The sequence below is a fragment of the Eleutherodactylus coqui genome, chromosome 9 (genome assembly GCF_035609145.1).
Source record: "Eleutherodactylus coqui strain aEleCoq1 chromosome 9, aEleCoq1.hap1, whole genome shotgun sequence".
Taxonomy (NCBI): Eukaryota; Metazoa; Chordata; class Amphibia; order Anura; family Eleutherodactylidae; genus Eleutherodactylus; species Eleutherodactylus coqui.
Genome location: NC_089845.1, coordinates 154,706,630 through 154,850,808, shown reverse-complemented (window position 1 = coordinate 154,850,808; position 144,179 = coordinate 154,706,630). Strand labels below are relative to the sequence as shown.

At 45.8% G+C, this 144,179-nt stretch overlaps 1 pseudogene; it reads right to left on the bottom strand.

Moving 5' to 3' along the window:
- Positions 1-64,848: 64,848 nt before the first annotated feature.
- On the bottom strand, positions 64,849-68,647 carry LOC136578724 (myosin-9-like; annotated as a pseudogene).
- Positions 68,648-144,179: the final 75,532 nt, after the last annotated feature.

Below are 144,179 nucleotides of genomic sequence, written 5' to 3'. Positions count from 1 at the left end.
GTAAAGACTCCGTGCGCTTTACCTCTGGCGCAGTTGTGGACACGAATCTGTGGGCCACACCTTCATAAACAAGGGCCGGTGTTTCTAGGTGATCCCGCGTTCCGAGCCGTCGCTGATGCCGTGATTAATCACATCCGCTGCCAATGTGCTCCTTAAACGTGTCCCTGAATTCCTGACAACTTCATCATTAGTTCATGTGAAACGCTCCACCTGCGTGATGCCGCCTCCCTCAGCCAGCGCCGCGCTCCTGCGCCCCACAGCAATTAGGATGCACCAACAATGGATTAGCAATTAATTTACTCGTTCCAATTCATTGACTTGAGCTTTTCTAATTGACCCTGGAGCTGACGCTCAACTGGAGAGCAATTAGGAGGCGACGCGTGGTGATACATGAGAGCGGAAGACAAAACACCTCCACAAACATGTGAACGAGGCGTTAAACATGAGCCTCCCAGAGGTGGACCACCTGATAACGTGTGTGTGAGGTCGTCTATCACCGGAGAAGAGGGGTTGTCTATCACTGGAGAGGTAGTGGGGGGCGTCTATCACCAGAGAGGGGGGGGGGCGCGTCTATCACCTGAGAGGGGGGCGTCTATCACCTGGGAGGGGGGCGTCTATCACCTGGGAGGGGGGCGTCTATCACCTGAGAGGGGGGCGTCTATCACCTGAGAGGGGGGCGTCTATCACCTGAGAGGGGGGCGTCTATCACCGCAGAGGGAGGAGGGGGGTCTATCACCGAAGAGGGGGGGGTTGTGTATCACCGCGGAGGGAGGGGGGCATCTATCACCGGAGAGGGGTCGTCTATCACCGCAGAGGGAGAAGAGGGGGGTCTATCACCGGAGAGGGGTGGGGGTAGTCTATCACCGTGGAGGCAGGGGGGGGGGGGGGCGTCTATCACCGTGGATGGGTGCATTTATTAAAAGACCAATGGTCTTATCCCAACTTCAGATGATGACTACACCCAAAATATCTGGTGCTGTCGTTTGACATTTAGGTTGGTCCACCATGGTGACTTCAGAGGTTGTCAGCCCCGCCCCATCTATGATATCACTATGATGATCTGAAAATCAAACTTACGTGGCCCATTTCAAAACTTCACCCATTACTTCTATGGTCTCAGGTGACAGTTTTCCTGGAGCGACCTTTTCCCCTCCCGATATAGTGACAACAAAAGTTGCCAAATCCCTGCTCCGTCACTGCCATCACTGAGTGTGATTATGTACTAACAGTGGGACATTGATTAACTAACTAATGAACTAATTACTCTCTTCAGGCTAGAGGTCACGTGCCAATGGGTCGCTCCATGCAACTATTTTTCTTGAACTTGCTTTTAAGGGAGCGTAACATTATTAGTGCTCACATAATACCCTGTACAATACCAAATACTACTGCTGTATAGTGCGCAAATAATACTGCCGTACTATAACAAATACTGCCATATAGTTCCAAAATAATACTTCCACATAGTGCGCAAATAATGCTTCCATATAATAATGCCAAATGAATACTGCCATACAAGACAAATTATACTGTCATAGACCAAATAATACTGCCATATGATGTCAAGAGAATACCTCCATATATTGCCAATATAATACTGCCATATGATGTCAAGAGAATACCTCCATACAATGTCCACACAATACAACAATCTGGTGCCTGAATAATATCGCTAAACAATGCCAAAATAATACCTCCACATTGTGCCAGTATAATGTCATCCAATACCATATAATGCTTCTGTATGGTGTGACTAAATAATACTGCCATATAATGCCATATTGTACTGCCTTGTAAAGTCAAAAGAAGACCTCCATACAGCGCCTACACAATACAACGATTCGTCACTCAGATACAGTAATATCACCAAACCATGCCAGAATAATACCGCTACGTAGTGGCCAAATAACAGCCGTATATTTACCATACAATACCAGTCAATGCCCAAATAGGACCGCCATGCAGCGGCAAAGCAATACAACCGTACAATGCCTAAACCTTGAATGGGTTAATGCTGACGTCCCAGTGCTAGCGGGCTGCATAGATTTACACAGTCCATGCTTTGTTTGCACCTGGGGCCCCTGGGTAATAGAGACACAGGGCCGTTTCCCTTCTTGTAGTGAGACACCTGGATAGGTCAGTGCTGTCTTCATAGAACCTCCTCCAACCGCCTCGCTGCATGTAATGAATCAGACAGGAGTGTTCACACTCACGCATTCACCGACAGCAAGCGGAGATCTTGAAAATGGATGGAAATGCAAAGTCTGTTAGAAAGTTGCAGAACTTTGCAGCACGCACTGAACACATCTACAAGTAACCCTGGACGCGCCCCATTGGTTTAGCGTAACCTTTTGGGGCGCCCCTCCGCAGGTATGACCTCCATCTTGGATGCGGAGTCGGGATTCTCTGGAATATTTCAGTGAATTTCGTGTTTTTCCTGTTTTTCTCTATTTTTGTTGTGCAGCTCCTTCTGCTTTGCTGGTGATGAAAGCGCCCGGCGCGGATCCATTGAAGATGAACGCCGGCGTCCTTGAGATGAGCTCTCCCATGTTGGCGCGGTGGCAGATATGACACACACTTTGATATGGATGTGCCTGTAATCTGCATTATGTGAGCGTGTTTGTATTGCGGAGGCGCAGGCACTATGAAAGCGAGGGGCCCGGCCCACCTCCGGCTCAGGGGGTCTGCGCGAATAATGAGGCTCCCGCTTATTGTTCCGGGGGATGTGGAATTCCTGCGTAATGAGGTCCCTGTTATAGAGACCCTCCTGACAGCCGCCGATAATTACCAGCGAGGCCTCCGAGCAGGCAGCCCTGTTTACCCATTCTTGCTTGTTGACTTGACATTAACCCCTTCATTGCCTCCCATCAACAACCTGACGGGGAAAAAAAAAAAAGGATGCATTTACTGACATGTCAATAAAAAGTTTCTGCACACACCGGGTCCCAACAGCCCGCCAAACGGCGCGGCTTATAATAGTGCTGGAGCGTTATAAGGTCGGTATCCGTTAGGCCGGCTGCACACGAACGGATTTGCACTGCGGAATTCGTAGTCGGCGTCCGCACGGCGGATCTGCAGCAAAGTCTATTCGTTACAGGATGCTGAAAATCACTTCTTACTGCGCGCTCGCGGAACCGATTTGTTATTTCTGCAAGCGGAGGGGGGAAAAAAATCGCAGCATTTTCTATTTTTGTGCGGTGTCTGCATGGATGGCTTCCATTGAAGTCAATAGAGGACTTCTGACCCGCTGCCACCATATTGCGCAGCTGGGGGCATCCCCATGCCGTGATTGAAAAGGCTGCGCAGCCTAATTAGTCCCAGGTGTTATTGATTTCACCGCGGAAATGCGCAGTTCATTGCGCAATTTCACGGGTTCGGGTGTGCATTTTTCACACTCCCATAGACTTTTATGGTGACTCAGGTGCGCAAATGCACACAAAAGTAGAGCGTGTTGCATTTTCTTAAAGCCGTCGAAAGTGTGAATGAATCCATTGAAAACAATGTGTTTTTTTTCTCTGCGCAATTTGTGTGCAAAAATGTGCGCAAACGCGCTGGTCTGAAGCTCTCCTATCAGATGATACTTACCTATCCTTCAATCCACCTCTTTGTGGAGTGAAATGTCTAATACTGGACAATAGATTGTATTAATAATTTCTACAGTCACCTCAATGGCTGATAACAGAGAGCAACAAACTGTATTTAGGTGTTCCACAGTCTCTCTTTTGCCAGTGTGACTGATAACAGGGAGTGATAGCTTTTAAGCACCTGCCCTTCAGTCACCTTCCCTCCATCTTAGAAAGAGTAGCTAACAGAGAAAAGTTGACGGTATTCACCTGCTCTACATTCAGTCTCCCTTTGGCATAAAATGGCTGATAACAGAGAGAAACGCGAGCATACAGGAGTGAAGCTGTTTGTGTCTTCTGATGAGATGTAACAGCTTCTGTATTTTGCACAGCCTTTCCATTTGTTAATTATAATAATATTTCCTCGTTCCGCGCTGACGGCTCTGCTACGTCACGACGGCTCTGCTACATCGCTGACGGCTCTGCTACATCGCTGACAGCTCTGCTACATCGCTGACAGCTCTGCTACATCGCTGACATGTTCCTGCATGTTCACACGCCGGGGTCCACAGTTATACTGGTTACATATCGCTGTTTACAGGAGGTGCGAGGCATCTGCCTCACTAAACACTCATCACCTGCTGTGACCATGTACTGTGTACATAAGGGGCTGCTATACTGCAGGGGTCTTGGGTCATATACTGCAGGGGTCTTGGGTCAGGGGGCTCCAGTAAGTAAGTAATAATAAAGAATTGCTGACTGAGGCCGTAGGTCAGATGTAACCCCCCCCCCTCCTCCTCCTTATGTAAATACAAATACTATATTAGGAGGTTATAAGAACAGAGGGAATCCCCTAGTCATAATCCTCATCTGTTAGCCAATCTGGAGACCGTTCATTTCACTCATCCGTACACTGTGTAATGCTTTATCTTCCCAGGCATGGCACAGCAAGAGAATCAAACACTTACTACCAGAAAATGATCTCAGTAGCAGGAAACCATGAAATAAAGTTATATCTGGGGAAACATGCTATCATCCTGTATTGTACTCCAGAGCTGCACTCACTATTCTGCTTGTGGAGTCACTGTGTATGTACATTACTTATCCTGTACTGATCCTGAGTTACATCCTGTATTATACCCCAGAGCTGCACTCACTATTCTGCAGGTGGAATCACTGTGTACGTACATTACTTATCCTGTACTGATCCTGAGTTACATCCTGTATTATACTCCAGAGCTGCACTCACTATTCTGCTGGTGGAGTCACTGTGTACATACATTACTTATCCTGTACTGATCCTGAGTTACATTCTGTGTTATACTCCAGAGCTGCGCTAACTATTCTGCTGGTGGAGTCACTGTGTACATATATAACTTATCCTGTACTGATCCTGAGTTGCATCCTGTATTATACTCCAGAGCTGCACTCACTATTCTGCTGGTGGAGTCACTGTGTACATACATTACTTATCCTGTTGTAGCGTCTTCCAGCTCTGGATAGGATCTGTGGGTGTAATAGCCATGCAGGTCACTGGAGAGTAGTCAGGAGTCGTTACCAGGAAGTCTCAGGTCACGATACAGATGGAGGTGGTGAGTAGCGTTGTCGGGAGGAAAGCCAGGAGTCATTATTCTCAAAATTCTCAAATCACTTGCAGCGGAGAAGGAGAGAAGCTAGATTACAGCTGAAGAGCACAATAATCATGCGCTGGTGTAGTGGCAGGGTCAGGCTTTTATAATGAGCCTAATTAGATGTAGGGCTGAGACTGGATTAACAGGAGCATGGAATAAGGCTAGATTCAGCAGAGAAGCTGCCCAGCAAGCTGGATAGCTCACTGGGGAGAGACACCATCCAGAGCGCAGGAGGTCCCAGGTTCAAGTCTTGACAGTTGTCCCCTCCTTCCAGGACAGCCTCCAGATGTCCTAGGGGCTGGTTTCCCTGGACACCTAGCATGGAATTATCTTGTTAGCCTAGGGGCATGGACATTAGAGGCTGGCTCCCAGGAATTCTCCTCTGGCCTGTATCCTTGCCACTGCAGCAGGTACTGAAGTCTTCCTCGGTGCCTTCGGGAGTCCAGGATTTTTTCCAAAAGGAGTTCATCTTGACTTAGTACTTTTACGGGAAGTCCATAGATATAGATCTTCATTGTCTGGATAGAAGAGGAAGGTTCTGTAGAAAACCCAGAGGGTGAGGTTATGGCGTCTTGTTCTGAGCACACGCTTTGCAAGAGGTGATAAACCTCTTCACATCCCTCCTGCAATCAGGCCACCAGAAGGGATGAAGCAAGAGTTCTAAAGTCTTTGTGACTCCAAGGTGCCTGGAAAGCTTGGAATTATGGAACAGTTTAAGGACTTCGAGTCGACCAGCCTCAGGGACATATAGTTGTCCTTTTCGCATCCCCAGATCATTCTTAAAAACAAGCTCCACATCTTTGAAGGGACAACTCAGGAAAGGGTCATTTTTGCATCCTTCTTTAAACTTAGCTAGTAGGTTTTCTGAGTTCACAATGCCCCCAACATTTATTGGGGAAAGAATAGTGCAGTCCGTGTTTGACATTCCTTCAAGCTCCGAAAAAAATCCTCGATAAGGCTTCCGCCTTGCTATTTTTGGAACCGGGTCGGTAGAAAACGACAAAGTTGAACCTGGAGAAAAACATGGCCCATCGTGCTTGTCTTGCCAATAATCACATGGCTGTATGGAGACATTCCAAGTTTTTATAATCAGCAAGGACTATTACTGGGTGATGGGCTTCTAGAGTAAGTGTTTCCATTCAGTGAAAGTGAGCCCGATGGCCAGAAGCTCCTTGTTTCTGAGGTCATAGTCACTCTGCGGGTGACAAGGTGTATGACAGAAATGTACAAGGATGTAGTTGCATCCTCTCTCGCTGTGACAGTATAGCCCCGACTGCGGAGTCAGGGGCATCTACCATAACAACAAAAACTATTTCTGGTCTTGGGTGGATCAGCACTGGTGCTGAAGTAAAAAGAGTCTTTAGTTTCTCTAAGGTGGTCTCTGCCTCCGGGGACCAAGAAAATGCTTGTGCTTGCTTTGTGAGGGACGTGATCGGAAAGATAACCTTCGAAAAGTCCTTAATAAATCTTCTGTAGAAGTTTCAAATCTGATAAGGCGCTGTACCTCCTTTATATTTCTTGGATTGGGTCAATGCAAAATGGCTTTAACCTTGCTGGGGACCAGTGTCTGTAATCCAGCAAACTTCTCTTGGTAGGAGGCACAAAATTCTTGGAGTTCTGTAATTTTGCTTCTGCAGGGCAGTCACTACAGGCTCCATGTTTGGGTGTGATTATTTTGTAGCGTCTTCTGGCACTGGATAGGAGCTGCGGGTGTAGTAGCCATGGAAAGCACTAGAGAGTAGTCAGGTTAGCCAGAAGTTGTTAGCGGGAAGTCTCAGGTCGCTAGTAGTGGAGAAGGAGGAGAGGAGCTAGATTATATCTGTAGAGCACAATTATCCCACGCTGGTGCAGTGCCAGAGTCAGGCTTTTATAATGAGCCTAAATAGAAGCAGGGCAGGGCCAGGACAGGGAGACAGGAACTGGATTAATAGGAGCATGGAAGAAGGCTAGGTTTAGCAGGGGAGCTGATCAGCAAGCTGGATGGCTCACTAGCGAGATACACCGGTCGGAGCACAGGAGTTCCCAGGTTCAAGTCCTGACACCTGTACAGATCCTGGGTTACATCCTGTATTATACTCCGGAGCTGCACTCACTATTCTTACTCCTGTAGTGTGAAGTGAAGGACAAACTACAACAATTCACAAACGGACAGTAAGGACTCCTTCATACAGGTGAGTTTGTGCGTGTTTTTGTGTGCTCAAAAATGTAGACAATAGAACTAATTGATTTCAATGGGTTTCCTCACATCCTGTGTTTTTGCGCACAGATTTTCATCGGGGGAACAAATATGCGACATGCTCTATTTTTGTACACCTGAAGCTCAATAGGAGTCTATGGGAATGCGCACCCTGTCCGCACAGGTTGAAAACTGGCGCAAGTGTCTCCTGTACCGATGTAAATAGGCCCAGTAGTGAAAAAAGTATAATAGGCTCTGCGGAAACGCTCGCAAGAACACGTGACAGCGCGCCATTCAGAGCGCAATCACATCATGCTCTCGTGAGCGTTAATACGTCAGGCTCGTGTGCAGGAGCCCCCAGCTCTTATTTGCGCTTTTCCCACAAGTAGATGCAGGGGGCGGACGACCTTCCTCCTGCTGTTATTCCTGTACATTTCCTCTTCTCCGTTTCTCCTATTTATCGACTTTATGTCTTTACTTCCTGTTTTCTTTTGTTTTTTCCCCTTTTCTGCATTTGTTTCTCAGATGCTGTAAATCTGCCAGTAAATAAGCCCATAATAAACTCTGATAGCTGTAGTGGCCCAGAACCCCATCCTGGTCCCCTCCATAAATGTCATACATGTCTGTCCTATGTAGATTGCACTGTGCAAAGCTGTCATGTCATATCCAGTGTGTGTTGCACAGCTGCAGCGTATGAAGGGTTAACTTTAATAAAATCATTGCATGCATGTAAATGTATCTGTTTGTCTTGTCATGTGGTACAAGTGAGGCTATAAATGAGAAAGATTGAGAGTGGGAAAAGTGTCCATCTTCAGGAGAGGAGTGTGCTAACACAGTGCTGCATGGAAGCACCTTCAGCTTCCATGTAGGTGAAGATGGAGGATGAAGAGTGACATCCTGTAGCGTTTGATGTCTGGAGGTGAGAGGAGTGAGTCCCATCAACAGAGAGAGAGCAACCCCAAGTAATTCTAAAACAGATACCCGTTCACACCATAGGCTCTATCTGTGTGCTGTCCGTCATTAGGATCACCGGACAGAGGTACTTTATAGAGACACCCACGCATCTGCTGTGCGGGATGTATATTGGCTAAGCCTTCCTTTAATAATTGTTTTGCCAGAGTGTCCAATCCAGGAGCGGTGACATATAGATAACGTGGACTATAGAGCCATATTTATCCTGTGTATCCTCCCTACCTCTGAGCTATAGCCTGTAACTACTGAAAGTGAATTGTACCTGGATTACCTGTTATACAAGTTTATTACCAAGTAAAAGTTGTACCGGGCCCTAACCATTCCTAGAGGCCCGGGTACTACACACAACATTCCGTGTTTATTACTCCACCACATAGAATAACGGTGTGTGGAACGGTGGCGTCACGAGTGATTTGTACTTCTACTCCCCCCATCCCCTTTATTGGCGCTCCCTGCCAAAGGAGTGTCAAAGCTGGCCTGCGATCCTGCTCTGGCCTTAGCTGCGTGATATCCCTCCGGGACCAGAGCCTTCTAATTGCCACCGTGACAATCTAACACTTATCCCTCCCAGCTCTTCACGTTAGCCAGGTGCCCACGGTCACCCCTCTGGGGTGTTGCAATAGCTACAATCATAACCAAGCGCTGCGTTCACCATTCTGCAGCTTCAGAGCTGAAATCTGTCAGCAGCTGTTCCTCGCACTGTAGGAGTTCAGCTAAACTATTAGGAGGTTCCACAACAAGTTTTGTTATTTGTGTCACTTGATAAGTTTTTATTCTTTTGCAAAGTTATAAGAGGTTGATGTTCCAAGACTGTTAATTCCCCATGACAACTCTTCCTGCTTTGTGCTCTGGCACGTCAGTGTTATCACTGAGTGAAGCTGTGAAAGTTCATGCTCTTTAATGGCCGAGTATTATGACATATCATTCGCGTGGGTGTCGATCGCAGAAAAAGTAACTCTCAGAAGATCCCGGATGCGGGGGCGTAACTATAGAGGGTGCAGGGGATGCAGTTGCACCCAGGCCCAGGAGCCTTAGGGGGCCCATAAGGCCTCTCTTCTCCATATAGGGAGCCCAGTACTATGAATAAAGCATTGTAGTTGGGGGCCCTGTTACAGGTTTTGCATTGAAGCTTCAAGTTATGTCTCTCTGCAGCATGGTTTAGGTATGGGTACGGGTACAGATACAGATAGAGGGGGGGCCCCAGCTCACGTTTTGCATCAGGGCCCCTGAGCCTTTAGTTACTCCCCTGCCCGGATGCAAGCGTTTTTCCGCACGGATGCAGGCTATACACAGCGCATCGTCCGCACGAAAGAAAGATCTCTCTCTCCCCTCCTACCGGCATTCAGTCTTTACCTTTGAAGCTGCGAAAGTTCATGCCCTACAATGGCCCGGCCTTAGGCTAATCAGCCATTTACATCAGGGTGGGGTGATGAGAACCTGCACAGCGCTCCCCTCTCCTGAGCAAGGAATGGAGAAGGTTAATATTGGGAACGTGGAGGTAACAAACCCCGGGCCCCTGCGTCCTGGCCTCTAACGGGGGCCCTTGATCTTTTCTATCAGCCCCCCTCTCTTCGACGCACACTACTACTTCTCTCTCCTTCGTACCAGAAAAGTAAATTACATTTAACAGAAGAGAGACATTTCTTTACTGCGGCATTCGTTAATCCAGAAAGTCCCATAATCCGGAAGATGTTTTGATAATCCAACATTTCTGATAACCTGGTGGATCGAAGGCTTTTACTGCATATTAATTTCCATGCGCAGTAAGCTGTCAGCGCGGCAGCAGCGAGGCGCCGCAGATACGGGCGGCTTGTACACGATACCCCTGTGAGTTCCTGGTAAGATCCTCCTGGCAGGTGTCTGTACAACTGATGCCTATAAACTCCTAGAACTGACAACTGCATGTCAGCAAGACGCCGATTTGATAAAGACTTCAGCAAGGTAACGAGGAATCCGTGTCCGCGGTACGGAATAAAGCGCCTGACAGCGAATGTACAGGGGAGGGGGGATAGTGAAAGGGAGAAACTGCTACTATTCCTATCATTGCCTTCATAGGAGGCATCAAGGGTGCACGTGGCTGCTTTGGCAGCAAATATGTTGACACAGGCACCAAGACTTTCTCTGTAAGGTTGTGAGGTGTGTAGTGGCGTCAGGCAGCTGCTGAAAGGGGCCTCATTTTTATCATTGCTGTAAAAATGCATAATGAAAAGTTCTACAACTTTTGGTTTTCAATTCCCAATCATTGCTCTTTAGACCTGTATAAAGGGTTGAGCATTGATTTGCAGGAATGCTGCCATCCAATAGGTGGCGCTGCAGAGTTATTGTTCCATCTTCCTTTTTTGCATATTTCCCAAAGGAGCATGGATGGCCTTATAAGTCTCTCACTCAGCTTCTTGGTGCTCTCCCTATGGAGAGATGTTACCCCTCCCGACCCACAACTTTCTGATATACAGGTGAGTCAGAAGTCTCCATACAGGTGTGGTTTGCGTTTTGTAGGTCCGCATAAGTGATACTGCTAAACAAGGGGGAAACGGATGGATGTGATATTCCTGCGGGTCAGGGTCAAGGCGCCACATTGCCCAAACCTTCATTGTAACACATACCACACAAGTTATGCATGACTGTGTTGCGAAACTGATTCAAAAGTTCCAAGAGCCGGGACGTGTGGATGATGGGGCACAGGATCGCCCTAAAACAGCTACAGACAAGGTAAACTCCTCCCTGCCGGCAGGCTTGGCTTACATGGGGCTGCAGGTTCTGAAATAAGCCGAAGGGGTGCTAGCTGGGGAGCACTTTGCTCCTCTGTCAGGGTAACGTGGCCGGTTCCCTTTAATATCTGCTGATCATCAGACCCGTCCCATACAATTCAGAAAGGATGTTAGAAAAAGTGTTCTGAAACTCTTTTAGCTCGTTTAGTAAATAAAGAAGAAAATCGAGAAACGTTTGGACAAAAATTGAGATTCTCATTACAAAACAAAATGCTCAGCCGTCATCTTATGACTAAACAGAAAAACATACAATAAGAGTAACACCGCCATTAGCCCCCTGCTACATAGGAACGACCACAATGGTTTTAGTAGCCCTTGCCAAGAGCACAGGCTGGACTCTGAGTGATGTCACCGCTGCTCTCTAGTGAATGGATAGGCTATATTTCTATTGATGTCACCGCTGCTCTCTAGTGGTTGGATAGGCAACAATCTCAGTGATGTCACCGCTGCTTTCTAGTGGTTGGATAGGCTACAATCTCAGTGATGTCACCGCTGCTTTCTAGTGGTTGGATAGGCTACAATCTCAGTGATGTCACCGCTGCTCTCTAGTGGTTGGATAGGCTACAATCTCAGTGATGTCACCGCTGCTCTCTAGTGATTGGATAGGCTACAATCTCAGTGATGTCACCGATATTCTCTAGTGAATGGATCAATCTTAGTGATGTCACCGCTGCTCTCTAGTGGTTGGATAGGCTACAATATCAGTTATGTCACCACTGGTCTCTAGTAAATGGATAGGCTGAATCCTTACTGATGACACTGCTGCTCTCTAGTGAATGAATAGGCTATATTCTTAATGATGTCACCGGTGCTCTCTAGTGAATGGATAGTCTATAGTCTCAGTAATGTCACTGCTGCTCTCTAGTGAACGGATAGGCTGCAATGTCAGTGATGTAACCGCTGCTTTCTAGTGATTGGATAGGCTGTATCCTCAGTGATGCCACCGCTGCTCTCTAATGACTGGATATACTGCAATGTCAGTGATGTAAATGCTGCTCTTTAGTGACTGGATAGGCTATATTTTTAGTGATGTCACCGCTGCTCTCTAGTAAATGAATAAGCTATATTCTCAGTGATGACACCACTGCTTTCTAGTGATTGGATAGGCTGCAGTCTCAGTGATCTTACCGCTGCTCCCTAGCGAATGGATAGGCTGTATTCTCAGGGATGTCACTAGTAAATGAGTAAGCTATATTCCCAGTGATATCACCGCTGCTCTCCAGTGAATGGATAGGCTGTATTCTCAGTAATGTCACCGCTGCTCTCTAGTAAATGGATAGGCTGTATTCTCAGGGATGTCACTAGTAAATGAGTAAGCTATATTCCCAGTGATATCACCGCTGCTCTCCAGTGAATGGATAGGCTTCTCAGTGATGTCACTGCTTCTCCAGGCTGCATTCTTAGTGATGTCACTGCCTCTACATTCTCTGAAGGTTCTTAGATAATAACTAGAATGCCAGAAGTACAGTGAAGACTGACATTTACACAGGCAAAGCAGTAGGAAAGAATTGTTAGATCAGTGCTTACATAAGACAGCAGAGTGATGCGACATTCTGAGTCATCGTGCTCCAAGATTTAAACTATTTATTCTGTACAAGGAGATGAAACATCCGCAGCTCCGCGCTCTCCGACTACACAGAAGGGGATTTTTGATGAGAAGGTTTGGGGTACCAGGAGTCACCCTCCACTCGCACAGCATCTCGCTACTATTGTTCCCAGGAGGCAACACTGCTGTCTCCCACCACGAAGCCATCGCTACATTGTATCTCTTCCTCGACCCAAGAAGACACTTAGGCTTTCTTCTGGTGCGGCATGAAGGGAGGCGCTGCTCTTCTCCTGCCTCCCCGGGCAGTATGCTGCCGCTTTCAAAGTACCAGAGAATCACATTTTCTGCCGCTGACGTCCCTTAATTCAAAGTGAGGTTTTCATAATTCTGATTGTCAGGCAGATCTCCGCCGTGCGCGCCGCTTTCATGTGCTTAAACTAGACAATCACATCTGCCCCCGGGCTCTGCTTTTGCCATGAAAAAGCCATCAATCTCACCGATTCCGCTCGCTGGAGGAGACGCTGCTGCCCCCGAGACCAGTTTTATCCCTCAATACTCTAAACTACTTGATACTTTAGAGCGGGAGACCCCCAGATGACATGTTCAGTACCAGAGCTGCAGGACGACGGCGGCACGGAGGACGCCATGCCAACCGTCCTGCAGGAATCAGCACTCCTTCATAGCTACAGCACAAGAGTCCAGATTTGGGTCAGTAAAGTCCATGTAGCGCAGTGCCAACACAGGGGGCTGGAAAAGCTCTCATGGTGCCCCCAGCAGGGGGTTCAGGATGTCACCATATCCTCAGTCTGAGAAGGACAGCAGGATGGCAAGCAAATGGACAGTCATTAAAGGGTATGTGCCAAGTTACAAAGTTATCCCTACTCCACAGGATTGGGGGTAACATTATAATTGGTGGGGTCTGATCGTTAGGACCCCCACCGATCTAGAGAATGAAGCAGAGGTTGTGCAGGTGTGCCACTGTTCCATTAAGTTCAATGACAGCACCATAGATTGCCGAAGCGCTTGACCTTGGTAATCTCCGACGCTGTCATTGAAGTGAATGGAGCAGCAGCATGCCTGCATGACCTCCACTCCATTCACTCAAGACCAACCGGATCCCCGTTCCCGGGATCAGTGGGGGTCCCAACGGTTCGACCCCCGCCAATTATAAAGTTATCCCCTATTTTGTAGAGAAGTGATAACTTTATAACTTGGCACATAATAAGGGCAAAGTTGTGATACTTAGTTAGATACAATGGCGCTGAAACTGGTCGTCTGCTGTTATAGCCCATCCGTGCTAAGGAACAGCGAGTTGTGCATTCGGACAAGTTGGTTGCATGACCAGCATTGTATTTGGCCCTTCTTGACTGTGCAGCACCTGTTTATCAGGGCTATTCCTGACATCCTCCTCTGACCCCTTTCAACGATGAGTTGTTTTCATCCACAGGATCCCTTTTTGTTGGATGTTTTTCCTCAATCATGCCATTCTCAGTATACACTCCACACCATTACACGAAAAAAAACCCCCACATGATTGGCAGTGAGATCCTGGCATCGGCTAGTCTAGCACCAATGACCGGCCTCGTTGGAATCAATAAGATCGTTGGATTTTCTCAACTAATGTGGATTCACACTGAAATGCTCCCCAGAAGACATGTCATGCAATTTTGGGCCGCAACCTGGGGTCACAGATCTAATTATCATACAAGGAAGCGCCAATTATGAAAGGGCGGGGAGCTCTAATAAAGGTCCAGTATCTGTAATAAAAGGGCCACTCAGTGTAAATCGCCAATAACCTCATTTTGCTTAAGTAGTAAAACAGTAAGTTATTATGGCCCTCTTGGGGTGATGATGTCTGAAATGATGGAACTCCAGCCCAGACCTAGGAACCATGTATGTTATATGCTGTATATAATGTAGGTGCAGGTGTTGGGGGTGCCCGGATAGTAGTAAGAGGTTCTTCACCTCCTATATCTATTCTCTGGGAGGTGAGGGTCTTTAGCAGCGGCTGTGAGCGCCTCCTTATGTCACATCCCCACCTCATAAACTCACATGTTGGGTTAATGACTGGCGCTCCCCGCTGTCTGCGCAGATAACATGACTACATGCACAGCAGTCATTCGCGGTGCCGCCCGTTCGCTCTGACTCTCACCCGCCACCTTACGCTTTACCTGCATGAAGGATCAGACGTTATATCCCTTGGGGAGTATTCTCCTGCGTTTTCTGGATAATCTCCGGCAAGACAGCGAGGAGGAACCGCACCTTCTACTGCTATCTGCTAATATGTATCTGTAGCCCGGGACGCAGGTGTATCCCTCCCATCATGCCTGCCCCAGCATCTTGCACACAATACATCCAATTATTCTTGACCCAGAAGCTCACAATCTAATCTGCAAATCACACGTGTAATGTATAAACAGTAAAACTAACATTTTTTTTAAGCATGAAAGAAAAGTCATGTGAATGTGTGAACACCCCCCCCCCCCCTTCAATTAATTCACATCCAGTCATAGGATTGGCAAGTGTTTCTCATTGTTTTCAATGGGAAACCTTGCATCGCACTCGTGTGCACCTTTACCAGCCTTATTGAAAACAGGGACAGACAGGAAGGTAGTACTATTAGTACCTACATCATTTACAGGGAGAGATGGGGAGACAGCACTATCTGTACCTACATCCTTTACTGGTAGAGACAGGGAGAAAGTACTATCTGTACCTGCATGGTTTACATGGAGACACTGGGAGGCAGTATTACTTATATCTACATCATATATAGGGAGAGACAGGGAGATAGTACTATATGTGTATCTACATCATTTACAGTGAGAAAAAAGGAGGCAATACCATCTGTACTTATAGCATTTATGTCACGCCTGTCTCCTGAGATCTGTGGTTCTACAGGTTCTCTGAAGTTCCCCTGCTCAGGTGTGGGGGATTGTGCTGGCTGGGTGTGTGTCTGGTCAGCCAATCACTGAAGGTCAGTACACATAAAAGTTGCCTTCCCAGGTGTGGGCGTGGTCAGCTGTCTCTGTTCTCATTCTCTCTCTCTGTTGTGTGAGCAGGTTCTATGTGTGGCGGCTGCAAGAAAGGTTGGTGTTTTGGGTTTTGTTTGGTTATGTCGCTGGACTCCTGGTTAGTGTAGGAACTAGCGGTATAGCCAGGAGAATGACATGGTCCGCTAGCTTCCATATTTTGGCCAAAATGTCAACAAATACCTGGCATTTATAGCATTAAAATATGCTACTAGTGTTTGCATATTGGCTGCTGTATGGTGATTTTGGCTCTGTTTGTCTTCTTATCCTGTCCAGTTGTCCCTGTCGGTGATGGCATGTGTATATGCCCTATCTAGGGTACGTGTGTTTCTAGGGGCAGCAAGGGCCCAGATCCGAAGACCGCTGGGCCGCCCCCTATAAGGGCGATGTCCCTGCTCAGGTAGGTCCTTGTTCATCTTCCTTTGTGGAAGATAGGGAGAGGTGTTAATCGGTGGTTATTTTACCTGGTGTTCCCTATCCTTGGTAAAGTTTGTGTGGGCCCAGTGCTCACTAGCCCACACGAATGTAACAATTTACAGGGAGAGACAGGGAGGTAATACTATCTGTACCTCCATCAATTACAGGGAGAGACAGGGAGGTAATACTATCTGTACCTCCATCAATTACAGGGAGAGACAGGGAGGTAATACTATCTGTACCTCCATCAATTACAGGGAGAGACAGGGAGGTAATACTATCTGTACCTCCATCAATTACAGGGAGAGACAGGGAGGTAATACTATCTGTACCTCCATCAATTACAGGGAGAGACAGGGAGGCAATACTATCTGTACCTCCATCAATTACAGGGAGAGACAGGGAGACAGTACTATCTGTACCTACATCATTTGCAGGAAAAAAAAAGAGATAGGGAGGCAGCACTATATATAGAGAGAGAGAGAGCACAGTACTACCTGTACCTACATCATTTACAGGGAAGGAAAGAGACAGGGAGGCAGCACTATATACATAGAGAGCACAGTACTACCTGTACCTACATCATTTACAGGGTGAGACAGGCAGTACTATCTATACTGACATATATTGCTCCTCCTAGCATGGTGTTATCCACGTTACACTAAATCCTAAGCAGAGATGCAACAATCGCCTTCCTGTCACAATGGCCCGTTCTATGCAAACTGACTATCTCTGATTTATATTGTTTTTGTCTTTGTTTCGGGCACCGCACAGCATTATATGACCGTGGAGATACCATGTTCCTGTCATCCGCAGCCCATGAAGGATTACATTGCATCTTCTGATCCAGGGAGGTAATGGTTAACACTGTAGCTGCAGCATCGATGTCTCTGGCGCCTCGTACCTGTGAATGGGAGCGGTGAGATCTCACTACTCGCTGCCTCATCTCTTGTTAACGCCTGGAGACACAATTAATGCAAACAGGAGCCTTCAACCAAGAAAATTCCACTTGTCTTCCCGTAGTGAGAGTGGCGGTGTCTGCAGATAGCTCTCACCTGGCGCTGCCAGCAGTGATACCCACATCATGCCCGGGGTCACTCATCTATTTCATGGTGATTCTTCTCCTGGGAGGAAGAAGGTAAAGATTTCCTTTAAGCATCCGTATCATCTTCCAAAATACCTGAAGCACCATGAATGACGGAAGGTTCAGCAGACTCCAATGTCAGTCACTGGGCCCACTGCCAATAGCAAAAGCCTATGGCAGCAGAATCGGGGACAAGAAGACGCTACCAAGTCAATGGGACCCAACGTTAGATGCAGGATGGGGTAATTGTGCAGCTCCAAGGAATATGACATTCGGAAAAAACATGGCTGCCTTCATCAAAAAACAGCGCCTCACCTGTCCATGGTTGTGTTCATTAAAGAGAATGGGCAATACCATACACAACCCCATGGATAGGTGCGGTAGACGCTGGTCTACTGACACCCAGCAGAATAGCTATAAGGGTTCCACATTAAAGGTCACCAAGTACTACAGAATAAATGGCTCCAGATGGTTGGGGGTGAAGGGGACTCTCCCGAATTTGCTTCGGGGCCCAGCACCCCAACCAGTACTTCTCTCTCAGCCATGGTGTGATGTGACAGGAGTCATAATTCCCATTTCTCTGTATAAAGTGATTGCCACAGAAGGTTACATTGACTTCAACCATTGTTGTGATCGGGGGTGTAGCTATAGGAGGTGCAGAGGTAGCGGTCACACCCAGGCCCTAGTGAACAAGGGGGCTCGAAGGCCCCTCGTCATATAAGAAGATTGAAATAGGATTCACTGCATGCTCATTTTATTACAGCCCCTGGCTCCTTATTAGAGTCCTGGTTAGGGTTGCCATCCAACTTGTAACGCATCGGCCCGGCTGGTAATCAAGTCCAAAGGCCGGTGCCGGTATTTATTTTTTACCGGCCTTATTAGTGTATTAATTAATTTATTAAAGTAAAAAATAGATGTCGGCTGAGAGCGCCTCCAGCCGGGCAGCAACCCGAACCATCCAGTATGTCCCTTACCGTCTAGCTTCTATATGGCCGCTATGACCCCTGACCCCTCCTCCCGGTGTCTACGTCCTGTATGCAGTGCAGATGCCGGGTGGATGGTGCAGGGCTGCCACCTGGCCATAGGTTCAGTGCGCGGTGGGGGCCCTATTACTGTTGGGGGCACTATTACTACTGGGGGCACTGTTACTATTAGGGCCACAGCTGGGGGCACTGCTCATATTGGGGCCACTTCTGGGGACAGTATTACTACTTTGCGCACTGTTAGAATTGGGTGCAATGAGGGGGACACAATTACTAGTTGCAGTAAAACCATACATTGTGATAAGCCACGTCCCCAAACACACACCCTTTTACCTTGACCTGTATCTTTTGTGATAAGGGTACAAACCCTATTCCCGGTCCCTTCACAATTGGCTCTTCCCTGTATGTAAATGATCCCTCTGCCCCCGGAGCGCAGCAAATAATCACGTAACAAGTTATCCGTGAATCAGTTTCCATGTGAATCCACATTAGATGGGAAAATCCAGCGACTTCCAGTGAGTCTTGGTCATCGGTGCTAGACGGGACCAGGATGTTATTGCCACCCACGTGGGGTTTTCTTATGTAATGGTATGGAGAGTATACCGAGAATGGCGCAATGATAAAAACATCCAGCGATAGCCAATCCTGCAGATGCAAACAACTCAGTAACGAAAGGGGTCAGAGGAGGATGTCAGTAATCACTCTCGTCAAGAGCAGCTGAATACAACGCTGGCGCTCCAACTAACGCATTCGAATGCACAACTCGCCCTTCCTTAGCACAGATGGGATATAGCGGCAGGCGGCTAGTCCCAGCACCATTGTGTCTAAGAGAAACAGAAAGTCGACTCCAGCGGGTAAAAGTGCGCAAAATTGTATCACCAAGCAGTGGAAAAACATCTCCTGGTCAGATGAATTCATATCTCTGTTGCCCCGTGCTGATGGGAAGTCAGAATTTGGCGCAAGCTGCATGAATCGCTGACCCCTTCCTGTCAGCTGGTCAGAACATGTCAGCACCTCCATCTAATCTGCAGCAACTACAAGAAGCTTCCTGTCCGCAGGGGCCTATATTCCTGCAGAACAATTTCATCACCAAGTGGAATCTACACCACGATCAACTGCTGAGGATCTGAAGACCAAAGGAGTCCAACGTGCTACTAGATGGGGGCCTGTGATACCCATTCAGGGTAAATGGTAGTTGGGGGCTCTGTTACCATTTTGCATTGGGGCCAGGGAGCTTGAGGTTACCCCCCTGATTGTCACTAATTGCCTTTTAATAGGACTCAGTATGATGGCACTGGACCAGCAAGTTGGTATTGGACTGACCTGCATACCCCACTAATATAAGCATCCAATCAGAGAGCAGAATGGCCGGGACTGGACCCATTAATGTTTAAGATATTTGCAAAAACACATCTCTCAATATAATATGCAATTCAGATTAGACCCAGCAGAGACCCTGAGCGGAGAGGATGGATTGTGGGAAAGATAGGGTTAACCGCCGACACGCTCTGTGCATCTTGTCCAGACAGGGGTCCAGCAAATCCATTTTAACAAATTAAGCTTCTCGAAATAAAGCGAGAAGCTTTGCAGAAAAGACCCCCATAGGCTTCACATCAGAGCGCTGCTCGGAACGGGAACTCTTCAAATGAGGCGCTCTGCAATTAAGACGACTGTTTACTGTGTTCACGGCGCGCTTGTTAGTACACAATGTGACATCCCTTTAAATCTGCAACGTTCAAATAGACCGTGTCACGTCAGGAGCCCGTGGGCTGCAAATTCAATATGACAACGCCTGATCTGTGAGACGCGAGGCCCGGGAACGCCTCTGTTTCCTATTGTTCCATGAAGAAAAGAAGAAATGGTCAGGGAAAAAAAAAAAAGAAAGAAAGTTTTCATCGCAGCCTTGGGCCACAACTCAAGAAATGTGCTGAAACTCCAAAAAAGATCAAGTAAGAAGAGACAAAAGAGAAATGAAAAGTGATGTTTGCAAAGAGAGATAAAAGGGGGAACAAGAGGCGAGGGAGAAGAGACGCCGAGACGGAAGAAACAGAGAGATAGATTTAATGTGAGAGAATGAGACGTTCTTCCCCTCTGATATAAAAAAAGTTTAGGGGAGTCTTAAGTAAAATTTCCAGGAGCCCTATATACTCAGTGCTGATCCAGAAGACCACAATGTCTTGGTGAAGAAATGGTCATCCTAGGGACTGCTTATAGACTACTATATGGTCAACAATATGCACCTCCTGACATCATATCCATGTGTGGTACCTTTCAGCACATCCAATATGGATCATGAGCCAAAACCCCAGAAACAAGAGGCTCTGTGAAGAACATTGCTCCCCTTTGGCTTCTGTAGGCTCTACATGTGCTATCCTACCAAAAGTGTTCCGACACCCCTGTCAGTAGAATGGATTGTGTCTTATTAGGATGTCCTATACCATGCTACCTAAGGTGCAGACCCTTGGAGGCGTCAGTATAGCTTGTGATGGGACATGAATGCTATTGGATATACGGGTTATGACGCTGCACGCAAGCTGTCCATCATGAAGCGCAATGCATCAGCCCGTCTACAAAGGTGCAGGGAATGTCGTCATTGGGCAGTTGAGCGATGGAAGAATATTCTATAGAGTGATGAATCATGCTATTCCATCTTCATATCAGATGGAGGTACCTGGGTGTAGATGATCCTGGGGAACGCCTCTGGCCTGAGTGTGTTGTGTCAACAGTTAAGTACAGCAGCAGAACCGTTATGGTCTGGAAATGTTTATCTGGCATGGTCTCGGTCCATTGGTTGGTGACAAGAACCATGAATACAGAGGTGTACCCTGACGTTCCGGACAATAATGTGCTGCTAACATTGTGGTAAAACTCTGGGAATGGCCAGCCATACTTCAAACAAGACAACGCGCCTTGTCACAAGTCTAAGCTGTTTAACGTTGGTTTGAGGAGATGGATATTCCACCATTGGACTTACTGCACAGAGTCCCCACTTTAACCCTAATTAACATATTTGGGACGAACTGGAACATTGGTCAGGAAATCTGAACAGTGTCCACCTTCTATGAGCAAATTCTTCAGATATTTGCAGGATGAATTGAGGGAAATACCAGATGAAGTTTATCAGACGTTAGTAGGAAGTATGTCATGGAGAACATCTGTTATCATTAGGGCTAAAGTAGCCCGACTAAGGAGTAACATATGGAAATGAATACTTTTGATTCTTTCTCAGGTGTCCAGTTACTTTTGGTAGGATAGTGTTAAGATAATCAATGGCGCTGCGGTTGATATAGGTGTCATTGCAGGCCTCATTAGCTTCAGTCAGGAAGTGCTGCAAACTGTGGGGATGGAAGCTCATAAGACTATGATGGAGTCCTCATTGCAATAATTGGTAGGGGTCTCCGATCAATGCAAAGATGCACATAACCTTGAGCGTCTCGTTCTACCACCATGGATGTCAATGGTACAGCCTCTCTAATGTGACATTCACCACTCTTTGGGGAAGGCTTTGCACCGTATTTTGGGACATGGTCCATTTAGTCACAATTAATAACTGGTGCAGAGGGTTGAGGCTTGACTCAGGTTCTCCACACCAAACTCCATGAACCTTTATATGGTGGACCTCACAGAAATTAGTCTTCCCCATGAGTCTTGTAACTGGAGAGTTAAGATTTTCTTCTAGTAGAAATAAGGACCCCAACCATGAAAACCAGAGTTGTACCCGACTTTCCTTTACGTAGGGCAAATGTTCAGTTCACTGCCTAAGCTTTGTATTTAACCCCTTAAGGACCAAGCATGGTAAATTTACGTTGCTTGATCCTGGGCTTTAATCCCAGCAGATAGCAAAAGTATGGCGCGGGATTAAAGCTTCTGCTCCTGTAATCAAGCAGAAGCAGGTATGGACTTGGTTTTCAGACACAGCCGAGGACACGGAGGAGATGGGAGAAGCGTTTTTCAACTGCTTCTGCCTTCTCCTTTCCAGGCTACATAGCTCTCAATGAGCCCTATGTACTAAAGAGTGAAAGCGTAAGTGTTACTTCCACTATGTGATCTGATGATCACGTGACCGCCAAGTGCCCTCTCTCACAGCAGAGCTACAGAGTGCTAGCAGACCCTGATCAGCTCTGCCAGAGATTATTGTCCCTTCAGGGGAATGTTTCCCCTGTAACTGAGGCTCCTATGGATGCTGCTCCTATGGATGCCCCAGCTACAGCGGAAAGGTGTGCAATAAAAAAAAGACAATATGGATGACCCCCTCTAGAGCTTTTATAAAACATGATGGAGGACATACATGGTAAGAATAGTTATAAATATAAGTTTAAAAAGTTACAGATTAAAAAAAAAGAAAATGACCCCCCCACCAACAAAAACTGTCGCCATATGCGCCCAGTAATCCAAAACTATACAAAATTATGTATCAAAATGTGGAAGCCATTCCTGTAATTTATTTTAGCGTAAATATACAAACAAAACACCCTGGTCCTTAAGGGGTTAAATGTCCTGGCCATGGCTGAGTAGCTTGCTTAGAATTGCCTGTGAGCGCCCCAGCTATAGCCCAGATGAAGACCACCTCCAACCATTATTGTCATTAGTTAGCAGGTACAGAGGTTGATGAGATGATGATGAAGAATATAATGAAACTGACAACAGAGTCTGAAGCAAATAGTATGGAGTCAAGATAACCAGAGAAATGCTAATCCTAATACAGTAATAGATAGCGATACAACGGAGAGGAGGGCTCCATATGGAAACATGGGCTACCAGACCTCATGTGTCGCGGGCATGTCGCCGGACCTGCGAGGTTTTTGTGTCGGGGTGTTGCATGCTACAAAACATCGCATGTGTGAAGGAACCCATAGGAAAGCATGGACTTCTCATACTTGTAGCATTGTAGCGACACTACAAAATCGTGAGACTTTGTCGCCCGTGTGAAGGAGGCCTAAAGGCGCGCTAGTGGCCTAGTTTCTTATTTTTGTTAGGCTTGAGATGACAGGAAAGTGGGTGCTTACCTGAACCTTTACACTAGTAAATATCTATGCTCAAAGGGGGGGAAGAAGTGCGTGCATTCAGAATTTTGCTATAGCTTCCAGCCTTCTCACTACACTGGACAGATTTGGTAATGTAGGCCATTGAAATCAATGGGAACTTTGCCTGTAATACCAATTCCATCCACTGCAGCGGGAACAGAGCTGTGTTCTTTCTGCAGAAATCAGTGCACAAGTGTATTATCCCAGAGAACAGCTGATGGGCGGGGGTTCTGGGTGACGGACCCCCGCCAATCTACTACTAATGGCTAATCCTGTGACTAGGCCACCGATAGTTTGCAACTGGACCATCCCTTTAAGGCCGCAGTGAGGAATTTGCATTGTATTTCAATAAAAATCCGTGTCAGAAATCTAAGTGGTTACCTTGGACTTTCATTTGATGATGCTGCAGATCTTACAACAAGCTTACCAATTGTTTTTTTTTCCCATAACATGGATTTCAGATCCCATTGGACTTCATTGAACATGTGAATTTTGGAGCAGAATCCACATCTGAATGAGTCCGCACCCAAAAAATGGGGCCTATAGCTATTAGTCTTAAATCCTACAACCCTGCATCTCCTTCCCCAGCTCCCTGCTTGGTCTGATGTAAGATTTTATTCGCCCCCTATTCATTTCGTCCCAAACATTCTGCTGAGCGCCAACGTCTCCCCCCCCCCCCCCCTGTCCGGACCTCACAGACCGCAGGGATCTGTAAAGATCTGACATCCTCCACTTCATGATGAACGGCGGTGACTAATGTTCCTTCGGTCACTTAAAGCCTCCTTAAAGAAATACATTACTCACTCATTTGTATTAATTATGTGATAATTGCCAAGAATTACCAAAAATTACACCGGGAAACGGATAAATCTTTTCAAATCACTCAGCAAATTAGAACGAGGGCGTCCGGCGCCCATTTAAATGAAAATAAAACAGCTAATTACAGACAAGACGGGAGATTAATTGAGTTCATCTGCATAAGAGGAGCCGCGCACATTTTTTATCCCGTTAACTCACCTGTGCTGATTTAGGTGCGGGGCGAGCGGCTGAGACCATCGCAAAAAAACAAAAAAAAACGGAAGTTTTGGAACAGCAAAGATCAAAACGGGCCTCTATGTGATGGAGGTGTGCGGTATGTACGGCGCGCTCTTCATACAATGGGTTCCTCAACATTTGTTCTTGATGGTCCTGGCGGCACAGAAGACACAATCGGCGCCTCCTCTGGTAAAACTTTATTCACTTGCCATATAACAGTAAGAAAAACAGGATAACTGTAGGGAGTGCAGAGGGAGTGGTCACACCTGGGCCCCGGTCATGAAGGGGCCCAATGACCTCTCTGTCACATAAGAGAGTATTATACATATCAGTATTATAAATGAAGGGCACTTGGTACAGATTTTGTTATGTAGCCGAGAAGCTACAAGGTTGGCCTTTTCCTGCAGTCAGACTCTTCAGTCACCTCCAGACTACTTTGCCCTACTCCAGACCCCTCTGTTCTCCTATGGGCCCCTGTCTTCTACAGATGCTTTTAGCCCTCCTCCAGACACCTCTGTCACCTCCAGGTTCATCTTCCCCCAGACTCCACTATATTCCTTAATAAGGGCAGCTCCTCCTGCTGTGACCTTAACTGATCACCTGTGATATGGCAGCATGGTGGCGCAGTGGTGGCTTGTAATGCTAGATTCTTGGGTTCCAATCCTACCAAGGACAATATCTGCATGGAGTTTATATGTTCTCCCTGTGTTGGCATGGGTTTTCTCCAAGTACTCTGGTATTGTCCTTGGACCTCAACCAATCAGCTGTGATGTGGGGCAGCATGATGGCTCAGTGCCCCCCCAAAATACTAATACAATACTTACCTGTGCTGCAATGGGGATATCAAGTGATAAGCTACAGGATAAGTATGCACTATATTTAAAAAAAATAATAAAAATATTGGGTAAACCATTTCCATGAGCCATTACCGATTCATATCAATTAGGGACCTTTTACAGGTTGTCCCAGGGATAATCGGTCCTGTACCTTTACCCAGGGATGATCATCACTAATGAATGGAGATTCTGGACAGAAGACATCTGGAGGTCCATGGTATTAGTAGATGCAGGATCTCGGGTGTGAATGGACCTCTCCACCGCAACACATAAATTCTCAATTTGGCTTATGTCAGGCAAACGTATAGGACGCACCATTCATAGGAACTCTCCAGAATGTTCCTCAAACCAATTCTGGACAACTTGGGCCCAATACCACGGTGCATTACTCTGCTGTAGTATCCAATCATTGTGGGGGCACATGAAGTCAATGAAGAGTTGCAAATGGTCATCGAGCAATGAAACTTAGCCGATCCATGATGTGTTTAGGCGGACCAGTGGACCCAAACCATGCCATAAGAACATACCCCACACCAGTATGGAACCATCACCAGCCTGCACAATGCCTTCTTGACAACCGGGATCCGTAGCTTCATGGAGACTGTGCCACATATGAACTCGACCACCAACCCAAAACAACTGGTACCGTGACTCATCAGACCACTCTATATGTAGCCAGTCCTCTAGTGTTCAGTTATTAACCTCATGAGCCCAAGTGTGTCCAGCATTGTGGTGATAAGAGTCACTCTGGTGGGTCTTCTGCTCCCACATCCCATGGAAGCTAATGAACGCAGCACCGACCTGCGGGATACGTGTGGGAGGCCTGCTGCAGTGAACGTGTATAAACTGGACAACTTCTTTAAGGCCTCATGTCCATGGGCAAAAGAAGAATTAAAATCCGCAGCGGATTTTAACTCTCATCTCGCGCGTGGATCCGCACCCCATAGGGATGCATTGACCACCCGCGGGTAGATAAATACCCGCGGATGGTCAATAAAAGTGATTTTTTTTAAAAAATGGAGCATGAAAAAATCTGGACCATGCTCCATTTTCGTGCGGGTCTCCCGCGGGGACGTCTCCCGCGGGCTTCTATTGAAGACTATGGAAGCTGTCCGGATCCGTGGGAGACAAAAATCGGAATTTACTCACCTGCTCCGGATCTTCCCTTCGCCGCGGCTCCATCTTCTCTCCGTCGCGGCCGGATCTTTTTTCTTCGGGCCGGCACATGCGCGCGGCACACAACCTACGTGCCCTGCGCATCCGCCGGGCCGAAGAAAGAAGATCCAGCCGCGACGGAGAGAAGATGAAGCCGCGGCGAAGGGAAGATCTGGAGCGGGCGAGAGGTGAGTTAATTCTTATTTTTATGCATCATGTCCGCGGGGCAGGAGGGACCCGCTACGGATTCTCCATGGAGAATCCGTAGCGGGCCTGATTTTCCCCGTGGACATGAGGCCTAAAGGTTTTAGTCTGCAGTGAGTGATCATTATTGATATGCGACATTCATTTAGGTCTTCACCCCAGAATGGACAAATAACTTCTGCATCCCTTCCATCTATTTGCTTGGTGTTACTTTTTAGCAGTGACCTTGGAGATGACCTACAGCGAGTTTACCTTCAGGAGTGCCGATATCACTACAAGCATCTGTAGACCAGCGATGCCTCCTCTGCAGTGATCTTCGCTGTTTGTTGTGATCTCTTTCATGTTTTTCAGTAGTTATTGGAGGAAGAAATGTACAAGGATCTTGAGATTGTCTTGGCTTTTCCTGGCTTGTTCCTTCCTCGGTTTCTTTATCTGGCTGTAATAGTGGTCTTTGTCCTCCTCGGTTGCTCCCTAGCATTCGCCTCATGTACAAGGAATCCACTCGGCTTTCCTACACAATTCAATTTGTTGCACTTTTTCTGTTTTAAAAGGCTTTCTCGGGTTTATTCTTGGTGACTTCTTCTACCCACAACAGAAGGTGCTATAGTGCTCATATCCAGTGTATATATGTCTTATAGTGCCGCCTCCAATTTCTGACATTTTCAAGATCTCTAAAAGTCAAAAACAAAACTGCATGCGCTTCTTCAATTTCTAAAAAGTTTGTGGATGCTTTTATTACAGATCTATTAGATGTTCTCAGTATAACCAAGCAACATTTCGGGCCGTAGAGCCCTTTATCAAACAAAGAGCGAAAACATCAGAGTCCGGCATAGAGTAATAAAGTACAATTAGGTCTCCTTTCGCACCCCATCATCCTGGAGACTAGGGCTGTTAAACTCACTTTCACCACGGGCCACATCAGCTTAATGGTTTACGCTCAAAGGGCCGTTTATAACGTCTCCTTCACACGGGTGTAGTTGGGCTCCGTATTCCGCACATATTTTTTGCATTGGGATATTCAGAGATACGTTTTCCATGCATGTATTTTAGCATGTGAAAAAAATCCCATCATGTCCTACGTTGGTCCATATTACGGAGCAAAATTGTCCATTAATGTCAATAGGATCGCATAAATACACAGCGAATGCGGATGATACATCTGCATTCACTGCGTATTTACGAATGAGGGTAGGAGAAATCTATGGGGCTTTCTTGTGTTTTTTGCGCACATGAAAATCGCAGTGAATGCACGTGCCAAAAAAACCCAAGAAGATACAAATACGCACTGAATACAGTTTCAGCCCTGAAAATGCAACGTATTTCACAGCTCAAAGGTGCAATGCCCACGTGAATCAGCCCTAAATGTAATCACTTCTTTCCCTGGCTGTGGAGTTCTCTGCACTATGATGGGTTTCACTCCTTCCACCTCTTTAGCGCCAAGCCACCTCGGAGGGTGACTAGGGTGCGTGAGTAGGGGTTCGGAGCTGTGCCACAATCTGAGAGTTGCTGAATTGAGTGGAGTGGGTGTGTGTGCAGGAGCTCAGAGTCAAAGACTGCACCCGCTCCCTATGCTGGCGGTGCCCCCTCTGCCGGGCGCTGGCTGCGTCCTCCATTGAAATTCGGTCCTTCTGTGCCCGGAGCTCGTGTGCTGCATGAAAGCACGCGGTGGGCCGGATTTGGCCCATGCGTCTTGAGTTTCACATATGCAGGGTAGACTCAACCATCAGCCTCTCTGGAATTGTAACCTTAGGTACGGCTGTATATACACGGTCAAAGCAAAATATTCTTGGCCACATTGTGCTTTAAGTAATATACGCTATATACCCATCAATAGGTAGGAGGGCAGAGCAATGTCCTGCAGCTGTCTGGAGAGGTCAGTGGTGTAATAATTTGCAGAATACATCACTCTTAATCTGACCACAATGAGTCCTTAAAGATCCTGCTCTAGCAGATGATGATGAATTGGAACAGATCTGGGATCATGGCGGTAGCTATCTGACTATTTGGGTTTGGGCCAAAAAAAAGTAACTCTGAATGAAGCTTTCCTGAATTTGCTACTTATTATGCGAGTCCCTAAATATGTGATTGATTTCACACAGACCACCACCTCTCTAGTGAGCACCGCGACCACACCGATCTCAGAGGGGAACCTTGGTCCTATCTGTCTGCAATAGGAAAGTAAATAGAAGAAAAGTGGGGAGAGGAGGGAGATGCAGATGCAATTATCTTTACCTGTGAAGGTGTATTTACATGGGTGATCTTCACACGCAATTTCTGGATGTTGCAAGATGCACAAATCACGTGTGAAAAGAACCCATTATATTAAATAGGTGTATTTACATGGGCAATATATTCCTCTTGCAGTGATCCAGCGAAATAGAAGAATCACGGCATTTCCTATTTTGGGGCGATTCTGATTAAGAGTCACCCATAATTCCCTATGGGAGCAGAAGAAATATTGTATTGCACTTCCATCTAAATGCGAGTTTCATGAGAGTGTGATGCGATTTTTTTTTTTTTACTATTGGAACAACATGAGATTTTTACATGTAGCTTGAACAGTGAGCAGCGACTAACAGAATGGTATTTAACAAGGAGAAATGCAAAGTCCTACATCTGGGCAAGAAAAATGAAAAAAATGCATACAGAATGGGAGGAATTGGGCTAAGCAGCAGTTCATGTGACAAAGAGTTGGGTATACTAATAGATCATAGACTGAGGCCTCATTCACATGACCGTAGGCATTTTTACGTTTGAGCGCTCGTTCAGACGGCCCAGGCCCGATGTGTATACGTCGAGGCCGCAATGCCGTTGGGTGGGGAGAGACAGCTTCCCTCCCCCTCGGCGGTTCACCTCCTCTTTCCTCCCCTCTGGCTATTTGTAATGGGAGGGGGAAGCTAAGCTCCCACCCCTCCCCATCTCTTGTCTGCAGCCAGCAATGGGAGCTCTGCCTGCATCCCACCCCCTTCTATTGCAAACAGCCGGAGGGGAGGGAGTTTCGCAGTCACGCTGCTAAACTCCCTCCCACCTCCCTTCTCCGGCCGCTGTCATTGGCTCCCATAGGAGTCTATGCAGCGGCCGACGTATTCCAGGCAGAAAGATAGTTCCAGGAATATCTTTCCTGCCTGGCGTAAAAGCACCCGGCCCTATATTGGCCGGCCGGGCGCTTTTACACCACGGGAATATCACTGTGTGATCTGATGAATTGGAGTGCAATGCATCAGATAGTAGTGTGTATTGGCCAGCTGTAAAAACGGCGGCCGATATACGCTCGTGTGAATAAGCCCTGAATATGAGTCAACAATGTAATGCAGTAGCATAAAAGCCAAACACAATTCTGGGATGTATTAAGAGAAGCATAGAGTCTAGATCACGTGAGGTCATTATCCCCTTCTACTCTTCCTTAGTCAGACCTCATCTGGAATACTGTGTCCAGTTCTGGGCACCCCACTTAAAAAAAAGACAGAGACAAACTGGATCAAGTTCAGAGAAGAGTTACCAAGATGGTGAGCGGTCTGCAAATCATGTCCTATGAGGAACGGTTAAAGGATCTGGGAATGTTTAGCTTGCAGAAGAGAAGGCTGGGAGGAGACTTAATAGCTGTCTACAAATATCTGAAGGGCTGTCACAGTGCAGAAGGATCAGCCCTATTCTCATCTGCAGAAGGAAAGACTAGAAGCAATGGGATGAAACAAAGGGAGGAGACACAGATTAGATATTAGACAGCGAGGGGGATCAGTGAGTGGAACAGGTTACCACAGGAGGTGGGGAGTTCTTCTTCAATGGAAGTGTTCAAACAAAGGCTGGATAATATCTGTCTGGGATGATTTAGTGATCCTGTACTTAGTAGGGGGTTGGACCCGATGACCCTGGGGGTCCCTTCCAAATGTACCAACCTATGATGAGTCTGCCTGTATAAATAGGCTGCATAAGTGAATTAATAAACTCTGATATAATTTGCTAGCTCGGTCATTTATACAATAATCGTTTAACCCCTTAACGACTGCCCCATCGGGAAACTACGCCCTCAGAAAGTGGGCTTTAATCCTAGAGGACGTAGTTTTATGCATCCTCTTTGGATTAATGCCCACTTGCCTGAGGACGTGACAGCTCCATGCTGTCGGTGCCCGCAGGTAGCTGACAGCATGCAGCTCACAATAGAAAATGACTGGCAGCATAGACGGGATTGCAAAGGTGCAAAAAAGCTTCTTTATTCCCCCATTACATAGGTAGCGACGTTTCGGCCTATGTGGCCTTCCTCATGCTAATACAGGTGACTACTGACACAACATATATAAAGACAATCTAATTTACAACCAACAAATCACAATGTGACACATAAATACATACATGTGTGGGTATTCATCATTGATTGCCTCGTCTTCTGGTCGCTCCGCGATCATCTCTGTATATGTTCCGGACGCCATTTTTAGGGAATCCCTGCGCATGCGCGAGATTACCGCGCTCGCGGGATGATAACATCACAGAGGATTCATTGCATTCATCGGAGAACCATTTGTTGCTAATGCGCATGTGTGGGAATTCAAACCACGCGAGATCGGCATTCAATGCCACCCCGCCATCTTTGTTATGGTATTCCCGGATCACTAATTGAAGATTTACTATCTGCATCATAACAGCGCTCGGAAACAGAATATCTATCATGATGTTCTATCGAAATATTCGCAAAGACATTAGCTATTCTGCCTTAATATATCCACAAAAGAGGGGGCACATAGTGGTCATATATTCCATCCACTTACAGCAACTGTATCATGTTGCTAGGGATTTGTAATAACCTTTGCCGTGGTACAGGTATCTATACATAGCCACTGTCTCACATTCGCAGTCCCATTCTTTACTGCAAGGACTCTTTCAGCACAGAATGGTCCAGATATCTATACATAACCACTATCACACACTCTCAGTCCCATTCTATACTATAAGGGACTCTATGGATCTACAAGTAGCGAGATCACATAATCTCCATAATTGATTCTATATACATGCCGGCAATACCATTGAGAGGCCGTGCATACGAATTATTAAAAGATTTTTTATATTAAAGGAGTAAATAGAGTATGATATTCATTCTAGTCATGATGCAAAAAGCAAATATCCAATAAGCAAGTATCCAATAAGACCTGACCCCAAGAAAGGGTTGAAGTGTGCTGTTTGTGTACCATACTCTATACGGACAGCATGGAGCTGTCATCCCAGGATGCGGGCAGTCCCCCCCGGTACTGCGATCGGCGCTATCCATTGGATAGCGCCGATCGCAAAAAAGTAAATAAAACTGTGAAAAAAGTCAGATATTCAGCTGCCCTGATGGATCGGATCCACGAGGGGAGGTGAAAATATTCACCCCCGCTCCTCTGATGTCCCGGGACATGGATGACAGTGATCATGTAAGGTAAAAAAAAAGTGCAAAAAGTAAAAATTAAAAATAAAAAAAGGGGTAAAAAGTTTTTTAAAAAAAAGTAAAAAAAAAAAGTTTAAAAAAGTTTTAAAAAGTTAAAAAAAAACTTGCGTTTCATCTCCCCGCACGGATCATATCCGTGAGGGAGGATGAAATGACGTACCTAAGGCCCGCGGATTTATCCGCGGACCTTACCCCAGCTTCTGCGCACGCACCCGTCGCCAATATAGCAGGCGCATGCGCAAAAGCCGTGGTAATTTAAAATCTCCCTGCTCCTGGCTACAAAACTTAGCCAAGAGCCTGGAGATTTCACGGAGAGCCGCGGTGAGTGGTTCCTGATCACATGTTTGCCGTTATCCAATGGATAATGGTGATCACGTAAAAGTTAAAAAAAGTGAAGGTTCATCTCCCCTCACCGATGTAATCGGTGAGAGGAGATGAAACTTTTTACCAGAGGCCTCCGTATTTGCACCCCGACACAATCTTCTTCCGTGAACCTTCCCGGATTCTGCGCATGCGACCGCTGGCAAAACATCGGACACATGCGCAGGAGTCGGGGAGCACAGGAAATTTAAAATCTCCTTGCTCCCAGCGACCAATGGTCGCCGAGAGCCTGGAGCAGTGATGGGTGGCCTCGTTGAGCGGTCCCCGGTCACGTAATAAAAAGGTAGCGATCTACCTTTGGCCGGTCTCACATGACCGGATAGGAATTACGGATTCCGCATGCGTCTGATCCGCGGTAATACGCAGATCAATCGCATTGGATTACACAATTCCGCTCACATTAGCGGGTCGGAATTGCGTAATCCACTCGCAGTAAAGAGAACGCTGCAGGTTCTATTTTACCGTGGATATCCGCAACATAGAGCCTATTGTGCTCCATGGTCGCGGATATACCCGCAGCCCATACGCAACTACCTTGTATACGGGCTGCGGGTACCCGCGTCATTGCTAAGCGACGGTGCGGGAAATGCAAACAAAAAAAAAAGTGTACTGTGCATGACCGCCTGTGTGAGTAGGCAGTTATGCGCAGTACATTACGCGGCCGTAAGCAGGGTCACAGCCGGGCTCACTGCTGGGATCCACTGCGGGCCTCCGCAAGCAGATTCCGCCTGCACCCGCGTGAGCTCGGCGTTATTCAGACCGCTACCTGTAATACGCAATTTACAAGAAGCCCCTGGGAACGCTCACCTTCCTGCAGTTCCAGGAGCAGCTTGTTGAACACCTTCTGTGTGAGACCGCCGCACTTCAGCAGGCTTACGGAGACTCACAGAGCCCCACTTTTTACACCCCATACCCGCTACTGAGGTCAAGAAATGACCCCCAAAAAGCATGAGAGGAGGGGGGATACCCGGTTTTATTGCCCCATCGGCCCATCCCAACCAGCCTCCGTAATTACCCCTGTCTTTGGAAATATTACACAGTTCACATTATTACTTTTATCTAAGATTTGGGGAACGCCGAAAATGGTGGAGGGGGGAAATTTTTTTAAGGTGTCAATTTTTATTCCGTACAAGTGGGCAATGGGTCCTGGAATTTATTCAGTTGTGCCCTGCAAACCAACGGGTGCTCCCTTCATTATAGGCCTTGCCATGTTTCCTGTAAGTAGATTAGGGCCACAATGGATATGTTTTTGAACACGGGACAAACGGTGGTATCCATTTTGGGGTGAACGTCTTCATTCCTATGTACACTGTACAAAAAAAACAGTTTTTAAATTGACAAAATTGCCAAACAAATGAAAATCGTAATTTTTTCCTTCTGCTTTGCTTAGATTTATTCAAATACTGTGGGGTCAAAATATGCAGTACACCCCTAGATGAATTCGTTAAGGGGTCTAGTTTTTAAAATGGGGTCATTTGTGGGGGTTCTTTATCGTTTTGGACGCTCAATGGCTCTATAAGTGGGCAATGGGGCCTGGAATTTATTCGGTTGTACCCTGAAATCCAACGGGTGCTCCTTCCATTATAGGCCTAGCCATGTGTCCTTTAAGTAGAATAGGGCCACAAGGGGTATGGTTCTGAACACGGGACAAACAGGGGTATCAATCTTGGGGTGAAAGTCTTCATTTCTATGTGTGCTGTACAAAATAAACTGTTTTTAAATTGATACAACTGCCAAAAAAATGAAAATTGCAATTTTTTTCCTACTGCTTTGCTTAGATTTATTCAAAAATTGTAGTGTAAAAATACACAGTACACCCCTAGATAAATTCGTTAGGGGGTCTAGTTTTCAAAATGGGATCATTTGTGGGGGTTCTCTGTCGTTTTGGCCGCTCAAGGGCTCTACAAGTGGGCATTGGGGCCTAAATCACCTTCATGCTAAATTTCTGTTCTGAAAGCTCCCGACTACTCCTTTCATTTTGGGCTCTGTTGTGCATCCAGACATAAGATTAGGGCCACAATGGGTATGCCTCTGAACACGGGACAAACAGGGGTATCTATTTTGGGGTGCAAGTCTTCATTCATGTGTGTGCTGTACAAAAAAAACTGTTTTTAAAATGACAGAATTGCCCAAAAAACAAAAATCACAATTTTTTCATTTTGCTTTGCTTCAATTCATTCAAAAACTGTGGGGTCAAAATGGGCAGTACACCCCTAGATAAATTTGTTAAGGGGTCTAGTTTTCAAAATGGGGTCACATGTGGGGGTTCTCTTTGATTTTGGCCGCTGAAGAGCTCTACAAAAGTGCTATGGGGCCTAAAACGCCTTAAAGGAAAATTTATGTTCTGAAAACCACCGACTACTCCTTTCGTTTTGGGCCCCGTTGTGCATCCAGACATAAGATTAGGGCCACAATGGGTATGTCTCTGAACACGGGACAAACAGGGGTATCCATTTTGGGGTGCAAGGCTTCATTCATGTGTGTGCTGTACAAAAAAAGCTGTTTTTAAAATGACAGAATTGACAAAAAAACGAAAATCACAATTTTTTCCATTTGTTTGGCTTGAATTCATTCAAAAACTGTGCAGTCAAAATGGGCAGTACAACCCTAGACAAATTCGTTAAGGGGTCTAGTTTTCAAAATGGGGTCACTTGTGGGGGTTCTCTTTGGTTTTGGCCGCTCAAGAGCTCTACAAAAGTGCTATGGGGCCTAAAACGCCTTCAAGCAAAATTCATGTTCTGAAAGACACCGACTGCTCCTTTCATTTTGGGTCCCGTTGTGCATCCAGACATAAGATTACGGCCACAATGGGTATGTTTCTGAACACGGGAGAAATGGGGGTATCCATTTTGGGGTGTAAATCCTCATTTTCATGTGCTCTATAAGAAAAAAATATGTCTTTAAAATGACATATTTGCAAAAATATGACATTTTATTTTTTCTCCTCTAAATTGAATTAATTCCTGAAAAAAACTGGTGGGATCAAAATACTCATGACACCCCTCAATGGATACATTTAGGGGTGTAGTTTTTAAAATGGGGTCATTTGTGGGGGTATCTATTATTCTGACACTTATGAGCCTTTGCAAACTTGGCTTGGTGCAGAAAAACAAAGTGTTCCTCAAAATGCTGAAAAGTAATGTTAAATTTGTACGTCCTCTAAATGGTTAAAAAAAAACACAAAAGTTTTTCAAGTGTGCATTCAGTATAAAGTAAACAGATGGGAATAATTTTCTTATCAAAAATTTATACAGTATGTTTGGACATATTTGAGATATTACGGTTGAAAATGTGAAAAAAATGACAATTTTTTCAAAATTTTTCCAATTTTGGTGCTTTTAATAAATATGCACAAATTATATCGGTCTCTTTTTACAACCTAAATGAAGTACAACATGTGGCGAAAAAACAATGTCAGAATCACTTGGATATGTAAAGCCTTTACGGAGTTATGCTATGTTGAACGACGCATGTCAGATTTCCAAAATTTGGCTCTGTCACTAAAGCGCAAACAGGCTTCGTCACTAAGGGGTTAATGCAGATGGACTTTAAATTAAGTATCAAATAACTGAGCACAGTCTTATTGGATATTACATGGGACTGCAGGTATCACCTCCTGCATTATTAGTAGATCGACACCTACAATTATCTTACTGCACAGGTAATTCAGCCACAAAAAAATGATACATCCAGCTCTGCTACATCGTGCTGAGACCTACCGAGCGCTGCTCATATATTGTCTGCTTCTAACATATTTACTGTATAGGAGATACTCAGCGGTACAGATTCCTGCACATCAGGAATATCCTGAGCAGCAGCAGCCGGGTGGAATCACCAGAACATATGTTGCACCTCCCAGATGGGGAATGAAGCATGCAGGGAGCGTGTGTTAGATTTAACCTCTTATACACCACTTTACCTTTGTTCAGTATCTACTTCTAGGACAAAGAGCTTCCATTCTACAATAGCAAGCCTGCACTTCACGTACCCATCAATGTCACACTTCATAAAGTAGGGCAGGCTGTCGTGCCCATCACTGTACCCGGAAAGTAATTGTGTTTTACAGTAAACATCCTCTTACTTAAAACTTAATCAGCAGGAGATGAATATTTCAGTAGGACAAACAGGCCGGGCAGGTAAGGGGCATCATTTATTCATGGTGGAGAGGATAGGGTGCCTCAGTACACTCTCCAGAGTTGAGGAGCAGGTAAGAGCAGGTAAGTCGTAGCTCATGTGCTGCTTACAACAGAAGGGCCCGGCTGGCTCGCCAATTTTTAACTTTCGCATTCCATTTCCTCACATTGGGCACAAATACAGGCATTGTGCACCAAACAATGCCCAACATTTGAGGGGCACTAATAGTGGCACGATGAGTAGCAGGATATTTTCTTACACCAGCATTTCATACAATGTTCAAAGTAAAGCTTGTGCCAGTGTAAGTGCAACGAATATATTATGAGGTGCAAAACCTTAACTACACTTGTCGCATCTGGCGACACCTATGTGCACTGGACTAAAATGTACTTGCGTACCTTTCATCTATAATTTATGCAAATCTCTGTCCAGCTCTGCCAACTTTAAAAAAGTGCCAGAGGCCACTGTAGAAAAACTAATAGCCAAAAACTATGCTGTGTGCCATGCAAAATGAATATGCCCCATGGATATATAAATAGACAGACAGACAGAAGATAGAGAGATAGATAGATAGATAGATAGATAGATAGATAGATAGATAGATAGATAGATAGATAGATAGATAGATAGAACGTATATATAGATAGATAAATATTAGATAGATGGATAGATATTAGAAGGATAGATAGATAGATAGATAGATAGAGATAGATATTAGATAGATAGATAATGAGATATACATTAGATAGATAGATATGAGATAAATGGATAAAGAGGAGATAGGTAGATAGATAGGATAGATAGATAGATAGATAGATAGATAGATAGATAGATAGATAGATAGATAGATAGATAGATAGATAGATATTAGAAAGATAGAAAGACATTAGATAGATGGATATGAGAAAGATGGATAGATAGATAGGATATAGATACATAAATATTAAATAGATGGATAGATAGATAGATAGATAGATAGATAGATAGATAGATAGATAGATAGATAGATAGATAGATAGAGGGATAGATATTAGAAAGATAGATAAAAAGACATTAGATAGATGGATATGAGAAAGATGGATAAAGAGGAGATAGATAGATAGATAGATAGATAGATAGATAGATAGATAGATAGATAGATAGATAGATAGGAGATAGATAGATAGAATGAGATTGATTGATAGATAGTAGATAGATAGATGGATAGATATTAGAAAGATAGATAGAAATACATTAGATAGATGGATAGATAATAGATAGATATTTCTGAGAAAGATAGATAGATGATAGATAAATAGACAGATATGGGATAGATAGATTGGATATAAGTAGATAGATAGAAGATAGATCGATAGATAGGATATAGATAGATAAATATTACATAGAAGGGTAGATACTAGATAGATAGCTAGATAGATGATGGATTGATTGATACATAGATAGATATATGCAGATGGATGGATAGATAGATATGAGATAAATAGATAGCAGATAAATAGATAGGAGATAGACAGATATTAGATGGATAGATATGAGATTGATAGATATTAGATAGATATGAGATAGAATATAAGTAGATAGATATGACATATATATAGATAGATAAATATTTGATAGCTAAATATTGGATAGATGGATAGATAAAAAAAAAGATAGATATGAGATAGATAGATAGATAGATAGATAGGATATAGGTAGATAAATATTAGATAGATGGATGGATAGACAGAAATGAGATGGATAGATAGATAGATATTAGAAAGATAGATAGAAAGACATTGGATAGATAGATAGATAGATAGATAGATATGAGAAAGATGGATAAAGAGGAGATAGATAGATATGAGAAAGATGGATAAAGAGGAGATAGATAGATAGATAGATAGATATGAGATTGATTGATAGATAGATATTAGATAGATAGATGGATAGATATTAGAAAGATAGATAAAAATACATTAGATAGATGGATAGATAATAGATAGATATTTCTGAGAAAGATAGATAGATAGATGATAGATAAATAGACAGATATGGGATAGATAGATTGGTTATAAGTAGATAGATAGAAGATAGATCGATAGATAGGATATAGATAGATAGATATGACATATAGATAAATAGATAGATGATGGATGGATTGATACATAGATAGACATATGGAGATGGATGGATAGATAGATATGATATAAATAGATAGGAGATTAGATAGATAGATAGATAGATAGATAGATAGATAGATAGATAGATAGATAGATAGATAGATATGAGATAGGATATAGGTAAATAAATATTAGATAGATGGATGGATAGACAGAAATGAGATGGATAGATAGATAGATAGAAAGACATTGGATAGATAGATAGATAGATAGATATGAGAAAGATGGATAAAGAGGAGATAGATAGATAGATATGAGATTGATTGATAGATAGATATTAGATAGATAGATGGATAGATATTAGAACGATAGATAGAAATACATTAGATAGATGGGTAGATGATAGATAGATATTTCTGAGAAAGATAGATAGATAGATAGATAGATAGGAGATAGATAGAGAGATAGATAGATAGGAGATAGATAGATGATAGATAAATAGACAGATATGGGATAGATAGATTGGATATAAGTAGATAGATAGAAGATAGATCGATAGATAGGATATAGATAGATAAATATTACATAGAAGGGTAGATACTAGATAGATAGCTAGATAGATGATGGATTGATTGATACATAGATAGATATATGCAGATGGATGGATAGATAGATATGAGATAAATAGATAGCAGATAAATAGATAGGAGATGGATAGATATGAGATTGATAGATATTAGATAGATATGAGATAGAATATAAGTAGATAGATATGACATATATATAGATAGATAAATATTAGATAGCTAAATATTGGATAGATGGATAGATAAAAAAAGATAGATATGAGATAGATAGATAGATAGATAGATAGATAGATAGATAGATAGATAGATAGATAGGATATAGGTAGATAAATATTAGATAGATGGATGGATAGACAGAAATGAGATGGATAGATAGATAGATAGATATTAGAAAGATAGATAGATAGGAGAAAGATGGATAAAGAGGAGATAGATAGATAGATATGAGATTGATTGATAGATAGATATTAGATAGATAGATGGATAGATATTAGAAAGATAGATAGAAATACATTAGATAGATGGATAGATAATAGATAGATATTTCTGAGGAAGATAGATAGATAGATGATAGATAAATAGACAGATATGGGATAGATAGATTGGTTATAAGTAGATAGATAGAAGATAGATCGATAGATAGGATATAGATAGATAGATATGACATATAGATAAATAGATAGATGATGGATGGATTGATACATAGATAGACATATGGAGATGGATGGATAGATAGATATGATATAAATAGATAGGAGATTAGATAGATAGATATGAGATTGATAGATATGAGATAGATGGATAGGTAGATAGATAGTTCAGACAGAGAAGGATGGGCATGGTATACGCTTGGATGATAGGGCAAATGGCGAAGTTTATGCTTGCTTTAAGGGGTTGCTGGGGGGTCACTTATAGAAGGAAGTGAGGGAGATGATTTGGAGGGATGAATATGTGGCAATATTTTCTTTCCTTTCCTTAGAGAAATTTAATTTGGATAAAGGGAAGAGGACGGAGAACAAGGAGGAGGAAAAACGTAGGTGCGTCTAATTCCGCAGACGTTCACACATTGGCTACTAGCGTTTGCCATTTTGGTGAGCGTAATAGGAGAAAAGGCGACTGAAAATTGTTCCGGCCTTTTTTGCTATTTAGACTCAATAGGTAAAGCCTATTGTGTATATGGGGGGCAGACCTGGCTGTGCTATGATGAGCAGTTTAGGCGGTGGAAAGCGGTCCAGCCACCAATTAGATGGGACCAGAAGGACATTGAGTTGTGGCTGAGGGTAATAGCCCCAGTGTGCTTTGGGCAGCCTTTTGAAGGGGGAGCCAGATCATTAGGCTCCGCATCTAATTCGGAAGCCGGAGGTCAGGCGGGCCAGGCAGAAGGTAATAGACTTGCTTTTTGTTGGCAATTCAATGAAGGCCAATGCAAATTCGGGGCGGGGTGCAGGTTTAAACATGTCTGCTCCCATTGTAACTCAGGGTCACACGGAGCAGCCAAGTGCTTCAAAAAAGGAAAGGGAAAGGGCACGCGGGTTTTGGAAAAAGGTATGACTCCAGTGAAGCTGGTAGAGATGGCACCATTCCTAAATAGGTACCAGGACAGGGAGAAGGCCAAGTTATTATTGAGGGGTTTAAGGGATGGTTTTAACATTCCGCCTGTGCATAGGGTACCTTTTTCTACAAATAATTTGCACTCGGCACTTGGAAGTCCGAATGTTGTAACTGAAAAGCTCACGATGGAGGTTAATTTGGGGCGCATGGCGGGTCCTTTTAAAGAACCTCCCTTGCAGGATTTCATAGTGTCGCCACTGGGGGTAGTTCCAAAGAAGAAACCGAACAAGTTTCGTTTGATCCATCATATATCCTACCCAAAAGGGGCATCTATAAACGACGGTATAGATCCTGAGCTACGTTCGGTGGTGTATACTTCGCTTGACGCCGCTGTGTGATGGGTGAGAAAATATTGAAAAGGGGCGTTATTGGCGAAGTCTGATATCGAATCGACTTTTCCCCTACTGCCAGTGGCTCCGCAAAATATTCGGTTACTGGGGTGTTATTGGGACAAGAGTTATTTTGCAGATCAATGTTTGCCGATGGGATGTTCCGTTTCATGTACTTACTTCGAAGCGTTCAGTTCCTTTTTGGAATGGGTAGTGAGGGACACCGCAGACATATAGTCGGTCATTCACTATCTTGATGACTTACTGTGTATAGGGCTTGGGGGGGGGGGGTCGCCAATATGTGTTACCCTGTTAGGAACATTACAATGGGTTGCTCAGCATTTTGGGGTGCTGTTGGCCCTGAACAAAACGAAGGGACCCACGACTTGTTTGAGTTTTTTGGGAATTACCATTGACACTGAGCCAACGGTATGTCGTTTACCGGAAGAAAAATTGCAGGATCTGAAAGAGGAGATAGTCAGAGCCTGTAAGTTGAATATAATCACGCTGCGGGGGCTGCAGACATTATTGGGTAAGCTTAATTTTGCTTGCCGGATAATGCCAATGGAGCTGGTGTTTTGTAGGAGATTGGGGTCAGCCACGGCTGGGGTGCGGGCTCTGCATCACTTTATCTGGCTGGGAAAAGGACACCAGGGCGACCTGGCGGTTTGGTCATCCTTTATTGGAGAGGTACAACGGGAGAACCGTAATAATGGATGAAGTGAGCGAGAATGTGGATTGGAAGTTGTTTATGAACAAGGCAGGGAGCACGGGTTTGGGCGTTTATTTTCAGGGGCAATGGTGCATGGGAGAGTGGCCGAAGGATTGGAAGCAGGCGGGTTTAGTATGTAACTTGGTACTATTAGAGCTTTTTCCAATAGTTGTGGCAATTGCGCTTTGGGGTACTCACTTTCAAAATAAGAAGGTGAGGTTTCACTGCGACAATTGGGGGTAGTGCAGGTCATTAATTCTTTGACGGCCTCTTCTCCCCCAGTGGTGAATTTGCTGCGCCACTTGGTACTGGACGTGATATCATTAAATATGTGGTTAGTGGCAGTGCACGTTTCGGGGGTTGAGAATTCAGTTGCTGATGCGCTCTCTCGATTTCAGTGGGAGCGGTTGAGGACGTTGGCCCCGGGAGCGGAAGAAGATGGGAAGACTTGCCCCGATCGGCTTTGGAGCATGATAAGCAAGCAGCGGGGCACCTGATTGAGGGTTCACTCGCTCAGGGTACTAGGTCTACATACGGTGTGGCATGGCGAGATTGGGAGGAGTGGTTAGTTTATTGTGGCGGCACTAGGTCAAAAGTGGACAGGGTAGGGGCATCGTTCAGTTGGTTAGGAAAAGTGTTGGGGAGCAGTTGTCAATGGCACAGGTAAACTGTTTCATGGCGGGGGTGGCTTTTGGGTGCAAGTTAAGGGGAGTTGTGGATCTCACTAAACATTTTTTGGTTAAACAAGCGTTAAAAGGTTTTAGAAAAGGGAAAGGGAGAGTGGATATGCGTAGGCCAATATCGTTTAGTTTATTGGAGAAACTAGGGGTAGCTTTGGAAACAGTTTGCGGGGATACCTTTAAGAGAGCCTTATTCAAGGTGGTGTTTTCGCTGGCCTTTTTCAGGGCATTGAGGATAGGGGAGTTAGTTTCAGCCAGTAAAAAAGTCGAGGGGATTGCAGGTAGAGGATCTTAGAATGGTTGGGGGGGCTGGAGGTTTTTATCCGCCGCTCAAAAATGGACCAAGGCGGTCGGGGTCAGTTGATAAGGTTAGGAGGAGTTCAGAGGGTGGAGATGTGCCCTTTACAATCTTGGGGGAATTATAAAAAGCTGTCAAGTGGGAATGCCGGGCCTTTTTTGAGTCATGAGAATGGGCAGTTTTTATAAAGCTTCCAATTTATGTCAGTTTTTAAGAGGGCGCTGGAGAGTATAGATTTGGATAGTTCACAGTTTGGGACACACTCTTTTAGGGTAGGGGCAGCTTCAGAGGTGTCTGTTGGGGAAATGGAGGTAGAGGCAGTTAAGAGGATAGGAAGATGGGAGTCTGGGCGTTGCAAGTCTTATATGCGACCTCAGTTACTTTAGGGAGGGAGATAAGGTGTTGGGAGTGGGGGTGACTCATTTTGTGGTTTTGTTTTGTTACAGGTAAATGACCATCGTTATTTTGGATTTTGGGCCACTCCTATGTTTACTGCGGGGCAGAAAGGGCAGAGGTTAGGCCAGATGGTAGACGGTTAAGGTACACAAGGAGTGATGCGGTGATAAGGTGAATGGTTGCGAGGGGGGTGTCCTGGTGTGAGGTATTACAGGAGGCTGAAAAAATGGTTGGTTTGGACAGGGTGCCTGATATATTAGACTTACACGTAGGGGGAAATGATTTAGGGAGAAGGCCCTCCAGGGATTTGTCTAGGGACATCAGGTATGATATGCTTCGATTGTTAGCGCCATATCGTAATTTGGTTATTGTGTGGTCGGAAATAGTTCTACGAAAAATGTGGAGGTACGTTCGTTCTGTTAAGGAGCTGGACAAGGCAAGGATAAAACTAAATAGGGAAGTGTCTTGCTTTGTTGGACGGAATGGTGGAGTGGCAGTGAGACACGTAGATTTGGAGGCTGGCATGGGGAACTATTGGCGATCTGATGAAGTTCATTTAAATGACATCGGCATGGATTTGTGGTTGTTGGCATTGCAAGAGGAGATAGAATGAGCTCTAGTTTTGTGGAGGGTGGCACAGGCTGTGACTATGGGGAGGGGTTCTTGGAGTCAGCATAAAAGTGTAGAAGGCAGGAGCTGGATAGCTAACTTCCCCCATTTTTGATTGATTAGTAGGTGGTTCTGTCACCTCTTGGCTTTGACAGGGCAGTGCCCTTCAAAGATGGTTGGAGTGGCTAGTCTGGGTATGACTAGCTGGCCTCGGTGTTGGGAGGTAGGCGACTAAAGGCTAATTGGTGAGTTGTGGGTATCCCGAGTTGCGGCAGGAGGTTTGGGAAATTGGGTCTTCCAAGGCGGTTGGTAAGCAATGGGAGGCAGTTACAACTATTTCCCTGTTTGGTGAGGTGACAGAATTTTTCAAGGACCTTTCCCTATTGGGTTAGAATGTTTTATATATTTAATGTTATGTTTGTAAAAAAAAACATAGTAACATAGTATGTTAGGCTGAATGAAGACAATGTCCATCTAGTTCAGCCTGTTTCAACCCCTAGTAGATCCAGAGAAAGGCAAAAATCCCAAGACGCAGAAGCCAATTAGCCCATTTGGGGGAAAATTCCTTCCCGACTCTGTAATAGCAATCAGAATAATCCCTGGATTAACCTTTGATAGTTCCTACCTAAATATAAGACCCGGAACTACAAACCTGCTGGGCACCTAATGTCTATGTCCTGTAATATCCTTCCGCTAGAGAAAGACGTCTATTCTTCTCTTAAACTCCTCTACAGAGTTTGCCATAACCACATCCTCAGGCAGAGAGTTCCACAGTCTCACTGCTCTTACAGTAAAGAACCCCCTTCTGTGTTGGTGATGAAACCTGCTTTCTTCTAGACGTAGCGGATGCCCTCTTGTTACCATCGCAGTCCTGGGTATAAACAGATCATGGGAGAGATCCTTGTATTGTCCCCTCATGTATTTATACATAGTTATTTGATCGACCCTTAGTCGTCTTTTTTCCAGGGTGAAAAGTCCTAATTTTGATGCCTCTCGGGGTATTCCATTCCCCTTATTCCATTTATTAAGAAAATGGCCGCTGTGGCCAAATTTAATCCAAAGAAAAGTTGTCTGTGGTTAATTAGGTAAGATGGGGGTTTTGAGGGGTGGTGGCAGCAGAGACGTCTCGTTATACCCGGGTCAAGATAAATACTAATTCATACAGGAGGAGGTAACAATCAGTATATGGGAGAACGCAGCTATCAGGGTAAAGTGTTTATCTACTCTAGAATCAATCATGAAGCATGATGGGAGCAACATTCAGAATGAACTAAAAGTATTTTAAGAAATCGTGTGTTTGAGGGCTTATTCACACGTCCGTATATTGGCCAGGTTTTCACACCTGGCCGATATATGGTGTCCCTTTCTGCAGGTGGAGGAGGCGGGCTAGAAGCAGTGCAGTGAGCTCCCACCCCCTCTTTGCCCCTCGCTACTGTTTGCAATGGGAGGGGTGGAGCGGAACTTCGCTTTGCCCATCCCGCCTTCCCATTGCAAACAGTGGCGAGGGGCGGAGAGAGGACAGAGAGGGGGCGGGAGCTCAGTGCACTAGCTCCCGGCCTGACGCACCTCCTCCACCTGCAGAATGGGACACCGTATATACGGACGTGTGAATAAGCCCTTAATCTGTCTTTCCCCTGCAGCGCAGGAATGAGTCTTATCCTCATCTTGTAAGTTCCATCAGTGACTGCAGTTCTTATATATTCACCTTGAAATAACCAGATATTTTCAATGAGGGTCATATGAGCTACCAAGAGGAATGGCTGCCACAGCCTTCCGCCATTGTATTCCTAGAGATCAGTATAAGCGTTGTTTGTTATATCATCCGAATCCATTCATCAGCAGAGAGCGCAGTGTTCCAGCCGCACAGACAGCTCGGGGTGAGCTGCTAATTAAAACTCCCCACAGCTAATTGTAATTTTATCTAATGGGCTGATAATTCAACTGTATGACCTGACGACAGGATGTTAAATTTTCATACACCTGCCCTGCTGGTCACACTGATAGTCGGGATTTATAGAAACATCAAACGTGCCGCGGCGCTGCGGAGTGACGAGACGCTGTAAACTGATTAGTGAGTTTATATGAATTTAAATGACTTGCGCACAGAGCCGACTGCTTCGTCAGTGCTCATCTGTTAATTGGATTGTATATATTATCACTGAGATGGTGCTGCGCGCTCGTCTACAAGTAAACTTCTGACAAAGCGGTTTGACTGTAAAATGTGCATTGAATTTTTTAGCAGGGAGTTTTAATTCTGCCTCCCGTTCCGCGCCATTAATTGAATCTCACGCTGCTTCCCCGGGACAGACTGCTCCACTGTCATCTTCAGATCTTATCCTTACAGAGAGGCAGAGTTGGTTCCAGAGAAGATTCTGCGTCAAGTGTTCTCTAAGATCTCAACTCCACAATCCTGGACTGCAGTGATTGCATAGGAGCCCCAAAACTGACATGAGCACAGAGCAAAGCCTAGCCAGCTATCCACTGTACATAGGGGGCAGTATTATAGTAGTTATATTCTTGTACATAGGGGGCAGTATTATAGTAGTTATATTCTTGTACATAGGGGGCAGTATTATAGTAGTTGTATTCTTGTACATAGGGGGCAGTATGATAGTAGTTGTATTCTTGTACATAGGGGGCAGTATGATAGTAGTTGTATTCTTGTACATAGGGGGCAGTATGATAGTAGTTGTATTCTTGTACATAGGGGGCAGTATGATAGTAGTTGTATTCTTGTACATAGGGGGCAGTATGATAGTAGTTGTATTCTTGTACATAGGGGGCAGTATGATAGTAGTTGTATTCTTGTACATAGGGGGCAGTATGATAGTAGTTGTATTCTTGTACATAGGGGGCAGTATGATAGTAGTTGTATTCTTGTACATAGGGGGCAGTATTATAGTAGTTATATTCTTGTACATAGGGGGCAGTATTATAGTAGTTATATTCTTGTACATAGGGGGCAGTATTATAGTAGTTATATTCTTGTACATAGGGGGCAGTATTATAGTATTTATATTCTTGTACATAAGGGGCAGTATTATAGTAGTTATATTCTTGCACATAGGGAGCAGTATTATATTATTTATATTCTTGTACATAGGGGGCAGTATGATAGTAGTTGTATTCTTGTACATAGGGGGCAGTATGATAGTAGTTGTATTCTTGTACATAGGGGGCAGTATGATAGTAGTTGTATTCTTGTACATAGGGGGCAGTATGATAGTAGTTGTATTCTTGTACATAGGGGGCAGTATGATAGTAGTTATATTCTTTTACATAGGGGGCAGTATGATAGTTATATTCTTGTACATAGGAGGCAGTATTGTAGTAGTTATATTCTTACACATAGGAGCAGTATTGTAGTAGCTATATTATTTTACATAGGGGACAGTATTATAGTAGTTATATTCTTGTACATAGGGGGCAGTATTATAGTAGTTATATTCTTGTACATAGGAGCAGTATTGTAGTAGTTATATTCTTGTACATAGGAGGCAGTATTATAGTAGTTATATTCTTGTACACAGGGGGCAGTATTATAGTAGGTATATTCTTGTACATAGAGAGCAGTATTATAGTAGTTATATTCTTGGACATAGGGGCAGTATTATAGTAGTTATATTCCTGTACATAGGGAGCAGTATTATAGTAGTTATATTCTTGTACATATGGAAGCAGTATTATAGTAGTTATATTCTTGTACATAGGAGCAGTATTGTAGTAGTTATATTCTTGTACATATGGAAGCAGTATTATAGTAGTTATATTCTTGTGCATAGGGGGCAGTATTATAGTAGTTATATTCTTGTACATAGGGGACAGTATTATAGTAGTTATATTCTTGTACATAGGGGGCAGTATTATAGTAGTTATATTCTTGTACATAGGTGGCAGTATTATAGTAGTTATATTCTTGTACATAGGAGGCAGTATTATTGTAGTTATATTCTTGTACATAGGAGGCAGTATTATTGTAGTTATATTCTTGTACATAGAGGGCAGTATTATAGTAGTCATATTCTTGTACATAGGGGTAGTATTATAGTAGTTATATTCTTGTACATAGGAGGCAATATTTATTAGTAAAAACCATACAAGAAATAAACAATAAATATCAGAAATATCAACACAAAGAATTATGTAATATACATGCCTATATATAAGGAAACAAAAAGAAAAAGAGAAAAAAAAAACAATACTTTTAACAACTTTAAGGCCTCCTTCCCACGAGCGTGACGGTCTCCGCCGCGTAATATTACGCAGTCAAGCCCGTCACGGCGCCCCCCAGAGCCCCTATACTTACCAGCGGACGATAGCGTGAAGACGCTTCCCCGCCCACCGCCGTCGCGTCGTGTGACACGCCCACCGCGTCACGTGACGCGGCCGGCAGTGTCACGTGACGCGCCGGCCGCGTCAAATGACGCTGCGGCGGTAGGCGGGGAAGCGTTTTTTCACGCTATCTCCCGCTGGTTACAGTGGGAGATAGCGTGAACGGACGGCTTCCATTGACTGCAATGGAACCCGTCAGCGCGTACAGCCCGTCCTCACCCGCAGCAAATAGAGCATGCTGCGGGTGAGGACGGGAGAAATCGCGGTGCGTAATTCCGCGGTGGAATTACGCATCGTGAGCATTGTGCTATTAGGTTCAATAGAACCTAATAGCAGGGGGCCACACAGCGGATTTTTGCCGCGAATTTACGCGGCGTAAATCCGTTCGTGGGAAGGAGGCCTAACTTAGTTAGAGTCCATTGCTGTTAAGGGGATAGAGAAAGAATAAATAAAATGTAGTTTTCGAACATAGCACAAGGTTTCCTACATACAACTGTCCCCACCTTAATAAATATGTATATTTCACCACAATTCCGAGTTTTTAGCATTTTTGTTAACTTCCAAGTTTTTCACCCAAGTCAGTTCGGACAGAATAAGCTTCACTGCTGACATGTGATCAAATGGCCCATTATGGATGGACACTCTTGTTCTGGTGTGCCACTGGTAATATTTAATGATGGTAATAATTATATACATGGTCTCTTGGTTGATGCCATTTACATTTGATGGTACTCCATATATAATGTCTGGGTATTTTAGAGACTGCAGCCTGGGTAATCTCAGCTTGCTGGATATTTTCTCCCATATTTGTTTCCCTCCCCAGCACTCAGATATAAAATGTGCCATTGTCTCCTCCTGCAGACAACCCAAAGGACACTTCCTATCTGATACGCTCAAGCATTTTTAGTTCCCTCTGACATAGAGCTTCCCGTGAAATGACAGCCAAGCGATATCAAAAAAATTAGCAGGGAGTCTCACTCCATTGAGAAACCTCAAACTCCTCTGCATGGTTGCAGTTGTACAGTCTTTTAGTATAGGATGTAAACAGAAAAAAGTCCTACATACACTGAAGTATAAGTCCTTCCTGGTCTTAGTCGTTATAAAGGACTTGGCTATACCCCAATTTTTCAGACACCTAAGTCCATAATCTAGATACTGGGGAAGGTAGTCACGAGTCCATCTCCCCCTCTTGAGACTGCCGCCTCACATCCAAGATTCTGCAAAAGGCAATATCCAATCCCTGATACTGTTTACCCACGTGGAACTATCGTTTGAGTCCAGGATTCCAAAATTTACTTTTAAAAACATGGAGTCAAAGAACACCCTTGGATTTAGCATATCCAACCCACCCTCTCTCCACCGTAGGTAGGTTATCCCTCTTTTTATTCGATTTAACCTGTTCCCCCAAAGGAGATGAAAAAACAGGCTAAAGAGTCTAGCCGAGAAGGATTCTGGCAAGGGAAAAACAACAGAAATGTACAAGAAGACAGGAACCAGGTATGTCTTCAACATTTTAACCCTTTCTCTATAGGTCAGCTTCCAGTTTTTCCATCGCAGAACCTTCGCATTTCCGGTTTCCAACTTCTCTCAATTTAGTTTGGCACTATCCTCCCTTCCAAACTTAACCCCTAAGATTTTAATATAGGTGGAGGCTTTCACAAACTGTGGCAGATCAAAATCAGGATCAACATTCAATGTCCAAAGAGCTTGACTCTTTTCAAGGTTAACCAGAGACCCTGAGGCCTCCGAGAAACTTCTGATTGCAACCGATAACATCTTTACCTCTTGATGCCCAGATATCACCACTGTTACATCATCCGCATAGGCAACAACTCTCAGAGGCAGGCAGTGGGGGACCGGTACCCCCTGAAAATCACACCTCTGCAGTGACCTCAGGAACGGGTCGATGGCAAAAACATACAGCAGTGGACTCAAGGGACAACCCTGCCTCACCCCCGCCTCAACTCCAAAAGTGTCACCCTGCCAACCGTTGATCAGAGGAAAGCTCTCCGCCTCACGATATTAAGTTTTCAGCCAGTCAACAAATTGTCCAGGAATACCATACTTTGACAAAGTGGCCCATAGGTACTCATGATCTACTCTGTCGAATTCTTTAGCCTGGTCAAGACTCAGAATATATCCCCCACACCCAAGAGCTTTACATCTCTCAAACATTTCCCTTATGGAGATAACTGCTCCAGAGATGTTCAGCCCTTTTACTGTGCCGAACTGACATCCTGCCAACAGTTCCGGGGACAAACAGACTAATCTACAAAACATAATCTTTGCCAGAATCTTCCTGTCAACATTCAAGAGGGCAATCGGCCTCCAGTTCTTGATGTCGCTAGGCTCCTTACTAGAGATGAGCGAGCACCAAAATGCTCGGGTGCTCGTTACTCGGGACGAAATTTTCGCAATGCTCGAGGGTTCATTTCGAATAACGCACCCCATTGAAGTCAATGGGCGACCCGAGCATTTTTGTATTTCGCCGATGCTCGCTAAGGTTTCCATGTGTGAAAATCTGGGCAATTCAAGAAAGTGATGGGAACGACACAGCAACGGATAGGGCAGGCGAGGGGCTACATGTTGGGCTGCATCTCAAGTTCCCAGGTCCCACTATTAAGCCACAATACCGGCAAGAGTGGGCCCCCCCCCCCTCCCAACATCTTTTACTTCTGAAAAGCCCTCATTAGCAATGCATACCTTAGCTAAGCACAACACTACCTCCAACAAAGCACAATCACTGCCTGCATGACACTCTGCTGCCACTTCTCCTGGGTTACATGCTGCCCAACCCCCCTCCCCCCTGCACGACGCAGTGTCCACAGCACACACCAAACTGTCCCTGCGCAGCCTTCAGCTGCCCTCATGCCTATTTATAAGTGCGTCTGCCATGAGGAGGAACTGCAGGCACACACTGCAGAGGGTTGGCACGGCTAGACAGCGACCCTCTTTAAAAGTGGTGGGGCGATAGCCCACAATGCTGTACAGAAGCAATGAGAAATATAATCCTGTTCCACCGCCATCAGGAGCTGCACACATGGGCATAGCAATGGGGAACCTATGTGCCACACACTATTCATTCTGTCAAGGTGTCTGCATGCCCCAGTCAGACTGGTAATATGTACCTTAACAGTAACCGCGTTGGTGGTAATGTGGTGGTGACTGCGGACCTAGTAGCGCGGTTTTATTTTGTTGGTTTTCGGAATGTGGCCAGGATTAAGTTGGCCGTGGCGGGGGATGTTTTTGAGGCACTATGTGTCCTCTCCACGTGTCCGTGGTTATATGCACCTTAACAGTAACCGCGTTGGTGGTAATGTGGTGGTGACTGCGGACCTAGTAGCGCGGTTTTATTTTGTTGGTTTTCGGAATGTGGCCAGGATTAAGTGGGCCGTGGCGGGGGGATGGTGGGGGGGCTCTCTTGTTGTGTCGGTAAAGGTGAAATTCTTGGACTGCCACCAGACGAACCAATGCAAAGGCATTTGCCAAGAATGTTTTCATTGTTGGAGGATGAGGGGGATGTTTTTGAGGCACTATGTGTCCTCTCCACGTGTCCGTGGTTATATGCACCTTAACAGTAACCGCGTTGGTGGGAAATGGCCTCACCGCCATCATGTCTTTGGGAAGCCTCTGTTTCCACACCCCAGAGACATACCATTAGCAGCGGTATAGGCAGAGCCCATAATTCGTAACATTTCAGCCGTAGCATTAGGACAGGCCCCACTAACATATCACTAGCAGCATTATAGGGGGAGCACAGTATTAGTTCCATTTCAGTAATAGTAGCACTCAAGACAGGCCCCAGTAACAATTCCGAAGCAGCAGTATAGTGGGAGCGCAGTCTTCGTTCCATTTCAGTAATAGTAGCACTCAAGACAGGCACCAGTAACAATTCCGAAGCAGCAGTATAGTGGAAGCGCAGTCTTCGTTCCATTTCAGTAATAGTAGCACTCAAGACAGGCCCCAGTAACAATTCCGAAGCAGCAGTATAGGAGGAGCATAGTCTAAGTTCCATTTAAGTAATAGTAGCAGCCTACACAGGCCCCAGGAACAATTCCGAAGCAGCAGTATAGTGGGAGCGCAGTCTTAGTTCCATTTCAGTAGCTGCAGTATAGCCAAGGCCCAAGTTACATTTATGTAGCTAAAGTGTAGGCCAACCCCACACACCTTTCTGTACCATGAGTGCAGGCGAAGAACATAGAAATTGCTATGATTACACTGTAGGTGAGGACCCCAAAAAATTGGTGTACCAACAGTACTAATGTACCTCAGTAAAAATTGGCCATGCCCAACCAAGATGGCAGGTGAAACCCATTAATCGCTTTGGTTAATGTGGCTTAAGTGGTAACTAGGCCTGGAGGCAGCCCAGTTTAACAAAAAATTGGTTCAAGTTAAAGTTCCAACGCTTTTAAGAGCATTGAAACGTATAAAAAATTTTTAGAAAAATTATATGAGTGAGCCTCGTGGCCCTAAGAAAAATTGCCCGTTCAGCGTGATTACGTGAGGTTTCAGAAGGAGGAGCAAGAGGAGGAGGAGGAATATTATACACAGATTGATGAAGCAGAAATGTCCCCGTTTTGGATGGTGAGAGAGAACGATGCTTCCATCCGCGGGTGCAGCCTACGTATTGCTTAGGTATCGCTGCTGTCCGCTGGTTGAGAAGAGAAGTCTGGGGAAATCCAGGCTTTGTTCATCTTGATGAGTGTAAGCCTGTCGGCACTGTCGGTTGACAGGCGGCTACGCTTATCTGTGATGATTCCCCCAGCCGCACTAAACACCCTCTCCGACAAGACGCTAGCCGCAGGACAAGCAAGCACCTCCAGGGTATACAGCGCTAGTTCAGGCCACGTGTCCAGCTTCGACACCCAGTAGTTGTAGGTGGCAGAGGCGTCACCGAGGACGGTCGTGCGATCGGCTATGTACTCCCTCACCATCCTTTTACAGTGCTCCCGCCGACTCAGCCTTGACTGGGGAGCGGTGACACAGTCTTGCTGGGGAGCCATAAAGCTGTCCAGGCCCTTAAAGACTGTTGCACTGCCTGGGCTGTACATGCTGCTCGATCTACGCACCTCCCCTGCTACCTGGCCCTCGGAACTGCGCCTTCTGCCACTAGCGCTGTCGGATGGGAATTTTACCATCAGCTTGTCCGCCAGGGTCCTGTGGTATAGCAACACTCTCGAACCCCTTTCCTCTTCGGGAATGAGAGTGGGAAGGTTCTCCTTATAGCGTGGGTCGAGCAGTGTGTACACCCAGTAATCCGTAGTGGCCAGAATGCGTGTAACGCGAGGGTCACGAGAAAGACATCCTAACATGAAGTCAGCCATGTGTGCCAGGGTACCTGTACGCAACACATGGCTGTCTTCACTAGGAAGATCACTTTCAGGATCCTCCTCCTCCTCCTCAGGCCATACACGCTGAAAGGATGACAGGCAAGCAGCAGGGGCACCGTCAGCAGTGGGCCAAGCTGTCTCTTCCCCCTCCTCCTCATCCTCCTCATGCTCCTCCTCCTCCTCCTGAATGCGCTGAGATATAGACAGGAGGGTGCTCTGACTATCCAGCGACATACTGTCTTCCCACGCCTCCGTTTCCGAGCGCAAAGCATCTGCCTTTATGCTTTGCAGGGAACTTCTCAAGATGCATAGCAGAGGAATGGTGACGCTAATGATTGCAGCATCGCCGCTCAGCACCTGGGTAGACTGCTCAAAGTTTTCAAGGACCTGGCAGATGTCTGCCAACCAGGCCCACTCTTCAGAAAATAATTGAGGAGGCTGACTCCCACTGCGCCGCCCATGTTGGAGTTGGTATTCCACTATAGCTCTACGCTGCTCATAGAGCCTGGCCAACATGTGGAGCGTAGAGTTCCACCGTGTGGGCACGTCGCACAGCAGTCGGTGCACTGGCAGATTAAAGCAATGTTGCAGGGTGCGCAGGGTGGCAGCGTCCGTGTGGGACTTGCGGAAATGTGCGCAGAGCCGGCGCACCTTTACGAGCAGGTCTGACAAGCGTGGGTAGCTTTTCAGAAAGCGCTGAACCACCAAATTAAAGACGTGGGCCAGGCATGGCACGTGCGTGAGGCTGCCGAGCTGCAGAGCCGCCACCAGGTTACGGCCATTGTCACACACGACTATGCCCGGTTGGAGGCTCAGCGGCGCAAGCCAGCGGTCGGTCTGCTCTGTCAGACCCTGCAGCAGTTCGTGGGCCGTGTGCCTCTTATCTCCTAAGCTGAGTAGTTTCAGCACGGCCTGCTGACGCTTGCCCACCGCTGTGCTGCCACGCCGCGCAACACCGACTGCTGGCGACATGCTGCTGCTGCTGACACATCTTGATTGCGAGACAGAGGTTGCGGAGGAGGAGGAGGGTGCTTTAGTGGAGGAAGCATACACCGCCGCAGATACCAGCACCGAGCTGGGGCCCGCAATTCTGGGGGTGGGTAGGACGTGAGCGGTCCCAGGCTCTGACTCTGTCCCAGCCTCCACTAAATTCACCCAATGTGCCGTCAGGGAGATGTAGTGGCCCTGGCCGCCTGTGCTTGTCCACGTGTCCGTTGTTAAGTGGACCTTGGCAGTAACCGCGTTGGTGAGGGCGCGTACAATGTTGCGGGAGACGTGGTCGTGCAGGGCTGGGACGGCACATCGGGAAAAGTAGTGGCGACTGGGAACTGAGTAGCGCGGGGCCGCCGCCGCCATCATACTTTTGAAGGACTCCGTTTCCACAACCCTATACGGCAGCATCTCAAGGCTGATAAATTTGGCTATGTGGACGGTTAATGCTTGAGCGTGCGGGTGCGTGGCGGCGTACTTGTGCTTGCGCTCCAACAGTTGCGCTAGCGACGGCTGGACGGTGCGCTGACAGACACTGGTGGATGGGGCCGAGGACAGCGGAGGTGAGGGTGTGGGTGCAGGCCATGAGACGGTAGTGCCTGTGTCCTGAGAGGGGGGTTGTTTCTCAGTGGCAGGTTGGGGCACAGGGGGAGAGGCAGCGGTGCAAACCAGAGGCGGTGAACGGCCTTCGTCCCACCTTGTGGGGTGCTTGGCCATCATATGTCTGCGCATGCTGGTGGTGGTGAGGCTGTTGGTGGTGGCTCCCCGACTGATCTTGGCGCGACAAAGGTTGCACACCACTGTTCGTCGGTCGTCAGGCGTCTCTGTGAAAAACTGCCAGACCTTAGAGCACCTTGGCCTCTGCCGGGTGGCATAGCGCGAGGGTGCGCTTTGGGAAACAGTTGGTGGATTATTCAGTCTGGCCCTGCCTCTACCCCTGGCCACCGCACTGCCTCTTGCAACCTGCCCTGCTGCTGCCCTTGCCTCCCCCTCTGAAGACCTGTCCTGAGAAGGCGTTGCAAACCAGGTGGGGTCAGTCACCTCATCGTCCTGCTGCTCTTCCTCCGAATCCTCTGTGCGCTCCTCCCTCGGACTTACTGCCCTCACTACTACCTGACTGCAAGACAACTGTGTCTCATCGTCATCGTCCTCCTCACCCACAGAAAGGTCTTGAGACAGTTGGCGGAAGTCCCCAGCCTCATCCCCCGGACCCCGGGAACTTTGCAATGGTTATGCATCAGTGACGATAAACTCCTCTGGTGGGAGAGGAACCACTGCTGCCCAATCTGAGCAGGGGCCCGAGAACAGTTCCTGGGAGTCTTCCCGCTGCTGAGCATGTGTCATTGGAGTGGAGTGAGGAGGCTGGGAGGAAGGAGGAGCAGCAGACAGAGGATTCGGATTTGCAGCAGTGGACGGCGCAGAACTGTGGGTGGACGATAGGTTGCTCGAAGCACTTTCTGCCATCCACGACAGGACCTGCTCACACTGCTCATTTTCTAATAAAGGTCTCCCGCGTGGACCCATGAATTGTGCGATGAATGTGGGGACGCCAGAAACGTGCCTCTCTCCTAATCGCGCAGCAGTCGGCTGCGATACACCTGGATCAGAAGCTCGGCCTGTGCCCACACCCTCACTTGGGCCACCGCGTCCTCGGCCGCGTCCACGTCCTCTAGGCCTACCCCTACCCCTCAGCATGCTGTATTACCAGTGATTTGATTTCCCAGGCAGGAAAGAAATTGGCGCAAGCCTGCAGGCCAAATATACTTTTTTCCCTTTTTTTAAAAAAAGGAAAGGCCCACTGCGTCTATTCAATGAATAATAAGTTTAATAACTGTGTTGTGCCCCTGCAAATGTGTCACAGAACTTTAGTGTTGCAAAGTTATTAACTAGAGCAGAGCAAGGAATTTCACAGGCAGGAAAGAAAGTGGCGCAAGCCTGCTGTAAAACGTAGCTGGCTGCGTCTGATTTTTTTACGTTCTCCGCGCAGCACACACGTACCCAGAGCCCTGAAGAGTGTCAGAGGCAGGCCAAATATACTTTTTTCCCTTTATTTAAAAGGAAAGGCCCACTGCGTCTATTCAATGAATAATAACTGTGTTGTGCCCCTGCAAATGTGTCACAGAACTTTAGTGTTGCAGAGTTATTAACTATAGCAGAACAGGTATTTCCCAGGCAGGAAAGAAATTGGCGCAAGCCTGCAGTCAACCGTAGCTGGCTGCGTCTGATTATTTTTACGTTCTCCACGCAGCACACACGTACCCAGAGCCCTTAGGACTGTCAGAGGCAGGCCAAATATAATTTTTTCACTTTTTTTAAAAGGAAAGGCCCACTGCGTCTATTCAATGAATAATAACTGTGTTGTGCCCCTGCAAATGTGTCACAGAACTTTAGTGTTGCAGAGTTATTGACTAGAGCAGAGCAAGGAATTTCACAGGCAGAAAGAAAAGGCCCACTGACTATATTCAATGAATAATATATGTCTTCTGGCCCTGCCTACACAATTCTGTCCCTGTAGTATCAATGCAGGGTGCAATGCTCTGCACAGCCGATTTTGAGGGAAAAAAAATAATGCAACACTGCTAACAGCAGCCTGCACAGTACTCCACACGGTTAAATGTGGCCCTAGAAAGGACCGTTGGGGTTCTTGAAGCCTACACTCACTCCTAACACTCTCCCTGCCTAACCACCACTTCTGTCCCTAATGCAGGGTGCAATGCTCTGCACAGCCGATTTTGAGAAAGAAAAAATATATCCACTGCTAACAGCAGCCTGCACACAGGTAGATGTGGCCCTAAGAAGGACCGTTGGGGTTCTTGAAGCCTACACTCACTACAAACACTCTCCCTACAGCAACTCCAATACAACTGGACTTTCCCTCAGCTAACTCACAAGGCATCTGAGGCGAGCCGCGGGAGGGGCCGATTTTTATACTCGGGTGACATCTGATCTCCCCAGCCACTCACAGCAGGGGGGTGGTATAGGGCTTGAACGTCACAGGGGGAAGTTGTAATGCCTTCCCTGTCTTTCAATTGGCCAGAAAAGCGCGCTAACGTCTCAGAGATGAAAGTGAAAGTAACCCGAACACCGCGTGGTACTCATTACGAGTAACGAGCATCCCGAACACGCTAATATTCGCCCGAGCATCAAGCTCGGACGAGTACGTTCGCTCATCTCTACTCCTTACCTTTAGACAGCAGAATCAACGAGGAGACTCTCAGGGATGGAGGCAGCAGGTGATTTCCTAGACAAGTTTTGTACACATCCACAAGGATTGGAGCCAGGAGGTCTCTAAACCTCTTGTAAAATTCTGCTGTTATACCAACAGGACCTGGTGCCTTCTTTAGATGTAACTTATCAACAGCCTCCTTAACCTCCTCCACCGTTAACGCTGCTGTCAAAGGAGAAAAGTCCAGATCATCAGTATCAGGGATTGAAGTTGCCTCCAAGAATTGAGTCATCTTCTCTTTATCCAATACCTTCCTCTGAAACAAGTCAGCATAGTAAGATCTCATCACACCCAGGATACCCTCCCGAGATTTCTGCAAAATGCCCTGGGAATCAGTGAGACCTGCAACCACCTTGTTTGCCACTCGCTCCCGGCAGTTCTCAAAGGGATCAGGTGCCACTAAGAACCCACAATCCCGTTCAAGAACCAAGGAAGTATACCGGTTATACTGGTACTACCTTATCTCAGATTTTAGTTGGTTGATCTTTCATTGGTCATCCTCACCCGTCGAATAAAGGGACTCGAATTCTTTACGCATCTTGAGATACTGGCTATACTTACTCTTCACTTTTACTGACAGTCTCCGTAATAGGGATCTGATCTCCTCCTTGACGTCCTCCCACCAGTCAGCCATGTTGTCATAAAAGTCCACTCTCTCTAGTTGGTTCTGAATAAGAGAGTGAACAATATTCTGAACATGAACATCATTCAATAAGCTAGAATTAATTTTCCATAATCCTCGACCAACATCAGGGCGCTCAGTGACTCCTAAGCAGAAACACAAGGCTCTACGGTCTGAATAAGGGACGGTTTTCTCACCTATCCCGCTAACTGTTTCAGTAGGATTCACAAAGGCAAAATCTATCCTACTTCTTCTGTCAGCACAGGAATATGTGAACTGTGGCCTCCGACCACCCTGTGTGAACACATCACTCAGGCCAGCCTGCAAAACTATTCTGTTTAAGACCTTGGAGTCTCTGGTCACTGATCGCCCTGAGGATCTGTCATCTGATGTCCTGGCAACATTAAAATCCCCAGTCATTACCAGAGGTACCGAGGTAAAGAGATATTGCTTCACTTCTTCAAACAGCTGAATTCTGTCTGTCACTGTCTGTGGGCCATAGATATTAATGAGCCTGAGCCTTCTACCATGGATGGTGACTTCCAGAACCAAGCATCTTCCCATAGTCACCTCCGTTAACCTATGGACCATCACATTATTAGTGCTGAATAGTATCGCTACTCCGGCATAAGGCTCCACAGCCAGTGACCAGAAAGAAGGACCAGACTGCCATTCTCTTTCAGCCTCACGTATGAGCCCTAATGTGGTCAGATGTGTCTCCTGCAAGAAGTAGACATCTGCATCTAGATATCGGAGATGGTCATATACAGCATGTCTCGTCCTCCTCACTTTAATGCTATTCACATTGCTTGATGTAATTTTTAATGTGAAACTCGCCATCATAATGCAACACCAAAAGAGCAGAAAAATAGATGCAATCATCACATATCTGTATCTGAGCCATCCTGCACACCACCGGTCTCCATATCAGACTCTACATTACAGGGTTTCCTTTTTGGTGGAGGATGGTCCTCTGTGTCCCCATCACACTCCTTGTCTATTCTTTTAAGCTCTTGCTCATAATCACCATCTGATTCTAATAGAACGTCATATCTATTACATAACACTATAACACCGGTGTCATGATTGATATTGACCGGTAAGTGATTGATATGGAGGTTCAGAGGACCTGGATGGTGATTCACAAATGCGCCTTTGCGCCATAAATCGTTCTTGGTTCCTGTATGTTTCCGCTAGCGGTCCCATTCTCTGCAGGATACAGTCTATCTCTGTGACCACGGTGGCGAGGTCCAGGCCGAGCGCATGGAGATTTTGCACATAGCGGGCCTCATCATCTGGATTCACAGTCTTCATCTTGTAGATACAGTCTATCTCCAGCTGCAATAACTGCTTTTGTTTCTGTAACTTCTCCATCTTCTTCACCAGATCTGGGATCTCCTCTGCCAGCAGCAGCTCAGGTGCCGTCTCTCTTGCTTGCTGTCTCGGCTGAGGGGGCTTCTCTGGCTGTTTGCTGTCAGCAGACCCCGTCTGTTTTCCCATGCCTGTTCCCGGGGATCCTCCACCGGCTGCAGCTTGACCGTCAGGTGCTGCACTTGGATTGTACCTTCCAACCATTTTGGGAATAATGGGGGAGTTTACTGCAGACTTTGTTTGCATCACATCCACAGACTTCCCAGCACTTTTACTGCTCCCGCTGCCATACTGCGATCTTGTGCGGCCTGGGCACGACATGCTGGTGACCACTTCATCCTGCCGCAGGTTTTCCTGCAACGTTTGCCTCTCCAGAGATGTTCTATGCTGTCTGTGTGCTGGAGGGGTCAGCTGCACACCTGCTGCATGTGCTGCACTCTGCCTTCCCGCTGGGGCACCCGCTGCATGTGCTGCGCTCTGCCTTCCCGCGGGGGCACCTGCTGCATGGGCTGCGCTCTGCCTTCCCGCTAGGGCACCTGCTGCATGTGCTGCGCTCTGCCTTCCCGCCGGGGCACCTGCTGCATGTGCTGCGCTCTGCCTTCCCGCCGGGGCACCTGCTGCATGGGCTGCGCTCTGCCTTCCCGCCGGGGCACCTGCTGCATGGGCTGCGCTCTGCCTTCCCGCCGGGGCACCTGCTGCATGTGCTGCGCTCTGCCTTCCCGTCGGGGCACCTGCTGCATGTGCTGCGCTCTGCCTTCCCGTCGGGGCACCTGCTGCATGGGCTGCGCTCTGCCTTCCCGCCGGGGCACCTGCTGCATGGGCTGCGCTCTGCCTTCCCGCCGGGGCACCTGCTGCATCGGCTGCGCTCTGCCTTCCCGCCGGGGCACCTGCTGCATGGGCTGCGCTCTGCCTTCCCGCCGGGGCACCTGCTGCATGGGCTGCGCTCTGCCTTCCCGCCGGGGCACCTGTTGCATGGGCTGCGCTCTGCCTTCCCGCCGGGGCACCCGCTGCATGTGCTGCGCTCTGCCTTCTCGCCGGGGCACCCGCTGCATGTGCTGCGCTCTGCCTTCCCGCCGGGGCACCCGCTGCATGTGCTGTGCTCTGCCTTCCCGCCGGGACACCCGCTGCATGTGCTGCGCTCTGCCTTCCCGCCGGGGCACCCGCTGCATGTGCTGCTCTCTGCCTTCCCGCCGGGACACCCGCTGCATGTGCTGCGCTCTGCCTTCCTGCTGGGACACCCGCTGCATGTGCTGCGCTCTGCCTTCCTGCTGGGACACCCGCTGCATGTGCTGCACTCGGCCATCCTGCTGGGACACCTTGCTGGCTCTGCTTTACACCTTTCATATTTCCAATAAAGGTAACTTTTTCAGAGTCACTTACTTGTGCAGGAAGCTGTGTGCTGCGGCCAGCAGACTGTGTAACTCCACTTTTCTTAGCTGCTCCTGATGTTTCTTTTACTTTACACACTTTCAATTCTCCATCTTCCTTCTTTGTACTTGTAGTACATCCATTCTCCCCTTCTATTTGCTCAGACACCTTTCTTGGACTTGTATCCACACTTGAAAGCACTTTGGTATTCTCTCGCAGCACAGGACTGGAAGCCTGGGCCTTGCTTGGGGAGCTTCCCCACCCAGGGTGGCCCCTCCCTGGACTAGCTCCAGACATCAGGAGAACCACCAACACACAACCTCTCAGCTAGGAGGCAGGATTATAATAGTTGTATTCTTGTACATAGGGGGCAATATGATAGTAGTTATATTCTTGTACATAGGGGGCAGTATTATAGTGGTTATATTCTTGTACATAGGGGGCAGTATTATAGTAGTTATATTCTTTTACATAGGGGGCAGTATTATAGTAGTTATATTCTTGTACATAGGGGGTAGTATTATAGTAGTTATATTCTTTTACATAGGGGGCAGTATTATAGTAGTTATATTCTTGTATATAGGGGGCAGTATTATAGTAGTTATATTCTTGTACACAGGAGCAGTATTATAGTGGTTATATTCTTGTACATAGGGGGCAGTATTATAGTAGTTATATTCTTGTACACAGGGGGCAGTATTATAGCAGTTATATTCTTGTACACAGGGGGCAGTATTATAGCAGTTATATTATTGTACATAGGAGGCAGTATTATAGTAGTTATATTCTTGTACACAGGGGGCAGTATTATAGCAGTTATATTCTTGTACACAGGGGGCAGTATTATAGCAGTTATATTATTGTACATAGGAGGTAGTATTACAGTAGTTATATTCTTGTACATAGGATGCAGTACTATAGTAGTTATATTCTTGTACATAGGGAGCAGTATTATAGTAGTTATATTCTTGTACATAGGGGCCAATATTATAGTAGTTATATTCTTGTACATAGGGGGCAGTATTATAGTAGTTATATTCTTGTACATAGGGGGCAGTATTATAGTAGTTATATTCTTGTACATAGAGGACAGTATTATAGTAGTTATATTCTTGTACATAGGAGCAGTATTATAGTAGTTATATTCTTGTACATAGGAGGCAGTATTATAGTAGTTATATTCTTGTACACAGGAGCAGTATTATAGTGGTTATATTCTTGTACATAGGGGGCAGTATTATAGTAGTTATATTCTTGTACACAGGGGGCAGCATTATAGCAGTTATATTCTTGTACACAGGGGCAGTATTATAGCAGTTATATTATTGTACATAGGAGGTAGTATTACAGTAGTTATATTCTTGTACATAGGATGCAGTACTATAGTAGTTATATTCTTGTACATAGGGAGCAGTATTATAGTAGTTATATTCTTGTACATAGGGGCCAATATTATAGTAGTTATATTCTTGTACATAGGGGGCAGTATTATAGTAGTTATATTCTTGTACATAGGGGGCAGTATTATAGTAGTTATATTCTTGTACATAGAGGACAGTATTATAGTAGTTATATTCTTGTACATAGGAGCAGTATTATAGTAGTTATATTCTTGTACATAGGAGGCAGTATTATAGTAGGTATATTCTTGTACATAGGGGTAGTATTATAGTAGTTATATTCTTGTACATAGGGGCAGTATTATAGTAGTTATATGCTTGTACATAGGGGGCAGTATTATAGTAGTTATATGCTTGTACATAGGGGGCAGTATTATAGTAGTTATATTTTTGTTCATAGGAGGCAGTATTATAGTAGTTATACTCTTGTACATAGGGGTAGTATTATAGTAGTTATACTCTTGTACATAGGAGGCAGTATTATAGTAGTTATATTCTTGTACATAGGAGGCAGTATTATAGTAGGTATATTCTTGTACATAGGGGTAGTATTATAGTAGTTATATTCTTGTACATAGGGGCAGTATTATAGTAGTTATATGCTTGTACATAGGGGGCAGTATTATAGTAGTTATATGCTTGTACATAGGGGGCAGTATTATAGTAGTTATATTTTTGTTCATAGGAGGCAGTATTATAGTAGTTATACTCTTGTACATAGGGGTAGTATTATAGTAGTTATATTCTTGTACATAGGGGCAGTATTATAGTAGTTATATGCTTGTACATAGGGGGCAGTATTATAGTAGTTATATGCTTGTACATAGGGGGCAGTATTATAGTAGTTATATTTTTGTTCATAGGAGGCAGTATTATAGTAGTTATACTCTTGTACATAGGGGTAGTATTATAGTAGTTATATTCTTGTACAGAGGGGGCAGCATTATAGTAGTTATATTCTTGTACATAGGAGCAGTATTATAGTAGTTATTCTTATACATAGGGGGCAGTATTATAGTAGTTATATTCTTGGACATAGGAGGCAGTATTATAGTAGTTATATTTTTGTTCATAGGAGCAGTATTATATTAGTTATATTCTTGTGCATAGGGGTAGTATTATAGTAGTTATATTCTTGTACATAGGGGGCAGTATTATAGTAGTTATATTCTTGTACATAGGAGCAGTATTATAGTAGTTATTCTTCTACATAGGGGGCAGTATTATAGTAGTTATATTCTTGGACATAGGGGACAGTATTAAAGTTTTTATATTCTTCTACATAGGAGCAGTATTATAGTAGTTATACTCTTGTACATAGGGGTAGTATTATAGTAGTTATATTCTTGTACATAGGGGCAGTATTATATTAGTTATATGCTTGTACATAGGGGGCAGTATTATAGTAGTTATATGCTTGTACATAGGGGGCAGTATTATAGTAGTTATATTTTTGTTCATAGGAGGCAGTATTATAGTAGTTATACTCTTGTACATAGGGGTAGTATTATAGTAGTTATATTCTTGTACATAGGGGGCAGCATTATAGTAGTTATATTCTTGTACATAGGAGCAGTATTATAGTAGTTATTCTTATACATAGGGGGCAGTATTATAGTAGTTATATTCTTGGACATAGGAGGCAGTATTATAGTAGTTATATTTTTGTTCATAGGAGCAGTATTATATTAGTTATATTCTTGTGCATAGGGGTAGTATTATAGTAGTTATATTCTTGTACATAGGGGGCAGTATTATAGTAGTTATATTCTTGTACATAGGAGCAGTATTATAGTAGTTATTCTTCTACATAGGGGGCAGTATTATAGTAGTTATATTCTTGGACATAGGGGACAGTATTAAAGTTTTTATATTCTTCTACATAGGAGCAGTATTATAGTAGTTATAATCTTGTACATATAGGGCAATATTATAGTAGTTATATTTTTTTACATAGTGTAGCAAAGGGGGTACTCTTGCCTCGGGATCGCTGACCTCTCATACCAGAAATGGTGCCCCACATGGATAAACACGGTTCAGGACTAGAGTATCTCTTTATCTGGCTCCTGCCAGCATTTATTCCACAGCACAGCATATCACATCACATCATGTCTATAAGCACCCCAACTTGGGTGGGAGTCCAGGGGCATCCCCTGTTGGACTCTTGCCTTTTCAGGCCACCAGCCTGCAACACCTTCCTGTGCTGCGCTGGTCCTCTCTCAGGTGTTGAGGTTAGGGGCGTCAACCTGTTAGCCTCTGGCCTTCTTGGTCTGCACCAGAACCTGGGCTAGCAGCCCTCCCAGCTCCACTGAGCTGTCTCTCTCTCCCTTGTCTTTGGCAGGAACCGGCTTTTATCTGGTTCCTGCTCAACCCCTTGGTTAACCCTCGCACCAGGAGTCCTGTCTCTGGCCCTTTACAGGCCCCCCTGTGCACTGCACCGCTACACCCCCCCCCCCCCTTTGATATAGGCCGTAGGCTGTATCCCCTTTTCGTCTTGGCCCCCCGGGGTCAAAGCTCCAGGCTCAGGGGTCTCTTTCTAGTTTTCCTTGTCTGACAAGTTCTCTCTTCTTGTCTTCACTTGGCTCATCACAACCTTGCCGATCTCTGTCAGACCGTGCTCTCACAGATTGCAAGTTGTCTTCCAAGTGCAAGTTCGTATCCTCTGTGGCTTGTAACTTATCGTCAGGTTTCTCTACCTGAGCCTTCAATTCTTCTACTTGCTGTTCCAAGGCTTTAGTAGACTTTTCTAGTTCATGTACCGTCTTTTCACCATCACCCTTGGAGCTAACCAAGTCCTCCATTTCAGTGTGGAATGGCTTGGGGTCTCTTGCCCTAACTGGCACTTTCTGAAGCTCAACTTCCATGTGGAATACTTCACATCGTACATCACTCATCTGTTCAACTGTTGCAGGTGCCATTTCTTCAGTCTGCCCTTCAGTAGCGGCATGTGCACTTATTTCCATCTATGGGCCTTCTACCACAGAGACACTTCCATTCATTTGCACAACTTCCTTATCCAGGACAAGAGTAATTTTAAAGGCCTTTTCCCCAGTCTCTGCTACCTTCGTGGCCTTCTCTGCTTTAGCAGTTTCACTTTCTGCCTTCTCTTTGGTGACTTGAACTTCAGAGGATTGCTCACCTCCCATCTGTAGCTCAGCTCTCACTTTCTCGATACCTTTCACAATTTTTATCTCTTTTTTAGAATTCAACAGGGTCTTCTTTTTTTCATTTGTCTGAACTGGGCCCTAGACCTCTCTAGTCTCTGAACCTTCTTTTCAGCAATATGACCCTTTGACTCCCAGAGCTTCACCTTTACACTTAAAGGGGTTGTCTCGCGAAATCAAGTGGGGTTATACACTTCTGTATGGCCATATTAATGCACTTTGTAATATACATCGTGCATTAATTATGAGCCATACAGAAGTTATTCACTTACCTGCTCCGTTGCTAGCGTCCTCGTCTCCATGGTTCCGTCTAAATTCGCTGGTGGCTTGCTTTTGTAGACGCGCTTGCGCAGTCCGGTCTTCTGCTCTGAGCACGAGCCGCTTCAGTGTGCTCGCCGCTACAGCTCTTCTGCGCATGCGCAGACGAGCTGTATCTTCTCGGGAGCGCGCTGGAGCAGCCATTCTGCTACCATCCTCTGTTAGAGGAAGGTGCAGAAACTGGAGCCGCCCAGCCGAGAAGCCCAGCCCAGCAGAGCCGCCCAGCCCAGCCGCCCAGGTAAGTGATGGGTGACGGACTGACGGGGGTGACGCGTGACTGACTGCCGCTGTGGCCCCGGAGCCTACCGCTGTGGCCCTGGAGCCTACCGCTGGGCCCCGGAGCCTACCGCTGGGGAGCCGGGGGCTAGCGCGGGGAAGCCGGGGGCTAGCGCGGGGAAGCCGGGGGCTAGCGCCGGTTACCTGCTGCCTGGCGGTGGGTGACTGGTCGGCCGCGTTCAATCCCGGGGTCCGGTCGGCAGCTGCGGGGCGTCTGGTTGTCAGGGAGACACAGCTGGTAGCGTCTCGGGAGCGCGCACGTCGGGCTACAGCAAGCGACGGGAAAAGAGCCGGCGGCCATCTTGGGGAAACTTTTTATAAGTTGCTGAAATGCTGGAACTGTAAGTAGAAACCAGCTAGAAAAGTCATTTACAGGGGGGCTTAGTAATGTTTGCTTAATTAGGGGGACTGGGCAAAAAAAAAAATTCACTGCTTCCTCGAGACAACCCCTTTAACTTCTTAGTGGACCTTTGCAATACCACTTTTTCTTCTGACACCACCTTCAGTGTGTGCGTCAAGGTTAGCGCTTTGGTCTTTTTCTTAATCTTCTTCAACAAGGTCTCCATTCCTTCTACAGATTGTTGGAACACACCTTTTAGCTCTTCCCATATCAGAGTTCTCTTCTCAGCATCTGTCTTGGCGCTAATCCAGTCTTGCATTTCAGTGCGCACCCGCTTGTTACGCCTTTTGCAACTTTAGGGGACACCGACTTCCCCTCAGTAAGCCACTGTTCACATATCTTTTGTTTCTTCTCCCAGTTGGACACCATCTGACATTGGTAACGAAGCTCCACACTAATGTCTTCTACTTCTTGCTGAAGACTCACTGTAAACGTCTCAAGTTCATCATAGACACCAGTTTGAAGACAAAACAGCTGATTTATTGCTTCCACCTATTTTAGGATTTCACCGTCTTGCTCTTCAACCGTGATCCAGCATGCAGGGTTCTCATACAGTTTCTCTTCCATCTCTGACATTTTTAGGGTGTGTGTTAAAGTTAACACTTCGGTCCCTTTCATACAGACCTTTTCTTCAGCATGTTCACATTCAGTGACATATCTTGCAGACCTGATTTTCTCCACTGTAAGCTGCTATTCACATATTTGCTGTGTCTTTCTTAGTTTGGACACAAGCTCCTTTTGGAGACCAAGCTTCACAGAAGCACCTTCTATCTCTTGCTGAAGATGTACTTTAACCTTCTCAAGTTTATCACAGGCAGCTGTCTTCTCTTCATACTGCTGCATTGTAGCTTCTAACTCCTCTATTACTCTTTTCTGCTCTTCCACGGAACCCAAGCACACAGCACTCTTCTCCAGTCTATATTTTAGGTCTGACACCTCAGCCTGAAGTGTTGCAATCTGCTTTGACAGGTTTCTCTTAGCTTCAGCATCTTCCTCTAACTGCTTGAGGAACGCATCTCTCTCATCTTGCATTATCTTCAGGTGTGCACTAAGACCAAGCCTCTGCTGCGTCTCTTCTTGCACCAGCCTCTGAGACTTTTCAGCCTGAGCTTTCAGCTTCACCTGCAGTCTATTCACCTGCGCAGACAACGCTGTCTGCACACTGTCACTTTTAGTGACTTTTACTTGTAGCTTTTGGAGCTGCATTTCCACTGTATTTCTCTTGCACTCATATGCACACTTGTCTTCCAACAACCCCTTCACCTTTTGGGTCAGCTCAAGACACTCACTTTTCCATGCTTCTTTCACTTTTTCAATTTGCTTCAACTGCTTGGACAGTTTCCCCCCAGCTACAGCATGACTCCATTTCAGCTCCTGGATTTCGGTTCCATGTACTTCAACTTTCTCATCCAAGCTCATCTGTAGCTGGGACACCAGTCTCTCATGCAGTGCTTCCTGGTTTTCTTTGTAATCTAGTAAATCTTTCAAGATCTCTGCTTGCTTCTCTGCCTGCCTGCAAGCAGCTTTCTCTATTTCCAGCTCTTCCTTGAGCTGATGTATTTGGCACTCCAAGTCACCATTTTTCTTTGCCAACTGCATTTTCAACTCTGCAGCCTGATTCTGCAAATCTGTAGTTTGATTACGTGCTTCTGTAGAAGCCCTTTCTAACTCTCAACCCGTCATCTCCAACTCTTGGGTTTTCATTTGCAGTTTCTTACAGTCCTGTTCATACTGCACAGATTGTGCCTCCAGACATACTCTGCGATCAGCCTCATCTCTGGCTGCCTCTCTGAGGTCTTGTATCTCTTCATGGGCTGTTGAAAGATATCCCACATACTTCTTTTTCTCACTTCTCATTTCTTCTAAGCTCTGTTCACACTGAACATTCTTCTGTTCCAGTAACACCCGGTGATCAGCTTCCTCCTTAGCCAATCTCTCAAGATGCTCATTCTCCTTTAAGAGAGTTGTACTCTTTGCTTTCAGCTGCTCAACTTCTTGAAGAATACTTTCCTTTTCTTTTAGGAATTTATCTGGCTGCTCCTCTGTTAACAGCCTTTGCCTCTTGGCCTCTTCTCCAAGCAGACACAAGATAGTCCTTTCTTTCTCAAACTGTGCGTTAAGTCTTTCATTAGCAGTTTGAGATGCTTCTTCCAAAAACTTCATATATGCTTGCATTGGTGCAAATCCCTCCTGAATTTTAACCAAGCGTTCTCTTGCTGTCTCACCCTGAGGGTGCATTCACACGAACGTATATTGGCTCGGTTTTCACGCCGAGCCGATATACGTTGTTCTCGTGTGCAGGGGGGGGGGGAGGATGGAAGAGCCAGAAGCAGGAACTAAGCTCCCGCCCCTCTCTGCCTCCTCTCCGCCCCTCTGCACTATTTGCAATGAGAGGAGGCGGGATGGGGCGGGGCTACACTCTGAGAATTAGCCCCACCCCGCCCCGCCTCTCCCCATTGCAAATAGTGCAGAAGGGCAGAGAGGAGGCAGAGAGGGGGCGGGAGCTCAGTTCCTGCTCCTGGCTCTTCCAGCCTTCCCCCCCCTGCATATGAGGACGACGTATATCGGCTCGGCGTGAAAATCGAGCCGATATACGTTTGTGTGAATTCACCCTGAATCTCAGGATCTGCACTGAAAACCTCACTACCTTCATTATTACTTCCCTCTTTCACTAGAGGTATACTTGCATAGGCTCTCACATGGGCGTTGGCTGCACTCATTGCACCCTGTTCACATCCTGACTGCATTTGGGAAACATAGTGACACATATTAGGTACAGAATACATCCCACCATCCCCCACACATAACCTGCCGGGGTTAATGGACTTTTCTTGCCCCACCCGGTCAGCAACACAGTTCTTAGACAAATTTTCTTTAAATGTCCGTTCACACTGTGCGGCTTCCATGGTGTCATCATGCACAGAAAACATTATGCCATGCAGAAATGTCCATCCTTTGCTGTCGGTTCTTTGCAGTCCATGCTGCCTGAAACCACAGCAGGGCTTTAGGTGGCCTCCAGCAACAGCCGCCATCTTTACTACACAGTCCACCATGAGAAAATAAATCAACAAGTCCACTAACTTGTCTTGTAGTGATTTCTCTGAGGTTCTCTAATGCTCTGAAGGCAAACGCAGCTTCAGCCTCCTGGCCCTTTAAACGCAGCTTTGGCCTCCTGGCCCTTTAAACGCAGCTTCGGCCTCCTGGCCCTTTAAACGCAGCTTCGGCCTCCTGGCCCTTTAAACGCAACTTCGGCCTCCTGGCCCTTTAAACGCAGCTTCGGCCTCCTGGCCCTTTAAACGCAGCTTCGGCGTCCTGGCCCTTTAAACGCAGCTTCGGCCTCCTGGCCCTTTAAACGCAGCTTCGGCCTCCTGGCCCTTTAAACGCAGCTTCGGCCTCCTGGCCCTTTAAACGCAGCTTCGGCCTCCTGGCCCTTTAAAAGCAGCTTCGGCCTCCTGGCCCTTTAAACGCAGCTTTGGCCTCCTGGCCCTTTAAAAGCAGCTTTGGCCTCCTGGCCCTTTAAACGCAGCTTCGGCCTCCTCGCCCTTTAAACGCAGCTTCGGCATCCTGGCCCTTTAAACGCAGCCCCCGTCCCGCCTCTCCCCATTGCAAATAGTCAGAGGGGAGGAGAGGAGGCAGAGAGGGGGTGGGAGCTCAGAGCACTGCTCCTGGCTCTTCCAGGCCCCCCCCCCCTGCAGAGAGAGATGACGTATATCAGTTGGGCGTGAAAACCCAGCCGATATACGTTCGTCTGAATCCAGCCCTATAGTAGTTATATTTGTTACCATGCGGCGGCTGTGGATCCTTCTGGGGCCGCGGGGCGCTGGGTCTTGTGATCGGGGCGCGTCTGTTACGTGTTCTGCTGAGACATGTTGTACTACTGTGCTTCCAGCAGCACAGCCCTCACAGGGTTAATTGATTGAGCTGGCTGGGTGTGGTACTTCCTGCTAGCCAATCTCCTGGGTCTGGGCTAACATATAAGCCCAGCTCCTGGTCAGTCTGAAGCTCGTCTTGTACTGTTTGGATGTGTCTGTGTCTAGTGGTCAGGGTAAGCAGTCCTGAATCCTTGTCTGTTGCAAGCTTGCTGTGTGATCTGTGTCTTACTGGTTCATGTCCGTTTATATTTTGTCAGTTTTGTGTGGGTCTGCTGTGTGAACTGCTATCTGTGTCCTGTCCTATTGCAGCATTCTGTGTGAACTCTGTCCGGTTCTGCTGGACTCCTGGTTAGTGTAGGGACTAGCAGTATAACCAGGAGCCGTGAAGTGGCCCGCTATCTTCCACGTCTTGTACAAAATGTCAACTAATGCCTGGTATTTATATTTAGCTTCCTATCTGTTTCTAGTGGTTGCATTTTGGCTGTTGTATGCTGTGTATTCTGGCTCTGTGAGTCCTGTTGGTCAGTCCCTGTCATGTGGCATATGAATGTGTCCTGTTCTGGTGTGTGGCTCCTAGGATCAGCTAGGGCCCAGATCCAAAGACCGCTGGGCTGCCCTTATTGGGGCAATGTCCCCGCTCAGGTAGGGCAATGCCACCCTCCCGTGTAGAACAGGGTCAGTTGTTTGAAACCTGTGTAACCCGTGTGTGTACCCAGTCCTCTCTCCTGGTCACGATCGTAACAGCTTCCGTCCGGCTTGTTGTCCGGCTGCCGGGGGTGCGGGTGGCTGGTCGGCGTGGTGCTTTTGGTGCATGGCGCCGTGCGCACACACCTGTAGTCAGCCCCGTGCATTAGCACCTTTTAAATTGGTGCTGTTTGCGTAAGTGTCTCCCTCTCTCCGCCCCTGGGCGGAGGCTGGTGCTTTAAGGCTGGCTATGACCTGCATTTACTGCCAGTTATTTGGTTTCCTTCAGCGTGCTAGCATCCTGCCTCTGTTGGTCTCCAGCGTTGTCAGCTTGTTCTGTCATATCTGCCAGGTTCTCCCATTTGCCTTGGTCTGCTTGTATTTTTCAGTTGGTTGCATCATCTGCCCATCCTGTCAGTATTCTACCTTGTTACATCTTGGTATGCCAGTGTCCCCTCTCGGTCTGTAATGAGAGTAGGGAACGCCGTCTAGTTGCCCACCAGGGGTTAGCCAGGAGTGGAGGCAAGTAGACAGAGACAGGGAGTTGCGGGTAAGCTCTAGGCCAACCCAGGCTGGCGTACCGGTGGGTAGGATACCGTAACAATATTCTTGTACATAGGGAGCAGTATTATGGTAGTTATATCCTTGTACAAAGGCTCAGTATTATAGTAGTTACATTCTTGTACATAGGAGGCAGTGTTATAGTATTTATATTCCTGTATATATGAGCAGTATTATAGTAGTTATATTCTTGTACCTAGGGGGCAGTATTATAGTAGTTATATTCTTGTACCTAGGGGGCAGTATTATAGTAGTTATATTCTTGTACATAGGGAGCAGTATTATAGTAGTTATATTCTTGTACATAGGGGCAGTATTATAGTAGCTATATTCTTGTACATAGGAGCAGTATTATAGTAGTTAGATTCTTGTACATAAGGGGCAGTATTATTGTAGTTATATTCCTGTACATAGGGAGCAGTATTATAGTAGTTATATTCTTGTACATAGAGGGCAGTATTATAGTAGTTGTATTCTTGTACATAGGAGACAGTATTATAGTAGTTATATTCTTGTACATAGGAGACAGTATTATAGTAGTTATATTCTTGTACATAGGGGTGGTATTATAGTAGTTATATTCTTGTATATAGGGGCGGTATTATAGTAGTTATATTCTTGTACATAGGGGACAGTATTATAGTAGTTATATTCTTGTACATAGGGGGCGGTATTATAGTAGTTAGATTCTTGTACATAAGGGGCAGTATTATAGTAGTTATATTCTTGTACATAAGAGCAGTATTATAATAGTTATATTCTTGTACACAGGGGGCAGTATTACAATAGTTATATTCTTCTACACAGGGGGCAGTATTATAGTAGTTATATTCTTGTGCACATGGGGCAGTATTATAGTAGTTATATTCTTGTACATAGGGAGCAGTATTATAGTAGTTATATTCTTGTACATAGGGAGCAGTATTATAGTAGTTATATTCTTGTACATAGGGGGCAGTATTATAGTAGTTATATTCTTGTACATAGGGGGCAGTATTATAGTAGTTATATTCTTGTACATAGGGGGCAGTATTATAGTAGTTATATTCTTGTACATAGGGGGCAGTATTATAGTAGTTATATTCTTGTACATAGGGGGCAGTATTATAGTAGTTATATTCTTGTACATAGGGGGCAGTATTATAGTAGTTATATTCTTGTACATAGTAGGCAGTATTATAGTAGATATATTCTTGTACATAAGGGGCAGTATTATAGTAGTTATATTCTTGTACATAAGAGCAGTATTATAATAGTTATATTCTTGTACACAGGGGGCAGTATTATAGTACTTATATTCTTGTGCACATGGGGCAGTATTATAGTAGTTATATTCTTGTACATAGGGGGCAGTATTATAGTAGTTATATTCTTGTACATAGGGGGCAGTATTATAGTAGTTATATTCTTGTACATAGGGGGCAATATTATAGTAGTTATATTCTTGTACATAGGGGGCAATATTATAGTAGTTATATTCTTGTACATAGGGGGCACTATTATAGTAGTTATATTCTTGTACATAGGGGCGGTATTATAGTAGTTAGATTCTTGTACATAGGGGGCAATATTATAGTAGTTATATTCTTGTACATAGGGGCAGTATTATAGTAGTTATATTCTTGTACATAAGAGCAGTATTATAGTAGTTATATTCTTGTACACAGGGGGCAGTATTATAGTAGTTATATTCTTGTACATAGGGGGCACTATTATAGTAGTTATATTCTTGTACATAGTAGGCAGTATTATAGTAGATATATTCTTGTACATTGGGGGCACTATTATAGTAGTTATATTCTTGTACATAGGGGGCAGTATTATAGTAGTTATATTCTTGTACATATGGGGCAGTATTATAGCAGTTATATTCTTGTACATAGGGGCAGTATTATAGTAGTTATATTCTTGTACATAAGAGCAGTATTATAGTAGTTATATTCTTGTACACAGGGGGCAGTATTATAGTAGTTATATTCTTGTACATAGGGGGCACTATTATAGTAGTTATATTCTTGTACATAGTAGGCAGTATTATAGTAGATATATTCTTGTACATAAGGGGCAGTATTATAGTAGTTATAGTCTTGTACATAGGGGGCACTATTATAGTAGTTATATTCTTGTACATAGGGGGCAGTATTATAGTAGTTATATTCTTATACATAGGGGGCAGTATTATAGTAGTTATATTCTTGTACATAGGTGGCAGTATTATAGTAGTTATATTCTTGTACATAGGGGGCAGTATTATAGTAGTTATAGCTTTGTACATAGGGGGCACTATTATAGTAGTTATATTCTTGTACACAGGGGGGCACTATTATATTAGTTATATTCTTGTACACAGGGGGGCACTATTATAGTAGTTATATTCTTGTACACAGGGGGCACTATTATAGTAGTTATATTCTTGTATATAGGGGGGCAGTATTATAGTAGTTATATTCTTGTACATAGGGAGCATTATTATAGTAGTTATATTCTTGTACATAGGGAGCAGTATTATAGTAGTTATATTCTTGTATATAGGGGGGCAGTATTATAGTAGTTATATTCTTGTACATAGGGAGCAGTATTATAGTAGTTATATTCTTGTACATAGGGGGCAGTATTATAGTAGTTATATTCTTGTATATAGGGGGGCAGTATTATAGTATTTATATTCTTGTATATAGGGGGGCAGTATTATAGTAGTTACATTCTTGTATACAGGGGGCAGTATTATAGTAGTTATATTCTTGTATATGGGGGGGCATTATTATAGTAGTTGCATACTTGTACATAGGGGACAGTGTTTTTGCAGTTAGATTCTTGTATACAGAGGGCGGTCTTATGCAATTTAAAGAAGTTGCAAATAAAGCTATGAACTCCTTTTGCAGCTGAATCGACTTGAAAAATCACATCTACTTGTGTGATGTAGAATAGAAAAATGGGTAGAGCAAAACCCATGTGGTAGGAGTGGCCCAAAAAAAAGGCAAAGGCCATGTGGGTGTGAAATGTACAAGACCTTATGGAGGTACTGCCAACCAGATATTGCTGCACATAAGTTTTTGTTAATGAATGGAGAGAAAAAAAACTGTTAGCCCGTCCCAGCGCTCTAGAAGCAATCAAATTAGTAGTTCCATTAGCTTCAGCTTCTGCTTTTTTGGTGATATAGAGAGCAACCATTAAAATACCTATTTTGGTGTGTGACCCTTTACCAGTTCAGATGGATTACATACAGTTGGGGACCTGATGGATTTGAGGTCCCAGCTTCCAGGAATGTCGTGGGAAGCTGCAGCAGTCAGGGCTGGAGAAGATTTTACGAAAATTACCTCCATTTTTGTGAGGCAGAAATGTTCAGAGAGACATTGTTACCTCCCTCCTGCCCTAATTTAGAGAATATGAGATCTGTTCGCCTTCCTTAGGCTTGATTGGACAGAAGTTGGGAATAAAGAAAAGTTATTTCTCTCTTCCGTCCGTTGCACGCCTTAGAAGTTACTGGAAATTGGCTGCAACAGCCACACATTTGCATAAGGGGAAAGTTTGTAAAGTTGGTCTACTCAAGATGCACAGAACCAAACTTGTACCTCACATATGTGCAGTTAACATAAAGATGAAGGACTCTTCTGGAATTATCTACATGCAGTCTCCGGGGCCCAGCCTCTCTGTACCCCATTTATTGGTCCATTCTCCATGCCTCGGAGCAGCATTAGATCAAAATGTCATTGAAAAAGATGAACACAGGGAACTTAATTGCTTGAAAGCCGCCTCAATAAAGCCGGAGCCGAGCATAAAATATTAAACCTCCTTCTGCCGTCATAAAGAAGACACTTAAGAGTCAGGTGCTCAGACCTGAGTGCACGTCCCTCATCTTTCCTCCACTTTGTCCTTGTACCATTGCCATCAAAAATGCAGATAAACTGAAGTTTGGGCGATGATGAAAGATGCATGAGGCTTCTCCTCTTCTGATAGCATCCAGGCCCATCTGTCACCTCATCTCCTACAATTGTCTATGCAACAGTGACTAACGAAAGGACGCACGATGTGAATGTTGACTCCTTGCCTTGGAGAGCCGTATAAATAGAGCATCTGCAGGTGCTGACTCCAAATTATTGGACCCGTGGTTGCAAAGGGACGAGACCGGGACATTATTATCACTAAGGTGCATTGAGCAGTAATTACATGACTTGTAATGTGCTGTGGCACAGACCTTGGTGAGTGATCCGGAACATGCGGACCAAGCCCCCATCGTCATAGGTGTGCGGGCACGAACTCCAGAACCCCTTAAGCTCGCCCATATTAGAAGGGGTTTTCTAGCGTGCCTCGTAACGCCGTCTTCACTGTCCACAGGCAGTAGCTCATGTACATGCTCCAATATGTCAAAGTCACATAAAAACTAATCCAAGTTGTAATTGCAAAAAATGTTTTTTTCATCCGTGAGCAGTTTCTGGTCTCATCCATGTGCGGTCCGTGCGTCGGATGTTTTACTTCAATATGTCATCTGTTTACCATATCCACAAAAAGACTGAGACCATTCCAATTCTCATTTTTCTGCTGTTTTTAGTAGTGGACTCATGAAATACGGGCAGCACATGGACGACATCCAAGTACTGTCAGTTTTTTCATCCTTATTGACTTCAATGAGTGAGACTCATCCGCAAATCGGATCATAATAGTGGATGGCTCTTTTTTTTTCCATGTTCCTTCTGTTTTGGCACATTGACTTCTTTGTGTCTTTTTTCTCCCCGAATCTAGTCCACTGTAGACGCAGACAGAACATGGACTTAAAATACGCGCACATGCCTTTGGTCTAAGGCCTCCGATACACTGCAAACTAAAAATATGGGCAACACACAGCCAGCATACAGACCCATAATATTCTACGGTGCAACAGACTCTGTGAAAGTCATTGTATGCACTATTCTGCTCTGTTTTACGGACAAGACTCACCCCTTCAAGTCAATGGGATAGAACAAAAATGGACAGCACATGGTTGACATCCATGTGCAGTCCACGTGCTGCCCGTTTTTTTAAAAAGATGCAAAAAAAAAAAGAATTGGGCTTGTTTCAGTTTTTTTGCAGGCGTAAAAAACAGATGGCATAAGGAAGAAAAAATACTGACGCGTGGACCGAATACGGAGCCACAGAGATGAACATACATGTACACCTAGCCTAAGTCAGATAACATTGATGTGGTACTCATGGTGCATACATCTCTTCATATTTGTGAACAGGAGGCTGGAGAGACATAGATGCACTACTACTACAGTGTGGGGCACCACAGGTGGCATTTTTACTTTCTGGGGCACTACAGGAGGGGGGATTGTGTAGGGGTTTGGATAATGTAGGCAGGGTGATGGAAAAGTGAGGAGTCAAAGATGTTGGTGTGTCAAATTCTGCAGAGACAAGTTGTGGCTAGGAGAAACTGTCATGGCAGTCTGGGCCAGATGCAGATAAGGGAGAGGGAAAAACTCCAGGCAGAGACGATGTCACCAGTGATTACTGGATACAATGGTACTGTAATTACTTATATTGGTTCACAACCCTTATACACTTCTCAACATTGAAACAGCAACACCAAGAAGGAAAAGTCGTGCAATTATGGAAATCGCAGGATCGGTGGACATGTTAATGATATACAAATTATAAAAAAAATGGAAAAATATTCAGAACATCTCAATTTCCTTAATATTGAGTATGAGCGCCACATGCAGAAATACACGCACTTACATGCCTTGGCTGCCATCAGTGAGGCTATCAATGGTTGTCTGAGGAACGTTCTGCTACGTTGAATGCTCTTGGGTGCACAAATCATAAAGATGCGCTGCTGGCTGCTCTTTTTACAATCACTGACCAATGACATCCAAGATGTGCTCGATGGAATACAAGTCCAGGGACGCTGCAGGCCGGGGTAGAATGTTTAGGCTACTCAGGCTGCTCACAGTTGCAGAAGCAACATACGGCCTGGCATTGCCATGTTCAAAAACAGCTCGTGGGACACTTCGGAGAAATAGCGGTATCCATGACCAAATGAGTGTAACGCTGAGCTGTTAGTGTACGTGGCATGAAGACTAGAGGGTCTGGCTACCATACTTTATGCCACCCCACACCATAATCATTCCCTCGTGAAGACCGCCTTATGGTGTTACCCAAGTGGTTACTGACTATCATCGCGTCCGAGACAAAAGTATAATTTATTGCTGAAGAGGACAGACCTCCATTCCAGACTCCATTGCCATCTTGCTCTGCACCATGATGGCCTCTGAGAGCGATGGCATGAGGTCAGTAGAACACCTGTCACGGGACATCTGGCTTATAGCCCAATGTCATGCAAGCGCCTTCTGGTGGTTTGTGTAGATGCTCTTCGACGCCTAAAGTTTGGGATGTGACATCAATTTAATTTGCAGTACAGAATGAATCCCTACATGCCTTTGTCTAATTTGATGATCAGTCTGTGCAGAAATTCGCCTTTGTGCACCTCTTATTGTCATTCCAGTTCGTTGTTGTTCTCCCAACCGATGGGACACATGCAGCGAGCAGAATTTGGCAGAAGGTTAGCCTGAGTGGATGCGCTAATTCTAACTTTGTCATGGTGGTTGCTACTCTGCCTGGAGTGGTGGCTCGTGCCACAGGTGGATTGCAACAGGGTTTTTAGCGACACCTACTAGCAATTGGTATGATGTTCGTCGTGACGCCAGTGCCTTTGAATGAGTTAGGATAATGAAATGAAGAGACAAATCCATATAGGTTGCAGTAAAACTGAAGGAACGCAGTTTACTGAATTCTTGCAGCTTAATGACAATGTTCACACTTTACAGTTTATTCAGCAATAGGAACGTCAATAACTTTTCGTGCTTATGCAATAACGTTCAGTGACTCCATAACTCTCTCTCTCTCCTGAAAAATAAGGCTGTTAGGCCAGCTTACAACGCTTGCGATATTAGGGAATTATTTGCGGAGAAATGGAGGGAGTGAGGCAGGCTCTCCTGTGGATACACTGACTTCTGAAGTGTCAGAGACAAGATAGACTCATAGTTGAAATGACTGCTTTTCCTTCCCAATTCCACTGAGTCTGCCCTGGCTTAGATTCCTCCTTAAGCAGGGATGAAAATGACTCCGCTCTCCTTCAGTTCTCCCCTCCAGCTGTCTCCACGATTACCCACTCTCTCTGGCTGGCCTCGAGGCCTTGGCCAGGCAATCCGCAGGCCTGGACTAGACTCTTCTCTCACTCAGACTAGACTGAACAACTCTCAACCCCACCTATGCCCTGTCTTTTATATCCTCCCCACTAACCAATCCTAAACTAAGGGGATTATCATTATCCAATCCCTGCGCTGGCTAGGGATGACTGACAGGTAACAGAGTGGGTTAAGTTTAATACTGCACAGTCATGCACAGGTTAGTTAGTGAAGACACCAGACATGAGCTCTTAGTGACCCAGACAGGGCTATACACCTAACAAAACACTAATACACAGACACACACATATTCACATAGACACTCCACATGAGGCAGCTAATAAAGTGCTGTGGGACCCCAACTCTGGGGTACTAGACACACAACGTTGAGCAGTGCGGACATCTCGGCCTATGCATATAGCGAGTTGCCGGAGGGATAACCCAAGGTCTCTCATCGCTATATCCTCATAGATTGTAAGCTCTTGTGAGCAGGACCCTCACCCCTGTATACTCATAGATTGTAAACTCCTGTGAGCAGGACCCTCATCTCTATTTCCTCATTGATTGTAAGTTCTTGTGAGCAGGACCTTCAACCCTCTATCCTCGTACCGTAGTTTGTAAGCTCTTGTGAGCAGGACCCTCCCCCCCTATTATTTAATTGTCTAGCGGTTTAGTACTGCACGCTATGCCTCATTGTGTTCATGTTCCGTCTGACTTGTTAAGTGCTGCAGAATATGCTGGCGCTGTAGAAATAATTATCATTCTCACCATATGGGATTGCTTACATTGCTTCTGTGCTTTATGGTACATTTAGATGGGATGATCTGCCCATCTAAACAATCTGCACAAGTGGCTGACGTCCCCGCTGGTTGTTAGCGCTCTTGCAGAGCATTTAGATGGGCAGATCCTCGGTGTCTATCGCTTGCTTCTCGCTCAGCGACTTATCTTCTATGTGAAGTGGGGAGCGTTTACACACAGCGAGAAATCAGCGATCCAGTGATAATGAAAAGTAAGCGAAGAGTACATTTATTTTGCATTTAGACATAACAATTGTCGCGCATTTTCGTTTGTTCGAACGAATTTTGAGCGATAAGCGTCCCGTGTAAATGGCCCATTACACAGGAGCAACAGTCATTCGATGAATGGAAGCGAAGTGCGTCGGGGATCTCTTCCGGACGCCCCCCTAGATTCACTGTAAACAGAAGTCATTCATAGATTACGTTTACACGGGCCAATTGTCGCTTGTCTTTCAATTCTACAAATAACTAGAGATGAGCTAGCATACTCGCTAAGGACAATTGCTCGAACGAGCATTGTTCTTAGCGAGCACCTGGCCATTTGGAAGAAAAGGCTCGGCTGCCCGCTGCAGGCGGGGAGCGGCGGGGGAGAGCGGGGAGGAACGGAGGGGAGATCTCTCTCTCCCTCTCCCCCCCCCCCCCCTGCTCCCCCCTGCCACAACTCACCTCTCACCCGCGCCAGCAGCCGAACCTTTTCTCCCGAGCGGGCAGGTACTCGCTAAGGACAATGCTCGATCAGTAATTGTCCTTAGCGAGTATGCTCGCTCATTTCTACTAATAACCAAGCGACCCTGAGAATTGATTGATCTTTTTGCTCAGTGCCCTGTTGGCGAATGCTCGTACACTGGACGACCATCACCCAAACTTGCTGTCTCCAGCGATAATGTGGGAGATAATCGCACTGTTTAAAGTCGGGCTAACATGAACAGGTTGGAGTCACATTCAGTAATCCACAGCGGAAGACCTGCAATTCTACGCAGAATTGAATTGTGTAAGGACGCGTTCGGTCACGGATGTGTGCGATTTTCCGGACAGATGTACGGGTACGATCGCGGAATCTGCTATTTAAATCCGGACGTGTGAGACCGGCCCTGGGGTACCTTTACGGCGACAATCAGAAAGTTTGAACATGATGAGGAATTGGAACATTGCAGAAAGTTTTCTTCTATGAGGACTAAACTTTATCTACAGGAAGCCAGAGACTGATCTGGGCAGAGCGATGTGTGGGCGAGCGGGTGGCCGGACGCGTGACTGCAGCAGCCGGCAGTGTGCAGCCTGTGGGAGCCGAGTGCCCAAAGTGGGGAATTTGTCATTATTTACAGGTCTGCTTCATTTGAACTCTGGAGACATTGTAGCAATATATGAGGCCGGTCTCACTTCTGCGCTGGTGCGGCGGAGGGTCTGCTGTGGATCCGGCTCAAAATACCGAACAAAAGGCTCTGCATGCAGCCGGGCCGCTGAGTGGACACTGAACAGACCTTACTATAGGGAGTGGGATCCGTTCGGCGCTGTTCGGTTCGGTCCTGAGACGGAGTCGTTTGGTCACGGGGATTCCTTTTTCCTGCTGCTTGCAAGTGGAGCCCCGGACGCAGCGGTGAAGCCACCCTAAGGCCAGCTTCACATAGGCGATGAAATCGCACGACCTTCAGGCGATGCGCGCGCCCGTGAGATTGCTGTAATGTCTTCGTTCACATGTGCGATGTTTTCATTGATGCAATGTGGTGTGATAAGCCTTTTGTTATCGCTCATATTTCCCTATGGAGCCTCCTTTGTATTGCATCGCAGTGCACAGACTTGCGATTTTCCTGCGATGCAACGTGTTTTTAATATTAACCCCTTACTGCTCCAGGGCATAAGTTTACGTCCTAGGGATAGAGCAAGATCACATCATATGATCTTGCTCTATCCCGCAGTAGGAGCCGGCTGTCAGTCACAGCTGGCGTCCCGCGATGTTATCGCGAGAGCCTAGCCTGTCGCCATGGCAACAGGACGCCAGACACTGGTGTCCTGTATTGCCAATGCCTATTATCACTGTATAAGCGATAAGGCATGGCAGGGCAGTAGCCCTGCCATGCCTTATCACAGCGATGGGCAGTACTTTAACATTTTTCTCATGATAGCATAAAAAAAGTTTTAAAAAAATTAAAACCCCCACATATTTGGTATTGTCGTGTCCGTAGCAATGCGTACAATACGCTGCATGTGCTTTTGAGTGTGCACGGAAAGAAGCGTAAAAAAAACGCTAAAAAACTGAGGCAAAATGCTAATTTTTTAGCATTTTGCCCCCCTTAAAAACACAATAAAAGTGATCAAAAAAGCCATATGTACCCCAAAATGGTACCAATAAAAACTACAGCTTGTCTCACAAATAATAAGCCCTCCGTGCATAGAAAAATAAAAAAGTTACAAGACTTTGAATGCAGCGATTTAGAAAAATTTTTTCCAAAAAAAGGGTTTTTATTGCAGAAAAGTGGAAAAACCTTAAAAAAAAGTAAGAATTTTGGTATCGTTGTAACCGTACCGGTCCGCAGAAAAAATGGATTGTCTCATTTATGCTGCATGATTAACGCTGTAAAAAAAAAATCTATGGCAGAATTGATGCGTTTTCTCTCCCTGCTATCATAAAAAAAAAAAAAAAAGTTTTACAATAGTCAATACACCCAAAAGTGGCACCGATAAAAACTACAGTTTGCCACGCAAAAAACAAGCCCTCACACGGCCACGTCGACAGAAAAATAAAAAAGTTATGGCTTTGATAAATGGAGAAGAAAATCCGCCAAAAATCGTTGCGTCCTTCAGCCCAAAATAGGCCGTGTCATTAAGGGGTTAAAAACTCCTATTGACTTTCGCACGATAAAAGCACGGCAGCGATGCTTCCCAAGAAAAATCGCCTGAACAAAACTGTGCTTTTGCCGCGATTTTTCTCTTGGCGCCAATGTGTAGGAGCGCTAAAGGTGGTTTCACATGGAAAAAATTGCACAACGCAGAAAGCTAGGACACAGATAATGGAGAAAAAGAAACAATCTTCACCTTTCTGATGCCCCCCAGGGTTGCTCTCTGAGCTCAGATGTCCAGTCAGCCAATCACAGGCTTCGGCCAATCGCAGGCTTCGGCCAATCACAGGCTGGTTTCCTTCTCATTTACGATGTTCTCACTCTTGCGATGTTGTGTGAAAAAAACAAAATCTCAGAATGTCCTTTCTTTTTGCGATTATCGCTCATTTTCTTAAACGGGGCCGGCAGCAGCAGCGGCAGACCTGTTGACAGCAATGGGAGAGCTCTGCAGTCCCCTGCCGCTGCTGTGACAGTCGCGCCGGGGGATTCCTACCTCTCCTTGGGGAAACTCTTCAGACATGGTGGGGGTGAAGCCGGCCTGAGGGACCCTTCACACCAGAGTTTACTGCTACGGAAATCCTCACATATCTAAGGGCTAATTCCCGCGGACGGATTTCTGCGAGTTTTACGCGTCGGAAATACACAGCGTTATGCCGCAGCTGTTAGGTTCTATTAAACCTAATAGCTCAATGTCCACGCTGCGGGAATACGCGCAGCCGGCTTCCATTGTAGTCAATGGAGCCGCCCGTCACGCTATATGTCTGCTGTAGCGCAGTGGAAGTATTGCGTGAATACGCATCCCTGCCCACCGCGGCCGCATCATCCCACACTGCCGGCGTATCGTGAGCTGTACTGCGCATGCCCCGGGTGGAGGGATGGGAATAACGCGGCGGATCCGCGAGGTAAGTGTGGGGTTCTTGGGGGGCGCCGTGGCGGACTCTGCTGCAATATTCCGCTAACGGAATACACCGCGGCCGCGCACATGAGGCCTAAGGCTGTATTCACATGGGGAAGTGCGATTTTGGTCTGTGAAAAACGAACTGCTTTCCGTCTGATTGTAATGCAATTTTTATGCGTTTTCTCTGCGTTTTCATGATTCTCGCGCGCAATTTACACACATTTTTTTCTGCTATGAACTTCGCGGTTTGTTTTCCTCATGTGGTCCCCACAGAAACCGGCATTAAAGACGCATTGCCCTTGTATGTAAAGCGCAGGGCGTGCAATTGTAATTTGTTTCTTTTACGTTCCTGTAGGAAATAATTGGCGATTCGTGAACAAAAACTGCACAAAAAGAGGACGTGCAGCGACTTCGCACCCTCGGACTGTCAGTCACAGATTATTAGCGCTTGTGTGAATTAACTCATTCACGTTAATCAGTTCTAATCTAAGAAATGACAGCCTAAGGTGTCATTTACACGGGAGGCGACTTGCGCAAAAATAACGCATGTAAAAAACACGCGGCTATTAGAACCAACGGTTTCCTATGGGAACATTGACATTTGTACGCGTGTGATTTTTGCGCACACAGCTCCCTGTGAATGAGCCCTCGGAGTGATTTTTTTTTTCCTTCATATTTTGTGGCCCAACTTTTCTGTCTGACCAAAATTGTCCAGAAATTAAACATATGATCGTAAATGGTCAACCGATCAGCTGATTGTGCGCCCACTGACAGCGCCGCAATTACATAGGAGTCAGAGTGGAAGTCACTGCTCCAACTTCTGTCTAGTGGCCAGCACTTGTAACTGCAAGTGCAGCTCTCATTGAAATCACTGCGAGCCGTGCCTGCAGTTACAAGCGCCGGCCACTACACGGAGGTCAGAGCAGAGACTTCCGCTCCAACATCTGTATAATTATGGCGCTGACAGCGAGTGACCAATCAGCTGATCAATTAAGGTCCCAAGCGACAGACCCCAGCCAATCAACCCAAGGGTAGGTTATCAATAGTATTTTCCCTGGAAAACCCCTTTAAACCATTTTAAATTTCATGTCAAAAGCCGCACGTTAAACAGGCAGATTTGGGTATGGAATTTTCTGTATGACATCAAATTTTGCTCCATCCGACGGAAAAATTCCGTCCCGCGTGAAACGTCCCATAAAGAGCCGGACCTCCATATACGGTACTCTTACTATTCAGTGTGGTCCCTTTAAGTACATAGTTGACCCCATAGTAACCTGTAGGGCAGGTGAAGGATTCCAGACCCCTGCTGCCCAGCCAGTACACCTCCTTCTTGTACCACCTGAGCACACCGCCCCAAGAGGAGCGCAGTTGGTGCCACCACTTCGCCGATACTTTCCCACAACTTCTCCAGCCTGGCTTTTTGCCTCATCGCTCGTGTCTTCCAGCACAGCAGAACTAATCAGAGGCGTCTAATGACTGCTGCGCACACGGGAAGCGCCACAGACCTGTTATTATTTTCCGTTCGCTGTCATCAAGCGCCGCTCCCTTCTCTCTCTTGGCTGGAATAATTAAGATTAGTCTTTACGTTCCGTCGCGCTCTTATCTCCCACTTCACAGCAAAACTCCTCGTGGCTCAGTGAAGGGCTGTCAAGCAACTCAACAGGGCTAAGAGTGAGGCGTTTAAAAATGAAAGTGCGCCAGGCGGCGCCGCGCTATTAAAATCCATCGGGAAGAGCCTGAGTGAAGCAGCGACGTGCCTCATAATACAGGACGCCGCTACGAGGGAGGAAAATGAGGATAGCTCCTATGGAGAGAGCGAGCGGAGATAAAAAACCAGAAAAGAAAGGAGGTGGCGTCACATTATTATTTCCTCCAGCCTTGAGGCTCCCCGTATCCTACAACACGCAGCGGCACGTCCGCCGTGACAGCACTAAACAGCCGACAAAAAGAATCACAAAACACAGCGCAAAACTTTATACACCGCAAAACACCATGTACGGGAAAGTTTCATCAGGAGGATCAGAACCGAACATGGACCGGGGCGTAAGGAAGGGGGTCATACCGCCAGTCACATGGTGGAAGAGCAGGTCATCCGGCTGCATGGAAACGCGGACCGTTAGTGTACGTGCAAAGCCTCCATTTTTATGGAAGTGCGAAGCGCTTAGTGAGAAAAACGTATTGCATCCCTTGTCATTTTCACGCGCCCATTATTTCCTACAGGAGCAAAGAGGCAGAGAAAAATAGGACACGCTGCAATTTTTCTCTTGCAATGGGGGGGCTTATGTACTAATAGGGGGGTCTTACACGAACGGATTCCAACTGCAGAATCTGCAATCGACTTTCCATGGCAAAACGCAGGCATTGACAGGCGTGTCGTTTTGATTTTTCTTCACACTCGCGAATATGAATTGCGTATTCCGCTAGCTGAAGAAAAATCGTAGGATGCTCTATTTTGCCGTGGACGGCCTCCATTGAAGCCAATGGTGGCTTCCAACCTGCAGCCCATATGTAATTAGCATTGCATATGGGCTGCAGGTACCTGCGTCATCGCTTAGTGAAGGTGCGGGAAATGCAAGCAATTTAAAAAAAACTGCGCTACACATGACCGCTTGCGAGATGCCATGGTCATTCGCAGTACAGATTAATCAGGTACGCAGGGAGACCAGTAGGAATCACGGCCGGAATCTGCTGTATGCCTCACACAGAAATTGTGCGGAAAACTGACCTGTGTAACTGCACCCTGAGACGGGTCTAGCAGAAGGAGAAGGGGTCACCCAGCAGCACAGAGGACTTCAGGAGAAAAGTGTCCAGATCTCTTAGGATCACAGACCAAGATCTGATCAGCAGCACAGAGGGCTTCAGGAGATGAATGCGCTGATCTTGTGGGAGGCGATGAGATCAGAGAACGTTCAGCAGAACAAAATGTTTCAATAGAACTTCTAAGGGCGAAACTGTGACAGACTGCCAGTATATAAAATATTAACTAACCCTACAGAGCGGCGTCTCCCAATCACAGTTTTTCCAAACCTCCAAAGCCCCAGGAGGACAAAGAGCAGTGGTGAAATACACTCTAAAAAAACACTCCGGTCCCCAGAAGAAGATGTTAGTCTTCTGTATAACCCGTCCTGCAGTTCCATCTCAGGCAGATCTGTAACTGATGAGAGTTGTGGTGATTAGATGGACGGTCTTGTCACTGGAGGTCCTAAAAGTGGTTCCCCCCTTGGCCTATAAGAGGCTCTCGGAGGCTCCTTGTGTGTAGTGGCCTCTTCTTCTGCTTGTGTAGAACTTGTTGGCCACTAGACGCCTCTACGACGCAGAGAAGAGATTTCATCCCATTACCAGAAGGGGGCGCATTATTGGGATGTGAGAAGCTGGACCAGACTGTTAGAAGATGTTGGGACCAGTGGATGTGTGAGGCCACACAAGGTGACCGGGCTCAGGACGCCCCCTACAGACCACCAGTAGAGAGGAGCGTCTGACCAGACTGTTAGGGTGTGTTGGGACCAGTGAATATGTGAGGGCCCATAAGGTGACCGGGCTCAGGGCGCCCCCTACAGACCACCAGAGGAGCGTCTGACCAGACTGTTAGGGGGTGTTGGGACCAGTGGATATGTGAGGGCACATAAGCACCAGCAGCTCCAACCGTTTCATTGTCCGCCATCCAGAAGCAGGGGGCGCCATCGTTACACTCCTGTGTCTGTCAGAACCATTTCTAGGCACTTGCCTGAAGGACATTTGCTCTCACAGCACCCATTACGTGTATGGCTTCTGACACCCGCTTGCAGTGGGGTTGTGAACATTGAAACTGGACGCTGTGGAGAGGAATCGGGTTGCCCTCAGCGATGAATCCAGGTTTAGTTTGGGCGCTGATGACATCCGTGTTCATATCTGGAGACCTCAGGGTAGGCCCTTTAATCCTGCCTTTGCGATGGAGTGGCACACTGCCCCCTGCTGGTGTGATGGTCTGGTGGGCCATCGTATACAACAGTCGGTCACCCCTAGTAGTGGTATGTGGGACAATGACAGGTCAGTGATAGCCTATGAGTTTTCACAATCTAGAGGCTCAATTCCAGTAAATGTAGACCCATATGCAGCAAGATACCATACAGAATCTCTACGCATCCATGTCTGCCCATATCAAATCTTGTATCCAAGCTAGAGGTGGTACATCAGGGTACTTGATCCCCCTCCCCACCCATATCACATCTTGTACCCAAGCTAGAGGTGCTACAACAGGGTACTAGAGCCTCCATGCCCCCCCCCTCCCCCCCACCCCTGTATCACATCTTGGATTCAAGCTAGAGACAGTACAGCAGGGTACTAGAGCCTCCATACCCACCCGTAGCACATCTTGTATCCAAGATAGAGGTATTACAACTGGGTACTAGAGCCTCCATGCCTGCCAGTATCACATCTTGTACCCAGAGTCCCTAAGTTGAATAGCCTTTTGTCCTGATGTTTTGACATCTGTCCCGCTTTTGTCCTGTCTGGTGACCATAAAAGAGATTACCAGCCATGGTGCTGTAGTTCCCTGGCTAGTAATCACTCTGTGACACTGCTACAGGTGCACACACTGATGGCAGTGTGTGCACCTGGGTTCCTCCTTCCCTGCAAACACTTCTGCCCGCAGCTGCGCTGAGGAGAGGCGCTGCAGCACTTTGAAGACAAGGAGGAGTTAAGTATATTGATCTCAGGGGGTCACTATTACTACTGGGGCTACTGTGGGAGGTAACTATTACTACCAGGCTGATATAGGGGACACCATTACTACCATGGACACTCTGGTGGTGACTATTACAATTGCGGCCAAAATAGGGGGCACTATTACTACTGAGGCCACTGTGGGGGGGTCACTCTTACTACTAGGGGCAATATAGGGGCACTATTATTGATGATGAAACTTTAGGGGACACTATTACTACTGGGGGTGAAATAGGGGACACTATTACTACTGAGGCCTCTGTGGGGGTCACTCTTACTACTAGGGGCAATATAGGGGGCACTATTATTGCTGAGGAAACCTTAGGGGACACTATTACTACTAGGGGTGAAATAGGGGACACTATTACTACTGAGGCCTCTGTGGGGGCCCCTATAACTACTAGGGCCGATATAGAGGACACTATTACTACTGAGGCTACAGTGGAGGTCACTATTACTACTGGGGCTGATATAGGGGACATTATTACTACTGAGGCCACTGTGGGGGTCATTATTACTACTGGGGTTGATATAGGGGACATTATTACTACTGAGGCCACTGTGGGGGTCATTATTACTACTGGGGTTGATATAGGGGACATTATTACTACTGAGGCCACTGTGGGGCCATTATTGCAACTAAGGTGGATATAGGGCGCACTTTTACTACTAAAGCTACTGTGCTGGTCACTATTACAACGGGGGTGGATATAGGGGGCACTATTACTACTGAGACCACTATGTGGGTCACCATTACTACTGGGGGACAATATATGGAACACTATTACTACTGAGGCCACTGTGGGGGTCACTATTACTACTGAGGCTACTGTGAGGGTCACTATCGCTACTGCGGTCAATAAAGGGGACACTATTACTACTGAGGCCACTGTGGGGGACACTATTACTACTGGGGTTAGTATAGGGAACACTATTACCACTTTTTTACAGAAGGCAGGACTGATATTATAAATATCCCTCCATGTACTGTGAGACAGTATACAATCCTAAGCAGAATTAGAGAGTAGGCTTATACAGGGCTACAAGCATCTACCAATAGCCCGTCCAGAGCTCCAGCTAGGAAACAACCACAGGGTGTTCCTCCCTGTCTTTTTTTTAATTGGCCCTGTCTTTTTTATAGTAATGGAGATAAAAATCATAGGTTGTGATAAGCCCCACCCCCTGACCACACCTCTCTGTCCCGCTTTGACCCTGGGAAAACATGGTTACCTTACAACCTGTATTTTTATCATTATTCCAGTGGCCCTCCAGTAGTAAGAGCACCCCCTCTGAATGAATCCTACAGTAATAGTGCCCTCTTTAACGGCCCCAATAATGGGGCTCTCTTCAGTGGCCCCAATAGAAATAAGGCCCCTTTTAGTAGCCCCAGTAGTATTAATGTCCTCTTTAGTGACAGCAGTAGCAATTGTGCCCCCTTTAAGTTCCCTCCTGAAGTTCATTTGAGGGTAACTACAAAAGGTAAGACACAGCATTCTGAGATAGTATATTCTGAGATAGTATGGTAACAATGGTATAGAGGCCATTAAATGACCTGTCCTGTATGAACAAAAGAGGGTTCTGGCCAAGCCCTTGATAGACCTTAGTAACTTGATCAGTATTTCTAGTGGAGACGTCTCATCTTGAGTAATAACGATAATTGGAGGTCATCCTAATACGGTTGTAGATTTTTGCTAATGAACCTCGCTAGTCCGAAGTAAATAAGGTTGGTAGATGGGATCTACCAAGTATGGGAATACTATTTCAAGTGTCACCTTTGGAATGTATGTTGCAGCATTTCAGTAAATGGTATCGTAAAGTTAGTGATGTAAAATTAGACAACACAGGGTTAAAATATTTGTGTGAAACCCATCAGAGGGTTCCATGGATATGTCATGGATGGTGTTTCCTCCTTACTGCCTCGCCCCTAGACGCCGTGTTGTTAATGTGGCCAGTAGCAGTCTGCATACCTTGATACAAGTCTAGTGTGTAGTGTTCCTAGCCCCGCCCATTACCATCGCCCAATCAGGCCACGCCCTCGGTGGCTATGACAGTGCCAGCCATGGACTAGCAGCCGTTTTAGAATCTGCTGTAACAATACCTTTCGCTACGTTCGTTCTGTAAGCCGGATTGACTTTTCCCCCAACTTTGGGGGGAAGAAAAGTGCATCTTATAAAGCGAAAAATGCGGTAATTATTTTTTCCAACCATTAACATAGCCAGTAAAGGTTAAATCCCAGCACTGGCCTCCAGAGTAAATTAACGGCCCGGCTAGTTGTTTACCAGCCCAAATACAACCCCTACGTATGAAAGGGCGGCAAGCTTCTGTTCTAAAACTGTGTGGCCTGTGTGGAAAACATGGCAGGAGTTACCAAAGGCTGCTGGGGAGCCACCATTAGAGATGAGCGAGCGTACTCGGTTCGGGTGTTTTTGCACTCGAGCACTGCTTTTTCCGAGTAACTGACTACTCGGACGAAAAGATTCGGGGGGCGGCGTGGTGGAGCAGGGGGTAGCAGTGGGGAACAGGGGGGAGCTCTCTTCCCCCCCCCCCCCACTCCCCTATGCAACCCCCCGCTCACCCCCGGCGCCCCCCGAATCTTTTCGTCCGAGTAGTCAGTTACTCGGAAAAAGCAGTGCTCGAGTGCAAAAGCACCCGAACCGAGTACGCTCGCTCATCTTCAGACACCATCTAAAGCTGATGCTGCAAGTCAAAAGATATCCTGCCCTAAATGTAAGGATGAGATAACTATATATATGTGGCTTTTTTTGTTTAATATCTTCCTGACTATGCTTGAGAAGGAGTAGGCGCTCCGAAATGCGTTGCACCCACGGCGCAAACCATGTTTCATGAAGTTTCTTTTATTTTTGGGTTGTTTTTTGTTTTTCATGTTTTTTCATATATTCTAATTAAATATCTGCATATACTGCTATTATTGAAGTGGACCCATTGATTATAACATCAAGCATTCTGTTTCGTGTCTCCTTGGATGAACGGTGGGGGGGGGGGCTGGATTCACTCTACACCCTTCCTCGAAGTAAGTACATTGTTGCATTTAAGACAGGATAGATCCTCCGAGATTTTCTTCACCTTTTGTTTGCATACCTTTCCCAAGACCCCCTGAGTGCTCTGGGACCCTCCCTGTTACGCTTTACCACACTGGATGTCATGTTTTACCTGCAATTTCCATTTCACATGCGGGGACTCAAGGCATGGCGACCTACCAGAAGAGTTGGTTCGCCGCGACAGGTGAGTACTCTCTCTTTTTTCCTATAACATACATCATTTCATCTCTGAAGGCGCTGTCCTTATTGTCTAATTTGTAAGTGGAAAGCTGACTGCCGAAAGTATTCCCCGAGGACTGCGGTGAGCGCCAATTACCCACAGCTGTGTGCCGAGCTGAGAGAGCAGGAGTTCTGTGTTACCGTCTGGGCTCTGCACGATCCATCCACGAGTCTCAGCTCCGGGTGATTGAAGTGACAGTGACTCGCTACGGAATCCTGGAGCTGAGCCTTTAGCACTATCAAGAGGCCTATATCCAGAAATATGGTTGCTGGTAGCAATAGTGAATGGACCCCAATCATCCAGGTACATCCTGGCTAAGGTGGGGATGCTTGGAACTGTTATAACTGCCTGAAAAGGTTAAAAGGGTAGCTGCAATGAACTGCCTCCGTCTGTCAGCTGCTGCACCATATATACCATCCACCAATACCAATATATACCAATCGCAGCGATATCACAGCTGTTTTCTCGCAGTACTGCGATTTAGTTGCACTAAAAATTTCCGCAACTTTGTAGCACTCTTTTGCCGGGATTTTCGAGGGGGCTTGAAATATAAGCTTTACCCTAAAAATAAGCCCTAGCTGCATTAAAAAAAAACCACAATACATCACCTAACAGGCGCGTTCCGCTCCACAGCCCTTTTCCTCGCAGGTCCTCGGCACACTTGCTTTTAGGCCTCATGTCCACGGGGAAAATCAGATCCGCTGCAGATTCTACATGTAGAATCTGCAGCGGGTCCCTCCTGCCCCGCGGACATGAGCGCTGAAAATAGCAATTTAAAAGCATTTACCTTTCCGTAGCGGACGGCGAAGATCAGCTGTTCCTCACGGCCGGATCTTCATTTTCGGCCGGCGGATGAATTCCTGACGCCGGCGGCACATCGCCGGCACGTCGTCGACGTGCCGCGCGCATGCGCCGGGCACATCCGCCGAGCCGAAGCAAGGGAGATGCAGCCGTGAGGAAGAGCAGAGCTTCGCGGCCCGCTGCGGGTGAGTAAATGCTTTTAATTCCTATTTTAGGTCTCCCGCGGATCCGGACGGCTTCCATAGGCTTCAATAGAAGCCCGCGGGAGCCGTCCCCGCGGGAGACCCGCATGAAAATGGAGCATGGTCCAGATTTTTTCATACTCCATTTTTTTTAAATGCCTTTTATTGACGATCCGCGGGTATTTATCTACCCGCGGGTGGTCAATGCATCCCTATGGGGTGCGGATCCGCGCGCGGGAGATCCGCTGCGGATTTTAAATGTCATTTTGCCCGTGGACATGAGCCCTTAGTCTTCAACCAGTGCTTCCTGGTCATGGGTTCAGAAAGCTCCGGCATACTTGTATGTAGTTTTCCCTCAGCGCTTCTTGGTTTGGAGCTTCAAAAACCCCACCTATGGGAAGTGCTGGCTCTGATTGGCTCTCGAGCGCTGTGGCTCAGCCAATCACTGTAGCGCTCTATGAACCAGTCACAGCCTTTCAATGCAGTTGTGCGGCGGAGCAGACAGCGCCTGTTAGGTGATGTACTGTGTTATTTTTTAATGTAGCCAGGACTTATTTTAGGGACAAACAGTAGGGCTTCCTACTGTAAAAGTTGCATCGCATGAAAACCGCGTTTTAGTGCGATGCGTTGCAACACAAAGGAAGGCTCTATAGGGAAACATGGGCTACATGACATCGCAAATCGCGGCTGTACAGAGCATGCGCAATTTTGTATCCTTGCAAAGTAGCAGCCTCCAAAACATGTGAAGGAACCCATTGGAAAAAATGGCCTGCACATACATGTGATTTGTAGCGCTGTTGCATCGCAAGAAATTGCGCAATTTTGTCACCTGTGTGAAAGCGGCCTTATTTTACTGCGCTTTAATAATACACCTGGATGTTCCCCCTCAGTAATAATTGCCCCGCCCAATAATAATGCCCCTGCATGTTGCGGCTCTTTAATAATGACCCTGCATGCCCCAATCCATATTGAAGAGTTCCCGCACTTTCAGTCTGCAGCGCTCGTGTTCCATCAGCCATTTCCATCTCCTTTAGGCAGCTGAAGACGGCCTCATAGAGCTTATATAGAGCTATATGGGACCATCATCAGCTGGCAGGAGGGACCAGAACCACCCAACGGAGCCCCAGAAAGTGCAGCTACTCTTTAATTCCCCCCTTTCTGCAGTAAGCCTTTAAAAACTGCCTATGCTCAACCTCCTTTATCCCCCCACACCGCTCCGTGCCGCTGCAGCCCCCTACTTACCTCCAGGTGGCACAATCACGCCAAGTGATCACTGCAGCAAATCCCCGGCCTCAGTTTTGGTATGGCTGAGGGCAGTTATTGGCTGCAGCAATCACATGCTGGAGGCACATGATCACATTACTCAGAAGCGAGTGGGTGACCATAGCAGCACAGATCGGAGTGATGGGGAGGGGGGGGGGTATAGGTCATGCTTTATTTTACTCCATCCCACCTGCCTTTTCTGGACATGTTTCATGCCTCCCAGGACAGCACACAAAATATGAGCTTGTCACACTAGATTGGGCATGGTTGGAAGATGTGAGAAGGGGGTTCTTTACTGTTAGAGCAGTAAGCCTATGGGATTCCTTAGATTTTTTACTGTTGCTGTGGGTGTAAATGGAGAATAATTCAGTATAAAGCCCCAAATCAGTATAACAGCAAGTGAAAGAAAGTAGTTACAAAGTTGCTTAACATTTTATGCAGATGTGATCCCTTATTGACTTTTCCTTCAAGACAAGATGCTACTTGCCACCTAAGGAGCCTCGGGACACGCAATAGACTCTAGATCCTCTGAAATGAAGACGTCAGTCCACATACCCGGCGCTTTTCTCCTTCCAGATGGGAGCTGACACCTGGGTATCGGGGGCACTTTGTTGCAGAGCACACTTGTTACTAATTGGAAGGGAGGTGAGTGTTATCTCCCTGCACGACGACGCCGGAGAGGGTTGCAGATCCTCTGCTGATTTCTTATTCGGTGTCAGTTCCAATCTTGCAGCTTTTTAAAGAGAATGTAAATAGTAAAATCTGTGACGATATTTATTCAACGGCTGCAAAAATGAAACATAGAAATCTTCAGCAGGCTAACCGCATTGCTCCTCTTGGAAGAAGAAATCCACATTTTTCTGAGAAAACAGGTTTCCACTTCGCCAGGTGGGCAGGAAGACGAATGATGAAAAGCGCTAAATGATTGTAAGCTCATGTGGATGCAGTGGGGTGCTGGTCACTGACTACTCTTGCACATTTACACTAAATGGCCCCTTCTTTTAGCTGCCACATATTAAATGTCGGTGTTGATGTGTTCTGACCAGCTGACAGGAAGGGTTCAGCGTTTCCTGCTGCTTGTACCAAATTCTGACCTCCCATCAACATGGGGCAACAGAAATCTTGATCCATCTGATCAGGCGATGTTTTTTGCTGCTCTGTAATACAATTTTTGTGCTTTTTTGCTCGCTGGAGTCTCGCCTTTCCATTTCTCTTAGGCCTCATGTCCACGGGGAAAATCAGGCCCGCCGCGGATTCTTCATGTAGAATCCGCAGCGGGTCCCTCCTGCCCCGCGGACATGAGGCCTAAAAATCAGAATAAACTCACCTGCTCCGGACAATGTGGATCTTCCTTCCTTAGAGGCCAGATCTCCCTCCTTCGGCCCGGTGGATGTGCTCGGCACGCCGGCGGCGTGCTGTGCACATGCACCGGGCACATCTGCCGGGCCAAAGAAAGAAGATCCGGCTGCGAAGAAGAAAAGAACCGCATCGTCCGGAGCAAGTGAGTTTAATTCTGGTACGGGTCTCCCGCAGATCCGTACGGCTTCCATAGGCTTTAATAGAAGCCTGCGGGAGCCATCCCCGCGGGAGACCCGCACGAAAATGGAAGATGTCCATTTTTTTCCCGCACGCGGATCCGCGCTTGACGGGAAAAATGACATCCGCAGGTATTTAACTATCTGCCAGTGTCCAATGCATCCCTATTGGGCGCGGATCAGCGTGCGGGAAAAACGCTGCGGATTTAAAGCCCGTGGACAGGAGGCCTTAGGCCCCATGGGCATGGGCAGATTTTTGCTGCGGAATCTGCGACGGGCATCTGGCCGTGGGTTCCACAGCAATGTCTGTCCATAGCATGCAATGTAAAATGATTCTTCCAAGCGGAAATTACTTGTGATAACCACTCACAGAGGAAGAATTGCAGCATGCTCTACTTTGGTGCGGGGAACACACAGGGGGCTTCCATTGTAGTCTGTGCTCATCCGTGCTAAGGAACGGCAAGTTGTGCATTTAGTGGCATCAGCGTTATATTCGGCTGCTCTTGACTGTGTAGCACCTGTTTATAAGAACAATTCCTGACATCCTCCTCTGACTCCTTTTGGTGACAAGTTGTTTCCATCCACAAGATCCCCTTACACTGGATGGTTTTCCTCGATCACGCCGCGGTCTGTATGCTCTTCACAATGTTACACGAGAATACCCGCCGTGGTTGGCAGTGAGCCCCCGGCTAGTCTAACACCGATGACCGGGCCTCGTTGGAAGTCACGGGATTGTTCCATCTAATGTGGAGTCACACTGAAACGAATCCACGGAAAACTTGATTTCAAGCTGCACTCCAGGGTCACGGCTATGATTTCCATACAGGGAAGAACAAATCGGCAAAGAGCCGGGGCTCTAATAAAGGGGCAGTGAGCGCACATATGTTTCTCTTCCACACCGCGCTTGTATGTTACTCAGTAGGCGGTAATCTGGGGTCTTACAATGCTTCAGACTTGCCTACTAACAATAAGAAATGACTTCATGGCATTGTAATATTCATGCACGTTGGACTGATTTCGATGTGCGGCAGAAAACTTAGGTTACTGCAGTCCTTTACTTCCTCCCTACCGAGCGAAGGAGCTAAAATTACTTTAACCCCTTAAGGACTTGGTCCATTTTGGCCTTAAGGACCAAGCCTTATTTTTAAATCTGACATCTGTCACTTTATGTGGTTTATGTGTCTGGGTTCTCTTACTGTATATTGCCAGCCTCTCTGCTGTCAGAGCCTATCCAACCTGTCACCTCATGCAGTACTGGCTTTAGCCAGCAGATAGTGCTGTTGTATAACGGCAGAAAAAGAGTAAGCCCCCTAGGAAAACCAGGATACAAATTATATTGGAAAGGGTTAAGGGCCTCTATATCAAAACCTTTTAGAAATGCCCCATTTGTGGACATAAACTGCTATTTGGGCACACGGCCAGGCTCAGGAGAGACTGAGGGCCAGGTGCCTTTATGTACAAGCTGTGTGGAGTCCATCCAGGTAAATCATATAACGGCGCTTCAATGCAATAATAGATTTATAATTCCAGGGACGTGCGGTATATGGTGAAGCATCTTTTATACTCAGGCGGGTTGGGTGGGGCACGATGCACAGCGATAAACGGTGTCCTTCCTTATCCCTCATCTAACAGACTCTGCACCTTTTGAGGGTCCTTCCCTTCCTACCAGCGGACGGAATTTCCCTTTGAAAGGACTGTTCTGGTATTATACATGTGGTCTTACTTCCAGAAGTACTGGGCTCCCCCCCCCCCCACCTGGTCCTCAAATATTAAGGCCTTCATGAACTCCTCCTGGACCTCAAGAGAGGTGCCCCTCTCGCTTGCACATGGATATAGCATGTAGGCATTAAACACTGCCACCTGTATGATGGGCACTGCCAGTTGTTTATATCACACTACTGTTTTCTGCATTGTACAGCCCGAGTACTTGATCGGACAGGTCAACCCCTCCCATGTACATATTGTAGCAGTCTGGCTTAGGGGTCTCTGTACTGGTAACTTGTACAGGACAGGGGGTACTGCTATGGCCGTGTATTGTGCTTAATATAGGGACATCCATATTGTCTTTATACTTGACACGCAATTCGTTGTCGCTGCATAGTGCCCCTTCGGAGAATTAGCCCAAGCAGCGACTTGGGGACTTTTCTGGGTTTTTTCTAACAGTGCCGCATGCCGCAAGTTTTCTGGCAGCGCAGTTATGGAATAGGGAAACACTGGTGTAATCTCATCCAGGTAGAGGAGGTTGGGGCACCAACTCCTATACAATTTTCCTATAACTTCAATGCAGGAGGGGGGAATTGTGATGGATCAATTCTGGTGTCCTTCTATTCATGAATTCGGAACTTATTGGGTGTACCCTGATGTACTCTTGCGCAGCCGGTACATTGTCATACCATACTTACTGGGCAGGTACTGGCGGTATTGAAGCCTCCCTTTGGACTCATCTATAGAAGTATTTTTGTCTGGGCAAATAGCATTTTCTATTACCAGCCTGATTTTATATAAGCGATCATAATTGGGGTCATCGTTGGAGTCATATTGTCAGGAATTTGTGGTCGCTTCAAATCGCATTGACCTAGTCATGTGGTATAATATCTGTGCTCCAGTGGGCCCTAATGCCCGACTTCTTTACTAGCCTCATACATAGTACAATGCCCCCAATTGTTTGTGATCTCTGATGCATCTGCGGGGGTCCACTTGTGGGGTGTTGCTTCACTGAAGTTGAGTTTTCTATAAATTAGTTTGGGTAACAATGTGGACAATAAAATCATCCGGGGAAAGAAATTAAAAAGTCCGTCCTTCTGTGCCCGGCTATATGAAATTGTATCCCTTCGTTCCCAGTAAGATAAGTTGTGAAATTTTCTGGGGTAATTCACCGAGCATCAGATGAATCGGGGTCCTCTGAAGTGGCAGTTCTTGGACGCCTTCTTGGTGGATTTGTGTTGGTTTACCTGGACGATATTTTGATTTTTTTTTCCCCTGATTTCGATTCTCACGTTTCCTATGTTCGCCAGGTCCTCCATATTTTGCACCAAGTTTATTCGCCAAAAGAGAAAAATGCTTGTTTGCTAAGCAAGAGGTCACATTTCTGGGGCAGATTATTACCCAAGAGGCTTTCAAGATGGACCCTGAGAAGGTCAGAGAAAGGTTTTCCCTTAGTTTCATTTTGTAATTCCGTTGCACGGTCGTGCTTTTTGGTTGTGTTACGCACAGTTGTGCTTATTATTTTGTTTGTGTACGCCGCACATCCGGTCAGGACGCGACAAAATCTCCCTGCAGGCGAAATTGTATATAAATTTATTATGCACTCAAAAAGGCACAAAACAAAATAATTATTGGGTGGGTGACCAGGGAACGGGGTCTGAAACATAGCAGAAACCTTTTATACTGACGAAGCACACACTACACTGACTGGCTACGGAATTGCTGATGGAAAATGGGGATGAGAACACAGCAGGAACATTCTTTTGTTTTTGCTTTTTTTTTGTGGCATTGTGTATTTTTTTTCTTTACACTGACGGCTATGCTGACTAACCACACACTACACCAACAGGATCAGACACAACCCTAACACTACACTGACACGCTGATCACACTTCACTAACTACCTTATATTCCGGCGAATAACCCCGAAAAATCTGTTTTGCGGTCGGGGGTTGTCTTATACGATGGCTATACAAAAAAAAAAAGTGTAAAAAAAAAAAACAGTACTCACCTCCCCCAGCGTTCTGCAGCGCTGCTGCAGGCTGTCGCTCCCTCCTCGTCCCCGACAGAGCATTGCTTTCTGGATGCAGGGCTTGAAATCCCTGCCTCCGGAAAGCTAATGCTGTGATTGGCTAACGCGTCAGCCAATCAGAGCTATTCAATGTTGAATGGCTGTGATTGGCTGAGGCCACGTGAATTAGCCAATCACAGCCATTCAATGATGTCATTGAATAGCTGTGATTGGCTGACGCCACGTGATGCACAGACCCTTCTTTATTATATTTAAGGACTCTATAATGATGAGGTTTGTTCCACTAGATTGGTGCTGATATTCAAAAAAAAGAGTCAAAAAGTGAACCTGGAAACTACAGGCCAGTTAGTCTTCTATTATGGGTAAAATGTTTGAAGGGTTTCTAAGAGATGCCATCCTGGAGGACCTCAAGGAAAATAGCTGTATAACTCACATCAGCATGGGTTTGTGAGAGATCACTCCTGTCAAACCAATCTGATCAGCTTCTACAAGGAGGTAAGTTCTAGACTGAACCAGGGAGTGTCACTGGATCTTGTGTATGAGAATGATTGGTCTGGTTGAGAATATGTGTAAGTGGGTAAATAACTGGCTCAGTGATAGAAAGCAGAGGGTGGTTATAAATGGTACATGCTCTAATTGGGTCACGGGTACTAGCGGCATACCACAGGGGTTGGTTTTGGGTCCTATTCTTTTTAATATATTTATTAATGACCTGGTAGAAGGATTGCATATCTGCAAATGTCTATATCTGCAGATGACACAAAACTATGTAAAGAAATTAAGACAGTAGAGGACTCAAGGTGGTTGCAAGAGGATCGGGATAAGTTAGGGGCAGAAAAGTGGTAAATTAGGTTTAAGACTGATAAATGTAAGGTTCTGCACATAGATAGAGGAAATAGATGTCACCATTACACACTAAATGGGAAACCACTGGTAACACTGACATGGAAAAGGACTACAAGCTTAATAGGAGCAACCAGTGTCAGGCAGCCGCTGCCAATGCAAATAGGATCATGGGGTGCATCACAAAAGGTCTAGGGGCACATGGTGAGAACATTGTTCTTCCTCTTTACAAGTCACTGGTCAGACCACACATGGAATATTGTGGCCAGTTTTGGGCACCGGTACTCAAGAAGGACATATCAGAGCTTGAGCGGGTACAAAGGTGGCAAAGTACAAGTAATAAACAGAATGGGCAGACAATATCGCGAAAGATTACCACAATTGGGATAGTTTCGTTTAGAGAAAAGACATCTGAGGGGAGTGCTCTAATAACTATATATAATATATCAGGGGACGATACAGAGATCTCCCATCATCTATTATACCCAGGACTGTAACAAAGGGGCGCTCTAATAAGTATGTATAAATATATCAGGGGACAATACAGAGATCTCCCATCATCTATTATACCCAGGACTGTAACAAGGGGGCGCTCTAATAGCTATGTATAGATATATCAGGGGTCAGTACAGAGATCTCTCCCATCATTTATTTATACCTAGGACTGTGACTGTAACAAGGGGGCATCCTTTGTGTCTAGAGGAAAGAATGTTTCTACACCGACATAGAAGGGGGTTCTTTACAGTAAAAGTGGTGAGACTATGGAACTCTGCCTGAGGACGTGGTGATGGCAAACCCGATAAAAAAGTACAAGAGGGGCCTTTCTTCAGTGATACAATATTAAATGTTATAATTAGAGATGAGCGAACCTACTCGTTTCGAGTAATTACTCGATCGAGCACCGCGATTTTCGAGTACTTCCGTACTCGGGTGCAAAGATTCGGGGGGCGCCGGGGGGCAGGGGGAGGCGTAACGGAGCGGGGGGTAGCAGCAGGGAACAGGGGGGAGCCCTCTCTCTCCTTCTCCCCCCCACTCCCCGCTGCAACCCCCCACTCACCCACTGGGCCCCCCGCATCTTTTCGCCCGAGTACGGAAGTACTCGAAAATCGCGGTACTCGGGCAAAAAAGGGGCGTGGCCAAGTAGGCTCGCTCATCTCTAGTTATAATCATTAATAATTTTGAAGAGTTGGTGATCCAAGGATTATCCCAATTGCCAAATTGGAGTCAAGAAGCATTTGCTTTCTTTAAATGGGGAAAATTGGCTTCTAGCACATTTGGGTTTATTTGCCTTTTCTCTGGATCAACATTGCGGTGCTAATAGGCTAAATTGGACGGACATATATTTTTTAGTCCTTGCACACTATGTTACTATATTACACTAACACAGTCATGTGATCAGTCACCCAGGCGTTTTGACCAACAACATTGAAGCACAGTTCTTCACCACTATCTTCACATCTCCTGAACGTCATATCATCTCAAGTGCTAATGCCGCCAACCCCAGTTGGGCCTTCATCTAATCATGAACCGTTGTCCAGTGTTGAAACTGTGGTACAAGGACGTATAAGCTATTGTTTCTCTGTTATGAGCCTGCAGGTTGAAGCATGTTATACTGTTACTGTTTACTACATATGTATCTAGCAAATGAAATGTAGCTACTGTATACTAACTTTACTTTTTACTAACTTCCCTTGGTATAAACGTAGTTGACAAAAAGATGTTTTCTCTCTAACAAAAGTAGATGCAGTTTGGTTTGCTATGTATCTCATCCTCATTTATGTAATACTAGCTGTAGCTGAGATACGCTGTGTAACCAGATACCAGGAATTTAGCAGCAGTTGGAATTCACCCACTAACTCTCCTTCCTTCCTTCAAACTCTCTCTCTCCCTTCCTTTTCTAAACGTGTAAGTGAAAGTAAACTATACTTCCTGCTTTCTTACTATCAAATTAAAGATAAGATGAATCCACGTGTTAGCTTTTAATAAGCCTGTCTACTCAATACATAAACCCATGTATGCAATATAGTAGAGATTTGTGATCATACTGTCCCTCTGAGTGAGTGTTGACACAGGAATAAATCCATTTCCTACTTGACCCGGGTGTCTTGGCAAATGTTGGATCGTACATCAAAACAAACAGACGTTCTTGTGCAAACATGTCACCACATAGGGTTCAACACCATTGTGAACCTAATGCAGCTTATATGACACAGTGACAAGCCACAATTTCACTTCAGTGAGCAGCTGAAATTTGTAAACCTTGTGAAGCTGACATGCCAAAGCAACCAGCAAAAATTTTTCCTCGGCCAGCAGCTGAAGTTCGTAAATCACATGCAGCTCATATGCAAAAGCAACAAGCAAACATGTCTCCTCAGCAAGCTGGTAAAGTTCGTTAATCATGTGCGGCTCATATGCAAAAGCAACAAGTGAACATGTCTCCTTAGTGAGCAGATGAAGTTTGTAAATTACATGCAGCTGATATGCGAAAGCAGCGAATGAACATGTCTCCTCAGCCAGCAGCTGAAGTTTGTATATCATGTGCAGCTCATATGCGAAAGCAACAAGCGCATATGTCTCCTCGGCGAGCTGCTGAAGTTCATAAATCACGTGCAGCGCATGGAAATTTTTTTAACCAACTCCAATCCCTTTTAATAATTGGTACTAGTTAACCCATAAACTGACTGATCACACTACACTAACTACACTAATATACTGACAGTTCACACTACACTAACACTACACTGACTGATCACACTTTACTAACTACACTAATATACTGACAGCACACACTACAGGAATCACACTACACTAATATACTTACTGATCCCACTACACTAACACTACACTGATCACACTACACTAACCCTACACTGACCACATTTTACTAATATAACATGTTTCCCTGAAAATAAGACCCTGTTTTATATTATTTTTTGCCCCAAAAGAAGCACAGGGTCTTATTTTCAGGGGATGTCTTGTCATACTTACCTAGGAGGCGCCGGCCCGGGTCCCTCACGCTGGTCTCCGGAGTTTTGACAGGCTTGCTTGCAGTCCTCAGCTGCCAACAGAAGATCGCTTCCTGGTAACAGGGTTTGTAAAAACCCCGCCTACAGGAAGTGATGGCTCTGATTGGTTCTCAAGTGCTGTGGCTCAGCCAATCAATGCAAGGAAGAATCAATCATAGCTATCACTCCATTAATTGGCTCAGCCGCGCCCTTTCTTGGCTAGAGAAGAATCACTATGAAAACCCCTCTAGCCCCACCCCCGCACTCGGGAAAGCCCTGGGAAAGACATCTAGCCCTCGTATCTCTCCAAATATGGGAATATATGTAGGTGATCCCCTGTAGCTCAGCCCCCTCTCTCTCCTTAATATGTGGGATTCCAAAGCTGTTTCGCGATCTTCTCCCATTGATTTAAATGGCGCAGGCACTGCTGCTGCCGGAGCCATTGAAAACAATGGGCGATATCGCAGATTTTTTTTTTTTTTTGCAACTTGGAGTGAGTGAAAACATCACAAATGAGAATGAAACCAATGAAAATCATTGGTTTCCAAATGACCAACTGACTGATCACACTACACCGACTGACCACACTTTACTAACTACACTAATATACATACACTACACTGATGGATCATACTTTACTAATATATTGACAGCTCAAACTACAATAACACTACACTGACTGATCACACTTTACTAACTACACTAATATACTGATTGATCACACAGCACTAACACTACACTAACTTATCACACTTTACTAACTACACTAAAGTCCTCGGGTGGATTTGATTTGCGGAACCTGCACAGGGCACCCACGTCAAAGATTCACAAATGAAGCTGCCTATAGGGATGCAATAGTGTCTGCAAACCAAATAAATGCATGCGGATGTCATTTTTTTCACGGCATGTGGATCGCAATTTGCGGGGGGGAAATCACAGCATTCTCTATTTTCTGCAGATTCACATACGGATGGCTTCCATTGAAGTCAATGGAAGCCATCCGATTGGTGACACACCCGCAGCTGACACTGTGGACCTGCCGTGGATTTGTGGGAAAGCAGGAGATTTAAAAAAAAATGCACACATCCACTGTGCAGAAGAAAGAAGATCCGTCCGGGACACAGGATATGCGCACCGCATCCGGACAGGTTAGAAAACTGTTCATGGCAGCGGGCAGGGGCGTATTCTGTGCTGGATTCCACATTCAGAATCCATGTGTGCTGTGGACATGAGGCTTAACATTACACTGACTGATTACACTTTACTAACTACACTAATATACTGACTGATCACACTACACTGACACTACACTAACACTAAACTGACTGACCACACTTTACTAACTACACTAATATAGTGACAGCTCACACTACACTAACACTACACTGACTGATCACACTTTACTAACTACACTAATATACTGACTGATCACACTACACTAACACTACACTGACTGATCACACTTTACTAACTACACTAATATACTGACAGCTCACACTACACTCACACTACACTGACTGATCCACTTTACAAACTAATATACTGACAGATCACACTACACTGACACTACACTGACTAATCACACTCTACTAACTACACTAAAATACTGACTGCTCACACAGCACTAACACTACACTGACTGATCCACTTTAGTAACTACACTAATATACTGACAGCTCACACAGCACTAACACTACACTGACTGATCCCACTTTAGTAACTACACTAATATACTGACAGCTCACACTACACTAACACTACACTGACTGATCCCACTTTAGTAACTACACTAATATACTGACTGATCACACTACTAACTAACTACACTAATATACTAACAGATCACACTACACTAACACTAAACTGACTGACCACACTTTACTAACTACACTAATATACTGACAGCTCACACTACACTAACACTACACTGACTGATCCCACTTTACTAACTACACTAATACACTGACTGATCACACTACTAACTAACTACACTAATATACTAACAGATCACACTACACTAACACTAAACTGACTGACCACACTTTACTAACTACACTAATATACTGACAGCTCACACTACACTGACACTACACTGACTGATCCCACTTTAGTAACTACACTAATATACTGACCGCTCACACAGCACTAACACTACACTGACTGATCCCACTTTAGTAACTACACTAAAATACTGACTGCTCACACAGCACTAACACTACACTGACTGATCCCACTTTAGTAACTACACTAATATACTGACAGCTCACACTACACTAACACTACACTGACTGATCCCACTTTAGTAACTACACTAATATACTGACTGATCACACTACACTAACACTAAACTGACTGACCACACTTTACTAACTACACTAATATACTGACAGCTCACACTACACTAACACTACACTGACTGATCCCACTTTACTAACTACACTAATACACTGACTGATCACACTACTAACTAACTACACTAATATACTAACAGATCACACTACACTAACACTAAACTGACTGACCACACTTTACTAACTACACTAATATACTGACAGCTCACACTACACTAACACTACACTGACTGATCACACTTTACTAACTACACTAAAATACTGACTGCTCACACAGCACTAACACTACACTGACTGATCCCACTTTATTAACTACACTAATATACTGACAGCTCACACTACACTAACACTACACTGACTGATCCCACTTTACTAACTACATTAAAATACTGACTGCTCACACAGCACTAACACTACATGGACTGATCACACTACTAACTAACTATACCGACAGATCACACTACACTAACACTACACTGACTGATCACACTTTACTAACTATACTCTCAGATCACACTACACTAATATTACACTAACTGACCATACTTTGCTAACTGTACTAATATACTGACAGCTCACACTACACTAACACTACACTGACTGATCCCACTTTAGTAACTACACTAATATACTGACTGATCACACTACACTAACACTACACTGACTGATCACACTTTACTAACTACACTAATATACTGACTGATCCCACTACACTAACACTACACTGACTGATCACACTTTACTAACTACACTAATATACTGACTGATCCCACTACACTAAAACTACACTGCATAATCACACTTTACTAACTACACTAATATACTGACTGATCACACTACACTAACCCTACACTGCCTGATCACACTACTAACTAACTATACCGACAGACCACACTACACCAACGCTACACTGACTGATCAAACTTTACTAACTACACTAATATACTGACAGATCACACTACACTAACCCTACACTGACTGATCACACTACATTAACACTACACTGACTGAAAACACTTTGCTAACTGCTATACTGACAGATCACATTTTTTTTAGCTACATTAATATTCTAACATTACACCGACTGATCACACTACTTACTAACTATACCAACAGATCACACTACACCAGCGCTACACCGACTGATCACACTACTAACTAACTATACCGACAGATCACACTACACCAACGCTACACTGACTGATCACACTACTAACTAACTGTACCGACAGATCACACTACACCAACGCTACACTGACTGATCACACTTTACTAACTATACTCTCAGATCACACTACACTAATATTACACTAACTGACCACACTTTGCTAACTACACTAATATACTGACAGCTCACACTACACTAACACTACACTGACTGATCACACTTTACTAACTACACTAATATACTGACTGATCACACTACACTAACACTACACTGACTGATCACACTTTACTAACTACACTGACACATCACACTACACTAACACTACACTGACTGATCACACTACTAACTAACTGTACCGACAGATCACACTACACCAACGCTACACTGACTGATCACACTTTACTAACTACACTGACACATCACACTACACTAACACTACACTGACTGATCACACTACTAACTAACTGTACCGACAGATCACACTACACCAACGCTACACTGACTGATCACACTTTACTAACTAAACTCTCAGATCACACTACACTAATATTACACTAACTGACCACACTTTGCTAACTACACTAATATACTGACAGCTCACACTACACTAACACTACACTGACTGATCCCACTTTAGTAACTACACTAATATACTGACTGATCACACTACACTAACACTACACTGACTGATCACACTTTACTAACTACACTAATATACTGACTGATCACACTACACTAACACTACACTGACTGATCACACTTTACTAACTACACTAATATTTTGACTGATCACACTACACTAACACTACACTGCCTGATCACACTACTAACTAACTATACCGACAGATCACACTACACCAACGCTACACTGACTGATCACACTTTACTAACACTACACTGACTGATCACACTACACTAACACTACACTGACTGACCACACTTTACTAACTACACTAATATACTGACAGATCACACTACACTAACACTATACTGACTGATCACACTTTGCTAACTGCTATACTGACAGATCACATTTTTCTTAGCTATATTAATATTCTAACATTACACCGACTGATCACACTACTAGCTAACTATACCAACGGATCACACTACACCAACGCTACACTGACTAATCACACTTTACTAACTATACTAATATGCTAACAGATCACACTACACTGATTGATTACACTATCTACACTGATCGGATGCATACACTACCTACTATAAATTTAGATCACTGGAAATTTGGAGAGGAAGTAAAAGCAGCTGTAATGTAATCTAGCAAACTTGTATACACAGTGGCTATGACCAGGCTGCAGCTCCCCATATCTGTGACATAGAGGACAATGACAACTAATTATTAGTGATTTGGAAATAAGAAAACACATACATCTGAACTTCAGAAACGTTGAGTAGGAATTTGTGATTATTTCTCTCTGTGCATGTGTTTCAGTTCATCAAAATTTCTGGGATACTTTGTGTGCAGAGCCCTCTTCAGGTTATGCCACAGCATCTCTATAGGATTAAGATCAGGACTGTGAGTTGGCCATTCCAAAATACAAATAATCTTCTTCCACTACTCTTTAGGCGATTACTTGTCTGCTTTGTCTTGTTATATCACCCAACATCTCTTCAGCTTGAACTCATGAACAGCTGCCCTTACATTCTCCTGTAAGATGTTCTGATCCACCTAAGAATTCATTTTACTATGATCACAGGTCATCCACGCCCTGAGGAGCAAAGCAGCCCGAAATAATGATACCCACTCCACCATAGTCCCAAGTCGAAATGAGCCTTTCACCACAGCCCCAAAACATGATGTTCCTTCTGCCATAGCCACAATTCATGATGCCCCTTCCACCTGGCTTCCCAGTTGGATGAGTTTTGGTGTTGTTGCACAGTGTTCTATTTCCTCTAAACATAAAATTGTTCATTTGGGGTAAAACTTCCAATTTTGTCTCATCCATCCATACAACATATTTGCAGAAGCATTGTGGAACATCCAGGTAGTCTCCAGCAAACTGAGCTGGGCTACCATGTTATTTTTGAAGAGCAGCAGCTTCCTTGGTAGTGTCCTTCCATGATTACCATTCTTGATCAGTGTTTCTCTAATAAATAACACATGGACAGAGGTTTCTGCAGGCTGTAGAGTCTTCTGAAGATCGCTTGCTATTTCCCTTGAGTTCTTTCTCACCTTTTTCAGGATTGCCCATTATGCTCTTCTACTGTCCCACTCCATCTGTAGATAATAACCGTGGACTGATCTACACCCAGGTTTTTAGCTTTTGTAGCCTTTTTCAGCTTCTGAAAGTTGCTCACATCAAGGCATGGTTCAAACTAACCAGTCTTTCTTGAGAACAGATTTGCCAGTAGTCAGGCTTTGTGCACCTTTATTTAGTGGGCAAAGCACCTGTAAAGCCTACATATTGGGAGATTCTAGAAGGGCCTTGTGCAGGAAGAGGTTGAAATGCACGCAGAAAGGACCAAAAGTTCCTAGAGTAATCCTGCTGCAGTCTGCAAGAGAACTGCCATCTGAGAGAAAATTGATTTTAGAGCTACACATACTTCAAGCCAACTGAGAATTTGTGGCAAAACTTGTAACTGTAGAAGACCTATCCACACAGGTTTAAGACTGTAATTGCTGCCATTAAATCTTGAAAGATCTGTATTGTCCCACAATATAACATGAAATCAAAGGGGTGTAAATAATTGTACTATTTATGGACACTGTATGTCTTAATGGTTATATATCAAGCAAAAAGATAAATGTTTTGGAGCCTTCAATGAGAAGTGTCAGAAAACCTCATCATTGGGTACCTTGGAAGTATGATGACCACCAATCAAAAGACATGTTCCACTAGTTTTCTGCTATGACATTTCTGGATCCCTGAAAATGTTTTTGAATTTCCCATTCACATGAATGATACTGGAATGCATATGGCCTCTTCATTATGATAGTTGGCATTCCAGCTCCCCAGTCCCCATCTTCACCACCAAGATCTATTTTGGTATACAGGTGGAGTTCCATCAACCTCACATTATGACAACTAACTTTGAGAAGATTGAAGGGGTTGTCTCATAAGAAACAACTCCACTCATAATCTGACCATGGCAGTTATCAGCAGATCGTCCCTGGTTCCTCTCCTGACACCCCTGGCAGACAGCTGCTTTTACTGGAGAGGGCGGTGGTCATCTGGCCATTTTTCCTGCAGCATAGTATTGCATTCATCCCAATCAGGTGAATGACCAAACAGGAGCCCCTCTATGATGTCTATATGCCCCAATACGGCAAATGGAAGGGGTTGTCTTCATGAGACAATCCCTTTAATTAACATCCTGTATTGATGTGTCCATTTTATAGATTCTTGCCTGTTTGCAAATATAGACAAACACATGATAATAGTAATTGCACCTCATTATCGGTACTTCCAACGTCAAACACGAATTTGGTGCAAGATCTGGTTATACGGCTTTACTTTTGGAACGTTCCACAGAATTTGGAAGACTTGGTAGAATATTAATTGTCATTCATGAAGATCATTGTCATTAGCTGGGTTCTCAGTTTGCTTGTGGGCAAACTAAGCAATATTCACAACAACAACAACAAGTCAGTCTGCATGGCTACAGGGCATGATGCGTTCCTACTGATCATTAACCGGGAGTGTTAACATAACATGAATATTAAACACTCCTACGAAAGTGAGATCTGGTATCAACGCAGAAGGATGTGAATTCCAAGACCTAAGCACTTCTCCACCGAATAATCCTGTGTCTACGTTCTGACTTAAACGGTTTCTGAATTATACATTGTCTCATTCCTCCGACAGCGCCTAAACGCACCCAGTCCATATGTTCAATCCTATACGTGTCAACTGAGAATTTTCCCGAAAATTGAGGTCTACAGTGAATTTTTCTTCACGCTTACCACATTTTTGGAAAGGTGGCGATGGTGCAGAAGTTAGCCAGATGTCTCCAGGGTATTAGGCAAAGTGTTAATGCTGTCAACTCTTTTTTTTGCTTGCAACGGCGTTTGGCTGCTTAGACGTTTGTTGTGTTTTCTAAAGACTAACGTTGAAAAGAATGTGTGAAATAATACTGGCTGGCTTACCAAAATGCCATCACGCCTGCTCTTGATTGCATTGGTGCCAACTCCAAAGCTGAGCAGGCAAGAACAATCGAGGAGTGATCAAATTCATGATCAGATGAATGAGGCCTGCTCTGAAAAGATGAAAGTTGACATACTGGTTGCTAAATTCTGGCTATAGTGATGTATCAGCACATAAATAAACAATTTCAGTAATGTAAAACCTATGATACACTGAATAGATTAACAGCTCAATGCCATAAGGTGGCACAGAAAGGCCCTAGTTTATTTTGGTTGAGCAACTATGAGCTTGAAAGAGCGGAAACAACTTTGTAAGAAGGAATTCCTCAATATTTTCCAAAAAATATGGGATTTAGTTGAGATTTCAATGGCTCATAAGGTTGGTTTTATACAATAGTATCATAATAAATCATCAAATATGCAAATTATTAGAGTCCAAGTGGGTGATTAGGGATGAACTTAATGTTGATAGAGTCTAACAAGGACTCATCATTGGTTAAATTCACCCCAAAATCCATAGACTTGAGTCTTGGGATATGTTTTCTATGGCACTATACGAGCTAGACAATCCATCTCAGGCAGCAGAATTATCGTTTTTCCTCTCGCGTTACAAGGCATGTCTCCTGCCAAATGACTAGTCTTGATAGTTCTCAATTTGGTGTCAATGTGAGATGCCAAATGGAAAGAAAACAACCATTTATTAAGGCAATTGAAGATAAGTGAAGCGCACCCCCGCCTGGTTCTCATCAGATTGCTCCATCAGCTGATGGCTGCTAGCGGAAAGCCAGAATTTCATTATCTATGCGCGTGACACTTGTACGTGGAGTGTTAAAATGCCAGCACCTTAAGGCATAATTACGGCATAATTATCTTGCACTGTAGCTGTTGTGGTAACACTCTCATTGCGGATGATAATGACTATATACATATATATTTACATACGGTAATTACTTGCTAAGTAAGCGCACGGTTTCTCAATTAAACCATTGCCAAATTATTTGTTTAAATTGGCACATTATTTAAATAGGCACGTGTTGTATCTCCTCTTTGGCAGACTGTTTGGGTGGTAGAAAGACTTCTATTCTCAAGCAAAGCGCCTGATTCCAGAAGAGCCCCAGAGAGTAGCTAAAATTTAACACTTGAGAACTGTTCTTGGCATATCCATATGGCGACACTTGACTCCAATGATTTCTGTCCAGCCTCTATTAGTATATTCAAACAGCATATTCAAAGGATAATCCCATTATATCTTCAAAAATATATATAATATACCACATACAGCTCTTATTCCTGATGAAGACATTCATGGACATCCTAAAATTGGAAATAATGGCTAAAAGAATTGACCAAAATTATGACAGAGAAAAATTCCAATAGTCTGAATAAATATCATAATTTATATTATAAATGGAGAAAACTGATATAAAAATTATAGGAACTACATGAAAACATAAAATATGTTATAATAATACACTAAAGGAGCAATATCAAACTATAGGAATCAATAGAAACTATATAAGATGCAAGATATGTAATGATCAATACATTGACACCATATAATCACCTGACTTTAAAATAGTTGACAAATAACTGCAATTGATCCTACTAATAAATGAAAATATTCTTTAACTCTATATCGCCACCTTCTTGCTCCCAGTGGTGGTGTGGCAGCTGGCTTTAGAATTCAATCTACTTAGTCTTAACTACAACTTAACATTATGGCTTTCTCTTCCTACTTTGGTTGATTTTGCTACTTAAAATCTATTTTTTTCCCTCATGTGATAGTTTCCAATTTTGTTGTAAATTTATTGTAAATTTGAATAATTTAGATTTTTGAAATTTAAAAAATTATCTGTTAATAATGTCTGTACAAATCCATACATCTGAAATTATAACCATTGTGTAACTGTTTACAATGCAGAAACATTTCCTTCTTGACATTTTGGTCTGCAGTATGTGACAAAAATCTTGAAATTTTTTAAAATAATTGTATAATATGAATTGAAACCTTTTTTTAAAGATCTGTTGTTAATTTGTATTTTCATTTGAAAACTAAATGTTCATCGTAGATGTAATAATAACCAAAAAAGTTCACTATTAGAGACCGCGGACTCACCTACCACTGCTCTAGAGTTCATATACAACTTTCTTCTTCCCTTATGAAATGTGGTATCAACAACCTAAGATGCGATGCAAAGCCGGGTGAAAAGCTCATATTTGTCTGCAAATTAAAACACTAATAAAATCGGAGGAACATCATATAAAAGAAAAAAAATCAAGCAACTTTTTCACACGAAGACCAACGTATCCCAAAATTTGCCTTCTCTCTGCTAGTTTACCTCAGTCACTTGTATGTAGGACTGTGATAAGAGAAAGGAAAATTTTCTGTCTCCACTGAGAATTGTTGAGATTTCTGTGTAAGGATGTGAGGTGGTGTTCAACCTTAAAGAGAAAGTGTCATTAGAAAATGACCTAATTATATAAATCGCATTTTTGTGGTAAACATATTTTTGAAGAATTGTTGGTATTTTTTTTCCATTTTTAATCACAAACTAAAAAAAAAAACCTAAAATACGGCATTTTTCAGACCGACCACAGAGTCTAATTATAGACAGATACTTCCTGTTCTGTAGAGAAAGCCTTGCAGCGGTCATCTCACTAACAACACCGGCAGGATTACACTGGGAGGTAACAACTAAGTGCAGATAAGACAGGATTGAAAACTCACAATAGGTATATGCTGTGACTATCTACTGACCCTCCCTGCAAAATGACTTCTACACAGGTCACAGATGTTATCGGACCACACCGGTACCGATCTGATGATCTCGTTGTCAGGTGCCAAATTGGTAGAGATGGAATCCCGTGATGAGATAATTGCTAGCAATATCTATTAATAATACAAAAGCACTCCATGTTATATCAAGACACATCTGATGAGAACCCACAGGGAACTCTGTGTAATTGAAGGAATTACCAGTTTTTGTACAGAAAGAAAGAGGGTGTTATCATACAAAGGTTACTATTACAAAGGTTACAAACATTATTGATCATAAGGCTTATTGACATCTACAAAACAGTCTCAAAGCTCTTTTAGGTTCATCTACAGAAGAAAATAACTGCAGTCAGGGTATTATTATCGTATTATACACTATTTCTGTATGTTAACATAATTTAGTTTTGCTAGTCTTCCTGTTGACTCCTCTTTTCCTTGTAATCCTTGTTACCGACACTACAAAGCATAGGTTATAGTCTTCTATATAAGGGCCAATAGTCCAATCAGATAAGAAATCCATACACTTATTGCATTCTGAAACTTAACAATTTATGTGCTGTGACACAGAGCATGTCTAGGACATACTAGTCAATGGGTCAGTTCCTGTCCATTGTGTGAATGGCCCATGAAGCTGCTGTAAAGCACATCTCTAAATGCTCTAGCTGTTGTTAAATGTAGCTCAAGAATGATGGCCACCTCCATAGTCATGTATAGACAACAAAATAAAAAAAATTCTACAGTCAGAAAATAAAAAATGATGAGAATAATGTTTCTCTAACTGGTTTTAATTATTAAAAAAAGTGTTGGTGATGTACACTCATTGTCAAAGAAAATCAAGGAGTTCTCAGAATGAAATCAAACGTTATATGTGTGATTGTAACACTGAAATAGGGAATTGCGATACTAGAGCGAAAGGATCATTTATTGCAGAAAACTGACCCCCTTAAGGGAGGCTCTAGTATCTTGTTGGGCCACCTATAGCTTGGATACAAGATGTGATACGTCCCCAACCGATAGGACATTGATGACCTATCCTGAGAACAGGTCATCGATATCTAAGCCCTGGAAAAAACCTTTATGTTTAATCGTTCTGACACTTCAATTAATGTTTACAGTTTTCTATAAATGAGTAGTTACCCAGGGATTCTTGGGAGTTGGGAGGAACTGATAATCGACTCATCTATTGAAAACTACAAGCTGTATTCACACCTGCGTTGGAGTCCCCATAATAAATTTCATCACATTTGATGAACACTTCAGTGGAACCTGATTGATCCCACCATAAGATAATGGGTTTCTTCGGGCGTCCTTGGTGTACATCATGTAATGGATCAGGCGCTGCATCGTGATTCTGTTATAAATGGAAACCATGACACAGATGTGAACAGTATTATTTCAAGAATTCCAACTAATTAAAAGTTGGGTATTGAAACTTCTAGAATACCGGATTTGCCATAAGTTGTGTGCATAGGGAAACTAGATCAGTGTATGGCATGCTTGGAATAGGCAGAGGTAGGCAGAACCCAACTTTGTCATCAACAGCTATGGTATGTGCATTTTGGAACACCAACAACTGGTCTAGCACAAAAATCTCATTGTTATTCAGTAGGTGTCGGTGCACACAACAGTGCATTTCTGACACTGATGACAACAGTCCGGCAGTCTATGTGCACAAAAGTAAGCTCCCAGCCTACTGTGGAAGCTAAGTAACTCAGTTGCTTTTGTATGATTTGTAGGTTGACTTACTTCTTTGTAACTTTTTATGACTTACATGCTTATTATCTTATTAAAAGTAGTCAGTCATCTTATTATTGGCCTATCAACGCAATATACTTGTACATGTATGTGCAAGCCGATTAAGGGCGCATACTGTTGTACACGATGCGAGTATGTTGCGCATTTGGAAGCCCAGATCCTGGATCTAAATAAGTGACTGACAACACTACAACACATTGGCTATATGGAAGGGAGTTTGCTGCTCACTGAACAGGCACTTGCTGGGGTAGATGTGGGGCTGGAGGGTAGTTTGGGAGTACAGGATGAGTAGGCAGCTAGCTGGGTGTCAGTTAGATGGGGTAGAGGGAAGAGAACCAGGGAGGCTAGTCCTGAACTGGAAAACTCCAACAAGTTTCCAAAGTTGGCATATGAGGGGGGTGCCATTACAGGGTTAGCACTGCTGCAGCACGATATGCCTCTGACCACTAGGGAGATGACTGCTCCAGTAAGAAGGGGAGAATAGGGCAGGCTAGACAGATCCTAGATGTGGGGGACTCACTTATTAGGGGACAGACAGGCCAATCTGCCACAAAGCCTGGGATCGTCGAATGGTGTGTTGCCTTCCTGGCGCTCGAGTTCGACACATTACGGATTGGGTTGACAGATTACTTGGAGGGGCTGGTGAGGATCCAGCAGTCATGCTACACATTGGCATTAATGACAAAGTTAGAAGTCAATAGAGGACCCATAAAAGAGATTTCAGGTAGCTAGAATCTAAGCTCAGGGTAAGGTCCTCCAAAGTAGTTTTCTCGGAAATACTACGTGTACCACGAGCCACACCAGAAAGGCAGTGGGAGATTAGGGAGGTAAACAAATGGCTCCGGAGTTGGTGTAAGAAGGAGGGGTTTGGTTCCTGGAGAACTGGGCTGACCTTGCTGTCAGCTACAGGCTCTACTTTAGGGACAGGCTGCATCTTAATGGGGAGGGTGCAGCTGCGCTGGGAAGAAGATGGCCTGAAGGTTGGAGAAGTGCTTAAACCAGGGACTGGAGGGAGGGCAATAAAAGAAATAGGGGAGAAGACAGTGTAGACAGAGTTTTGGGATTAAGGAAGGGAAATGGGGGTTGAGCGGGGGGAAGGATTAGTATAGCTAGAACTGACAGAGCAGATAAAAGGACCATAAGTAGCATAATGAATACAAATAACCACAATCATATAAGCTGTATGGCAACGAATGCAAGAAGTCTGATCAGTAAAGTGGGTGAGCTTGAAGCAAGAATATCTCAAGAACTACGATGTAGTAGGCATAATGGAGACTATGGCTTGATGATAAGTGCGATTGGGCGGTGAAGTTACAGAGTTACTACCTCTTCAGAAGAAACTGTGGAAACCAGAAAGGGGGAGGGGTATGTCTGTACGTTAAATCCTACTTAGTGCCGAGACTACAAGAAGATATAGGTGTAGGAGGTGAACACACAGAATCTTTATGGGTAGAAATACAGGGAGGGAAGACTAATAAAATTCTGATAGGGGTTTTCCAAAGGTCACCAAAAATAGCAGAAGAAACTGAAAACTTATCACTAAGACAAATAAAAGAAGTGTCAAACCAAAATGAAGTAATTATTATGGGGAACTTTAATTATCTGCATATAATATGGGAAGATGAAACCTGCAAATCTCACAAGGGTGATAAGTTCTTGAGAACAATTAAAGATAACTACTTTACCGAACTTCTGCGGGAGCCAACTAGAGGGATGGCCACTCTGGACTTATTATTAACCAACAGACTGGACAGAATCAAGGGGATGCAGGTAGAGGGACACTTGGGAGATAGTGACCACAATCTAATTAATTTCCAATTGTCACTCAATAGGAAGCCTTGCAGGAAACAAAAAAGGTATACCAGCAGCACTATCAGCAAACCACCCTGGGTAGGACTGTAAAGATGCAACAGCCAAACAAGGAATCCAAACCGTAGTTCCTCTAGATAATCCAGACAAAAAGAAGCAACTTGGCAGCATCTATAGGTGCAAACAACATAAAACTTGAAAAGCTTGACAAAGACCATACTGGTTGAAACGTAGCCTGCATCAGTGGGAGAATAAACAGATTTATGTTATTTGCACCCATTGATGCTGCCAAGTCACTTATTTTTGTCTCAATAGGGAGCCTTATAAGGGAGTGACAAAAAAACTAAACTTTAGGAAAGCAAAATTTAATCAGCTCAGTAATACTCTCGGCAACATTAAATGGGACAACGTCCTCAAAAATAGCAGTACAGGCAGCAAATAGGAGAAGATAAACATCCTTAATACCTTACGTGCCGTTCATACCCTTCAAAAATAAAAGAACTATGAATAAAAGGAAACCAATGTGGCTCGACAAGACTGTAAGGGGGCAATAAGTGAAAAAAAAAATGTTTAAATTACTAAAACTAGAAGGCAGCGAAGAAATACTAAAAACATACAGGGAGAAAAACAAAGTATGTAAGGAAAAGATAAAAATTGCCAAGGAGGAGGCACAAACACTGATTGCCAAAGAGAACAAAAATAACCCTAAACTATTTTTTGAATTATATAAACTTAAAAAATTTGCACAGAGAGCACTGGCCCTTTAACCAATAATGCAGGAGAAACCATCAAAGATGATGGGGGAAGGCAAATCTATTAAATAGTTTTTCTCAAGTTTATTCGGGAGAGAAAAAGAAATGTCATACGAGATGCAGGGGATAAAATTAACCCCCCGCTAAATATCACCTGCCTAACGCAGGAGGACGGGCAGAGCCTGCTAAAAAAGATTAAATTGACAAATCGCTGGGTCCAGATGGAATACACCCAAGGTTCCTAATTATGTGACGTGGTAGACAGACCACTATTTCCTATATTTAGGGACTTTATTGAGACCAGGGTTGTACCACTGGATTGGTGTATAGCCAGAGTGGTTCCAATATACAAAAAGGGGTCTAAAGCCTGGTAACTACAGGCCGGTAAGTCTCACTTCAATAATTGGAAAAATATCCAAGGGGTTTCTGAGAGATGCCATCTTGGAATACCTCAAGGAGAACAATGGAATAACTCCTCACCAGCATGGGTTCATGAGGGGTCAATCATGCCAAACCAACTTGATCAGCTTCTAAGTTCTAGGCTGGACCTGGGAGAGTCTATTGATCTTGTATATCTGGATTTTTCTAAAGCATTTGACACCATGCCATATAATAGGCTGATATATAAAATGAGACAGCTCGGTCTGAGCGAAAATGTGTGTAGCTGGGTAAGGAACTGGCTCAGAAATAAAAAGCAGAGGGTGGTAATAAATGGTTCGTACTCTGATTGGGCCACCGTTGCTAGGGGGGTGCCACAGGGTTCAGTATTAGGCCCCATTCTGTTCAATATATTTATCAATGACCTGATAGAGGGACTGCACAGTAAAATATCAATATTTGCAGATGATATGAAATTATGCAAGATAACACAATGGAGGACAATGTATGACTGCAAATGGACCTAGATAAGCTGGGGGCTTGGGAAGAAAAATGGCAAATGAAGTTCAACATCAATAAATGTAAGGTTATGCACATGGGCAGGAGAAACAGATGTCACCAATATACACTAAATGGGGTACCGCTAGGGAAAAGTGATATGGAAAAAGAACTGGGGGTACTAGTGGACTGTAGACCCAATTGGAGCAACCAATGCCAGTTAGCTGCTGCAAAGGCAAATAAAGTCTTGGGGTGCATTAAAAGAGGTATAGGGGTGAGGGACAAGAACATTATTCTTCCACTACACAAGGCACTTGTCAGGCCTCACATGGAATACTGTGTACAGTTCTGGACACTGGTGCTCAGAAAATACATTCCAGTGCTTCAGGGGGTTGAAAGAAGGGCATCTAAATTAATAAATGGAATGAAAGGACTGGAATACCCAGAAAGGCTTTCAAAATTGGGATTATTTACCCTGGAACAAAGACGGTCAAGGAGCGACCAAATAACTATGTATTAGGGGACAATACAAGGATCTCTCCCATGATCAGCTTAGAAGGGGACTAGACATAGTTTTAGAGCATTATTGATATTACAGGATATAGACATTAAATAACCAGATGGGTTGTGAATCTCAAATGTTGATCCAGGGATTATTCTGACTGCCATTATGGAATCGGGAAGGAATTTTTTCCCCCCCAATTAGGGTAAATTGGCTTTACTTCCCTGGGGTTTTTTTGCCTTCCCCTGGATCAATAAGGTGGGGTGGAAACAGGTTGAATTGGCCCACAGCCCCAGGAGAAAGATAACAGCCTACCACAGCATGTGCCCAAATTGCTTAAGTTGGCACCATCTGGTGCTTTTATCTGGCCCTCCTCTGGTCTTCAGAGCAAATGATGAATGGCCTGAATAACCGCTTACTTCACAAGGGGGACCAGCATGAGCGAAGCACCGCTATGTTTAAGCATCACTAATTTCTCAGGAGGGAGGTGGCATCTAATGAAGTTGGGCTCCGACTACACCTTACAGTGGTCCCTTGAATAGTTTTGGTTGCTGGGACTAAGGTAAATATGGCAGAATCTCAAACAAGGCTGAGTTAACAAACATGGCATAATCATCAGTAAGCATGTTATCGTCTATTCACACTGACAAGTTTAACATCTGAGTTCCATCCAACTTTGCAACTGACAGAACTCAGCCAGAACCTGGACCCATTGAAGTGATCACACGTCATTTTCTTCATGGACAGATGGTCCACCTTAAAAAAAATTCACAGCATGTCCTACTTTGGTGTGTTTTCACACACCAAAATCTCATGGTATGTGTGTGCGCTCCGTTTTTTTCATGCACCTATCAGCTTCAATGGACATTTTATACTATATCAATTGGGTCATCTTCCGTTTTTTTAAGGCGTATGAGAAATGGATTACATTGGATGACAAGTGCATGTTAAAAATGCTACAAAAATCCATTTAACACACACGCTCGTAGTGAAATCAGTCAGCTTGTCACTGAACGAAATTGCGTTCGCCCGTATGGATAAGGGTTAAGGTTCAATAAGGGTGCTGTAGTAGAGCTGGTTGACCAATATTAGAGCAGTAGTCAGGAGAGTAGTCAGATAAACCAAGGCTCAGCAGCGATAGCATAGCAGAACCTGGTAGGATGTATACAGAGGTGAAACAAGGAGTAGTCAAACAGAAGCCAGCTGCTATTTTTCATATGACGCCTAGTCGTCTGCTGGGTGTGCCGCGGTCAATGACTCTTCCACCTACTCCAGACAACTTATATGTCTTGTTCTTCTTAACAAAAAGGATTTTGAGCAGAGCTTTTGGATTCTTGCTACGTATCAGTCCTACAAACCCTTCTATGGCTCCAACACAAGGCTTCACGACCCCCATCTCTGTGCCAAGAAGACATCTCCAGATGACACAGCTGGCAGTGAGAGGAGCTCCTTAGTCAATGACTAAATCATTCATAAGACAGCGATCCACCTCATCTATGAATTCATCCTCTAATGCACAACAATCTGAATATAAATCTTCACAGGAAGACACCGGAGCTGTTAACTACAGAAGCTTTTTGCCACGTGCACTTTTTACCTATTAATTATTAACAAAACACATAGACTTAGGAAGACGTCTTCCGGGATGGTCGGCCACGATGGGTTGGAGATGTCTGAGCACTTATATCAGTGAATGACATTAAGATTGCATATATTACGTTGCACATGTGAAACTACTGATTATGTAGGAGGTGTCATGTTATTTTAAAGATATTTAAGGCTCCTCCCCTTGTTTAGCCCCACCCTGTGGTTGAGGCTCCTCCCCTCAGTCAATGTGCAGCAGTTTCCTGATAATCGTCTTCTATCTGCTGGTTTAGTTGCTTGTAAGTGAACAATCATCCCTCTATGTACTGGCAGAGCTTGTGCCTATAGATAGCAGCCAAGCTGTATAAGCTGAAGTGTAAAGTATGAGGGTTGGATAGGACAGGTGCCAGAATCTCTGATGAGGCAAAAGGTAGATTTTTCTAATAGACAATGCAATTAAACTTGGGTCACTGTGTCCTAGGGGTGAGTGGTACCAATAACAGCTCTGCCCCCCCCCCCCCCCCCCAGACTCCGCACCCTATTAGACAGGGTAGGGGGAATCAGAGGGAAAAGAGCCGTGTGCCAGATTCAGGCGCACAACTGTAGATCCAAGTGCGTGCAGGTGCCAGAAATTGACAGCAATTGTCAGCTCAAAAGAGAAAAGCTCTGCCCCCAGCCCAAATGCTCGGGAACCTTCTTGGTGCCCTGCCAACACTAGGAAAAAGTGTGTGCTGCACCACAGTCAAATGGAAAAACCATCAGGAGCACAGTAAAGTATATGGAGCTGCTTAGAGAGGACAGGGGGCGCTGTACAGAGGGACCAAAGGCTGCCTGCCTCAACAGAGGACTGTGAGAGAGCTACACTGAGGAAGGAATATCTTATGATGCTGACCTGGAGAAAGACCATCACCACTGATGAGGAACCTAAGCGAGGAGCGTTGCTGACCCTCAGTAACCAACACTGTGGTCTGTAGAAGCTGCAACCTCCGCAAAACAAACTGTAAGTGAGGCCGGCCTCATCACAGATGATGGATGTGCACACCAGTAGGCAGGGAAATGCTCAGAAGAGAAAAGCAGCACCAAGGGAACTGACTGTCTGCAAACGTTTGTTGCTCAAGCATCCAATTGCAGATTCCGTGATCGGCGTTCAGGCAGACTTTGAGCGGTAAAATGCAGGCATTGAAAGGTATGCATTTTCATATTTTCCTTGACACTCACAGGTACAAATTGTGTACTCCGCAAGCAGAAGAAAAATCGCAGCATGCTCTATTTTACAGCGGAATCCATGTGGACGGCCGCCATTGATATCATTGGAGGCGTGTGATGCTCAGTCCGTGTCATCGTTAAGAGACAGTGCGGAAAAATAAACAAAAACAAAAAAATAAACTATACTGCGCATGACTGCCTGCGAGCCTCTGCGGTCATATGCAATACAGTAAAGTGACATACGCAGGGTCACCAACTGGGCTCACACAGGGAATCTGCTGCGGGCCTCGTGCATGCGGAATCCGACCCGCTCGTGTGAGCCCGGCCGGCGACCCTGCGTATGTCACAGCACCCGTGTGAAGGAGCCCTAAGAATGATGAGAGGGAGAAGAAAGAGAAGACGGTGGAGGGTCAACAGTAAGGCTGGGTTCCCACGGGGTGGAATTGTCGTGCGGACTTTCTGCACGGAAATTCCACTGGCAATTTTTATCCTGGGATAAAGCAGCCAAGTGGATGAGATTTGCAAAAATCTTGTCCATGTGCATTGTATCAAGCTTATCAGCTGTGTGAACGGGACTAGAACAGGATGGACATGGAATGTTTGCATTCATACAGCAAGCAGGACAGCCTGGTGCCATCCTCTACCTGGTTTTGCCGCCAATCAGCCTATTACTGGTGCCCCTTCTAATACATCCAACATGGCTGCAGAGCTCCTGCCACTACTGTCTATTGGCTGTCAGAAAATGCATGATGATCCCTGATTGGCCAGTGCTGTTCCTGTGACAATCAGATATATATCTATGTATATTATTGCCAGATTTTAGATACGTTCTTGCTAGAGGTCACATAACTGTTTGCTGATGGACTAGGTAGGAAAGGCACACGCTGTTCCCTGGCTAGGTGGTGAAGCAGCAGTTGTTGCAGCGAGCAGAGAGCCTTGTGAAGACTGAGCTGTCCCAGTGCTGCAGGAGAGCTGGGTTTTCCTGTACCAGAGAGATAGAGAGTGCAACTCAGAGTCCTGGAGTGGCGCTACCCAGCTGTTGCAATACGAGTGCTAGAGAGAGGTCTGCCGATCATCCAAGGAAGCGCCAACTGCAATTACCAACCGAAAGTGCCAAGCTGTCACTAGGAGACAACTCTGGTAGAGCAGACAGACTAACAGCCAGTATCCAGATTTTCATGATTCGTGGTGTGTATTTGTGAGTACAATCGCCTTACTGGCTCATCACCAGTAAAACAGATTATTTTGACATCATCACTGTAGTATACAGCCTCCCCAAAGGTCCTGTGCTAATATGATCTGCCCATGGAACAATGACTGCATATTTCAGTTACCGGATTTAGTAATTTGGTTAACCGAAGTTCCTGCAAGACTAAGTTACTTCAGAGAAGACTCACGTTTTCTACCAGCATCTGGGGGGCTATTTGCCCCTAGACCATTTATTGACTGTAATAATTCTACATGGCATTCTATTTGTAGGGTGCAGAGTGAGTAACAGGGCTAGTCTAACGTCAGTAAACTGTTTGCCCTGTATCCAAATAATACTGCATTATGTTATTGCCATATTATTCTTTATTGTACATTCAGTAAAACATTGTGTGTTCCACTGAACTGGTATAAAGCGTTTTCATCACCTGCATCATCATCGCACCTCTGACCTGTTTCATGAGCATGCACTCCAGAGATTCTCAATCACTTTAGTAAAGCATTTGACAAAGTATCTCATACCATACTTATTGAAAAAATGACAAAATATGGGATTGACAAGGAAACTGTTAGGTGGATTCACAACTGGCTGAGAGATCGTACTCAAAGAGTGGTCATAAAGGGCTGCACATCCAAGTGGAAGAATGTATCAAGTGGGGAACCACAAGGCTCTGTCCTAGGCCCAGTGTTGGGAAACTGATCAAATTTGCCGACGACACAAAGCTAGGAGAGATAGCTAACACTAGGGAAGAGAGAGAGAGTATTCAAAAAGATCTAGGAAAGCTTGCAGAGTGGGCAGCGACTAACAGAATGATATTTAACAAAGAGAAATGCAAAGTCCTACATCTGGGCAAGAAAAATGAAAAAGCACATACAGAATGGGAGGAAATGGGCTAAGCAGCAGCACATGGGAAAAAGACTTGGGTATACTAATAGATCATAGACTGAACATGAGTCAACAATGTGATGCAGCAACCAAAAAGGCAAACACAATTCTGGGATGTATTAAGAGAAGCATAGAGTCTAGATCACATGAGGTCATTATCCCCTTATACTCTTCCTTAGTCAGACCTCATCTGGAATACTGTGTCCAGTTCTGGGCACCCCAATTTAAGAAAGACATAGACAAACTGGAGCAAGTTCAGAGAAGAGTTACCAAGATGGTAAGCTATCTTCAAATCACGTCCTATGAGGAACGGTTAAAGGATCTGGGAATGTTTAGCTTGCAGAAGAGAAGGCTGAGAGGAGACTTAATAGCTGTCTACAAATATCTGAAGGGCCGTCACAGTGCAGAGGGATCAGCCCTATTCTCATCTGCACAAGGAAAGACTAGAAGTAATGGGATGAAACTGAAATGGAGGTGACACAGATTAGGTATTAGACAGTGAGGGGATCAATGAGTGGAACAGGTTACCACAGGAGGTGGTGAGTTCTCCTTTAATGGAAGTGTTCAAACAAAGGCTGGACAAATATCTGTCTGGGATGATTTAGTGAATCCTGCATTGAGCAGGGGGTTGGCCTGATGACCCTGGAGGTCCCTTCCAACTCTACCATTCTATGATTCTGTGCAAGGGCAAATAGGCAGAGTATGGTTGCTGCATTCCAAGCAGAATTGCAATGATGAACACATCTCCGCAGTGTTGCACCTGGAGCACAGTGAATTCTAGGTAAAGCTAAATTCACACGGGTGAGCGTGATATCAGGCCGTGAAACTTGGCCCAATATTGCGCTCTGGAATATTGCAATTTCAGATCAAAAATGCCTTGCATCACTTCAGGGAAGTAGCGATCCTCAAAAAACCTTGCATCACACGGCGAGTGATGCTTTTGCCGGCCCCATTGAAAACAATGAGCGATGTGTTCCCAGGGAAAGCACAAAGATAGGGCATGCTGCAATTTTTTTTCCCACACTGCTATGCAATACAGGGGAAAAAACCCATGTACACGACAACATTCAAAAGAACGGGGTTTATATTTTGGCTAGATTTGTACATCTTACGCGACATGTGAAAGTGGCCTAATGGAGAGACTTCTCTATAATAGTGCTGTATCTGCACACATGCAGTATATACAAATATCTCCCAACTGTCCCATTTATCATGCAAGATGACTGACAAGTTAGAAAGGGACCTATGCAAAAAAAAAAGCGAGCTCTGGATGGTTTGTTGGCATTCCCAGGGTGGAACAGGCGAAGGACGAAGATGTGCCATGCAAACAGGGATGCAAATATTGACAGATGTGTAACTACAGCACCAATGATGCATATGTCCAGCATATATAATATACAGCACATAGGGGCGTAACTATAGGGGATGCAGGGGATGTGGTTGCACCCGGGGCCATGAGACCTCTCTTCTCCATATATGGAGCCCAGTGCTATGAATAAAGCATTATAGTTGGGGACCCAGTTAGAAATATTGCATTGGGGCCCGGGAGCTTCAAGTTACGCCTCTGACATCACATGTACATTATATCCAGAACCTATGCAGGGAACCGAATACACAGATCACACCCCCCCCACCCCCCCACCCCCCCCACCCCCCAGATATCCCAGTCGTGATGATCTAGTAATAGGGGGATTAGTGGAGCCGTGACAGACGAGGCTGTGGACAGAGATGTCAACTACGGAATTTATTACATACCAGTCGGCCAAACATTGAATTCTCTGCACGTGAAGGCAGCGCGCTCCCATGTAGCAGGTCTGTACGAACATGTATTTATTGTCTTCATAAAGCAGGATGGGGGGGTTAGCCCATAATCACAGGAGCAGAGCGCACGGCCGGATACACCTAATTACACCCAGATATGAGGAATTCGATCGCTGCTGTGTTTAACGGCCACGTGCCCTGCTGGTTGCGCAAATAAATCAGCACGGACGCGGAGAGCTCAGCGCCGGAGAGCTGCGGCCGGACAGCCCTCTGTGTAGAAGGATGCATCAATGTAGGATGGAAAGTTCTGCAACTTTCCAATATCTTTGTGTTATTATTTCCCACTAGGATCTCTGCTTCCTGACAGTGAATAGAAACATTCCTCTTTTCCATTCAGAAACCTCAAACGCCCCTCCTGACCCAGTTGTGCTCCCAGCTGAGGTTTGGCTACAATGTATCTGGCCGGATCCAACAGCAGCACAAATTTCACCCTGAACCGACTGTAACTACACTGATACATTGTTAGTCCGGCTCACGCGGCCGTAAGCGTAAAACGCTGCGGGGGTCATGCAGTGCTTTACAGCTGTGGAGCTGGCGTACTGCCCCCTATGGCTGTGAAATTGTACTGTGCATGACAGCGTATCGCAGGAACATGCTCCGGCGCAGTACACCTTTCTTTGTTTAGAATTCCCGAGCCGTCGCTGTAACTGTGTATGGGCGTGCGTGTATATGTGCCTATAGCTGGGCTCTGTTGTGTATATACGTGGCAAAATAGAACCTGCTGCGCTTTTTTACGCTCGTATATTACGTAATTTAAACACGCTTATGTGATCGGAATGGCGTAAGCAATGTGACTGATTACCTGCGAGTTTCTGCGTATCACACAGGCATTCCATGACCACATAACACACGGTAATCATACGCCCACCTGAGCCCGGCCGTAGGCCAACCTCACGCAAGCGTAATTTAATTGCGTATTACATGCATAATGGCGTCAATGACATGACATTGATTATGCGCAATAGACTCCTACTGTTCTTTAGGCATACGGACGAAAACGCCGTACATACGCAATTACATTGTGAATGTATGGCATTTTTTACGCATGTCGCTAGGAAACGCGTGGTGCAGCACGTGTGTGAGATAAGCGGGCAGGCGCAGTCATACGCCATCACAAACGTGGTGATACGCAGCGTTTTACCATGCGGTCGTGTGAGGGCAGCCTAAGAGGAAGTCCACACATCGTTATACTGCAGCCCTCTGTTGAACTTTCCGGCGAGGGGTCCTGTTTGAGTTCCCTAAAATGGTATTCAAACTGAAGCACACAGGTACGTGTAGTGCGCCGTGCAGGCGTACCGCCTACTAGTGATGCCACATTCCATCTTGCAGGCTTCCCTGCACTTTACAAGTGAACCCCAATAGTGGTGACCCCCTGGGCTCCCCTAGACCACCTACTGCAAACATTACAAAAAATACGAGCTATTAGTTAATTTTTTTGCTCAACATGCTGTACGCATGTGCAATATAGTACCGTGTTTCCCCAAAAATAAGACCCTGTTTAAATTAATTTTTGCTCCAAAATAGGTACAGGGTCTTATTTTTGGGTGATGTCTTATACTTACCTAGCAGGCGCTGTCCGGGTCCCTCCCGCTGGTCTCCGCCGCTCCGGGCAGGCTTGCTTGCAGTTCTCAGCGCCTACAGAACTTTCTTTTTCTCCACATAGTGTGGCTAGAGCTTATTTTCAGGGTATGGCATATTCCCCCCACCCCCACCCTTTCCTGCCGAAAATCAGGGTAGGGCTTATTTTAACGGTAGGTCTTACTTTTGGGGAGGCACAGCATTAAGTGAGTGGCAGCTCATCAGAATTGTGCAGCTGGTTACACTCCTCCATATGTATCTTGCCTGGTCAGGTGGATCCAGTTTTCTGTTGCACTGTGCTGATGGGAGGTCAGAATTTGGTGCAAGCAGCAAGAATCGCTGACCCCTTCCTGTCAGCTGATCAGAACACGTCAGCACCGCCATCTAATCTGCAGCAACTACAAGGAGCTTCCTGTCCGCAGGGGCCGATAGTCCTGCAGAGCGCCACGATAAATTGCTGCATTTCTGAAGTCCGAAAGAGATCCAACGCGCTACTAGATGGGGGTCTAGCAAAGTGGTCGTTAAGTCCATAGCATGGTATATAGGATTACCCTGTGACTTGTGTGGTGCAGAGTGTTAAGGCTGCAGAAATGCTCTGAAGGTTGCAAGTTCAATCCCCTCATGGTTCAGGTAGCCGGCGCAAGGTTGACTCATCCTTCCGAGGTCGGTAAAATGAGCACCTCTGTTACCTAGCTTGGTGGGGGGTAATAAATTTGGTGCTATACAAATAACAAGATTTATTTTTTATTCTAGTTTGGTGGTAGCATCTGGTCTGTGATGATCAGCATGAATGGAAGAACCCTTCCTGTCAGGCAGGTGGAGGTACAGTAATGGTGAGAGGAATGTTTCCTTGGCGCACCGTGATACCGGAGGACGGACACCACGGCAAACTGTTTAATACATGGGGATTTCTAATAAAGTGGCCATTCAGGATCAAAACAGTGAAGCTTGTTTCCATATCATAGGCATATAGACCTAGGGTTCACCCAAGTGTGCGGGCATTGATATTTGGTCTATAGTGGTGGCAGCCACATGTTTCACATACTATGGGCCCGTAGACCGTGCGGCTCAGCCATACTGATAGTTATTGTTACAGTATGTCTTGGAAGAGTGGACCCTGATCTGCGGCCGGCCCCCCGCCACCGGCTGTAAGAGACATATTATCACTTTAGTGGGCCTGGAAGATGGTGACAACTTATTGGGATCCTCCTGCTGCCTGCGCTATCACACTTCTCCAGCTGCGCCAGCCTGCAACATCGCCGCTTGCTGCATCTGAGCCATTAATTGAAAGCTCACTGATGCTGGCGGATGATAGGGACGCAGGAAGCTTTGAAGCCGGGCCAGGCTAGGGTTACCTGCTCTGCTTGTCCTGATAATTAAGTGACAATTGATCAGACGGGAGGCGAGACGGACGTGACCGCTGCTCCGCTGAGGATACGTACACAGCAGAGGCAGCGCCAGGGTCGTGCGTCCTCCTCCCGCAGCCATGCCAGCCTGTGCCCAAGTCATTAAGAAATTATTGATGCAACTTAAAGACGGAGGCTAATAGTGAACGTGTCGAGTGTCCCGGGGAGGGGGGAGCGGGAACAGACTCTCATGAAACATTCAAAGACAGCACTTGTTAAATTTAATTGGGAGAAACCACATTCACCGTCTCACCGCGCGCCGTGTTGGCTTTTACTTAAGAAGTCAAGTGACAACATAGTCTGTGTTTACTTTCTCCCGATTACCCCCTCCCCTCCCCCACACACACAAATCCAATTTCAATGGCCTATTTGCTGAATAATTCATTATCAAGTATAGTCACCTGCACTTATCTGTGTATCACCCAGGCGGCCCCGGATCAGCCCTAAATCCAGAGAACAGGCAGACTCATTAAACAGAGGAGCAGAGAAAGGACTTCACACTCATAATATACCGGATTATTGCTGCACCGTCTATGAGATCCGCACTACAGGGACTGCTATTCATCTATTACTGCTGACAACCAGCCTCGGGATCAGCTCTGGGAGGTAGTCACAGCCCCGCCCCCTTAAGGCCCTTTTAAACACGAAATTCACTCAAAAGCCATTGTTTAAGCGATAATCGTTGTGTCCATCTTGCGCCCGTCACACAGTTTTCGTTAAAGATTCGCTCATCGTTGTCTTTCAGTCCGCTTAAAATCCATCCTTCGGCCGCTTGCTTTTCGTTTGGTCAAAATGACTTCGTTCAGTCGTCCAGCGATTTTAGGGGAGTTTTCAATGCAAACGTAACACAACGATAATACAACGGCTGAAAAGCCCGACATTTTTCGATGATTTTCGTTATGAAAAAAACGTCCATCTTTAAAAGCAAAACCATCTCTCACTTTTATCATTATAATGGATTTCTAGCGATAATCTATGTGTCTAAGTGAGGCTTTACTGACATCTATGGCTAGTGAGTGCAGCTCTGGGGTATAATACAGGATGTAACTCAGGATCACTACAGGATCAGTATTGGCTTAACATCTGAGTACTATAAGACCTTCAAGGACCTCTTGAGTCCCCTCTTGAGGGAGGTATTCAATGAGTGTCTTTCTTCGGACACTCTCCCAAAGTCAATGAGGAGGTCAGCCTTGATCATTCTGTCAAAGGGTAAAGATTCGAGCCATATTGAGAACTGGCGTCCCATAACGCTTCTCAATACGGACAGGAAGGTTCTGGCAAAAGTGTTGTTTAATCGGCTGGTCAAGTCCCCCCCCCCCCCCCATCCGGCTCCTCTCGGGGGCCCAGCATTGCTCTGTTCCTGGCCGCAGCACCTTTAGTGCTGTTCTCGGTGTCCAAGAGGCAGTGGAGCAAAGTAGGGCGGGTCACTGGGAGGGGTACTTGCTGTTCTTGCATCAGGCCAAAGCTTTTGATCGGGTTAACCACGAGTACCTCTGGTCTGTTCTTCTGAGGTATGGCCTGCCGATGGGGTTTGTCAATTGGCTCAGGACATTGTATGCGGGGGCTGAGACTTTCCCGCTAGTGAACAGTTGGGTCAGCCACCCATTTGAGGTTGAGTCTGGCATCCATCAGGGTTGTCCTCTGAGCCCCTTGCTGTACATGTTTGCCATTGATCCTTTCCAGTTTTTCTGAGGGCAAGTTTAAAGGAAAGAGTAGGGAAATTTTAGGGATACAGTAATCCTAGGGATAGATTTCTTTAGTTATCGGTGCCCGGCTTATCATATCCACTCCTGGTGGAGGGCTGTGTGTGACACTGGTACTGTTTTGTTTTCGGTTTACGATGAAGTAGTACCGCTGCAGGTAACTGAACCTTAGGCTTTCGGGTGGTATTGTGTGTTTTTGCGTAGTTCTTGTTGTGAGGTACTGTATTATAAGTTTGGTATAAGAGGTTATAGATAGATTGAGTGGTGGGTTATTGGGGGGAGGGTTATTTATGCCTCAGCCATGGCTTCACACGTCCCGGACAATGAACACTGAGTACGAACTGTTGGTGCGGGCATGGCCCTCAGGCTGCAGCGGGCAGGGTGTGTGTATGCGGTCCAGCTTGGCTCGTCCTGGACATAGACATTGAGCATGGACTTGGGATGCAGGCGTGGCCCCCAGGCTGCACTGTAGGGGTGAGGTGTGTGGTGGTTCGTATATAAAATTTAAATAAATAAATAAATAAACCTGGTTTATTATTATTGTTAGGTAACACAGGTCTGGAAAAAAAACTTTTTTAAAAATTGTTTTGATTTTGTTAAATCATCTTTATGTAGTTTTTTGCACAGATTTAAAAAATGACATGGGTTTTTTCTATCACGTAAGGCTTGCCTACAAAATAAAGTTGAAGTATTTGGAAAAAATACAAAAAACGGAAACATTTTTATTTGTTTTTATTATTTTAACATGAAGTAAAAGCAAAAGAAACCAACAATATCTAGCTAAAATAAGCATAATAGTGATACACATGTGTTGCACAGTTATTATAAGTCTTTGTAAAAACGTTTTCTTTTTCCATCAAAGCTTCTTTTGGTACTTTTTCGGCTGTGTTCTTGTGAATTTTCCCTTTTTAACATCCCACAGTAGTCTGCCATCATGTTGACATTCCATCGACCTTGGTATCTGCGCTCCATTTCTTTTAGATCTTGATGGAAGCGTTCTCCTTGTTCCTCACTTACAGCCCCAAGATTTTCTGGAAAGTAGTCCAGATGTGAGTGAAGGAAATGGACTTTGACACTCATGTTGCAGCCCAAGATTTTGTAGTTTTGTAACAATTCAGCAACCAAAGTTTTGTAGTTTGGGTCTTTTTTTATTTCCAAGAAAGCCTGTTACAACAAGTTTAAATGAATTCCAGGCATTTTTTTCTTCCATTTCCATTTCAGTGACAAAGATTTCATCTTTTAAAAGTTTTCTTATGTCAGGCCCAACAAAGACTCCCTCCTTCACCTTAGCATCTGATAGACCAGGAAACTGTTCACAAAGATACTTGAAACACTCTCCTTCTTTGTGTAATGCTTTCACAAACTGTTTCATTAGTCCCAATTTGATATGAAGTGGTGGAAGTATAATCTTTTTAGGATCCACTAAACTTTGTCTTTCAACATTTTTAACTCCAGGAATAAGAGCCTTTCTGATTGGCCAGGTCTGCTTGACATAGTGTTGTTTCCTGTCACGGCTATCCCATTCACAGAGGAAACATGGAAACTTTGTGTAACCACTTTGTTGACTTAGTAACATGGAGATAACTTTCAAATCCCCACAAATGGTCCATTTATGGTCAGAGTAGCTGAGCTTATTAAGAACAAACCCAAGATTTTCGTAGCATTCTTTCAAATGGACTGAGTGTCCAACAGGCACAGAAGCATATTGGTTACCATTGTGAAGAAGTACGACTTTCAAACTCCTTTTTGACGAATCTATGAAAAGTCTCCATTCCTCTGGGTCATAAATATGTTGAACATTTCCATGATTCCAGGTACATTGTTGCAGAAAACTAGTTCACCCTCTTGTGTAAAAAAAGGGACAAATTCCTTTTCTCTAAGTCGGTACCATGAAAATGAAACACCGGAGGCTAACATATGTCTTTCTTTAAGTCTAGACCCTAACACTTCCGCTAAATCCTTTGGTAGGCCCAGATCTCGTACTAAATCGTTCAAGTCTGATTGAGAGAAAAGTTCAGGGTCATTGGTACTTGGATCATAGCTGTCATCATTATCGCTGCTACTATGTGACATTTGGTCTAAATCGTCTAAAATATTGTCCAGGGTATCCGGAGGTGAAGGAATAGGCAAGTCAGGTCCATGAGGAACAGGGCGAATAGCCGAACGCATGTTGGTTGGGTATGAAATGTCCTTCCTGTTTTTTAAATTGAAACCTTGCACTGAACAAGAACAAAAATAATAGTCATCACGGTGATTTTTAGGCTCTCTCCAAACCATGGGTACTCCAAAACGAAATGATTTCTTCTTACCTTGAAACCATTGTCTCAGTTCTTCAACACACAGAGAACACACTATATGGGGAGCCCAAGATTTATCTTGGTCCCCTAATTTCATACCAAAGTATGCAAAATACACCTTCTGAACAAAATTAGAAATGTTCCTTTGTTGCTTCTTGATGGTATAAAACCCACAAATATAACAGAAACAGTTACGAGGGTTGACTAGAGATGAGCGAACGTACTCGTCCGAGCTTGATACTCGTTCGAGTATTAGCGTGTTCGAGATGCTCGTTACTCGTGACGAGTACCACGCGATGTTCGAGTTACTTTCAGTTTCATCTCTGAGACGTTAGCGCGCTTTTCTGGCCAATAGAAAGACAGGGAAGGCATTACAACTTCCCCCTGCGACGTTCAAGCCCTATACCACCCCCCTGCTGTGAGTGGCTGGCGAGATCAGGTGTCACCCAAGTATATAAATCGGCCCCTCCTGCGGCTCGCCACAGATGCATTCTGACAGAGATCAGGGAAAGTGCTGCTGATGCCGGAGCTGCTATAGGGAGAGCGTTAGGAGTTATTTTAGGCTTCAAGAACCCCAACGGTCCTTCTTAGGGCCACATCTTACCGTGTGCAGTACTGTGGAGGCTGCTTTTTGCAGTGTTGCACATTTTGTTTTTTTTGTATATCGGCCGTGCAGAGCATTGCACCCTGCAGTAATTATACATACTCCAGGGCCAGTAGTGGTGAGGCAGGGACAGAAGACATATTTATTGAATATAGGCAGTGGGCCTTTCCAAAAACATTTGGGGAAAAAAATCTATTTGGGCTGCCTGTGACTGTCCTCAGTGTACTGGGTCTGTGCTGGGGGTAGTTGTCCTCCTAATTCATACGCAGCCAGCTAAGTGTTACAGCAGGCTTGCGCAAAATTATTTCCTGGCTCTGCTGTGCGTTCCATAAGCGAAGTTAGCCTCCAACCACAGGCCAATAAGTGGCACATTTAATTACAGCATTCTGTTTCTGCACTACTGGTAACACAGCATGCTGAGGGGTAGGGGTAGGCCTAGAGGACGTGGACGCGGGCGAGGACGCAGAGGCCCAAGTCAGGGTGTGGGCACAGGCCGAGCCAGTGCGGTGGTCAGGGGTAGAGGCAGGGCCAGACCGAATAATCCACCAACTGTTTCCCAAAGCGCCCCCTCGCGCCATGCCACCCTGCAGAGGTCAAGGTGCTCTACGGTGTGGCAGTTTTTCACAGAGACGCCGGACGACCGACAAACAGTGGTGTGCAACCTTTGTCGCGCCAAGATCAGCTGGGGAGCCACCACCACCAGCATGCGCAGGCATATGATGGCCAAGCACCCCACAAGGTGGGACGAAGGCCGTTCACCGCCTCCGGTTTGCACCACTGCCTCTCCCCCTGTGCCCCAACCTGCCACTGAGATCCAACCCCCCTCTGAGGACACAGGCACTACCGTCTGCTGGCCTGCACCCACACCCTCACCTCCGCTGTCCTCGGCCCCATCCACCAATGTCTCTCAGAGCAGCATCCAGACGTCGCTAGCGCCACTGTTTGAGCGCAAGCGCAAGTACGCCGCCACGCACCCGCACGCTGAAGCGTTAAACGTGCACATTGCCAAATTGATCAGCCTGGAGATGCTGCCGTATAGGCTTGTGGAAACGGAGGCTTTCAAAAGCATGATGGCGGCGGCGGCCCCGCGCTACTCGGTTCCCAGTTGCCACTACTTTTCCCGATGTGCCGTCCCAGCCCTGCACGACCACGTCTCCCGCAACATTGTACGCGCCCTCACCAACGCGGTTACTGCCAAGGTCCACTTAACAACGGACACGTGGACAAGCACAGGCGGGCAGGGCCACTATATCTCCCTGACGGCACATTGGGTGAATTTAGTGGAGGCTGGGACCGAGTCAGAGCCTGGAACCGCTCACGTCCTACCCACCCCCAGAATTACAGGCCACAGCTCGGCAGTGGTATCTGCGGCGGTGTATGCTTCCTCCACTAAACCACCCTCCTCCTCCTCCTTCTCCAACGCAACCTCTGTCTCGCAATCAAGATGTGTCAGCAGCAGCAGCACGTCGTCAGGAGTCACTGTCGCGCGGCGTGGCAGCACAGCGGTGGGCAAGCGTCAGCAGGCCATGCTGAAACTACTCAGCTTAGGAGAGAAGAGGCACACGGCCCACGAACTGCTGCAGGGTCTGACAGAGCAGACCGACCGCTGGCTTGCGCCGCTGAGCCTCCAACCGGGCATGGTCGTGTGTGACAACGCCCGTAACCTGGTGGCGGCTCTGCAGCTCGGCAGCCTCACGCACGTGCCATGCCTAGCCCATGTTTTTAATTTGGTGGTTCAGCGCTTTCTGAAAAGCTACCCACACTTGTCATACCTGCTCGGAAAGGTGCGCCGGGTCAGCGCACATTTCCGCAACTCCAAGACGGACGCTGCCACCCTGCGGACCCTGCAACATCGGTTTAATCTGCCAGTGCACCGACTGCTGTGCAACGTGCCCACACGGTGGAACTCTACGCTCCACATGTTGGCCAGGCTCTATGAGCAGCGTAGAGCTATAGTGGAATACCAACTCCAACATGGGCGGCGCAGTGGGAGTCAGCCTCCTCAATTCTTTACAGAAGAGTGGGCCTGGTTGGCAGACATCTGCCAGGTCCTTGGAAACTTTGAGGAGTCTACCCAGATGGTGAGCGGGGATGCTGCAATCATTAGCATCACCATTCCTCTGCTATGCCTCTTGAGAAGTTCCCTGCAAAGCATAAAGGCAGACGCTTTGCACTCGGAAACGGAGGCGTGGGAAGACAGTATGTCGCTGGATAGTCAGAGCACCCTCATGTCTATATCTCAGCGCGTTGAGGAGGAGGAGGGGGGAGGAGCTTGAGGAGGAGGGGGAAGAGACAGCTTGGCCCACTGCTGAGGGTACACATGCTGCTTGCCTCTCATCCTTTCAGCGTGTATGGCCGGAGGAGGAGGAGGAGGATCCTAAAAGTGATCTTCCTAGTGAGGACAGCCCTGTGTTGTGTACAGGTACCCTGGCACACATGGCTGACTTCATGTTAGGATGCCTTTTTCGTGACCCTCGCGTTACACGCATTCTGTCCACTACGGATTACTGGGTGTACACACTGCTTGACCCACGGTATAAGGAGAGCCTTTCCACTATCATTCCCGAAGAGGAAAGGGGTTCGAAAATGATGCTATACCACAGGGCGCTGGTGGACAAACTGATGGTAAACTTCCCATCCGACAGCGCTAGTGGCAGAAGGCGCAGTTCCGAGGGCCAGGTAGCAGGGGAGGCACAGAGATCAGGCAGCATGTACAGCGCAGGCAGGGGAACATTCTCCAAGGCCTTTGCCAGCTTTATGGCTCCCCAGTCAAGGCTGAGTTGGCGGGACCACTGTAAAAGGATGGTGAGGGAGTACGTAGCTGATCGCACGACCGTCCTCAGTGACGCCTCTGCCCCCTACAACTACTGGGTGTTGAAGCTGGACACGTGGCCTGAACTCGCGCTGTATGCCCTGGAGGTGCTTGCTTGTCCTGCGGCTAGCGTCTTGTCAGAGAGTGTGTTTAGTGTGGCTGGGGGAATCATCACGGATAAGCGTACTCACCTGTCAACCGACAGTGCTGACAGGCTTACACTCATCAAGATGAACAAAGCCTGGATTTCCCCAGACTTCTCTTCTCCACCAGCGGACAGCAGCGATACCTAAACAATACGTAGGCTGCACCCGCGGATGGAAGCATCGTTCTCTATCACCATCCAAAACGGGGACCTTTTTGCTTCATCAATCTGTGTATAATATTCCTCCTCCTCCTCCTGCTCCTCCTCCTGAAACCTCACATAATCACGCCGAACGGGCAATTTTTCTTAGGCCCACAAGGCTCAGTCATATAATTTTTCTAAACAATTTTTATACGTTTCAATGCTCATTTAAACCTGAACCAATTTTTATTTTAACTGGGCTGCCTCCAGGCCTAGTTACCAATTAAGCCACATTAACCAAAGCGATTAATGGGTTTCACCTGCCCTCTTGGTTGGGCATGGGCAATTTTTCTGAGGTACATTATTACTGTTGGTACACCAATTTTTGGGGGCCCTCGCCTACAGTGTAATCCAATTAATTTTTGGCCCACCTGCATTACAGCTGACGTTACATCAGCTGTGATGGGCAATGCAATGGGATATATTTATGTACCGTCGGTGGGTTCCAGGGAGCCACCCATGCTGTCGGTCCACACGGAGTTGTAACTACATGTGTCCACTTCTAAAGAACCCCAGTCTGACTGGGGCATGCAGTGTGGGCCGAAGCCCACCTGCATTTAATCGGACGTTACCTCAGCTGTGATGGGCAATGCAATGGGATATATTTATGTGCCGCCGGTGGCTTCCTGGCACCCACCCATGCTGTCTGTCCACAGGGACTTCACAATAGGGAGTTGTACCTGCCTGTGTCTATGAATTAAAAAGCCCGGTCAGGTTGGGGCATGCAGTGTGGGCCGAAGCCCACCTGCATTTAATCTGACGTTAGCTCTGCTGTCCAGGGCACTGCAATGGGATACATTTATGTACAGCCGGTGGGTTCCAGGGAGCCACGCATGCTGTGGGTGCACACGGAATTCCCATTGCGGAGTTGGGGATTCCCAGTTGTACCTGCCTGTGACTATTTATAAAAAACCGCGGTCTGACTGGGGCATGCAGACACCTTGACAGAATGAATAGTGTGTGGCACATAGGTTCCCCATTGCTATGCCCACGTGTGCAGCTCCTGATGGCGGTGGCACAGGATTATATTTCTCATTGCTTCTGTACAGCATTGTGGGCTATCGCCCCGCCCCTTTTAAAGAGGGTCGCTGCCTAGCCGTGCCAACCCTCTGCAGTGTGTGCCTGCGGTTCCCCCTCATGGCAGACGCACTTATAAATAGACATGAGTGTGGCGTGGCATGAGGGCAGCTGAAGGCTGGGCAGGGACAGTTTGGTGTGCGCTGTGGACACTGGGTCGTGGAGGGGGGGTTGGGCAGCATGTAACCCAGGAGAAGTGGCAGCAGAGTGTTGGAGGTAGTGTGGTGCTTAGCTAAGGTATGCCATGCTAATGAGGGCTTTTCAGAAGTAAAAGTTGTTGGGAGGGGGGGGGCCACTCTTGCCGCTATTGTGGCTTAATAGTGGGACCTGGGAACTTGAGATGCAGCCCAACATGTAGCCCCTCGCCTGCCCTATCCGTTTCTGTGTCGTTCCCATCACTTTCTTGAATTGCCCAGATTTTCACAAATGGAAACCTTAGCGAGCATCGGCGATATACAAAAATGCTCGGGTCGCCCATTGACTTCAATGGGGTTCGTTATTCGAAATGAACCCTCGAGCATCGCGAAAATTTCGTCCCGAGTAACGAGCACCCGAGCATTTTGGTGCTCGCTCATCTCTACAGGTGACACATCTTCTAGTAGCCATTTCTTCTAAATACCATATCACAAAACTGTTTGATGTGTACACCACAGTGGCTGGCTCCACACTGAGTCACAGTTTATATTTTTTTTTAATTTTATAATAAAAAGATCTACAGGCTGTAACTCAGGATCAGTACAGGATAAGTAATGTATGTGCACAGTGACTCCACCAGCAGAATAGTGAGTGCAGCTCTGGAGTATAATACAGCATGTAACTCAGGAGCAGTACAGGATAAGTAATGTATGTGCACAGTGACTCCACCAGCAGAATAGTGAGTGCAGCTCTGCAGTATAATACAGGATGTAACTCAGGATCAGTACAGGATAAGTAATGTATGTACACAGTGACTCCACCAGCAGAATAGTGAGTGCATCTCTGGAGTAAGGTGTGGTTTGTTGGAGCTCCTCAGAGAACCAGGGTGTGGCTGCAGTCCCAGCTGGAAGCCTGTTTTGGATCCCAGGATCAGTGCACTCATCTGGGCTTCTTGTTCTATGGAGTCACGCAATTCCCCCCCCCCCCCCCCGGCTTCGGTCGGAGGGGGGGAATGCTGAGAAGGCAGCGACAACACCATCAGCGGCGCTGGCGGCATACGTGGTTTCAGCAGCAACAACCAGGAAAGCCGGAGCAGCTAGTAAAGCTGCGAAGAGAGAGGGTCCGGGTCGCAGGCGCAGTGACATGGCCCAGCAGGTTGGTGCAGCTGCATCTGACAGCGCCGGAAGCGAAATGATGACCCGCAGTCAAACTCACAGCCAAACGCTCAGCAAAGGAGGTAAGCCGCAGTGGAGTGATCGAAGGAAAGGGGAGTCGGTGGTAGAGCTGGCCTCCCGTCTGGCCACCAGCATGGCAGACTATGAGCGTGCGGGGAGAGAAATCCTCCTGCAGAAGGAGAAGCTGCGGTCGGCCAGGTCGCTAAAGGACCAGACCGCCGCTAAAGGCAAGAAAGATGTAATAAGCAAGACTATACAGGACTGTAAAGATTGCATACAGAGCTGCAAGGAAGAGAGGGACAGGATTCTGGAGCAAAGTGGTCCCTTTAGGGAAAAGTTACTTAACGGTGATAGATTTTCCAAAATGGCATCAGGATACAGTGGTCACAAGAAGGCTGATCACTCCAGCGATGGAGACAGCGGTGGTGACTGTACTGACGAGGATGCCTTTGAGGATAGCCTGAGGGAACAGCCTGTCTGCTCAGGAGAGCAGACCCAGAGTGGCACTACAACCACCAGCAGCCTCCGGCCGGAGCAGGTTGCGCTGCCTCTAACCTCCGGGGATTCAGATCCAGAGGAAGATAAAAGCGATGGGGGCGCTTTAATAATGCAGCAGATAAGGCTGTTGGAATCCCCCCCCCAATATGAGCAGCCTTAAGTTTGGTGATGATTTACCAGAGGAGGATGTCAAGATCAAGACAAAAAAAGGGAAAAAAAAGAATTTGGTGCAGGAGAAATTTGTGTATGTGACGGGGGGCGCTGGTTTGGCTGCAAAGTCGGATCAGGGCACCCCCACCCTGAGAACCCCGGTTTCTGACTCTGCAGTGGGTATTGAACATGGGAACAGGGATAAAGGAGTTAAACTGGCCAGGTCCTCTGTCCCTGTTTCAGTTAGTGCAGTGACAGAAACAGCCAGCAGGGCGGCCAGCACAGGACAAGGCAAGGTGGCAAAGGATTATGGCAGTGGTAGAACTGCCAGCGCCAGTAAGGCCAGTGATGCGGAGGATGCTGCGGGGTCGGGATCAGGGATCCCCTGTGCGACAGGTCGGTCTGCAGGGGTCCCTCAGTCTAGGTCCCAGCCTAGGTCCCAGGCACCCAGTGATGTGGAGGCTGCTGGCAAAAGTAAAGAAAAAGGCAAAAATAAAAAAACTAAAAGCGCCGGAATGCAGAGTGCTGACCATGGGGGGGTCATTACGGTGGTTGCAGCTACGCAAGATGGGGCAGCAGTGCCACCCCCAAGGTCTACCAAGGCAAAAACAAACCCTGCTTCTAACCCCAAGTCTGGTCCAGAGGGTCTTGGTATGAAAGGTCTTGGTATGAAAGGGGTGGATGTGTCTGGTGCGGCCAGCGTGTCTGATGCTCCGACGCACTCGGAGGCACGGGCTGCAGCTACTGTTCTCAGCACAGGGGCACCCACTGTAAATATAGGCACAGGTTCTGGGGATAGTCAGGGCACATCACAGGTTCCAGTCGCCCCTCCAGCGGCGACAACAGCTGGTAGGAGTTATGCCAGTGTCGTTGCTGGAGGGGAGGGGTCCTCCTTGTCTCCAGGCTCTAGAGAGGGCGTATTGCAACAGCGCCTCCTGGGGGCTCTACGGAAGGGGGAGAGTTCAATCACAGTTGGAGGAAGAGAGGTGAACCTGTCTCTTTGGACAGAGAGACACGGCTTAGGGGCCTTCCGAGAGCAAAGGGGGGAGACCGTATGGTCCCTACCAACACCCGGGCAGGACGCAGGTCGTAGGAATGTGGTCCGTCTTCGCTGGAGAGGCAATGATACATGCCCCCCGAGGGCGAGGGTAGTGGAGCTTCTACTGAAGATGGGCTTCAGGTCGGTTGACATCTTTGCCCTGATCCATCCCTTCGGCACGTCTGAGTTTGACATCAGTTTTGTTCGCCCAGAGGGTCTAGAACTCTTCTGGGGGAATTACGAGCTGATGAAAAACGAGCCCGGCTGGCGAGACTTTGCCATCCAGGTGGTGTCTCGCCAGAACGAAGTCAAGAAGGTGACCGTTTTGACTCGTAGCGAGTCACTTTCTTGTTTCGATATTATGACGTGGCTCGGTCGATATGGAGAGGTGACGGACATGCCCAGAAAGAACAGGGATGAGCACGGCATCTGGTCCGGGGCCTGGATGTTTATGGTCAAGCTGAAGCATTCAGGTAACTCAGTGGCACACATACCATCTGCAGCCTTCCTCGGCAGGGATCGTATCCTGGCCTTTTACCAGGGGCAGCCGAAGCTCTGCCACAGGTGCGGCGACCCCTCACACTTGAGCGCCGCTTGTAAGACCTTGAAGTGCGCTCTGTGCGGGGGTCTGGGTCATCTAGCCGCCTCCTGTGTGGAGATTAGGTGTAACCTGTGTGGTGATCTCGGTCACCCATTCAGTCGCTGTCCACGCTCCTTTGCCAATGCGGTCTCAGCCCCTACGGATGGGGGCCATGGTGCGGCCTCCGGGGGTGAGGGGACTAGCAGAGGTGGAGGAGCTAAGGAGCCAGGGAAGAACCAGCAAAAGACGCCTTCTGAGCAGAGGCGTCAGGACAAACGCAGACGGAGCAGGGAGCTGACAGGAGCACCCACAGCAGGTGGGTCAATGGTGGCCCCTGTTCCTGAAGCAAATTTTGCGGCTGAGGCCTTGAGGGACAGCGAAGTGGATGAAGAGGACAGGAGGATCCAGAGGGAGGACGGAAAGACCAACTCTTCAGATTCCTCCCACTATGAGAGTGTGGATGAGGAAGGAAAGAGGTGGCTAGAGAAACGGCGTAAGCTAGGTGCCACTAGGAGAAAGCGAAGGGGGGATTCAAGATCTTCTCCCACCCCGGGCCAAGTACTGGAAGGAGAAGCCTGCTCGCCTCCAGTTGGACTCTCCAATAGGTACCGGGCCCTTCAAGACATCTCTTCCTCCTCTGAGGGGGAAGCAAAGGGCAAGGTGCCTGGGGCAAAGAAAGGGTCAACGGGGGGCGCTGAGTCTCCTCCTCGTGGAGGCTTAGTTCCTTCCGGGGAGGGGGCTACTCTGGAGCCTGGAGACAAGGACGATGGGGTCGGGGGATCCCCTGCTATGGACACATCTGTGTCCAAAAAAAGAAGCAAGGGGCTTTCCTCCGACCCCGAAGAAGCGGGTGTGAGGAAGAAAGCCATCTAATTTAATCACTCATGATGGCGGCACCCACTCCGCTGACTCTGGCATCAATTAACGTTGCCAGCATTAAGTCTGATACGGCTAGATTTGCGGCCTTTGATTTTCTCGGCCGCGTTGAAGCCGACATTTTATTTTTGCAGGAGACCAGGCTGTCTGATTTGGCAGCCATACATAAGGCAAAAAGGGAGTGGAGGTCAGGCCCTTCCTACTGGTCTCTTGCGGCCGAGCCGTATAGCGGAGTGGCGGTACTTTTTACCGCAGCGGTCGAATGCCGACGAGTAATTGAATTAGAAATGGGAAGGTGCCTGATCTTAGATGTCCTCATGAAGGGACAAGAATTGAGACTTGTAAACATCTATGGTCCCCAGTCAAAAAAGGACAGGAAGAGTCTCTTTATGAGGATCAAGCCCTACCTTTTTACCAGCCGCCAAGTTGTCTTTGGAGGTGACTTTAATGCAGTCACGAGAGCCCGCGATAGGGGAGGCTCTGGAGACAGGCGGTTGACTTTTGACAGCGTCGCACTTAATAGTATAGCTAGCGAGGCTCGCCTGGTGGATGTCCACATCCGGCACACCCCAGGCCACGAGGGATTCACCTTTTATAGGGGTCAGAGCAGGTCTAGAATAGACAGGTTTTATTTGAAGGAGGAAGCCATCTCTTCACCAGTGTCCGTTGTTGAGGTGGAATTCTCCGACCACTGTCTAATATTGTTTTCTCTGAATGTTGCAGAGACCCCCCGGATGGGCAGAGGTTTGTGGAGACTGAATTCATCACTCCCTGGAGGAAGCAGAGATAAGACAGTCCTTTGAGGATTTTCTGCAGAGCCAGGTACCATTACTGGATCTCTGTAGCAGTAAGTCAGAGTGGTGGGAGATGTTCAAGAGGAGGGCGGCGAGGTTCTTCCGTGAGCTCTCCAACCTCAGATGCCTGGACAGGTACCGCCTGTACAACGGCCTGAGGAGGAAACTCGAACATCTCGTTTCGACTGGAGGTAGCCGCGAGGAGATCTCCAGAGTGAAATCTTTACTCAAGACGTGCCAGTATGACAGACACGCATCCTTGGTTTTTGAGAGGGATTTCGGGAAGTACCGCTCGCCCGACCCTTACAGAAACTGTAGGATGTCAGTGAATAGTAAAGTGATCACTGGACTGATTGACAGTACGGGGTCCCTGAATCGATCCAGATCAGGGATCCTGGAGGTCATCAGATCCTACTACTCGCAACTCTTGGGAAAGAGGGATCTAGATTCGGAAGTGATGTCGGCTTTCCTGGCTGAAGCTGTCCCTGGGCCAGGGGTAGACACCTCTCTTGGCGTTTTGACAGAAGAGATCAGAGAAGAGGAAGTTAGACTGGCGATTGATGGGCTCCGGCCCAAAAAGTCGCCAGGTCCGGATGGATTAACATCCGAGTATTATAAGACCTTCAAGGACCTCTTGAGTCCCCTCTTGACGGAGGTATTCAATGATTGTCTTTCCTCGGGCACTCTGCCAAAGTCAATGAGGAGGTCGGCCTTGATCATTCTGTCAAAAGGTAAAGACTCGAGCCGTATTGAGAACTGGCGTCCCATAGCGCTTCTCAATACGGACAGGAAGGTTCTGGCAAAAGTGCTGTTTAACCGGCTGGTCAAGTTTGCACCCCGGCTCCTCTCGGGGGCCCAGCATTGCTCTGTTCCAGGCCGTAGCACCTTTAGCGCTGTTCTCGGTGTCCGGGAGGCAGTGGAGCAGGGTAGGGCTGGCCACTGGGAGGGGTACCTGCTGTCCTTGGATCAGGCCAAAGCGTTTGATCGGGTTAATCACGAGTACCTCTGGTCTGTCCTTCTGAGATACGGCCTGCCAGTGGGGTTTGTTGATTGGCTGCGAACATTGTATGCAGGGGCTGAGACTTTCCCGCTGGTGAACGGTTGGCTTGGCCGCCCTTTTGAGGTGGGGTCCGGCGTCCGTCAGGGCTGTCCTCTAAGTCCCCTGTTGTATGCGTTTGCGATAGATCCCTTCCTTAGGAGGGTTGATTGTGGACCTATAGCAGGGGTCGGGATGGACCAGGCGGTGCCGGAGGCTACCCTGAGGGCAGTGGCATACGCCGATGATGTCACGCTCTTCGTGTCCTCGAGAGAGAGGAGGCGGAGTTTGTGGTGTCGGAGGTGGACCGCTACTCGGAAGCTTCCGGGTCTATGGTCAACTGGGATAAGTGTGAAAGTCTCTGGTTAGGAAGGGGGGATCCTACGTTTGATCTCCCGGACACCCTTCCGGTGCCCCAAACTTCAGCAAAAGTACTTGGCATCAAATTCGGCCAGGGGGATTACCCCATGCAAAATTGGGTGGACAGGCTGGATGGTGCAACTCACAAGGTAAACCAGTGGAAGGGTTGGTCTTTGACCCTTCGGGAAAGAATTAGCCTGATCAAAACATACCTGCTCCCGTTATTCATCTACCTGGTCAGCGTATGCATTTTGCCAGAACCTCTCTGGACCCGG